The following is a 121,207-nucleotide window of genomic DNA, read 5'->3' on the forward strand; positions in this document are numbered from 1 at the left end:
TTCCAGGGGGAACCGCGTGGAGGTCAACCTGACATGGTACTTTGCTAGTAATAAGGTCATCGATCGATATTACTAAGCAATTCAAATTTGGATGAATAGAATAACCACCAGCATTTGCTATTGGAAAAGTAAAAAGTCTAATCAGTGTTCGTAACCTGAACAGACCAGTCCCCATAAGCAGCACCCGTTCACGAGTATGACGGATATCATCCTACAGTGATGCTTGCTAGCTGATACCGTTTGCATAGGTGGGTGTATCTACCATTCGATATTTGTCCATACAAAATAAACAGTAAAGATAACAAAAGGCAGTGAAAGAGTAAGTATTTTAAAACATGCTGTAACCGCCGACAGTAAAATATTAAGCTTCAAACATCTATGCTTCAAAGCTTAAATGTAAGGTTTTAAGCGATAAAGAGTAAAACAGAATGGAATATAAGCTCTGCGACTATGAGCGGATTACTAAACGATATAGTTACTATGTAGTTGCTACGACTATTATGGACTGTAGTACTATTGAGGTACGCACGACACTGTGTAAAAGATTTACTACAAAACAAAGTAACAGCCAGTACTTCTAAGAGCGATGTAGCTATTGCTAAAGTTTAAATGAATAGACCTATACTTATTTTAGATACTAGCTGTTCCCGCGACTTCGTCCGCGTGGAATATAACTTTATTTTTCTAAAATAAAAGTAAGTTACTCCTTATTACATCAGCTACCTGCCAAAAAAAGTCCCGTCAAAATCGGTCCAGCCATTACAGAGATTATCCGGAACAAACAGATATACAGACAAAAATTGAAATGAACTTGTACAGTGTTGGTCGTGAAGAGAAGCCAACAGATAGGTAGATTATTCATGAGACTAAATAACGTTCATTAAACAATGGCTATTAAACCATGTTAGAAAGTCAGGAAATCTGTAATTAAATTGTAGTATCAGTGGCGTTCAGGTTTGTATTTCTAAATTTTCTAAGATTGTCCAGGCGCCGTATAAAGAACATGGTAAGTGAAGACGCTGGGGTGGAATACCCTAGCAGAATGACCGGGCAAAGAGCTCAGCTCGAGGCCCGAATCGTGCACTCCGTAACTGCGGACCAGCGGACGACCAGAATCGAATCGAATTGAAAGAGAACAGGTGGGGTGTGTAAGTTTTTATCCTCTAAAACCATACGGGGTACCTCTGAGTCGCCATTGCCTGAGACACGAGGTCGCCTTACCTTTCCACCGTAACTCCAGCGCCGTAGGGCCGCCCTTCAAGTGTTGTACTGCAAACTTCGTCTCGGTTATTAGGACTGTTTTGCCATGCTCATTTATGGAGGCGTGCGCGTGGGTACACCTCTAGGACCATTTTACTGCAGTCTTGCGAGATTATAGAACCAGAAAATATTTAAAAAAGACTCAAAGATCAAATAAAAGAAAACCTGTGTGTCTTGTTTTTTATTCGTTGTTTTTTTATTCAGGTAATCTTTTTATCCACATAAAAAACAAAATCGTGTCACTTAAAACCAGTTGTTCTCGATCGATCTGATATTTATCTAGTACATACTATATATATCGTTATCGTTAATATATATCGTTTTTAGTTATTACCTATAAACTGTCACCAGCTGCTTCACCTGTATAAACTTTGATCCCCTATTTCATCCTTTCCTAGATTAATTATCAGGATAAAAAATAGCCCATTCCTATCCTCATAATACAGTGACATTTTCATGGTAAATTTCATTACGCAAAGTTGTAAAAAGGTTACAAAGAGACATAAGTAAAAGACATTTACACATTTATAATATTGGTATAAATGTTTGGTACGAGTATTTATTAAAGCATAAATGCAACACAAATATATGTAGGTGCCGTATTGCCTCCCATATATGGCTTTTTGTACCAATCAATTAGGTATGTAGGTCCTTTTGTTTCTAATATTAGACACTATATGAACTAATATAATGGAAGATTTTCCCAAGAAATTAAAATAAATCTAAGTACTAAATTGTCGGCACATGAAACAGAAATTCACAATAACTGTTCTCTAAACCCAAGATTAGCGCTGACAAGAACCCGGCTCAAGATATTTGAAATAGCTTTGTATGTTACGTTTTGTATTAAATATGTATACCTATTGCAAATATACCACACAATACACTGACTTATAAATCCCAGAGGTAGAAGATTATTTATACTCATCATAGTGGATGAGTATCCATTGAATGAGGTCAAAAAAGACAATGTTCTAACTGTTCGGATTTGTTCAAGATTCACGATGTCACAAAGAACCAGCCAACTTCAACCTTCGATGTAAGTATTTAAGTAGTATTATTTTACGCATTATATAAAATTTTAATAGTTAAAGATAAAAAGAAAACTTATCTAAGGTAAATGTATGCCACAAAAATAAATAAATAAATAAGCTACACTACGCAGGTTACTTACTGTAAAATAAAGTCAATAGCAAATCTTGCAGAAGAATTACCGTAGATGGTGTCTGAGAAAACATCTTGGTCAACCCAAGAAGTGAAGAAATTTGAAAATAAACTCGTATTATTTTATTATAACCATTCATGTCACCGTTTTTGCGCCTGTCGCGGGTTTATTTCCTCTCGCAGAACAAACATTTGTATTCATCAGTATGATTGTTTGTATTGGTCTGGATGTTTCTTATTTATATTATGTATATATTTTAAAAAAATGTATTTATATCAATTGTCAAATACCCATAACACAAGCTCTGCTTAGCTCAGGCCTAGATTGCGCATTATTAATACCTAGCAGCGTTCAAAAGTGTTTTTTGTTTGTTTTATGAATAGCTTTCGGTTTAGCATAATAGTTTCTACGACTAACTATATATTATAAAATATTAATACATAAATCATAAACATAATAACCTCACTTTTTTAACAAGGTAAGATATTCGTTTCGTAAACTACGTCACTGCAATAAAGAAACGTATTATATATAAAAACAGAAGATAGATAACAAATCTGTAATTATTTATTTTCGTATTAATAGGTATGTCTTTTTCACAAATAAACGCTCAAACGGATCGCAATTATTTTTTTAGCGTAACTGACCTAACCTACCGTAACTTCATCGAACGAAAATGGGTGCTAGTGCAGACGATAGTTACCTCAAAGGAAGGAGTAACGAAGCGACGAAGGCCAACTCTTTAGAACGAGACTTTAAGACTTTATGCTACCTCGGCTCTCCTCGCCGTAATTTCGATGGCCGTTTCAATAGCACAGGGGGTCGAATGAAAATGGACAAATACCTATATTAATAGGTATACCTACTAGACTGTATCACTAGGTCGGAAACAACTATATTATAGACCATATATATATTTTAACTACACAAGCAGACGAAGTCAAACAGATAATAAAAATACATATAAATGTACCAAATACCATACGCAATAATAGTAATCTTTGTGCATGTAATAGAAGAGGGTAGTAACTGAAATAATTATGGCCCGACATTGTTCCACCCTTGACCTAAATACTGAGTTGTGTACCCGCACCCTACTCCCGGTTAACGTAACGATTGAGACAATTTCGCGAGATATTAAAGAAAAAATAAGAACATATTTTAAAAAAATGCACAATATTTTGTCTGTGTTTATATTATCTTCCTACGAGACCAAGAAGAAACCCCGCTCTTTCTTATCACAACCAGTAATAGACATAAATGAATTAGTATATACATTATAAGATATTATTATTTTCCGTCAACATTATGTTTCATTTTTTTCTCATATTTCCATTGTACCTACCTCCTCGATATTTAAATCCGTTTCCCCATGGTTGCCTCGAAAACATTGCTTTCAGCTATAAGGCCAGTTGTTGTAATTATATATGTATTCGATAATACATTATGACTTTTGCTTACTGTATGTTCCGAATAAAGTACATTGGGTTAGATAGTACCCATAGATAGATAGATAGTACCTTCCTAACAAATCACTATGTTGATACACGAAGACTACATGAAAATCCGTTTAGTAGATTTTGCGATTATTGCGAACATACAGACCGACTCGGCACGTTTCGCCACGTGTCGTCTTTTATGATATTTGTTTAGAAGGTATATTGGAAAATTAGTTACAGTTGCATGAGAAATCTATTTCCACGAGTAAGGGTATCCAGTACACGGTGGGTCACGGTCAATGACGTCACGGGCACGGGACGCCATCCCGTATCCTATCTGCTAGTGTGTACTGTGCCCAAGGGCTTTCATTTGTTTACCTTTACATCTACCTTTATATTTAATATTTATTTATTCATTTGTATTCCATAGTGTTACAATAAAGGTTAACATGATGGTGGCTTTAACAGGTTTTAATTATTTTGTGCATTATTTTTCTGATCTATGTGTATATAACTGTGTATATATATATACTGATTTTATCATTCATATGTTATCTGTCAAATATTCACTGACATTATAATAACATTTTTTTAAAGTAGTTATTTTAAAATAGATATAAATATTTTATATTTTTCAAATATTCCAGTGGTTTGTTATATATTTGTATCGACTAATTGTACTGTGCTAATATTGTATGTAGATATACAATATTAGCACAGTACCATTAGTCGATAAATAATATTGTATATCTACTATCTTTATGTATACTACATATGAAGCTTCTATGTGTTCCTTATTACCCAAAAAGTAAGGTTCAGATGAACATACACATAACAAACCTAAATGAATTCGATAGACAGTGGTAGACTCGTCTTCTGCCACTTACCAGATTGCTTTTCGGATTACTGTAATGCTGTTAGTCCCAGCTGGCCTTTTCAGCTTTACCGCACTATAGGGGGTGAGTTTGAATTTATGAGGGATCGATCGGTGTGCAGTCCAGCTGGCTAGCTTTAAAGTGACTATACTTCCATACAACCTATCATCTCCCCTTTCAACCCCTTACAAACGTTTGTTTTTAACCAAACATAAATCAATCACGCATTTGTTTCAAGCTACTGGCTTTAAAAATAACGATATTTCCATACAAATCTTTATCTCACTTTTCAATCCCTTACAACCATTTTCGCATTAAAAATAGCCTATGCCTATATATAATATTTCTCTGGATTTAGACTTTGGGGTCGGCAGTAATTGCTATACAAATAAAATAGTATATGAACAAGAAAGGTTACATAAATTGATAGAAAATCATCGAATATAACTGTGTGTGTGACGGCTGATGTGAGAATATTTTATAGATGAACTAGGGAACGTGTCTGTCTTGTCCGTAATGGGCAGTCGTCATGAAAACAGGTAATGATGTGAAATGATTATTAGACAAATATATACAATACACCAGACTGTGTATCAAAATTTCATTTAAATCGGTTCAGTAGCTTTGACGTGAAAGCGAGACAGGCAAACAGACAGGTAGACAGAGTTCGCATTGATAATATTAGTAAAGTATATATCCCAAAAAAAAAACAAAGAAAAAACTTTTTCTTTCTAGCTTCAAAAATGACTAATTTCCATACAACTTTTCATCCTCTATTTTATTTATTTTTTTATTTATTTACCACTTAAGGGTAACATTAAAGCCAAAAATTAAGTTTCAAGCTTCCAGCTATACAAATGATAATACTTCCATATAAACTCCTTTCAACCCTTTTTCCCTTTAAAAAGTAGCCTATGTCCCTTATCAGGGACTAGAGTCTGGATTATATGTACCAAATATCATTTAAATCACTTCAATAGTTTTGGCGTGAAAACAAGACAGAGAGACAGAGTTACTTTCACATTTATAATATTAGTAAAGATTATGTAATGACATTGTTTACAATTTTTTATCGTAACGAATTAAAATTGGCAAGTTAATATAAATATAGTGTCGAAAGTAGTATTAATTGTTGGTAAAGCAGCACGATAAACACGGTGCCGGACGAGACGACTGAAATCAGTGGAGCTGAAAGTTACTTCATGCATTGACAATGTTGGTCTTAAGCGTATATCTGACGTATTGTAAATACTTTGCTATGTTTTAATAGTTATTCAATGGGCTTTTAAATTGCCCATTGCCTTTTGTAGCTTTGCTAAATTTAACTCTGACTCTATTTTGAACTCTTTCTAGTGCAATGATGTTTGTTTTAGCAGCCCCGCCCCATTCTAGTAGTAGTACACTAATAATTGCGTTAGAGCCTTGTCATGTAACATATAATACCATAACTAATAGTTCTTTATCCACGCAATTCCTTAAGGACTTGACAATATAAATGGATTGTTGTATTTTGCTGGATAGGTAGACCAAATGTTTCTCAATGCCTTTCATAATCCTAATACCTTGGATAACGAAAAGAGGTTGTATTGGCTATCGTTTTACAGGAACACTGACTGCTGATTAAGATGTAGGAATAATTACATACCTTTTATAAGACGATTATATTAAATCATTGATACAATCGTCTTATAAAAGGCTAAATATATAGATTGACTCACATTAAGAGTAAGCTAATTTCTAAGCTAATTTAGAAGTTATTTAGTAGAAAAAATTTTGTTTACCTTTATTATGAATTCTATTAGTAAATAAATATAGTCTACTTTGTATTTTCTGATTTATTGTACTGCTGTACGAAAAATAAAAGAATTATTATGGTAAGTTTCTTTAAATTCATTAACAATATAATAACTATACAGGTGATCCTAAATTATATATATATATATATGTATATATCCTAAGTAGTAATGGACTACATTTAATCACACTAGACCTTCCCGTTTCTTCCATTCGATCTTAAGTTGCGCCATTTTTTTCTTTTTGTATTCGTTTCTCTTATATTTCTTTTCTTCAAGTCGTCTTCTCTGTGCAGCTACACTTTGTTCTCCATTTAAGGTCTCATCTAACTTTTCAATCAACATTTCACGAGCTAGCTTTCTGTTTTCATCTTGGCTTCGACTTATGTGGCATTTCACAACTGTACCTGTAAACCCAAATAAAGCTCATTTAAATTACATAAACGCAATATTTCTATTACTAGGCATTCCTTGGATGCTAACCAGAACATTTCTGAACCACAAAAAGATCAGCAAGCTTTTGCCTCTTTGCACTAATTAAATTTCTACATCCTAAACTTATAAGTAAGTAGTAAAGTATAAACCTAAATAGTTAAGTCTTTAATAAATATATGCCCTCAGATTTACAGATTTATGACATTAGTAAAATAAATATTTAAGTTACATATTGTTTAAGCTTAGGGATCTCTACGTTTGGTTGTGTTTAGCTGAAATTGACTTGAGTGTAATATGTAGACTCTACTATAACATCTAAGCAGTAATAATGTAATGTAAAGAATTCAAAGTAAAAGAATACTTTAAAAATAACAACTGTTATAGTCTAGCTAGAGAATCTATGCCTAAACCAAAAATGAAGTAAGCAGTTTTTTTTTGCAGCACTAATGGCAGGCCTGGGATCATGCTTCGTTTACTAGGCATAGATTTTAAAAATTATAAATAATAATTTGTATTGCGTAAGTAGCTATTATATTCATCTATGTCAATAAATGGCTTCAAAAGAAATTCATTTGACTTCTTGCCAGTTGTTCTCCACTGAATCTGTATACAAAAATGGATGGTATGAAAAAATATAGGTGCTTTAATATTTATTAAAGTGAAAAACCCGATGTTCATAAGCGGCTAAAATGTCCAACATGAATAAATTATTTTTTATTTTATTTGCTTTTAATATTGATTTATTATTACCTGTGGGTAAATGGGTCAGCACTACACAATTAGCATTTTTGTTTACAGCAGAACCGCCTGGGCCACCACCTCTAACAAACTGCTCTGACAGATCAAGCTCTTGTATTTTAGGCACTCGAGAATAGTCCAAGGTATGTTTGAATGCTGATGGGTATGATACACATAAACTTCTCCTTAGAATAAATATTGAAGTAGAAAACATCTTATACAACCGATCCACGATTCAGTAGTGCCAATCCTTTCTGTAAACAAATAAATAAATAGAGGTGGAGTAAACATATTCAATAAAAAATTATAACTAAGTACTAAGTGTAAATTATTTACCACATCAATTTATTAATAGAAAAAAATAAGTATTACTGCCGGAATTAGAGAAGTTAGTGGAAATACCTATTACAGGAATTACCATTAACCTCTCTAATTCGTAATTATAATTTATTTTGAAGAGAAGGAAAAATTTAGTAACCAAGATGATAGTCTAAAAGACTATGAATTGTTTATATATGATTTGCCTAATCGTTGACAAAAAGTCCTAAATACCAATGGAAATTATCTTAATTGAATTATTATATAATAATGTCACAAACTGCACATTTCATTTTTTATTTTTATTCAATATACATCCTGTTTCTGGACCTGACTTTTTTAGGGAGAAGCGATTATTAATATTAGCTTAGTAATGTGGCCAATAGTCCTTTCCTAAGTTCAATCTTCAAGTGATTCTCCCTGGAAAGTATTGTGTATATTTTGTGGAGAATTCTCCGCAATTGGATAACTAACCTGACTGCATGCTTCATCCTATCATTCTTCACTGATACTTTTACAACATACACAGTGCGGGTAAACCCACTGTAAAACTTGTGGAGCAGCTGAAGGCCTACTCCTACCTGATAGATACGCATTTAGTCAGAGAGCTAAGTGTTCAAATCTCGGTTGAAACATCATACTTTCAATTCTAAGCTCAATGGTGTGGAAATTCCCAGAACAACTTGAGAAATTAGACATACTAAGGGAAACTTTAATAAAAATTTTTAACTGTGAGTTAACTGATAATGCCTGGCATCAGGCTACATTGCGGGTACGCTATGGAGGAGTAGGCGTGAGAAAGGTTTCTTCTATTGCTGTTCCAGCATTTTTGGCTTCTGTCCATGCTTCTATTTCTCTTTGCGGTAAAATCATTAGCCCTTCGTCAGGTTCCGTGGAGATTTGGGGTATGGCTGAGGCTGTGAATGCCTGGCAAATAGAATGTCCGTCAACTGATACGCCGAATACGTGTCTCTCTCAGAGACAATGGGATGAACCACTGTGCATTAAAAGTCAGCAAAATATTTTGAGTCGCTGTGAAGCGGCTGTATCTCGTGCTCGTCTTCTGGCAGTAGCAGAAAGAGAGTCAGGGTATTGGCTACAAGCAAGTCAAGTCATACCGGTATGCTTCTGGATAATTGTACCCTCACACTGGCGGTAGGTTTGCGGCTGGGTGCTAAACTAAATCAGCCTCATCGCTGTAACTGTGGTGCTACTGTTGATGAATTGTCATTGTCATGTGTCTGGATCGTCCTCTCATCCTGGCACGGCAGCAACACAGGCGGCAATTTTAAAAAGACGAAAATATACGAATCTGGAGGGGTCCTATTGGTTTTTACCATTTGCCGTGGAGACGTTGGGCCTATGGAGCCCGGAAGCCAAATTGTTTTTGACATATATTTCAGCGCGGCTCATTGAGGTTACTTGTGACCCGAGAGCTGGTAGCTATTTTGCACAATGGCTAAGCATGGCCATTCAAAGAGGCAACGCTGCCAGTATCTTGGGTATGCTGCCTCGATGTGCCGCGTTGGATTACAATGATTGTTTTTTGTAATTGTTTATATAGAAAATTGATATTGAGGAATTCCAATTTAAATGGCATGAGGAATGGATTGAAGAGAAATAGAAGTAATATGTTTTTATAAACATGTTGATTTTAATTTGAAGTATATTGCCCAGTGAATTTTACTAATGGTAGTAAGGCAATTTATTTGACATATTTACAATACTTATGATATAACAGCTCACCTTATATGCAAATATGACTTCTTCTGAGCTAGTCAAGAATTTATTTTTCCTGAATTCATTGGATATTCTACTTCGAAAATATACAGGATTCGTAAACCTCAAGGATTTTGAATACAGAATCAAGTTTTTGTACAGCCTCAATATTTCTGATCTTGTAGGCATGATACCATCCACTGAAATTAACATAAATTAGATTAAATCACTTCAAGAAATTATGGAGAAATTAGTTTTCGTTGATATATTTCATAAACATAAATTACATACTAATGTAATTTTATCACTACTAAATGACAAAAAAGAATGCTGCAAGAATTGATCTGTATGATTACATAATACAGAAATGTTTTATTAAAGATGCTAGATAATTATATGCATCATAATTTCGGTAGATCTAGCAAGTTTATAAACTTAACGAGTCAACTATGAAAAATACATGTTTTTCATATTTTAACAACATAGGTAATGTTTGATACAGTACTTGTATATATATACATCTATATACATCAAAATACTTCAAACTGTAGCGGTATAAGTACATGTAATCTATAACACATCTACCACATTTATTTATCAAAACCCTTAGGCAGCATTTCATGTCATTTAATTATACATACTGCAAAATATGTTGATTATGTTGCTGTTCTAACCACCGTGATTTCAGCAGATATAATTACACGGATATTGAATATCGTTCAGTCTAACTAAAGGACGCGATATGGAGGTAAAATCACTTGGCACTTGGCTTTGAGTCTTCAGAAAATGCTACCAGGAACCTCACAAACACAACTTCACAAGGCGGTGTATTTGTATTCTATTACTATTACTACTATTCTATTTACTACTATTCTAATACTGTGATGATAGTTAAATTGTTAATACCTTCCAATAGCGAAAAATAATTCCGCCTACACTTCAACTAGACGAATCGTCTAAGCTATTAAATGAATCAACAGGTATAAAGTATGATTATTCATTCCAGTCAGTAAAATGACAAGTGCAACTATCACTGATACAAAAAAGGGTGACCCGCTACAATAGTGATGTCCGGCAATCAATAGACTTAGACATTTAGTCATGCTTTATTTTATTAGGTATCGAAGACTTTTGGGACTAAAAACCTGTAACACTGGAAATGTTATTTTACTGACTGGAATTAATAATCTTACCTTAGTTATTGTTTTAAGGTTATATTTTTTTTCAAATTTCAAGTAGTTTCATTTTTCACAACAAAAAGTGACACAAAGAGTAGTATATTCTTTAAGGTAAGATTATTAATTCCAGTCAGTAAAATGACATTTCCAGTGTTGCAGATTTTTAGTCCCAAATAAATAGTGATGTGGTAGAATCGAGTTTTTACAATTAAAAGTTAGTCGAGATTACATTTTTTTTTATTCAATATCAAATTACCTTTATACAAATAAAAATTCTAGTATTAATTCCTCTGAATCTCTTTTTACATTTTTTCCCAGCCTTTGTAATAATGTTATAGTGAGAAATTTTAATATGCTGTAAGGTCCATATTTCTAAAATCGTATTGTTTAATACGATATGTATTAAATATTTAAAATTAAAAAAAAAAATTTCGGTATCTAATAAAATAAAGCATGACTAAATGTCTAAGTCTATTGATTGCCGGACATCACTATTGTAGCGGGTCACCCTTTTTTGTATCAGTGATAGTTGCACTTGCCATTTTACTGACTGGGATTAATAATCGTACTTTAGACACAAACCAAGAAATTTAAGGATGTGAATGAATAATCGTTTACAGGAAAATCGATAACAAATTACAAAACATTAATTTGAATAATTAATAAGATAACATAATCGATTTCTAACATAAAATAAGTGTTATTTTTAATTGAACGATTACAATTTCTACTCTTTTGTAGAATAATCATAAAATAAATGAAAATTACTCAACATTTAATTTTCAAATTACATCAAAAAATTCATTCATAATTTTTATTAAAACTACGAATATTCATCCGAAGTAGAAATCCACCAAAAAACTATATCAAGTGATAAGTAAAAGTCGATAATGGTGTAAACTTTATATTTATGAGAAATATCGATACTTTTAAATGAACTTTTAAGCTAAGAATATTGTTTATATAAAAGTTGACAGAATAATCACTTCCTAAGTAAAATGAGATCAACGTCGTTCTTTTTTTCAAGCTCACGCTGAACTCCGTTTCCTTGAATGTGTTTACGCTACGATTGATGAAATGAGACCTAAGAGAGATTTTTTTCTTTTTTTTAAAGAGAATTGGCGAGAAACTATCTCTTATATATACATTGCAAAATAAAAGAAATAAAAATTATAAAAAAATTAAATGGAATTTAAAACACAATGATCCTAATGTTAGCAGCGCAGGACCGATCGTCGTGGAGATCTTTGGGGGAGGCCTATGTCCAGCAGTGGACGTCTTCCGGGCTGCGATGATGATGATGATGATCCTAATGTATATTATATTGTATGATAACTTATTATACTTTAGTGTAAGTTTGTACCAATATGTCCTTTACTATCTTTAGGGAAATCCCTGATCATAAAATAAAATTTATATCGATGACGCATTTAAAAAAAAAAAATATTGCCAGTTCTATATTTACCTTGATGACGGGTAAAACATATTTGCAGATTGATTGGTTGATTGTGAATAAATAATTACCGATACATATGAAACATAAAAATGTTAAAAAAAGATACAATTAAAGTAACTATTTTAGAAATTATACTTTTTTTATTTTATAGATAATAGAAACTCGGGTGAAGTAAAATGATAGCGTGACAGCATTGGGCGATTTGCCAATTCTGACATTTGTATAATTTTTCTGTTTTGTTCCATGAATTGGTTTTCATGCTAGTTTCAATGTTTTTTATTTATCTTTATTACTGTTGTGTATTGTAATTGACACTAAAATATTCATTATTAAAATTCGTAACTGTAATGTAAAATAATGCAACAAAGTTTGTCTTTATCTCGTCATTTCCAGTAATTCATCCTATCTTAGTACTCTATTTTTATTATTTAGTTTGTGTAATCTTTTCATAATTTACCACGTAGTTGCTAATAACTTTCTTCAGTGCTCATAAACTTAGAAAACGCAACTGTAAAAAAAGTTTCTACCTGTGACTCTGATAATTAAACTTACTCAGTTGAAAGTGAACAGAAAATATTTCAATAGACCTCTTAAAATGCTCAAGTCGGACGCAAGTTATGTGCCATTAGTCAATGACGTCGGTTTGAATTCAACAGGTAACACCCCTTCTATAAGTATAAAATCTATTGTTGAGATAGAAAAAGAATTAGACTCACAAGACTTGACATCCCTGGTATTCCTATTGTACGATGTTCCCGAAACAGCCCTGCAGCGCCTTATTATATACCAACGCGTATATAAGGATATAGGTGCAGGAAATTCTAATTTATTGCAAGAATGGGCACGTCATGCACAGAACAGGGTAACTTGGACACATGAGTTTCTTGAGGCATTGGTTACATGCCAAATCTACAATGTGGTCAGAAAACTTGGTTTCAATGTTTCTGCAGTGAAAAAGCGATACCAGGAAAATGGTGAACATTATATTAATCCTATGAAACGGGAACTGTATAATTTATGTGAATATATGGACTCTGCAAATCTAGATAGATTTAAACAAACTTTAAAAACTTATAGCATTGACACCAATAATTATGAAAGTTGTGAATTGGTTTTGCTTCATTTAATGTGTCAGAAGTTTATTATGATACAACAACATCATTATGGACAAAAAGTTGTTGGAAGTGAATATAATGTAGAAAATATTGCAAGGATAATAGACAACTTTCCCAGCCCTTTTAAGAATTTTGCCAATAAACTAAGATATATAGAGTCAATTAGTAAAAGAAATGTAAATGACTTACACGCACACCCTGCAACTTCTCCATCAGTAGCAAATAAAGATGAACTCACAGTAAAAGAGGATAATGTACAAGACAATTTCACACCTGAAAAGTTTAATGAAAGTTATGATCTTCTAGAGGGTCTTCAAAATATGACTTTAAGTTCTGATAAAATGAACAATGACCTATATTACCCTATTAAAGATCCAAACAGAGTTGGAGTATGTTATATATTAAATCAAGAAGAATTTCACCCTTCAAAACACAGCATTGAGAGAAAACTCAAATTTAAACCACTAGAGAAAAGAGTAGGTTCAACAAAGGATAAAGTGGCATTAGAAAAAACTATGACAAAATTAAACTTCGAAGTGATACCTCGTGATAATCTGGATAAAGAGACCATGCTGGAAGACATAAAAAATGTTATTAAATATAGAGTACATGAAAATCATAGTATGTTCATGTTGTGCATATTATCTCATGGTATTAAAGGGCATGTGTATGCAGCAGATTCTGTCGAAGTAAAAATTGAAGAGATTGTAAAGTTGTTGGATTGTGATGATGTTAAACATATACGTGGCATGCCTAAAGTGATTGTGATACAAGCATGTCAGGTTAACAATGAAGACAAATATCAAAATATTGATCTAGTTGCAGACGCACCAAAACACTACATAAAAAAATCAGATGTCCTGATATACTGGGCTACTGCACCAGATTATGAAGCTTATAGGATTGAGGGGTTTGGATCATTATTTATACAAATATTATGTTCAGTTATACAAAAATTTGCAAACAAAGAACATTTATGTGATTTATTTTTAAAAGTTAATAATGAGATGCGCAAAACTTGTGCAAAATTGTGTTGTGATCAGTTACCAAAAATTGAATTTACATTAACAAAGAAACTATATTTGATAAAACCTTAACAATAACTAAACATTCTTTTGAGTGACAACCAAGTCATCTTCTGCATAATCATAATAAATTAATTACAAATATGAATATTTTTATAATACAGAACTAATAATTTTGTAATAAATTTAATATATTATACAATTCTTGTTGTTATTCTATTGTATAATTTTACTAAGCTACAATTATAGTAAATAAGTTAATTACATATTATAACATATGTATGATACACACTTAGTAGATACTGTTTAGCAACTTAGAGAAATCTATTTCTGATCAATATTCCTATTTACTATACAGGTATCTAAATACCAAACAGAGTAATCCCTGTCAAAACATTGTTACTTTTCATATCGGGATTACCCAAAAGAACTATTACATGCTAAATTCTTATGTAGCACTGATTATGCAAATATCTATAAAAACATTTCATTTTTTTGTTTAATAGTAATCATAGTTACAATTAATAAGCAAAAGTTATATATTTCAATGTGCTATATAATATTTATGAAGCCCTAACCCATCCCTAAATACAATACAAAATAATTGAGAAGTGAACATAAAAGAACTATGACATAATCATATAAAAGTAACAAAACCGGTAAATAGGTACATATGTAATAATAATAATAATAAAACAAAATATTTTTGCTCCTAATAATATATAAAAATATTAATTTTTCCGAACTTTCTTTAGTCTTTGTGTTGAACCATATTAAGTAACATATTCTGTGAAAATTCATCCTATTGGCTTCAACCGTGTTTACTTAAAAGTGAATTTGTCACGATGGGCTAACTGACATTCCTAATCATCTCCCACTAGTGTCCCACCAGCGTAAAATGTAACAACAGGTTGTTAACTCTTCTATTATCATATACTAGCTGTACCCGCGACTTCCCTTTTTTCGCATTAAAAAGTAGCCTATGTCCTTCCTCGGCGTCTAGACTATATGGGTACCAAATTTCATTTAAATCAGTTCAGTAGTTTTGGCGTGAAAGCGAGACAGACAGACAGAGTTACTTTCGCATTTATAATATTAGTATTAAAACTCTTACCCTCCCGCTGTTTTAGTCATTGTGGTCGTTGGCATCATCGTCTTGTCCTCAAAGTCGATCTTCTTGACACCTTCCTCGTCCGCCTCATTGCCATTTCAGGTAATTTGCTATTCATTTAGTGTGCTTTACATATCGGCTAGGCTGTTTAATTTTTTTTACATTATAAGCTTCAATTCAACGCATATGCACGCAGTTCAGCTATAATTGGTATAATATTAAATTTCCGTTGCTAGATAAGTGTTCGGGGAATAAGTAAATTAAATGCCTATTAACTGTTTAGCGTGTAATTATTGTTACTTTATACAAAGTAATACATTTCTGTAGGTTTGCAACTGCGTAGTATTTTGTTTTCTAATTGGCTTGGTAAGTGGTAACTGTCGCATATATATAAACAGAAAAAGCTTTACGGACATCATGTAATCATGTGTTTACTCATGCGTTGCCATTCTGAAGGTCTAAGACCTATCCTGTGACTTTTCTACCTACTCTAATTCTACAACCGAAACGAAACAGCTTACAAAGCAAGTTGCTTATATAATATATATAGCTACATATGAAATAGGCTACGAAGGTTTTTGTGTTCTGTATATTATGATTTTGTGCCGTGGTGTAGTCATTTTATTGTTATACAAAAACTTTGCATGTTTGAACTGTCCTCAGGACAGTGTCCTGACTTCATGATCATTCGGAATGCAGTACAGAGCAGTCGGTTGCAACATTCTATTATCATCCATTAAAACATTCGCCTACACAGATAACTTTGTACATTGTACTTATTTATTTAAACTTTATTGATACGATAATATAATGTTGCAACCGACTGCTCTACACTACTCTCCGGATGATCATGAAGTCAGGACTGTTAGCCCATCTCAGAAATAACGACCTCTGACATAGTCGGTATATCTACTGCTAGTAAGAGAACCACTAAGCCCTATTACTAACAATACCTACTCTCTGCTTTGAGTATGCTTGCTAATACACAGCAGGCAGAACTCTTCAGCTAGAATACACTGCTTATATCTAATAATACATAAATATGTATATAATCTGCTTAATATAAGATATTGTCTTATCTGTGATATATCTTTCCTTTAATAATAATGTGCAAAACTCATGCCGTATCGTATCCCAATATTTCCTCGTCTGTTTGCAATGTCTACTGTTTATTTATTTTACCCATTATATAGATACTAGCTGTATCCGCGACTTCGTCCGCGTAAAATAGTGACCTTGACCAAATAAAGAAAAAAATATTTAAAGACCTAACCCAATAAAAGCCAAATGAAAAAGTTCCATCGTTTCATCTTCAAAAATGACGACACTTCTATACATAACTCTTTCAACCCCTTATAACCCTTCTATCGTATTCACAAGTAGCCTATGTCCTTTCTCAGGGTCTAGACTATCTGTGTACCAAATTTCATAAATGGGTTCAGTAGTTTTGGCGTGAAAGCGAGACAGATAGACAGACAGAGTTACTTTCGCATTTATAATATTAGTAAAGATAGTATTTGAGGCAATTGAGACTTGGTGTAGCAAAAAAACACATAGATATTTATATACTTTGCAAGACCCACATAAAATTTGTAGATTTGTTTAGCAAATAAAGAAATACATTAATGGTGTTGTGCACTATTTATTTCTTTGTTTAGTCCTTAAAATGAAACATTTGTATCTTAATCTCTATAGGTAGGTACCCACTGGTGTACAGTAGTAATCAGCTAAATTCGGGTATAATCTAAATAATATTTTACATATAGATATCTAATACGAATTAATCTGTTGCGTGAACTATTTTGCTGCGATTGCTGCTTTTAGACCAGCACGAACCCTTCTTCCTAATTCTGGGTCTGTAAGAGTAAGAAGCCTCAAAACCTTTTTTTGAACTTCTGTAATCACCGGGACAAGTGATAAAACAATGTTATCAATAAATCTTTGCTTTTGTCCTTCATCACTCAAAACGTATCTATAGAAATTAGAGGATGGTTCTAAGTCAACTGCGTTACTTTCAAATACAATCATTCGTTCTTTGGGACGAGTCTCGTCGACTACCGGTATAGGACCATTAAATGAATTTGGAAAATAATTCGGTGCATCTTTCATGTTATCTTCAACTGGCGGTCGTCCATCTCGGTTATAGGTCTTAGCATATTTCGGAGTATTTACTTCGATTCTATCGTGATTAATTCCTAAGCGATAGTTGTGTGTATCTCTATAAAATAGTCTTCTGCCTTTAAATAGCGTATCTGGCGGATTATTAATACCAGGAACTAAACTACCTGGATTATAGGCACTTAATTCCACAGCTCTAAAGAAATTATCGGGATTCCTGTCAAGTACTAATCGTCCTATTTGCACTGTATGATAGGTGCCGTTTTTCCATAATCTTGTTACATCGAATGGATTGTAATCGACATTCTTAATATCATCTAATGACAAAATATCCATTTCTAATCGCCATGAGGGATAATTTTTGAGTGCAATATTATTATATAGATCTCTTATAGAGTAGTCTAGATCTTGAGCTGTTATTGCTGCTGCTTCAGCTGTTGTCAAGTTTTCGAAACCTTGTTCAGTTCGGAAATTGAATTTGGCGTAATATGTATCTCCATGTTCGTTCTTTATTTCGTACGTGTGTATTGGGAATGAATCCATTCTTCTATATCCATTGGGTATACCATAATCAGACAATATCCAGAAAAATGCATGTAAAATAGTGGGTTTCAGTGTAACCAAATCCCATCTCGAAGTTTCATCAAATAGATTAGTGCTTGGATTTTTTTTGAAAGCACGAATGAATGAACCGAACAATATGGGATCTGGATAGAAATAAACGGGTATGTTTAGTCCTAACAAGTCAAGGTTTCCTTCATTTGTGTAAAATTTAATTGTGAAGCCTTTCAACTCCCTGGCAATATCGTTTCCACCTTTACTCGCTAATGCCGTAGAAAATCGAACGACAGTAGGAGTTTTTTTGCCAATACCATTAAAGACGTCTGCTTTTATATATTTTGAAACGTCGTGAGTTACTTCAAAATAACCAAATGCGCCTGCTCCTTTAGCATGTACTATTCTTTCGGGTACCCTCTCAGCGTCAAAATGCAACATGTGATCCAAAAGAAATTCATTCGAAGTGAGACCATCGTTGTTGATAGTGGTTGTTTCTCTCGGATCTACTGGTCTGCCAGCTGACGTAGTTAGTATTCCGATAGGTTTCTGAAATAAAAATATCTAGTCAGTTCTTCTTTGATTTAACACATCTTTAACTACTTTTGTATAAAACGTACCATGCACCTTGCTTTCCTTTTATATCTGACCTTTATCTATCTTATGTCTAATACATATTGTGTTCAATAAAGATAACTTCTTAAATTTATAACAGTGGTCGAATGAGCGAAACATACGGAACTGTAAAAATATTCTTAGAACATTTTTTTTCCAGGGTACGATTTCTTTCACTTTTATTAAGTCTAACAAAATATTAATAAAAATCTATTTCAATGGTCAATTAGATTACGTTAGTAAGTTCAGGAACTATAAAACTATGAATCGAATTATATAATAATAAATTATGGATAATTATTCATATCATACATTAAATGAATAGAAATGGCTCTATCGTTTTAATTAACACGTAGGTAACTGCAAACTTTCCCAGTTTATTTATACATAGCTTTATTATCAGAAGCCTTTACTAAATAAAACGTAATTTTACTTGAAAAAACTAAATGTTGTTCCATGTTGTATTAACTCTAGCTTGATTACTTATTCTTATGCCATACTTGGTATTAAAGCCCCATCGTCATACCAAAAGTTAACCAGTGAGAATGCTTCTAGGATAAAAGTCTTCTTTTATACCATGCTTTTTTGTGAATAAAGTTATCTGATATATAAAATTCTCGTGTCACAATGTTAGCTACCATACTCCTCTGAAACGGCTTGATCGATTTTTATGAAATTTTATATGCTTATTCAGTAGATCTCAGAATCAGCTACTATCTATTTTTTATACCCCTAAGTGATAAGGGTTGTCCACCCCTAACATTATTTTTTATTTTTTGGGGATTTTTTTTTATTATGGTTTATAAAAAAATACATACAACCCTAAATTTTCACCCTTCTAACACCAGCCCCTATTTTTTATAGTGTTATTAATTTATATGGCGAAACAACGTTTGCCAGGACGACTATTTTAAAATAAAAAAATACTTGACTAATATATTTATTAGTCAAGTATTTTTTATACATTATATATTTATAAAATTTACCGGATGACACAGTCTAAAATCTAGAAGTTGGCGCCCTGCAGGTGGTAATGTGTTATTCACGTAGTCACAGGCACGAACGGTTCCAATAAGCAACAAAAGTAGTAAGTTACAAACAGGCATTTTCTTGGGCACAATCTATACTTTGTTGCGAAATTGTATTTACCAGGTTTAAATAATCTTTTAATGTACCTAGTTAAGTACGAAATTAATTATTTAATACGCCTTATTAATTGAAAACAATGTATTTCCGATACTGTGCGTGTTATATCTATTAACCATGATTAATTGCATTGATTATAAGTGTTTGTATATATAAATAGATGGATATTACCTATCATATTTATTACAATGTTGTTGTATTACTTGAGCATTCTAGAATAAAAACTAAACTAGATGGTTATGAATTAAAATAACGGCAGGCCGTGTTGGTCGAGGCTGCATGCAACTACCGTGTATACTTTCAAATGGTATACCGAAAAACTGTTCATTTCAAATTGCAAACAATTAAAAATTTTTATTAAGTACATATGAAAGTATACACGATTTATCTGACTGCATGTCTGTTTGTTCTTACTAATCTTTGAAACCGCTGATCCGATTTTAATGGGATTTTCACTCGCAGATAGCTAATGTCATAACGAGTATCATCGACTACTTTTTGTTTTAAAATAAAATTGATTTTAAATAAAAAAAATAATTGCACGCGGAAGAAGTCGTGTAATATAGTCGCTAGTAGTTAAGTACCTAATATAGAAACCCTTACGTAATAACCAGATTAATTCATGTGTTCATATCCTTAAAAATAATACACTGAAGTAAGTTTTTTTTGGAACTCTACCGAGGTAATCCAAATCCAGACTTATGATGTAACTGAAAGTCACCACCTACCACAGCTATATGACTCGTTTGAGGTTATGATTACGTTAGTGATAATATTATATTACATAGTTAATACTTACTTAATCGACAATTTATGCCACAGTGTGTGTTGCAGGTGAGAACGATGTTAGTAAAAACTCGAAGTATACATATTTTGTAGATCGCAATGAGTGAAAAATAGGATTTATGATTGCGCTGTGAGTTCAGGACTAGACCAGTGTTATTGTACCTGCAAACTAATTATTAATATGTATAAAATAAGTACTTTGTATGTACCTTTCTTCATGTGAATTGTTTTTTGTATTCTGAACCAAAAGGATAAATCAAAAGCCATAGATACCCTCTACTGGAAACTGAGGGATACCCACCCAAGTGCCCTTAATTATATAATTAATAAATAATTTCAGTTATATAAATACCTACAATACCTACTAATCTAAACTAAACTTATAAATAGAAGTTACTTGAATTATTGTATGTACCTACTGGATAAACTCAAAAAGTACCTACCAGCGGAGCCGGGAAGCATTTATAGATATTATATTCGAAAGTAAAAATTGGTATGATAAAGATTACTAGCATTATGTAACAAACTATATTATGTATTATTTTACTGTTTCGCTCACTTCTCTTAAACAAAAGTGGCAAAATGCAGGAAATCATCTTAGGTCTCGATGTTGCAGAATAAGAAAAAAATAAAAAAATAAAAATATTGATTTTCATTCAATAAAAGAAATATTTTTGTTCGACACATTTATTCGTCAAAATTTTTACCCGAATAAAATAACAACACAAATGTTGACCTTAAGAAAAAATAAAAATAGGTACATTGGTAGACAGATACAAATGGTTCAGAAATTGGAAGAAGAAGAATAATAATAGAAAATTACAAAAATCGATTACGATTAATGATGATTATATAATGTATATTATTCCTGCAACAGCAATCAATTACCTCATACAAAAACATATGGGTATTTATACTCATGGTTATTAATTTACAACCACATTATTTAATAGACCCATATTAGATTTGTTTGCAAATTAATAAATACATTAATGTTGTGCACTATTTATTAGATACTTTTTTTAGTCATTAAAATTTGAATCGCCTTGTACTGGTGCACAGCGGTAATCAGCTAGATACGGGCACACCCTAAAGAGTGCGCTACACATATCTAATAGGAATTAATCTATTGCCATGAATTATGTTGTTGCGATTGTTACGTTTAAACCAGCACCAACTCTTCTTCCTAATTCAGGGTCAATAAGAGTAAGAAGCCTCAAAGCCTTCTTTCGAACTTCGGTAACCACCGCGACAAGTGATAAAACAATGTTATCAATAAATCTTTGCTTTTGTCCTTCATCACTCAAAACGTATCTATAGAAATTAGAGGATGGTTCTAAGTCAACTGCGTTACTTTCAAATACAATCATTCGTTCTTTGGGACGAGTCTCGTCGACTACCGGTATAGGACCATTAAATGAATTTGGAAAATAATTCGGTATATCTTTCATGTTATCTTTAACTGGAGCTTGTCCATCTCGGTTATAGGTCTTAGCATATTTCGGAGTATTTACTTCGATTTTGTTGTGATTAATTCCTAAGCGATAGTTGTGTGTATCTCTATAAACTAGTCTTCTACCTTTAAACAGCGTATCTGGCGGGCTGTTAATACCAGGAACTAAATTACCTGGATTATAGGCACTTAATTCCACAGTTCTAAAGAAATTATCGGGATTCCTGTCAATTACCAATCGTCCTATTTGCACTGTATGATAGGTGCCGTTTTTCCATAATCTTGTTACATCGAATGGATTGTAATCGACATTCTTAATATCATCGAATGACAAAATATCCATTTCTAATCGCCATGAGGGATAATTTTTGAGTGCAATGTTATTATAGAGATCTCTTGTAGAGTAGTCTAGATCTTGAGCTGTTATTGCTGCTGCTTCAGCTGTTGTCAAATTTTCTAAACCTTGTTCAGTTCTGAAATTGAATTTGGCGTAATATCTATCTCCATGTTCGTTATTTATTTCGTACGTGTGTATTGGAAATGCATCCATTTTTCTATACCCATTGGGTATACCGTAATCAGACAACACCCAGAATAATCCATGTAAAATAGTGGGTTTCAATGTAAATAAATCCCATCTCGAAGTTTCATCTATTAGATTAGTGCGTGGATTTTTTTTGAAAGAATGCACGATTGGACCGAATAATATAGGATCTGGGTAAAAATAAACGGGTATGTTTAGTCCTAAAAAGTCAAGATTTCCTTCATTTGTGTAAAATTTGATAGCGAGGCCTTTTGCCTCCCTGGCAATATCGTTTCCACCTGTACTCGCTGCTCCCGTAGAAAATCGAACGACAGTAGGAGTTTTTTTGCCAATACCATTGAAAACGTCTGCTTTTGTATATTTTGAAACGTCGTGAGTAACTTCAAAATAACCAAATGCACCTGTTCCTTTAGCATGTACTATTCTTTCGGGTACTTTCTCAGATTCAACGTGCAATACGTGATCCAAAAAAAATTCATTCGAAGTCAGACCATCGTTGTTGATAGTGGTTGTTTCTCTCAAATCAACTGGTCTGCCAGCTGTCGTTGTTAGTATTCCGATAGGTTTCTGAAATAAAAATATCTAATCAGTTCTTCTTTGATTTAAGAGTTTTGCACTACTCTTGTTCTCTACTCCACCCCATTACAGACAATATTCTTTAGTTCTTTACCTACTTCTGTATCAAGCATACCACATCTTGCTTTTCTTTTATCTCTGACTTTTTTCTATCTTTATGTCTAACATTTTGTGTTCAATAATGTGACTTGACGAGCTTTGTGAATTTATAATAGTTGCCAAAGGGGCGAAAAATAATTTCCTCATAATATGGTCGATATATTAAACTAATAGACTTATTATTATTAGAACAATTTTTTTCTTCATAAGGTACAAATTCTTTCAATGTTATTATGCCTAATAAAAAAATATATTTCAAAGTTATAATTGGATTATGTTAGTAAGTTCAGAAACTACGTAGCCTAGCAATTAATAATAAATATGTATTTAATAATAAATTATGAATAATTAATTATTCAGTATTGTTGGTATATACAAAGGTGTAAAACTGATTTAGTGTTCTGTCATTTTTTATTATATGAATTATAATAACATTTATTAAAAGCTTTTTAAATTATATGTCTCATATTTAAATATATAACTCACTAGCTGTACCCGCGACTTCGTCCGCGTAAAATAGTGACCTTGTGCAAATAATAAAAAATATATATTAATAATCTAACCCAATAAAAAAGTTTTTTTTTCAAAAATGAAATTTCCATACATAATTCCATACAATTCAATCAACAGCCAAAAACTAAGTTTCAAATCTTTAATCTTTAAAATGAAGATACTTCCATACATACCATACAAACATTACATCTCCCCTTTCAACCCCTTATAACCCTTTTTCTTGTTTTTTTAATGCTACTTATATTAGTGTCATCATGTATCAATGATAAGATGTCGCTATACTGTAACCATTTACCGTCGGCGGTAGGTTGATATTTTCTCTTGACCCTTGCCTCTCTTAACTCCCCTTTTGACCCTTACAACCCATTTTCGTTAATTATATTTAATCAATACGTTTCAAAAAATAAGACAGACTTAAACTTTTAAAAAAATTTTTCAGTCTCTTATAATATTTTAGCATTATTTTAGTCTTGGTTGATCTCGAAGAGAGATCTAGACAAATTATTTTTTCATTTAAATCAGTTCGAGTGGAAATGTTTTGGCTTTTAAGACAACAGACAGAGTCACGTTTTCACTTTCATAATATTATAAGGTATTTATTAAAAAAACTTAAAAAGCGTAACAAAAAATGAATCGTTCTAGCTTCAAATATGACATTTTCCATAAAAACTTTTATCTGCTATTTTATTTTAGTTATATCTTGAATGGTGACAATGTGATATTTACAAATTTAAATGTTATATTTAATAAACAGTTTAAACATTTCTTTAAAGTTTTGAAAATTGGTGGTCTACTTAGCAGTTATTATCTTTAATAAAATTTTGTTAAATCAAAATAATAGATGTGATATTCGATTATGGGATGCCCTCTTTGTCGTGAACCATATCTCTGAAGCGTATGGAGAAACGCGTATGAAAACCTGAATCTTACGCTCGGATGGAACGCGTAGATGTTGTTTCTTCCAAGAAATGTTGTTGATATGTATTGACAACATTTTTAATATTATATGTTGTTTTATTCTTCAAAAATATAATTAATATGTTCTTACGCTCTTGTCCAAGAGCATCGTCATCGATTGAGGCTATAAGATTATATTTATGTATTTATAAAATAAAATTTAAAAACGTTTTTCATTTAAACTTCATAAGGAGACAACTTTCCTCCATAATCAGTTGCGCGCGCGAATTACTTGAAATTTACAAATGACATATATATATATTTATGACATGGAATGAGCGTTAATAAGTCGAAAATTTTCAAAACTGGTGTAATTTTTTTTAAAAAACAAAAAAAAAACTTAATTAACACAATTATAAAGTAGACTATCAAAATATCTAATTTTTTTTATATTCATTTATTATAATAAGTGTGTATTCAACCGCATAAAGATAACCTTTTTTACAATTTTCAGATACAGCCTTTTTTCGCATTAAAAAGTAGCTCTATTTTTTCCTCGGCGTCTAGTTTGACTGAATATAGCTGAAATTTTATATTTATACTGTCCAAATATGTTCATTTAAAAATCAGTCTAAATATTTTTGGCGTGAAAAAAAAAGCGAGACAGACAGAAAAACAGACGTCACAGAGTTACTTTCGCATTTATAATATATAACTCATTAATTATTTAATCCGTATAATTGTTGTCCACTATCTGTGCTTTAAAACTTTTACATAATTAGTATTGATGGACTCACTTTTGCACCGTGTTTAAAAACATATTAGGGTTCGAGTATGATGAATGTGTTTAAACGTATCGGGAATAGTGTAGAGATCCAATTTCGCTTTGTTTGTTACTCAGTTTAAATTGATACATCACAGTGAACGCTTCTACTTCATACATTTATTTTCGATACAGTCATGAAACCGATTACAAAGAATATTGTAGAATATGTTAAAGAACTCTTTAACATACATAAGTAACTACTTAAAAATGTAAAATCGACAAGACATATCGCTCAAGAGTTAAATGTGAGTCAATCAACGATACAAAAATTCTCTAATTTTTGTATCGTTGATTTTACATTAATTGGTATAGAAAATTTACATTTGGCTCTCCAAATGTAAATTTTCTATACCAATTAATGTTGGTGTTCGTACTAAAAATTATCTGATAGACGTAAAAAAAGTTATTCACTATTTAAGATCTGGTGAGGCGGCTTCAGCTTCTGAGCTTACTATAAAATTGAAGAATCGTTAACGATAATAATGTTTTTATAGAAAAACTTTAAATCTATAGCACTGACAATATTATCTGATTACATTAATAATGAGTGCGTAGCGACTTCTATGTTGATTATCGCATGCCTCTTACTTGTTATACTGTAATTATTTATATAAAAAAAAAACATCTATTAAAAAGAGCAACACACAAGTTTCTTGCTCATTCTTCTTGTGATGAATCTGCATTCCGAATGAGTGGTAGAATCAAAATATGACTATTCAAAAGTGCTTGTAATGAGTTTATTTGAATAAAGATTATTTCTATTTCTATTTCTGAAGCGGCGGCGCTTTTAGGACAAGACACTGGCACGTCGGTGAGTAAGTGGACTGTTCGTCGAGCGCTACATAAAGCAAATATGCGAAGTGTCGAGAAGAAAAAATAAACCTCTTCTTACTAAAAAAATATTAAAGCTAGAGAAAATTTTGCGAAACAATATATTAACTGGACTGGGGTGAAGGTTATTTGGTCGAATGAGACGAAAATTAATAGATACAGCACAAACGGTAGGAAATGGAACTGGAAGAAAGAAGGTGAACCACTACAGGCCAAAAACTTTATACAAACGGTGAAACATGGTGGTGGCAATATTAAATTGTGGGGTTGTATGACAACTTATGGCGTCGGACCTATTTACAAATGGAATATGAATGCAAAAATGTACCACAATATTCTTAAGACACATCTGTTAGAAGCCATTGAAAATATGCCCTACCCACTAAGTGAAATAATATTCCAACATGATAATGACCCGAAACACACATCGAAAATATAAATAAACATCTCAGAGTCCTGATATTAATCCAATCGAAAATTTATGAGCATATTTGAAAAGCATGCTTTTAAATCAATATAAAGCACCACCATCGAACTTAAATATTTTATGGGAACGTGTACTAGAACAGTGGTACTGTGAAAGACTTGTGAAAAGTGTAGAAAACAGGTTGTATGCCGTTAAAAAAGCAAAAGGTCTTTGGACCAAATATTGAAATTCTGAATTCAATATTTTTGTTTCACTGGTGCAAAAGTGAACCAATTGTATTGCGATAATCATAAACCAAAAGTATCTTTAAGCTTATCAGACAATCATAATTAAAGTAATAAATAAATGTAGTTTTTAATACCGTAATTCGTTTATTATTTAACAATTAATCCTACATTTGACTACAACTGACTCAGTTTTGCACCTTACTGTAGGTGTATCTAGTTTTTATATATCTACTTATCTCCGAAATGGCTCCATCGTTAAAAAATAGTATCAATTACTTATTAACATTTTGCTATTATATTAACTGACACCTATATTGAATATAATATAATTTTGCCTGAAACAGTCAAATATTGTCCCATATTGTATTGACTCGAGCTTAGTTCCTGTAGTTCAATGAAGTTATATAAAATAAAAATGAAGTTCAAAATATTATTTGACTGATAAATTAGGTATTATATATTTATAAAATTTACCGGATGACACATTTTGAAGTCGAGAAGTTGGCGCCCTGCAGGTGGTAATGTGTTATTCACATAGTCACAGGCACGAACGGTTCCAATAAGCAACAAAAGTAGTAAGTTACAAACAGGCATTTTCTTGGGCACAATCTATACTTTGTTGCGAAATGGGATTTACCAGGGTTAAATAATATTTTAATGTACCTAGATTAATGCGAAATTAATTATTTAATACGTAAATTATTAGTTGAAAACAATCTGTTTCCGACACTGTTCTTGTTAGATCTATAACCTATGATTAACTAAAATGCATAGATTATAAGTGTTTGTATATATAAGTACCTATATATATTACCATATCAATTACAATGTTGTTGCACCACTTAAACATCTTAGGATAAACACGAAACTAGACTAGGCTAGACATTAAAATGACGGCATACCATGTTAGCCAAGTCTGCCTTCATTTCTTGACAACACTGGAATCAATATGATAGACAGCAATGTAGGTAATGATTGAGTAATCCAGAAATTATTAAGTAAGGCATACGTACGACGACGACGCTGATGGACTCTTGGAATAACTGTAAGTCAACTCCAACAAATAAATAATATCTATACCTAGAGACTAACAGTGACTATCTTAGTATTTACTAATAATACGTACCTGATAGACTGTACTGTGACTTCGAGGAGAATTACGTTTGTAAAAATGTACTTCTAAAATAGGGGATTTTATTTTACCGCTGAAATACTAAGTCATAATTTGTAAATCGCGGCAACTTTTAAGACTGAAACGAAATGTTACTGAAACTGTCACCCACACCATGCGCATGGTATAAAAAAAAGGTTTCTAGTTTTAAAGTTGACGATTCTTCCATACAACTTTGCATCTGTCAATCCCTTTTTTCGCATTAAAATGTAGCCTCCGTACTTTCCCAAGGTTTGAACTATCTGTATATAAAATTTCATTTAGATCAGTTCAGTAGTTTGGCGTGAAAACGCAACAGACAGACCGATAATCGTCTATTGGAATTTATAATTAATAAGGATTAATAAATAAAATAAAATATTTTTGTTCCACGCATTTATCCGTCCCAATTTTTACCCAAGTACCTAGACAAAAAATAGTTTTAAGGTTTTAATATCCACTAGGTGTAGGAACATTGGGCTACTATTATTGCCTAATATTCATTCTCGTGCCTCTTACAGAATGAGTATTTTGTTTTGGAATATGTTTAAATATATTTTGAGAAACACAAATAATTGGAGCGAATTGGCTACATTTAGGTAATATATATAACGTAATATTTACCTCTGATGACTAGTAAATTCACCATATATGTATCAGTATTTGAAAAATGTTAATCAGAATGTTCTGTATAAGTATAAGTATATATAAATAAGTACTGCATTACCTACCTAGTACTGTGTCATTACAGAGACCCATCGATATATTAACTACAACTGAATAATGATAAATGAATGATATAAGAGAAACAACTGCTCTGAATAATGATGGTGTTACTACGAATTAATATCATTTAGACTATACGCTGCACTTTGACGCAGAAAGAATACCGGAAAGAGCAGTACAGGGCCAAGGAACCGGTGCATTTGGCTATTTTGAGGTAACTCGCGATGTGCCCAAGTATACAAAAGCAGAAGTTCTTAATGATATTAGCAAAAGAACTCCTGTTGCTGTTCGATTTTCAGCGGCATTAGAGAGTAAATGTGGCAATGATGTAGTGAGAGGACTAAAAGGTTTCAGGTTGTTAAATTCTATACAAATAAGGAAACTTCGACTTGTCAGGGTCGAATATCCCTATATATACCCTCATATAATATATATGTTTATATGTACGCAGATTCTGTAATGTTCAGTTTATTTACACACTCATTTAAAAAGAACCCACGCAGTAATTTATTTCACCAAACGGCGCGGCGGTTGCGATTTTATTGTATTATGACCCACTGTATTGCATGTAGTATTTTGGACCTTTTCTGACTATGGTAGTCCAAATGGATACAGGAAAATGGATGGTTTCCCAATACACGCTTTTGAATTAAGTAAAGAACATGGAGACAGACAATATGCTATATTTAATTTTAGAACTGAACAAGATCTCGGAAGTTTAACAACAGCTCAAGTAGCAGCAATAACAGATCAAGATCTAGACTACTCTACAAGAGACATCCATACTCACAAAATTTCGCATTTATAATATTAATAAGATTATGTACGTATATGTGTTTATTATTATTATTATTATTTACCGGATGTCGCAGTTTGAAATCTAGAAGTTCGCTCCAACTTCTAGATTTCAAACTGCGACATCCGGTAATAACGTATTATTCACACTTTACCGCAAGCAATTCCAATAAACCATAGAAATAAAGTATAATACACGGTCATTTTGATTCGACAAATAATATTTTATAAGATTTTTTATAAAAATACATTTATGTAACGATAATTCCACCACACGCTCTGCGCCCTGTATTTCTACAGAAGGCAGATAATTTAGTAGTAGCTTATAGGTACACGCTAATGGTCTGGTTTGACATCAGTGACATTAAAAGACCTTGACGTAGGTAAGTTCATTCATACCGGGCCGGGGTGACGACCGCGGGGGCGGTCCCACCCCACCACACTAGGCCCGAAGAAGTCGCGCGCATGTCCCCGCGCGCCTTCCCCAGGGAAGACAGGGGAAGTGGTAGGTTCCAAAGGGAACCCGCAGAGATGGGGCCCGCTGTAGAGAGGCCACTGCCGTCGGAGTCGCGGTTGACTGTTATCGATCCCGCGACTCCGGCATATGGCGTTGGGTGAGGGACATCTTGGAGTTTTTAGTGAGTAGGAGTCTCACAGTACCCGCGGGCTTCCCCCGGGGCCGGCGGGTCTCCATGAGGGATTTTCTCCAAGTAAAAAAAAAAAAGGTAAGTTCATTCATAGATCCAATAGAATGTGGGCTATTGCTTTAATGCTCTCATGTTCAATGGTTCATGTTCATCAAGTTTATCATTTATATCATAATGAATGATGAAACCACCGTCCAGAGAAGGTAAATCATTTTATTAATATAAAAAACTTATAAAGGAAAAAGTCATAGGTTTTATTATTATTATTTATTTAATTTACGCCACTTAGTTTTTACGGGATTTTGTTAGGTATGTATTTCCCATTTTCGTTTTATATATTGGGACCTAAAATTCACTCAAGTAATTTAAGTACCTAATCATATACTGCATAAGTATGTATGTAAATTATAATTCAACTTTATTTTGACCAGTTGTGGTTTCAATTACGCGTTTTCCTAAATTAGTATCAACAAGCGCTAAAAGTCTATACACTCTTTCTTTTACTGGTGAAGTTACGGTTCTTAGTGACGTTGCAATATTTTCAATCAATCTTTGCCTTTGTGCGTCATCACTCAGTATATAATTATAGAAATGATTACAGTGCTCTAAATCTACGGCATTACTGTCCAAAATGACTATTCTATCTGTAGGGCGATTCTCGTCCACGATAGGTACTGGACCGTTAAAAGAATTCGTAAAGTAATTAGGCGCGTCTCCCATATTATCTCCTACAGGTGGAACAGCATCCCGGTTATATGTCATACCTTGTTTTGGTTTGTTTATTTCTATATTGTTATGATTTACTCCTAAGCGATAATTAATAGCGTCCCTATAAAAAAGCGTACGGCTTTTAAATATTGCATCTGCAGGTGCAGAAATTCCAGGAACTAAATTATCTGGTTTGAATGCACTAAGTTCCGATACTTTAAAGAAATTGTCAGCATTTCTATTAAGAACCAAGCGGCCGATCTGTACAGTCAAATAAGTTCCTTTCTTCCAAAGTCTCGTCACGTCAAATGGATTATAATCAATATTTCTTAGATCACTAATCGACATAATGTCCATCTCCAATTTCCATGATGGATAGTTTTTCTGTGCGATATTGTTATACAAATCTCTGTTGAAGTAATCACGATCTCTTCCTGCTATCATCATTGCTTCAGCTGATGTAAGATTTTCCAAACCTTGCTCTGTTCTCAAATTGAATTTCACAAAAAAACGATCTCCTTGTTCGTTATAAACTTCATAACAATGAATTGCAAAATTATCCATTGTCCGATATCCGTTTGGTATACCATAATCGGATAGGGAGTACAAAAAAGAGTGTAGGCCTGATGGTTTCATAGTAATGAAATCCCACTTCATAGTTTCATCTACTAAGTTAGTTTTTGGGTTTCTTCTGAATGCGTGAATAAATTCGCTGAACAAAATGGGATCTTTATATATGTAAACAGGACTAGATAGACACAAAAGATCTAGATTGCCTTCTTTAGTATAAAATTTGGCAGCAATTCCTTTTTGTTCCCTATTGAGATCACTTCCCGCTCTTTCTTCTTGTGTTGGCGAAAGTCTGGCAAACAATGGAGTTTTTTTTCCAATACCATTGAAAACATCAGCCTTTGTATAGCGGGATACATCGTGAGTTACTTGAAAATACCCGAAAGCTACAGCTCCTTTAGCATGGACAATACGTTCTGGTATTTTCTCTCTATTAAAATGCATCATAACATCCATTAAATACTTGTTGTTGATTAGATCTGAATTTATTGTTGTTAAGTCTCGAGCATCTACTGCTCTTCCAGCGCTTGTAGTTAATATTCCAATTGGTTTCTGAAATGTTTAACGGAATATTATTAATATACGTTTATTGCTGATGTACCTCATTATTAATATATATATTATCTATTAATATATATAATAATATGTATTTATCTGGTTGTTACCTATTCACTATACCGGTTTTCAAACGGCTGAAAATATCTTAGTGAAATTTATCATGAAAATAAATTAGTTAGATTGTATAACGAGAACTAAAATAGGCTTACCTTTTGTCTAAAAAATAAGCAGTCGAAATAGCATATAACGACTAGTTAAACAATAGTCGTACATATATGTTATTAAAAGATTATAGGTAGATTTAGGTAAGTACAAGATTGACAACATGACGATAATAAAAAGGTACGGGTTTTTAAATTAAATAATTATGATGCAAGACAGTGGTACGTAGAGACTACACGTTTACAACGAGTACAATGCATATTGCATTGTTTCCAAGTTTTGAATATACTTTGTTTTGGAACGGAACGAACAAACCGACTGACGGTCTACCTAATTGAAAGTAACAACCGTCCTCTAGACATGAACTGAACCACGGACAGAACTTCATGTGACATTAGACGCCTGTAATAGCCGTTATGCGTTGCCTTTCCTGGGGCTTAAAATGTCTTGCAATTTGCCCTTGCCCTGTAATTTTACTGTCATATTTCGTCCTTCAAAACGAGACATAGCTTCAGAGCAGTTTAGTGGCTGAAATATGTAAGACAAGGGTTCATAGATTTTTGTAGGAATGAGATCAAATATTTACCGGGTGGCATCGTTTAAAATCTAGCAGTTGTCTATTAGCTGGTTCTGTTGTAACGTTCTCATATTTATAATCACAAGCATATCCACGAGTTATTAAAATTAACAGTAAACACAACATGTCTCTACAATGTAAACGTTATCAACTATCGTTTAATATTCAAAACTTAACACTATGTTCGTTCGCCAACCTTTTTCAATTATTTACTACTTCCTGGATATACTACCACTCTGCCTATGAACAGTAATATTTATGGTAATAATTGTATACAGGTAACTGAGTCTGTCTGTATGTTGTCGCATATTATTGTAGATGCCTAAACTGTTGAATTTGTATGTCGTTTTAAAGGAATGTACTTAGATTGACAAATAAAATTAGAGTATATGTCATCAATGACGGCTACTGCGATTTCGTGATATCCGTAGTGCTGTTTAAGGAAACTGCAGGTTCCTGTCAAATGGGCCGTCATGTTGAAACCTGGCCTATTAACATGAACACCACATATGTGTCGTAAGTACGTTGCGGGGTGTGGTAACTGCATACACTTCTATTCTTAAACCACCAGGGCCCTTTGTTCCAATTTAAAAGTTTCAATAAATGCTAAGCGAATGAATACCGGCCAAGGGAATTTAATGTAAAGTAATATTGTTGGAAATTTAGAACACACGCGAACAAATTCACGCAAGCCAATCTGTATATCCATTACAAGACGTGTTACAGAATTTACACAATTCTTAGCCTAAGCGTATACTGAGACTCATATCAGACATGCCGTTAAATAACACACGCAAAAAGCAGACACATTATATCTATCATTTATCAACGATAGATTTTTGTGAACAGTCATAATAAAATTGTTTTCATCCTGATTTTAAATAGAAATAATAATTAATAGGAAATAGAAAGTGAATTAATCTTATATAAAATTGCTGCGTACTGGCCATATAGTTTTATACCTACTTCATATTTACATTGTATTTTCTATTACAAATTTTATTACAATTATTAGTATTATCTATTTGTTATCTGTTGTAGTAGTAAATCACGGGATCTTACCACGACAAATTTTTATGGAGTTCCCAATATTTCGGCAGTGTTTCAACCGCCATGATCACGAGTTAAGTCTAAATGAAATTTACAATGAACATAGGTATTGTCATTTTCAGGACGAAGTCACAAGTAGTAGCTAGTACTTGACAATTATTTTTTATAACAAAAGTCCATATCGTCAGTAGGATTCTGTAACTGACTCCAAAGTAACTAAATACTTGCAGCGATTGCTTTAATTAGGTTAGGTAATTTAATTCGATATAGCAAATACATAATATTACATAGTTGTACCACAAACCCATCGGAAGGAATTACCTATACTTTGTAACTACCAGTATCCGCCGCCTGTTACATAACAATTTTTACTCAGTATAGAATATGATAAGCGAGCGTATACAGTCCGTCAGTGCCGGATTTGTCTAGTAGCAAGAGTAGCAAATACTACGGGGGCCCGTTGTATTTGCGCACCTACTCCTCACAGAATATAATAATATAATAGGTAGGTACTGCATAAAATAATAACTAAATAATCGTGAAAAGGTAACAAACAGACACCATTTCGCATTTATAATATTAGTGTGGGTGTTATTATTATTGGATTTAATAATTTAACTTAAGTAGTAAAATTAAGAGGTATTCAGGAGTACTGAAAATTTGTTATCAATATTTATTTATTTCAGGCTACTAACATACATAAGTAATAATAATATGAATACTGAGTTTTACTTCTCACTTCGATTACCTACTAAATACGTAAAGGCAAAATATATTTATAGCGACTGCGCTTAAAATTGCTTTACGTAATGACTAAGCCAGGCATCTTGTTTGCTGATCATCTATCGTAAACGGGGATTCCCAAACCATAATTTGCATAAAACTCGAAAATATACTGATATATAATACGCACGTACGCAGGCAGTGATGCCAGATTGGTTTTCCCCTAAATTTGTGTATTCTTATTTTATTCTGATTGAATGAATTAGAGGGGACAAAAGTCGAGGATTTAGAGAGGTCTGAGGGATTAGAACTGGAAGTTTTAAGGGGTTTTTACATTTTTCATTACATATAAAAAACAAGAACATAACTTTAAAGCAGGGATGTTATGGATATGAAATTTTGGATACGGATAGGTTTCGGATACAGGAATGATTATTATACCGGATACGGATACGGATACGGATATGAAATTATTTCGGATTATCCGTTAGTTTCAGATAATTTCGGTTACGAATAATAATTCTTTAAGGAATTTCTATCGCGGGAAGGTATTGGATGCGAGCAGCGCAGGACCGATCGTCGTGGAGATCTTTGGGGGAGGCCTATGTCCAGCAGTGGACGTCTTTCGGGCTGCGATGATGATGATGATGATGATGAAGGAATTTCTAAAGTAAAATACAAATAGCTAATAAAATGGTTACATAACGTATCTCAATTAGGCTCCGACCCTATCCGATATTGTCCGAAACTTTTATTTCAGATTCGGTTACGGTTACGGATATTTTTTTATATCGGATATCCGATAGTCTCCGTTTTTTTTTTTTCATGGAAGAAAATGGAATGCTGCGCCCGCCTGCGCTAATGGTTTACCTTGGGGGCACCAGTGGAGGATCATAAGATGAACATGAGGTCAGGTCAGTTAGCCTATCGTGACAAGATAGTTTCGGTTATGGTTACGGATCTCCTTAACAACCCTTCTTTAAAGCAGGCTAAAAGGACGTATTGTGGATCAAGCGGTCTTAGAGAACGGGTCTGTTGACCGTTTCGTGAATCCAGTGAGGTTAAAATACTGACTAAAAAGAGATCATCAACATTGCTTTTTTCTTTTGGTGCACCCGTCTGTGCTAATGGTACACGCTGGCGACGCAGCAAACTATGACTATTTTTAGAAAGTACACATTAATGTCTTATTTAACATTTTACACTACTCAAACTTAATTTGACAGATCATAATAAGACATTTGTCAGAGTTTAAATAGTATGCCAATAAAATAATATTTTTTTCATACAACACCCATTGATGGCGATATACAAAAAGTTGTTATATTTGCTTGCTTGCTAGTTTGGTGAAACCAAAGAGTATTTTATTTTTGTGATTAAATTTTCTGGGGCTGGATTCAAAACAACCACTGAACCCTCATTTATATATACATATATATAAGGGTACAAAACAAACCCTTAGCACCTTGTGGATTTAACATAATATTTCTCAATTATAACATATCTAAGTCAATTGTTATTTAAAAAATATTTTTCATCTAATTATATTTGATTATTATTCTACTACTAAATATTCAAGGTTCTTAATATAATTTATTAAAAGAAAAAAAAATCCTTTATATAAAAATATGAATTTCAAATATATTTATTATATTTCAAATAAGTTCTACAGTTATTCAGGTATTTATTTAAAAGTTACAATTATTTTTTAATGCTTAACAGTGTACATTTAAATAAAATATAACTGTGTATCTGATTTTTCACAGCAGTCATAGTTTACAGATAATTAAACAATGTTCTCTAAATTTACTGATACATCAGTTTTTGTAAAGTCCATAACAGCAGCTTCCAATTTATGCCTTTCCTCATCTGTTTTCAGCTTTGACCATTCAGAATCTAAATATGCTCTTTGATGTTTTTGTATGAATTTGAAACTATGTTTTAATGTAGCACCCACATGCAAAGTTTTTAGTCTCATGTCTAATTTTCCAATTTTAGTTATAAATGGTAAGGTGGTTATAATATACTTATGGGGGCCATGTCTCACTCTTATTATTGCTATTCTCGTAACATCATTACAGTATTTAGTAAGGAAACCATTTCTCACAGCTGCAATACCAAAGTCACCATGGAGCTGTTGTAATTTACTCATTACACTTTCATGGAATATTCTTGACTTCAAATAGAGAGGCCTTGAGACAGGAACATCAGGGGCTTCTATTTCCACAGTAATATACCTACAAAATTATTCAATTGTTGTGTTATGAGTTTAATAATAAAAAGGAATAAAAATACAGTCTACCAGGAATGATCAATGTGAACAAGAATATTTTAAAATCCTTGTTATTTAATTGGACATAAATGTCCAATACACTATAGTGTATTTGAAATATGGTCAGTGGAGAAGATAGATAAAGGTAATTAATAGTAAAGTAAGTATTTATATCACTCAACTAAATGTAATACTATTACCTAACTGTGCTGTAAGTATAAAATTATATGTAAAACTATAGTATATTCCTTATACCAGGACTTCAGCTTGCTTGTCAGTAGTAGGCAAACATTTCATATTCACAAATATGTAAATATATGGGGCCATTCATTCCACTTCCAAGTATTAAGACATTCCTCTTGTAACCAGGGGTGCCAGGGAGTATAAATAATTTGATAGAGGTATGATTTCACACTCATACAAGTTTGTATGTGATTTAAAAATCCAGTATAGACATCCAAGTTTAGTCCATATGTTTTTTTACATATTCATGATATACCAAATATCGTTAAGGTTATAAGCAGGGTTGTTAGAGATGTAAAGAAAAAGCTATAAAACTATTTACATTATTAAACAGCATACCTGTTCTTGAACCGTACCATTGTGATGATACAATACTATCAAACTATGAAATAAGTGTTACTGCTTAGATTTTGAGAATTATTATTTGTTTATATTTACATAGATCTAAGCGAATTGGAGGTTAATGGAGAATTTATGCATGAATTTGTATATCTATATTGTTTCTGCTGTTTGCTTACTAATGCTTAAGAAAAAATGATTAAATGACTTAGTTGAGTATTTGAGAAACAGAATTTGAAAAAAACATTCGATATCAACATATAAAAGGGCAAACAAAACCCATGTTACTGTCAGTATCAAATGTCATATCATGACATCACATATCATCTACACAGAGTACCAACTATTAAATCAATAAAAAAGCATAAAAGCTTGCTTTTAACAATAACCTAAACAGTTCACGGATTCTTTTAATAAAGCACAGAGCGTTTGAAAACACAGTATGCCCGATAACATCATTCATTTCCGGTAAAACGATTATATATTGTACACATGTAGGTTATATAATATAAAATTCTATATGAAAATAAAGCGCTATTTGTAATATGGTATGAATAAATATAATGAATTTGTATAACATAATATTTTTTATTAAAACTGTGCTTAAGAATTATTTATTTTTTAAAGGAATTTTCTTTTATTTTTTGATTTACCCGTACATATGTAATCGATTTTTATCGATTCACAGAAATGGAACCATAAATTCGATCTAAAAGTCTGACAGTCGAGTACCTGACTAGTTACAAAAATATGTTAACGACAAACGTCAACAAGAAACTTTAAAACAAACAATAAATAATATTTTTGTTATAAATTGTTATAGCAAAAATAAATAATTATATATATATATATATATATTAAAAAAGAAAATTTAATTATTTATTTTTACCATTGTTTATAGTTTTAAACATAGTCTTTTTGTGTGACGTACAAATGCCAATTTTCTTGTTTACTTATTAGTCTAATTATCAAAGTTTATACAATGAAAAGTTAGTAATAAACGACCCGACATATCAAGGTTATCTCTCTATTTAATACAATACAACTTTTACGTAATTGAACCAATAATCATTTTGTCTCCTATCTTGTAATGAAGGTCATAAGTTTATTACTCTATTTTTTTACTTCTTCCTCATTACAAAAGTTCTGTTCCTAATTGTAAGTTTAAATATACCCATAATATTTATAAGAACACTACAGAATTAATTTTAATTTTATTTCCACACTATCAGCAATATTCATACTTTAAACAATTAAATAAAAGTAATTTTTAAAACAATTTTCATAACTAATAATTTATTATAGTTGTTGTAGTATTTAATTTAAGGTTAAACAAGTAAGTCCTTAATTGGAATTTAAACAAATGAATAACAAGGTATATTTTATTGGCGTTGATGTTGGCTCGGGCAGTGTTCGAGCAGCTCTAGTTGATGATAAAGGACATGTATTGAAGACGTCAGTTAAAGAACTCCAGACATGGAAACCAAAAGTTGATTACTATGAACAATCATCCAATGATGTATGGGATAGCTGTATATTTGTGATAAAGGTAATGTCTAAAATCTGTTTAAATGTGTAGTTATGCTAATACTATAAATTAAGTGAGTTTAATATTTGAATTTATATTTCATTTCAGAATGTCATTGAGGATGTGAGTGCAGCAAACATAAAAGGTATTGGTTTTGATGCTACCTGCTCTTTGGTAGTGTTAGACAAAAATGGTAACCCGGTTGCAGTCAGTAATTCTAATAATAATGAACAAAACATTATCATGTGGATGGACCACAGAGCTCAAGCTGAAGCTGATATTATTAACAAAAAGAATCATGAAATTCTCAAATATGTTGGAGGAAAAGTAAGTTTGGAAATGGAGATACCTAAACTGCTATGGTTAAAAAAGCATCTGCCAACTAAATGGGCCCAGTTTGGACACTTTTTCGACCTTCCAGACTTCTTAACATGGAAAGCAACAGGATCATTAAGTAGATCTTTGTGTTCTCTAGTTTGCAAATGGAACTATGATTGTTCAAGTGTTGGGAAACATGGTTGGAATGTGAGTTATCTATCTGACATTGGTTTAAATGACCTTGCAGAGAATAACTTTGAAAAAATTGGTAATAAAGTGTTGATGCCAGGGGAGAAATGTGGAGGCCTCACAGTGGAAGTAGCACATATTCTTGGTCTAGCAACGGGCACTCCAGTTGCATCTTCTATCATTGATGCTCATGCTGGTGGTCTTGGTATGATAGGTTCACATGGTGAAGGCATAGACAAAAATATGTCTAGTCGTCTGGGGTTGATATGTGGAACATCTACATGTCATATGGCTGTGAATGACAAACCTGTTATAGTTCAAGGCATATGGGGACCATATTTCAGTGCTATGGTTCCAAATATGTGGCTTAATGAAGCCGGTCAAAGTGCCTCTGGAATGTTATTAGACTATATAATATCCAGCCATCCAGCTGGTATCAGACTGCTCAAAATATATAATACAGGAGAGTAAGTATTTTTTTGAAACTTTATGATATATATTTATCTAAATAGATAAATGAATCTTAATAAAGAATATTATTAATTGAATATTTATAATAAAAATACTCTTGTGCCTGAATCTACTTTATATACTGCTGTCACCACTGCGCACAATAAAGCAAAAAAATAATTAATTTCATGGTGCATATCTTTGCTCAACTTTTACATATACTGAAGAATAAATTAATATTAATGTTAAAACATTGATGTTAATACAATTTTTATATATATTTTTCATTGATATAAGTCAATATTACAACTTTATAAGCTTTTGAATTTACTGTATAAGAATATAAAAATAATATTAACTTATTATTATTTTTAGTGTGCGAAATCATCTTAGAGAATTACTTGTAAAGATGGCAAATTTTCAAGGCTTAAATGATGTAAGCCTGCTGACCAAAGAGCTACATGTTTGGCCAGACTTCCATGGAAATAGATCTCCTTTAGCAGACCCTTATATGAGGGGAATGTTAGTTGGATTATCAATAAATGATAGTGAAGAAAATCTAGCTTTGTTATATCTTGCCACATTACAAGGTTTATCGGTAAGATTTTTAATTATTAAGTATATAGCCAGTCTGATAATAAGATGCTAGTGCAGGTTATGCATGATAACAATCTTAGGTCTAAAACTCACATGTGCATGCCAGATTTTACATGAAAATCTAGAAACTCAAATGCCTATATATAACATAATTAATCAACTGTTTTCTTCTTTACAGTATGGTACCAGACATATTATAGATGCCTTGACAAAGGCTGGTTATGAACCATTTAAGTCTTTGCTTATCTGTGGTGGCATCACTAAGGATCCACTTTTTGTCCAGATCCAAGCTGATGCTGTTGGGTTGCCCATATTAAAACCATATGAAAAAGATTCTGTATTAGTTGGTTCTGCCATACTGGGTGCTTGTGCATCTTCATATTTTAATAATATTGAAGATGCTATTCAAAACATGGGTGGTGAAGCAGAAGTTATTCATCCTAATCTAAATATAAAGTCATTCCATAATAAAAAATATTTAGTATTTTTACAAATGTTTCAGGATCAATTAAAATACAGGACTATTATGAATTAGTTACAAGGATCTATGTATCCTAGTTAGTTTGTTTAGCATGCTGAACCCCTAAAATCATGCTCTGAGTAAAAATCTATATGTACTTTTTTTTCATTATTTATAGTTATTAAACATAACAAATTACTATTGTCATTTGTTATGTTTTGTAGAGTTGATGTTGATATGTATTTGTATGTAGGTAACTAAATAGGTACAATTTATAACATTTATTAGTCACAGAAAAGGGACCCACTATTTTGTAAGCTATTTATAAATATATTTTCTGTATATTTTGTATATAGCATATTTAGTAAACACCCATTCATTTCTATGTTATTGAAATTATTAATTCTATACTAAAAGATCTAATTAATTATACAAAAATAATTATATATACAATACCTTAAATAAAAGTACTTATTATAAGACTAATTAATCCTTTGACTTCATACCTACATAACTTATTTGTTTGTAAACCAATTAGAATAAAATAATAAATTTGAAGTAAAGCTTAGTATTACACTTGAGTGCACTAAAACTGCACTCTAATCTATTAAGCCACTTCTGAGATTATTCACAGGCAAAAAGACGGAAATTCATTGTTTTGGATTCCAATCTTTTTGGTATATTTACTTTACTCTTTGGTTCCAATGTTTTTCTTGTATACTATACCTGCGGTCTCATGTATAGATTAGGGCTGTATCAACTCAAGTTGAATTCTCCCTAACTCGAGTTTGGGCTGGCGAATAAACGATTTAAGCGAAACCACGATTAGTTGTGTAGAATATTTAATATCAACCAATCAATAATAAATGTCAGTTTACAAGAAAATATTTTTAGTTTTTTCTACTAGTTCAGTATTTACATTTTACTGAATGTTTCACTTTTTTCTTGTTAATGATATAAACAATATTGTAAATGAACAAAAGTTCTTATTGCAACCATTGTTTGAGGCAACGAATAAACAAAGTTAGCAAAAGTATTAACGTATAATATAATATCATTGTGATGGATGATTAAACTACAAATAGTAACCGCAACTATACTCAAAGATAAACAAAGCGGTAGTTAATCCAACCACGGACGGCTAGTGATTCCAAAATCAGTAGGAATAAATAATCGATGAGTGTATTGTACTTAATTAAAAATACAATAATGTGGCAAACAATAATTTAAGTTTGACATATTATGTAAAAGAATACTGAAATGTATAACTTAATTTTAAATCGATTTCATATAGTTTATCATAAAACATTATTTGTAACAGAAAATATTTTATGGTTAATCCGAAATCACAGACCTATCGATTTTAATTTGTTACGACTAACTAATATAACAGTTATTTACATTACAAAAATATTTATATTCTATACTGCTGTAAACTCCCATAGACACTATTTGCAAATCATTATATACAAAACAAACAGCAAATTACATTTTTGTACAATTTTTGTACGTGCATTGGCGACTAAAAATGGTTACCACAGAATATATAATATTACCGGCTTTCACATTGAATGAAGCTACATTTTATATATTGTAACTGGTAACATTTTTCGTTGTATCTACTTGACGGGCTTGACGGGCGGAATCGGTCATTTAACTCGTGTTAAGATAACTTCAAAAATATATATTTCTATTACTTAACAAAATGATTACCTATATTCTCTATAGTTTACATTTAATTTTGTGTATTAATAAAGTTAGAAATTAACATTAAATTTCCAGATTGTCAATATTGACAAGCAGGTATATAATCCAATCAAGTTTACGTTACATGTTCTTCTATACACAACGTCATTGCGAGAATAGTCTACTGAAATTGTTTGGATTATTTTAATCAATAGCTTGTAACATTTTAACATAAAAGAAAAACCTTTTATAATTCATGCAGCATTTTGTATACTTTTAGGCTACAATGTCTAAACGTGGTGCAGAAGATAGCGGCAACGGCAGCAGCCAGCCTCCGATCAAAAAAGTCCATTTTGAACCACATCTTATTGGTCCCGTATCCACTCTTGAGGAAATGGATATAAAAGTCTTACAGTTCCAAAATAAAAAATTGGCACAGGTGATTTGTCTACAATTAGATACATTATATTGTTCATGTACTTATCGTTGATAATCAATAGTAGATACAATAACATGTATGTCATAATCAGCTGTTTGTCAACTCTTATGATCAAGGACATCAGATACACATTTAATTAGTTAAACATTGGAAATGTATGTGCATTTTTACAGTAATATTGTTGTAATCATGTATGTTATCTGTAATATTTGCAACAGTACAATCCATATCCATTAACATGTGGAATGGAGTGAAATGAGGTCAAAATAAAATTGATCTTAATATGTATTATACACAGAAACAGACAAATGTGAATATGGCATGCTTTTTAAGTTATGTTATTTACATTTTAAAGAAAGTTAGAACTAATTGTATGTATATTATGTATACATATACCATCTCTTGTATTATTACCTGAATTCATTTTGTTTAGGCTAGATTACAGTGAATAGCATCTTTGAACTATATTATTTGAACCAACTTTTTGCATAATTGTGTAACAAACATTACACTAACATATAATATTAGAGCAAAAGACTGAGACAGCTTGAGAAGAGAGATTTAATTTGAGATTAATGTTGTATATAATAATATTAAAGTCATGCAATGCATTCATAAAGAAATAGTATAATTAGCAATTTACCTTCATGAACTGTTAATCCGGATGGGATTGTCAGAAACATTATCATATGTATATGTCACAGTGAATCCAAGTCTTCATATTTTGCTGTGTATATTATTGAATCCAACATAGTAACGAGTGAACCTAATAGATATACTCATATAGATATTATGGATATATACATAGTAAAGAATGAACCTAAAAACTTATGGCAGAGTAGGTTTACTCTTTACTCTGTTGGATAAGCTTTGCTGTTGGTGTTATAATCACTGGAGAGTCAGTCAGGAGTATAAATTGTTACAAAGATTTTGATGAATTCAAGTTGTGATGGTCAGATATAGCTATAGTTACATATATTAAAGGTTAATTTCTTTTTTAGAGAATAGAGCAACGACACAGATGTGAAGCAGAGTTGAGGGCAAGAATAGAGCAACTAGAAAAAAGGCAAACTCAAGATGATGCTGTGCTGTGTGTTGTGAACCGTTATTGGAATCTTCTAAATGAGGACATCAGAGTGCTGTTACAGCGTTTTGATGCAGAAACTGCTGATGAATCAGAGAACAAAAGTAATTCTTTATTAATATTAACAAATACTTTCTGTAATGCATGATTATTAGGTTATCTAAACATGAGCATATATTTATTGGCCTTCATTATTCATTTTAAATTACAGCATAGAATGGGTATTCATTTTAAATACTGTAATTTAAGGACTTGAATGCCTAGGACTAGGATTAATTTGTTAAATTACTAACTTTGCTATTATTTATTCATTTGTCTAAAGTATCCCAGAATGTTCTTTGTATGTTTCTTATAATTCAAACTCCTACAATCTATACACATTATAAAAAGTATACTGTTTGACTTTGATTTTTAATTTCTTAGAATTTTATGTAAATTGATAAGTAATTAGTATGTATATAAATAAACAATGTATTAATAATTTGAAACTCAAATTACAATGTTTTGTTGGCCTAGATCAAACAAATAAAAATGTAACTTACTAAAATGTTTTGTTTACCTGTCTTTCAGATGAAAATGAGGCGACTACTTCATTCTTAATGCAGTTATCAACATGGGACAAAGAAGAGTTGGATGCTCAGCTTGCAAACCGAGTTCAAGTGAGCAAGCGGGCTGTAGCCAAAGTATTACAAGCTTTTGATAGACTCCAGCAAAGGAACGACAAGATATGGAAGGCAATAAAAGGAGAAGGGGAAGGTAAGTGTGTTTTTTTAATGTTATTTAGAATGATAATAAGCTTATAACCTATAAAATAGGTAATTGATAACTTGGTAAATATGAAGAATGACACAAACATTGACAATATATATGAATAAAATTGGCAATGGAGGGAGTGTAGAATAGTGGTGCCACAGAGTATCCTCTTTTTCAAAGCAGTCATTTCTTTTTGTACAGTTTAGTGCTTGTGAATGAATTTCACCAGATATGTTAGATACTGTCTGAGCTCATGAATAATCTGTATAACTCTTTTGTTTGTAAATAGATTACAATAAAGCACTATACTTGGTCCACACTGAAATCAATTATACTGTTTCTTAGATTAAGACTAAAAACTTTATTATAATACTTTCTGGGTTCTAAGAGGTAATAAAGCCTGCAAAAATAGTTTTCTCATTTATTTCGTATACAGACAACAATCAGTTACATTGTTATTTATATTTTAAAATGCTATGTCCAGTGTTAGTGTTCCATGCTTCGTCTGTAAAAAAAAAGCAATAATTTTTATAAATAATTTTTGTTTGTAATACATTATAATGGAATGAATTTTAAAAGAACCTACCTTCGCTAACTGCCGGGGCACTAGTGTAAGATGGTAAACTGCATGCAGGCCAAACTGACATTGTACTTGGTTAATTGATCCATATTACTAACAATCCCATTCCTCTTACACACAGACGGTTTGCCGCCTCCAGCGTTGGAGGCTGTGGTGTTGGCTGCCAATGAAGAGGTGACATCGGAAAATCGGAAGCTGCAAGCGCAGAGCACTACGTTGCACGAGACGCACCATGCTATGACCCTGCGCGTCGCCCAGCTCCAGGACGCTGTCAACAGCCGCGACACAGAGAACGCTGAGCTAAAGAATCAGATTGATGATCTGCAGTATGAACTTATGAAAGTAATTATTTGTTCATTTACATGTTTCACCTTTGTTATATAGTAGTACCATTATTGAACTAATGGTAAAGAAACTGCCCACATAATGGTAACCATCCATCATCCTTCACTATCACAATATCATGTGACACTTGGGATACCATTCATGAATTACCTTTCCGAAGAATTGTGATGTCATTCCTCTTATCCACTAATTTTACTGTCTATTTGCACCCTATAATTGACACAGGACCTGTAAAGACAGTAACAATCTACCTCAATTTTGGGTTATCTATGTGTGCATATGTTCATTGTCTGGTTTCTGTATATTAAACATCATATACTTATTCATTACTCATTTCATATTTGCTTTTGATCACAATTTTTAATAAAACACTACCTAGTTATTTATTCTTGTTAAAAGCAGAAAATGATTTTATACCCAAATACAAACTTCAGTCAACTCACCTATTCAATGATCAAACTATAAAGTTGGGAATGATATTGTGCATATTACTAGGTGCGGTCTCGGAATGATAAACTGGAGAACCACCTGGCCGAAGCCATCGAGAAGCTGAAGAGCTACCACCAGTCGGGCGCGAGCTCGTCGAGTGGTGCGGGGGCTGCGGGCGGTGCGGGGGCCGCGGGGGCGGGGACGCCGCTGACGGCCGTGGCGGCCGCCAAGCTCGAGGACGTGGCGGCCGAGCTCGAGGAGCAGCGGGAGCTCGCCAACAACCGCCTGGCCGAGCTCGACAGGCTGCACCGCCAGCACAGGGACACGCTCAAGGAGGTCGAGAAACTCAAGATGGACGTGAGTACTGTTCGCGATTTACACTACCAACTGTTCGAAAGAGAAAAAATGTTGGTTTGTAGCTTAATACTTTAAAAATTTGTATTTTTACGGAGACGACAAAAATGTATAATACGACGACAGTAATCGAAACACTAGTATATGTACGTAAATTTTAAAATTCGTAGTGGAAATCTTATTTAAAGCTTTAAAACTAATACGGTAAAATAAAACTTTCTGATCAAACAAATCGGTATCGCAGGTACACCATTAGAAAATTGACATTTACATCTGTCAATTTAGTCTCCGGGATTAAAAAACAGACTATAGATATAACAAAAGAGTTTTGGTAAAACACCTGGAAGCAAGTTATGTACTTCGCAAGCTTAATGAATTTGGTATCATTGGTAATGGGGACAAGAGGCCTCACACACACAGCAATGCTACAGCGCATCTATTTCTCTTCATTTAGTATTATAATTTAATTTTAGTAGCAAGTTCTTATTTTTCACATGATTATTGAATGAATTAATATAATTATTTAAATAATATTAAATTAATTTTTTGTATTTATTTTACATATTATTGAATCATTATGAGAACTTAACCCATCCATATATAAAAAAATACTTCTTCACAGATCCGGCAGCTACCGGAATCAATAATAGTGGAGACAACAGAGTACAAATGTCTACAAAGCCAGTTCTCAGTGCTATACAATGAGTCCATGCAGATGAAAACAGCGCTCGACGAGACTCGACTACAGTTGCAAAATGCCAAAAACCTGCATTTAAGACAGATTGAAATGATGGAGGTTTGTTTTTTGTGCCTTAATTTTTTTATATGTTTGGCATTACAGTGGAATAAACTCAAAAAACACATTTCATGAGTGTCATTGTGTAGCGATTTACTTACGGACTTAGACTGAACCGTAATTTTGAATTTGTCCGAGACGAAAAATATTATCTCTGCAGTGATGGGTGCACGGATAATAAACCAAATTAATCCATGACAGCTGTAGGCTCCCCTTCTACATTTGATTCAAATGTATAATCGACTTTTGTGGATCTCAATTGTTGACTGACAATGTTGAAGTATTTTATTTTATATATACTTAGCTACAATATCAGGTAGTAGTATATGCTATATTTTACACAGGTGGCAATGGTACTACCATTGCCAGCTTAACAGCTATTTGGAAAATGTGAAGTAATCTTATACTTTTGCTTGTGCTTTAGAGTGAAGAGCTATCGAGACAAAAGGCGTTACGCGCCGAGATGATACAATTGGAAGATGTGTTAGGTCAATTGAGGAAGGAGTATGAAATGTTACGTATAGAGTTTGAGCAGAACTTAGCTGCGAATGAGCAGACGGGCCCCATCAACAGGGAGATGAGGCACCTAATCACTTCACTGCAGAACCATAACCAACAGCTGAAGGGAGAAGTGCACAGGTACAAGAGGAAATATAAAGATTCAAGTCAAGAATTAAATAAGGTAATATTTTCTTCATAAATTTTCTTCATTTAATCGTCTTTGTTTTTTACTATTATTATAGAATAGAATAGAAAAACTTTTACTCAAATTAATTTAATTTAAACACTTTTAAATTGTCATAGTTATTTATTTTTATCTACCGCTCATTCGGAAATCTGTTTCATCATAAGAAGAACGAGAAAGAAATTTGCATGTTGCTCTTTTTAAAATTTGTATTCCTATTGTAACTTAATGTACTAGATAAATAATATTTATTTATAATGGAACAGTCACAACTGTAATATTTTTTTTTAATAATATAGGATAATAATGAAAAGATAAAATTTTCTACTTTCTAAAGATGTAAGGTATATATAAAATAAATGATAATAATAATTGGATATATAAATTAAATAGACAGGAATATGGATTAATAAAAGAAAAATATCTTTATTACACTCTTATGATATGTCAAATGTACCTTTTAAATTTATTATTTATTATCCATATTAATTTGGATTAATATTAAAATAACAACTACGAGATATTCTTCTCAGGTATATTATTTCTGTCTTGTTTCTGGAGCAGGCACGTAAGGAACTGGAGGAAGCGACCACCGTGGCCTCGCGCGGCGGCGACGCTCCCGATGACAAGCCTCTCGCCGTCAAGAAGGAGGAACCCGACCCCGAGGTACCCAAACAAGCCCATCTCATATGTACACTCTTGATATTACAGTTTTAGGTGAATAATGTTATTAATATTAAAAACGCAAAAGTTTATGAGTATGGATGAATGTTTGTTACTCTTTCACGCAAAAACTACTGAACGGATTTTGACGAAACTTTACAGTAATATAGCTTATACATCAGAATAACGTTATAGGCTATAAATTTCGCTCGATTGAAACCGCGGGCAGAGCTAGTTATATAATAATAATAATATATATATTCAACATCTTTTATAGCCTCGTTGGTCTAGCGGTTTTCTTTCCATGGTGGCGGGTTCGATTTCGCGCGCGATGTTCAGATTTGTATTCATTTGTCTGGGTGTTTTCTATGTATATATTTAGAAAAAAATGTATTTAAGTATTTCTATCAGTTCTCAAAGCTAAACATAGCTTGGTTATGAGTATTATTGTTACTTGAGTATTATTATTATTAACTTGTAATTATATATAACTTAACTTGTAACTATGTAATTATTTATATTGTGCAGCATGGTGATGAAGGCGCCAGCAGCACGGGCCCTGACGTAAAGCCACCAATCACTAAGGAGCACAACCGCGTCAAGTTGCAGGAACAGGAGCTCATCATCAAGGACCTCAAGCAACAGCTCAAGTAACCACCTACTTGCCACTTATTTCACTGCCTGTCTGCCAGTTGGCTCATCGTTTGAGTGATGGAATATTTATTGATAATAAGGGCCATCAAATTGTTACGTTACATGTTGAGGGGGAGACAGGGGCTTACCCATGTCCCAAAGTCCTACATGTTCTAATGTCACATTATCAAATGTAATCTTCTATCTGTATAAAAATGAATTGCTCTTCGTTAGTCCCGCTAAAACTCGAGAACGGTTGAACCAATTTGGCTAATTTGTTGTCTTGAAATATTCGTGGAAGTCTAGGGAAGGTTTAAACGGTGATAAAATATGAAGAAATTGTATAAAAAATAATAAAAATAATTATTTTATTTTCCCATACAACAAGGTCAGATTCCCATCAGGGTTTAGAAATTAATTGCGAAACTAAACTTGAAAAAACCTTTGGCATATTTAATTTTGAGGAGGTTTTCAGACGGAGTTCGCGGGTTCAGCTAATATCTAAATATTAAAACACAAGATTTGAACTATTAATGACAAAGTAAACCAGTAGAATGTTTTTAACATTTCCAATTTCTTCTACTGGTTTACAAGTGTATTGCAAAATATGTGAAGTCAAGATATTTATTTAATATTAAATGTATTATCAGGAAGGCAGTTAACGAGCAGAAAGAACTAAAACTACTGCTCGACATGTACAAGGGAGTCAGTAAAGAGCAGCGTGATAAAGTTCAACTGATGGCTGCTGAGAGGAAGGCCCGCCAAGAACTCGAAGACCATCGCCAGAAGGCCAAAATGGCGCAGGTAGAAATATTATGCATTTCACAATATGGTAATCAGTAATACAGATATTCTTATACGTTTCTGCTTCGCCATTTTTCTTAGCAGTACAAGAAGTAAGTTCAATTGTTAAAAAATAGAATTCATTATTCTTTTATACCAGTTTTAGTGAAGTGAATTTAGAAATTATATTAACAGAACAATAAACCTTCATAAAATGTGCCTGTTTTAATGTAGCTTAAGTTAGTTATGATTTATGAACGAATTCAGTGTATATATATAATATCGCTATGTATATTATATATACACTATGACGCGTATAATACTCCTCCTTCGTTACTATTATTGAGTTCTCAATAGTTACACTTCAGTATTAACAAAATTATTGTACATACTTCAAACCGAAACATATTTTCTAATAAGTAGAAATAGTGTTCTTAAATATTAATGAGTTGTTATATTAATAATGGTGTTGCAGGAGAGTAAGCGTGAACGCCGCGTGGCGGATGAGGATGCCCTGCGGAAGATCAAGCAGTTAGAAGAACAGAAGTACGAATTGCAAAAACAGCTGTCCTGTGCCAGACCCAACGCGGACCCGCTGCACGCGTTCTCCAGGCCATTCGCAGGCTCGCAAGTAATACACACTATATGTATTCTGATATATTATTTATAAAAAATAGGTTAAATAGATAACGTAACGGTTAGCAACGCTTACTTTTAACATCAGGTGTTTGAGGCGTACATAGGTTACGGTAAGCGTTTACCATCGGTTGTGCCGTATGCATCGTTACCATCATCATAGTAAAAAAAAATAAAAAAGAAGATTAATAAAACTAGTAAGATGGCTTTATTGTATTTATTGTTATTGGAAAAATATGCTAGACATATATTTATATATATACTTATATAAATGAACTGGTAATTCCTCTCTAAAATTATGTACCTCTTTTCTATTAAGGAAGAAGAAGCGTTGCTAAATGAAATGGAAGTGACCGGTCAGGCTTTTGAAGACATGCAGGAGCAAAACTCGCGGCTGATTCAGCAGCTTCGAGAAAAGGACGACGCCAATTTCAAACTTATGTCTGAGAGAATAAAAGCCAACTCATTACACAAACTGCTGCGTGAGGAGAAACAACTCTTGCAAGAACAGGTAGAAATTTTGTGTTTTCTTAACATCATTAAAGAATTTAATACTAGAAATAATTTAATTGAGAAAAATCGCCTACCGAAAACAAATTTAAATTTATACAAAGTTCATTATTTTAAACTGTATGAATTATTATAATAGAAAAAGATTACACTAAAAATTATATTACTTTTCATATAATTTTTATACATACAGTTATGATATGTATGGACTGTGTTTACGTTATGAATTCTATATAGTATAATAATAATAATAACCTAGGACAATTCATACAGCACCACAGTAGCACAGTAACTTTGAACTAGATGTCAAAATTAAGCAGAGCTTTTATTCTGAGTACTGATACAAATACTTAGCTACTACATTTTTTTTAAATACATACATAATGTACAAAGAAAACACTCAAACTGATACAATCAGTCATTCTCATGGATACAAATGTTTGTACCGTGCGAGGAATCGAACCCACGTCTATCAGAAATAAAGCGGTGTGCGTATTAGCATGGAGACCGTCAGTGAGAGATGTCGAAAATGGAGAGTGATTGTAGGTAGTGACACGAGACCAGCAAATCGAGTCCATGGGGGCTGTCGCTCGGCGGCTGGAGGAAAAGGAACGACTGCTGCAGACGACGCTGTCGGCTGTCGAGAAAGAGCTGGTGCTGCGGCAGCAGGCCATGGAGATGCACAAAAGGAAGGCCATCGAGTCTGCGCAGTCTGCTGCGGATCTTAAACTGCATCTTGGTATGTATTTTTATAGAGTAACAAACGACTTCTGCCGGCTCTCCAACGGTGCACTACGCAATATCGCATTCGCATAATACAATGACGCGTGTATTATACATATAAATCTTCCTCTTGAATGACTATTTATTTCTAAAAACTGAATTATTATAAAATCCGTAATTATAAGCGAATAGAGAACGGCGGCAATTTGTTTTATATTATGTAAAAAGATGTAATAAAGATCTATTATCCACATCTTCATCTGCTTTTTTCGATATAAATGACACATGAAATTAATTAAAGGCAGTCTGTTGTTTAGTCGAGGCAGGTACCAGATAGGGAACACACTTTAGCATTTATAATATTAGTATGGATGCGCATATAATAATAATAATAATCTCAGGACAATTCACACGGCAATTCCATCTAGACCCAAGTTAAGCTAGCTAAAGCTTGTGTTATGGGTACTAGATAACTGATACAAATACGTAGATAATTTTTTTTTTTCGTAAATACACACATACATATAATATATAGAAAATACCCAGACCGACACACACAATCGTAATCATGAATCCAAATGTTTTGCCGTGCGAGGAATCGAACCCGCGACCATCGTTAGTAAGGCGGTGTGTTAAACCGCTAGACCACCGAGGCCGTCAATATCTGTTTACAAGGTGTAAAGTTGCATTTTAAGTTTTAAAAAGACATTCAATTAGATTGTTTTTTGAGTCCATACCTTACAAGGTAGTATTTAGTAGTAGTATTTGGTGTAGTAAGATATTTTGTGTTAAAACGAAATCTCTAAAAATGAAATGTGAAACGAAACGTCTTCGTTTTATTACATGAATTGAAAGAAATTAATTTAATTTAGTTTGATAATAATGTTTTTCATCATCAGAGAAAGAATAAAATGGGCACATATGCTAGATGACACACTTATATTAAGTTACATATTTTTTATTACTTATATTTGTCAACTTATTCTATCCACAGAAAAATATCATGCACAGATGAAAGAAGCGCAACAGGTTGTTGCAGAAAAGACGAGCGCCCTGGAAGCGGAGGCGTACAAGACGAAGAGACTACACGTGAGTTTTAACGCCTGCTTATATTATTGATTTCAAACAAACATAATATTTTAATTTATTAATCTATCAACCTAACTATTCAAACTCATGTTGTCACATAAATACATCACAACTAAAACAAATTAATATGTTAAAGAATGTTTTTTTTGTACTATGGTGATGGATACTGCTTTTCTGATGGTAAACGGTTACCAAAGCCTACTTTCAACAAATTACCAGAGATATACTTCGTATAAAGTTGGTGACAGAGGAACCAATTTCAGCCAGCCACAAAGCAGGTTCTTTTGAAACACTGCTTGTATTGTTTGTAGTGTAAAATACGATAGTGAAATTAGGTTACCGTGTCCTAACACACGTTCCTCCGGAATAGTAACGTGAGAGGGGTCTGTGGCTTTTTTTTATGTAGGCTACAGTTACCAGATGGACCGTCAGCATGTTTACTAAAAAAGTAATGATTACCTTTTTACTACGATTGAGCAATCGTAGTAATATATATTAAACAACACCATTTAAATATCCACTAAAATTTGTTTTGCCTATATTCTACAGGAGGAACTTGCCATGTTGAGGCGTAAAGCAGAGAGGATGAAGAAAATGGAGCAAGCCGGTAGCAGCATGGATGAGGTGCTCCTTGAGGAGATCAAAGAGTACAAGGAGACTCTCACCTGTCCATCGTGCAAAGTGAGTTTTTGGAATATCGATTGGAGGGTCATGGATTTTTCTGTATGTCATACATGAGAGGTTATGTTATAAATTTTTATACAAAATGTTTTATCGAAATTTTTATTTTTCAACGAATGGTAAAAAATTTAAGGCAATATTATTACTTACATCAAAATACATATGTTTGCAGGTGAAACGAAAGGATGCAGTGCTAACGAAATGCTTCCACGTGTTCTGTTGGGATTGTCTCCGCACTCGGTACGAGACGCGCCAGCGGAAGTGTCCCAAGTGCAACGCTGCCTTCGGGGCTAATGACTACCATCGCCTCTACCTCTCCACCTAGACTGTGATCACACGCGCCTGTCTATCTACACGCGGACACCCTCGTTTCGGTGTCGGTACTGTTAATAATTTCACTAGATACGTGTATTTAATTGGTTGCAGCCAGTACACCAAATGTATCAAATTATTACTAAGATCTAGAAGAGTTCAGAAATGGTCTCATTACTACTCGGCACCTACACGAATTTATTATTATTCCACAGCTATTGTTATAAATAAATGTGAAATCGAAATAATATCATTGTCACGTCAAACATAGTTTGACAAAGATATCGATGGTATAATAATTAGATAAAATTAATAAATGTAATGTATGTCATAACCATTAATACCAGACACGTTGTGATGTCTTTATGTGGAAGGTGAAAGGACTATTATTGTTTTAGCATCCACAGATCTCCCACTAAGTTCTAATTCACTTTCTGTGATGGTAGATGTATATTTTGACATAATTTATTATTGAAATAATAATAATATTATATATAATATTCTATAATTAAATGCATAAATATGCAAAGAAAATATCGGATATCACACGGGAGGAATGCAGAGGCTGAACAAAAAGTATGAATAGGTTGTGAATTGGATTATATTGTAGTATTCTATCAGGGACATATAACTCTAGTATAAAATATCCTCGGAATTCATACTGAGTTATAAATATTCCATTGTTAAAATTAATCGAATTGCAAATTAATTTCTCAGAAATTGTATTATTAAAAGTAAATTTTGTTACGGTTTATTTATTGAAATTGACTGTCGATAAAGTCTGCAAATAGGCTCTAATAATAATTTACGCTATCTCGAATTACTACCTTTGGTTCAATTTTTTTTATATCACTATTGTCGTGCTTACACGGGTATTTCAAACATCCGTAGACTGCGGTGGCACTGCCACTCTCGTTGCATTAAAAAAATAGACTATACTAATTATGTCGACTTGAAAACAAAAATAAGCATCGTGATGACAATTTAATGTTGTCTTTGTTGTACAACTGCTGATGTGAAAAAGCTTTTGACGTAGTCCTAATAGTATAAATGGGCAATTATATTTTTTGTTCAATCGACGTAAGTTACGTATTACTACACGTGACCATTATGTAAATAAAATATTACTGTTGAAGATAGGTATTGACAAACAAGATCAAGAAATAAATAAAATATGACATGATACATTTTGAATCTGAAGTATGTTATTGTTGTAGTATTTTATGTAAATAAACACAAAACTAATTAATCGATATTACAGCACTAGTAATGTAATACTCGATAATGATCGTTTGGTGAGAAGCTTCATTCCTTGACTGTCTGTATGTATTGTATTTATAATACACGTCGCAAGTATTGCAAGAATAAGTTAAGCATTTCGCGAGTATGTACATGTGTTTATAAATGTTGTATATTTAAGGATATCATGAAATCGAACAAGTGAATATAGTGTAATATGTGTATTTAAGTTAATATATTTAAGAATATGCGTTAGTATGTAATTAGACGAGCTCGTAAATATGAATTTTTCTATGAGCTGCTACGTCGTTGATCACTGACTGATATATTTATATGTTTAGTTTTAAATTTTTCGTTGAGCTTGGCTCCATAATATTTACATGAAATAAATTTGGCGGACAAAATATTAGTTATCCAATTATAATGTAAATTATGAAAAATCATCTTAGCAGAGATTCAGAATTTAGTATTGGATAATAAATGTAACAGGATTTCCTGTAGTTATTTTAGCTGTATTGTAATAAGTCCTAATAAGTGGGCGTCAAATTAATTCACAGTATTTAGTTAATAAAACTTTTATAATACGTGGTAAATGGTAAGGCTTTTTATGCAATATTTTCTTTGAATTTTGGAGTTATAATTCCATGTTTCACTGTATAAATAATTCTCAGTATAATACTGAAACTAGGTATATAGATCTAAAACCACCTGCTGAATAATATAGTGATTTAATGTTTAGGTTAATTGTCTTCATTCGTCACCATTTGACGAAATTCAGTAGACTTTTTGTACAACTTAAAAACCACTTAGGTTAATAAATTTTTGCAATATCAACAGTAATGCAATATAAAGTCATGGTATAGAATACCCATAAAAATATTTTAGGGCCATGGCACAGTTTTATAATTATTCTTAAGACATTAAAAAGTTGACTGGAATAAGGCCGTCACTGAACTAATAACTTTAGTTCCTACAGTATGAAATATTCATATTATTGAATATATAGGATCATGTCTGCATTTTGGAGTAGTAATATAGGATTGATACTGAAAAAAAAAATGATCTCTTTACAATATTCCTAAGCATATACTTAATATTTTTAAATATTGTATTGATATTAAAATATAGCTGTATAAATTCCTAATCTACCGTATGTACAGATGTAGTAATGGTCTCATATATTTTATAATATATTTGTGAACACTGCTTTACTGCACAAGAAAGTGATGGATAGTATCCTCAAATTATCTGCTTTTGGGAAGCACTGCGTAAGTCGCTATGACTGGGAATATTTTCAGACGCTTGTGCTATGGTCCTGAGGTAAACTACATTTTGAAATATATAAAAAAACAAATGCAGTTACCATGACAGTAACAATGGGGTTCGTCTTGTGACTCGATAATTTATGTAAATTATGTATTTGCTGTTCAAGCACCAAGATAATGATTTTTTTAAAATTCATTAATAGCTAAATTTCTATATTCTTGAAATAATTCCGTTCAATTAGAAAATCACAAAAAATAGACTAGTGTTTAGATAGATTAAATTGACAGATTTTTTTGTCAATATTAGAAAATTTTAGTAAAACTTGAATAAAGATATCCATAAAACACTGAAAGTATGCATGACTATTCGAATTGTATTATTTTAATGGAGTATGTCTAATAAATGTCTCAAACCAAAGTGTTTTTGTCTAATTTTATATGGCCCTTAAGAGTCCTCATGTTTTTAATATTTGAAAATTTTGTAATAAAACTTTCTTTGATCTTGACAATCAACAATCAACTTTCGAATTAAAACACTAGGGTATTATTTATATTTTATGAAAATATCGTTAAACAAAAAAAAATGTTAGTAATTCTGTAATGCTGTTTCATATGTTATCTTTGGAGGGGAAATAAACGCATTGTTTTTTTAAAGAAAAATGTTATTATTACTTCATCGAGACTGTGATTAGAGCGATTTGTATACGGGTATGTATATAATAAACAGAGACGATGATGCCTCCTGGCATCATCGTCGCTGTTTATTATATACACTGTTATATGCACTGTAAGTCACAAAACTGCTCGAATCGAATACGCGACCATAGGAAGTATAGCGGTGTGCTAACCTGCTAGTCCACAGAAGTATTTTTATGTGCATGATTATAGTTATATTTCGTCGTTAGATTAAACTCTCATTTAAACGTAGCTCTTTTAGCAATTTTTTTTAATGTAAATAAAACCACAAAATAATTTCCAATTTAGTATTTATTTACATACATACTATTTACATCACATGATTAATTGTATAATAAACTAATGTGAGTACCAATACGATTCCACTGTTTACAATAATAACTGATTTTGTTTATAATCCATGTCAATTTTAGCACCGCAAGCAAGCGACTATATGTGCTTTGGACGAAGCATTGAAACTGTTTGTACTAAGTTTACAATAAATCAATAATATTTTGCGCAGATGGTCAAGAAAAGGCAAAATAATAATATATAAATTACCTGCGCGATTCTAAACGACGACGTAACACATTCCCCAATATTCAACACGACCATCAACAACAATTCCACATAAATACAAAATCAGTCTCATTTTGTTACAACATACCTTGTTCAATTGGCATACATTCTTCATTTTCAGACCAACAAATAAGTATAGACGAATACAGCATTGTTTTAAATGTGTGTGCTAGCAGATGTTGCAACTTGTCAAATACGCATTGTAATTGGGTTATAATAAAGACGTCGTAACAAGATACTTTAACGTACAGTGAACCAAGACGTTACATCTATTATCATATACATCTTTAGCATTCTACCAGTAGACTTATATTCTGGACATCGAAGTGTTTCTAATTAGATGAATTATAATGTATTAAATTAAATAATGTTTCGTAATAATTTAAGGTAATTTCAAATATAAACATAACATGGTTTCGCAGATTCGATTGTATTGTGGGCTATGCATCTATGCTGTTTTGTTGGTCTTTGCTACAATCGTAATACAATTTCACAATAAACAAATTCCGTATTACAACTAAAATTAACACTGGATGTTTAGTCATTCAACAAATGATAAACAAATCAACAAATGATATTTTATTCTCATAATAATAATTACAATATTTTATACTCAGTATACTATACTGGTTACATTTGGATTTCGGGACGAATGAAATAATCGTGCTACATTGACTAGATCTTAAATATTTTGATTAGAATAATTTATCAGCCATATTTATTTATTATATACATTTTATTTTCATAAACACAGTGTGATGTAACATTCATATGACATAGTAAATAGTTGTACCTAGACCCAGCATTAGTATACTTATCAGATGAGACCTAAGCACTAATGGCACCTAAAATACTTTAATTACATTACCTACCGATTTAGAAATAAGAAAATCAATAAAAAACAGGGATACAAATTAATTTAAAATATTTAGATTTCTAAATGCATTCTAGGAATGAAACAATTATTACTTAATTGCAATAAGAATAGCAAATTAGCAAAGCAAATTTTCAATAATCGTTATTAATTTAATTATAATTGTATTTTTATAAGAAAATCATTTAAAAACATATCAACTCCATTAATCAGTACAGTTTCGATGAGATCAATCAAAAAACATTCCTTTTTAGAAATCATTAATAGTTTCATTCTATTCAATCAATCCAATTTTTTTTCATTCAATCTATTCTCTAGCGACTACAAAATATTTGTGTTTACACTCACTCCCTAGTAACATTGCGACAATATCATAAAGTCATTTCACAATTTGTTAGAGTCACAAAATACACCACTCTGAATACTTAATATTTATACTTTGTATAGTTTAGTTAATTCTGTTGTAAAGATAATTAATTTATTTTATAATATACATTGGAATAAATTGTCATGGATGGCTAAAACACGTCATGAAATAAGCATAGGACGGACGTCACACATAAAAGCATGGTCATGATTCTGTCATTTGGCGGATTATTAATTACTTCATAAGAATGATTGTAAATGTAAATTTTATTCATTAAACTATATTTTATTATAAGATATAATGTGAATATCGATGTACAAGTGAATTAGTTACAGAATAAGGGTGGTCTTATTATATTGCGTAGTCGGAACTTATTATAAATTGGCCACTGGTATTTTTTTAATCCACTTAAAAACAATTTGATTATATTAGTTTGTTTCATAGGCTGGTGAATGTTATGTTATAATACTACATACAATGTTTATAACAGAGAGAGACATACAGTTTTGTAAAATGTGATCTTATAAGACTTAAATATTTAAAATATGTATTAGATAAAATCGACATCGGACTCTTCGAGACCGCTAGAAAGAGCAGTTCCTTCAAGTTCTACAATATTTACAAAATATGGCATTTAACGGAACGGTTATAGCAAAGACAGTATACATTAAAATGAGCATCTTCCCTTACGAAGATAGACTAACATACTTTCAAATTTACATATAATTGTTTTGGTCATAAGATCCAATTAGTATATTAGGCCCCGGCTAACATATTTACGTAAAAATGGAAAAGATGAAGACAAACAGTTTAGGGATTTGCTGTACATCGTGAAAGCAGATTAGGCGGTGGTATGTAGCGGTTGCGGGCCGAGTGCGGGCGGCGCGGGCGGCGGAGGCGGCGAGGCAAGCAGGAACGCGAGCCGCTCAAGACGGCGCTGCAGCGCTGCCACGCGCGGCCAGTCGGGCAGCGCGGCCAGCGCGGTCAGCGCTGCATCCAGCGCTTCGTAGCGCTGCCGGCGCGAGCTCTCACTGCACGACCGCAGTTCCTATATGATATCGTTGAATAAATAACACTTTGCCATAGGGCGTCATCTAGTTCCTAACTAAGGCTTTGTGCTAGAGGCACCTAGAAAATTACTATTTCTTAAATATGAAATTATTTATTCTAACAAATTTTCTACTGTTCGTACACACTATTATAGACAATAATAAATACACACAAATAAATAAAATTAAAATGCCAGTTTGTAACTTGAAGTTAACAGCTTTTCGCTAAATGCATACTAAAATATACATAAACATATTTATATATTAATTTTTATACGGCACATATAAAAATTAATTTATATTTTTTTGTCTGTTCTTGCAAATCTCTAAAAAAGCTAAACCGATATTATCCACTATAGATAATATCGGTCTAACTTATTCTTTCTCTCTCCCTGTCTCCACGATAACGAACGTTTAACCGCGACGGTTAACCATTTAAATAAATATTACTCACCTCTTCAACAAATTCTAAATCATCCTCTTCACCGGATTGTGCCAGCTGATTTTTGAGCGTCTATAAAATATAAAGAATTTCTTATTTATTACTCCTTATTTTATTCATCGATAATTATAATATATAAATAAAGTTCATGTAAAGTTCGTTTAAGCCATATTTAGCAAATTTTAAATTATACAAGTGGGCTAAATTTTTATTACTATAATTTCAAATAAAATTAAACTTTAAAGCGTTGCCATTACACTTTCAATATACAAGTAAATATAATATAATAATTTTATAATTATCTAACAAACAACCGTGTTGTTGGAACTAGACATATCAATATTATTCAAAAGCAAAGTAGCTAAAAAAATTTAATTATTTAATCAACGGTAGGCCTATACTTTGTATAATCAGTATAAATTACAATGTAAAATTGGTAAATGTAATAAAAATACTGACCAGTCTGATTTATAGGATACACAAATTATATTACTATAATATATAAATCAATATACAAATCATATTAGACAGCATAAGCTATATCGTACTATTTGCTTATTTTCTGCACTAAAAGGATATACCAAGATCATGTAATAAATAATGCGCCCATTAATAAAATCCATATAATATAAATATATACAAATAACAAAGTAGACTTGTCAGTGATTAGTTATTTACATGGTGCTGCAACGTCACGAGTCAATGCAAGCCTTAGAAGCGACTCTATATGTCGGGATGTTCTCTCCTTTAGTAGATAATATATTACATACCAATACAAATAAAATAAACTACTTTCGTTTAAAACTTATGGATGCTATGCATTCGAGTCCGTGTTGTGAGACAACAAAAACACTTGACAAAAGAAAGTTTAGTGAATCTTTAGAAATGCCAATTTGTTTTTTCTTATTTTATAAAAGAAGCTGACAAACTCCATAATAAATAGAGATATGATAATTGATAAGGATTCGTAGAATATAAATTGCATATTAAATTTAACTAACGTGAAATTCATTGTTTCCTTTCATCACAAGTAATTGATTCCACAATATATGTTTACTTAGGTGCCAAAATGCCAGTAAAGTGCAACCGTTATATCCAGTGTTGCCAGATGACCTTTCCTTCTTTGATGATGTCCTAGTTTCCCTTCCATTTATATCTAAAATTTAGGTTTGAAGAAATATCACTCAATGAAGAATATTCGCATTAGTGGTGATTATTTGTCCATTATAAAATGTTCCTATTTTTTTGTATTGCATCTTGTGTGTTCATGTATTTGGTAACAATGTACCACGATTCCGCGTTTCTAATGTTATTATTTATTTAGGCCTGCATTACAGTCAACAACTTACACTTCATATCTTGAATTTATATAGCCACAAAGTGCCCCATAATTTAGGGAGAAAACCCCCAATCTGGCATCAAAGGATATATTTATGAACTAAAGGGTGACATTATTGGCAACGTGAGTTGCCATTTCATGTATTAAAACGGAATGTGAGAAAAATAGAATTTTAAAATGTGCTTACATTGCTATTAATGCTATCATGTAAAGTGAAAATGTGTGAAGTATTGTGAATACAGTGGAATTTAAGAGCTTTGAACTTAATTGTATATTTTTTATGTTTCTATAAAAATTAAGAATGTTTCTTCAAACTTCTATATACACAATTATAATTTAGTTGGGGGTTTTTCATGAAAACTATCCTTCATTTTAGATATTTCTATTTTATATTGAATTCTATGAATATTATTTTATTACCGTTGCAAGTGAATAATCTATGGGACACAGTCTAATGCCTAGTAAGACAAATCCAATATTGTCTACTAAGCATTATTAAATGCAATTATTATTTTGATGTATCTAGGTAACTGTGGCCCATAATTACTATTTACGTTTGCCTTAAAACACATTAGTTAATAAGAGTAAACTGCTTGATACTATTTACTATTCGGACAATAACCAAATATTTGGAAAGGAAGTTGTTATAAATTTCGAATTTTTGATGGACACATAATTATTATAATTTATGAATTAATTATTAAGGAGAGAACATACGAGGTGGGTGCACTAAAAGCAGTGGTAATGCAACATCTTGACTATTAACCTTGGTATTTTATTCTTGACTCGAGATCGCCAGCCAGGGCCTGAATGGTGTAAATACCTGTTTCATATTAAAACAGTTAACGGCACTAACAGAACTTCTAAATATTATGTAGTGTAGTTCCCTATGTATTTATAATAAATAGGTATAAGATATACCTTACTATGGAACTTATAACTTACAGCACAACTAAAGCTTGTGTCACATAGATCAAAATAGTGTACGTATAAAATTGAAATATTTTTAGAACAGCATATTTGCAAGCAATTTAATTTTTAACCTACATTAAATTGGTCTGTGGATTAAATTTTTCTAGGCGCTATATGATCTATCATCTGTTTATTATTTATCGGGACAAGAGTTAAAAGCATCTATTTATTATATTTTAAATTAAATATAATACAGTTAGTTATAAATATTGTTTTAAATTTAAATATAGTTTTTTTTAATTTATGTCTTTCTTGTCTTGTATCTCTCAAATTTAGTGGATGCAAATTTTTAACAAGGAGGAAGGTACATATACGTAATTAATTTAAAATATGTTAATACCTAGTTTGTTAACACCGAGACTAACAATTTGTTGTTAGGAATGGAGAAAGGAAGTCTGTTTGTCTGATGAATATAAAATAAGTTATTGAAGAATTTAAAGACTTATCTTTAAATTCTTATATAATTAAGTAGAGGAGTAAAGTTCTTTTGGATCATATGATTCGAAAGAGTAGTGTGACTAGTATGATTCAAGTGAAATACATTAAATATAAAACGTAAGTATATATTATAATATGAATAAAGCCAATGCTATCACTAGTGTTATGATGAATAAATACAAATAAAAATATAGTTGGTGTTCCCTGTTTATCATAATTATTCTTAACATTATAATTATATTCACAATAAACATAATAATTTGACTGCCTTGACGGTTTAGCGATTTAGTTTAGTACACCTTATCCTGACAACCTTATTTCCGATGGTAGCGGATTTGATTCCTCGGACATTGTAAACATTTGTATGCATGAGTATGATTCTTCGTATTAATCTGGACGTTTTCCATTGATTATATTACATAACATACATGTATAAGCTAATTTATTGTAGTTTCAAAAAAAATCATTCAGTAGTTTTTGCGTGAAAGAGTAATAAACATCCATCCATTCATTCACACTCACAAAATTGCACGTTTATAATATTAGTAATATACAAAAAAAAATTAAATGTAATGAAGTAGTACTTCTAATTGTTTAATATCTATTATATAGGCCCTGTTCAGATTTATTGATTTGTTGTTATATTTATATTATAAAATGCAACATGGTTAGGACTCACTTCGATGGATTGCCTGTACTGCTCCATCATATTCTTACTGGCCTCGAGCTCTGCTAGTTTCTTCACTACCACGTCCGCGACGTTCTTTTCTGTTACATCTATCTTGTCTCTGGAAATATAAACAAAATATTTATGTTTTTCATATAATTATTTCGAAAAAAAGAAAATGTGTTTGTTATGTTTACCTTTACTACCCCCATTCGTTTTGGTGTTACGTAGCGAAGTTTAAGACTACCCCTCCGCCCCCCGCCCCCCACCAAAAATCAACTGTATTTTTTAGTATCTACCAAAAGTGTTGAAATTTGTAGAATATTATCTTTAAATACCTTATATTCTAATTTTATTCTACAAAATTCAAGGTATACACTACACGCCGTTCTTCGGTTTATAAATCTTAAAAATACCCATGATAACTTACCATAACCCACTTGTGATATTTCGTGATTATTCCCCCCTATCGAAGCTCAGGTGATTAATGAACTCCCCCATAAGGCTAGTTAACATATGCGGCTACTCACTTGAGTGCGGCGGCGAGTCCGGCGGCGGGTGCAGCGCTGCACGCGCTGGATGCAGCGGCGGCTCGTAGCGCGCGCAGCAGGTCAGCGAAGCGGTCGTCGAGCGCCATCACGCGCGACAGTAGTGCACCACGCTCCGCATCTTCTGCTTCGGACCGCTGCCGCTGCACGATGGCGGCCGACAGCTGACGCAGCGACTCGCGCTCCACGCACCACTCGCCATCCTCTGTACACGTCATCCCCCATACCCGTTATATCGTGTCTTGCAGAACACACATACTCGTTATTACTTTATTGGCTAACGTGTGCTAGTGCCATTAAGAATAATGAATTAAGAAATACACCGCCTATGAGTACCTATTAATATATATTTTGATAACTAAAATGGCAATGTGTGCAAATTGTGTATACATTATTATTGTAAATTGTGTTTATTCATTGTCGGTGTATTATTTTATTTTATATAAGTATACAGAGCATACTATAATATTACAAAATAAAAACAATTCAAGAAATCATAATAATAAAATAATTACAATCACAAGGAATATGTAAAATATTTTTATATATTCCTTGTGTCTTTAAATTCATAGAAATTATATGTAATGCTTCTTTATGTGCACTACTACTTATAAAACCTGTATGAGAGTTAATAAAAGTGTCAGTTTCTATGGTTATAAATCAATTTTCATATAGGGTAGCCTTATTAGAAAAATGTTCATAATATTAATAAGTAATCAGCAAATCGACAATTACCTCTATCGTCGTCACATGACTCCCGCTCGGGCGACAGTTCCTCGCCACTCCACGCGCCCGCTCCTTCCGCTCCCGACCACCATTCCTCTGCGTATTCTGTAAATATATAATGCACAGTGGTCTAACTAGTAGCCTCACCTCCTAATGGACAAGGGTTCGCACTCTGATGAAAGATGATAATCATCTCTGCGTAATACAAACATTTAATTAATGAGTGAGACTGTTAGAATGGCTTGAGTGGTTTTTATGTGTAGATTGTATATTAATTTCCAAAATCAAATTTATTTAACTTGTACATTAGTTATCTTAAGGTTTAAATAATTTAGGACTGACATCTCGGTCCAAAAATTATTGTCCAAGATTTGACTGTTTCTCCGCTTACTACATTTAAAGTACTCAATTGATTTTCATATAGGTTTTATTGTCACAGATACAATTTTTACAGAAGGCATCATTCTATACGTACCAGGATCGGTGACCAGGCAAGGCTCCGTCTCAGAGTCGAGCAGGTCGGCGGAGTTGTCATTGTCATCGGAGAACCTAGAGCGGTCGTCATCAGTCGGAGGAGCGCGCGGGCCGGGGGCATCGAGAGGGTCCGTGGAGGCGACGTGAGGTTCCGCGGCGGCGACGTTGGGGTCCGCGGGGGCGACATGGGGGTCCGCGGGGAGAGGCGCAAAGGGCGGAGCGGCCCGTAGTGCGCGGGACACCGCCGCCACCAGCCCCCCACGGGACTCCTCCTCGGGGGACAGCGCTTCGCCACTATCGCTGCGGCTGTACCACACCATAACATCGTTAGCATTTATTCTAAATTCAAGTTGTCTTATTATATTGGTTTATTGCATTATTTTGTTTGTCCTTTTCTTTTATACGTTTCACAATATTAATTACTGCAAAATTTATTATTAATTGTAGTCAAGTAGTTGACTAGGAAACTAAAATAATATGCAATCAATAAAGAAGAGTATGTACTGGATTTAAAAAAATAATGTTTCAAATGTAACGGGCTCGCAAATAAGGATTATTACTTTTGAAGGCTATCCTTATAAAATCAAAATAATATTTGTGGGAAATTTTACAGATTGCTACATAGACTCAATGTTAGTCCAAGTTTCATAAGGGCGCATCTCTTACATTATTGTATTCGAAATACAAATTATAAAATTACTTATATTATAAATTTGTAAATCAAGTTATAAAATGACTCGTAGTTCAAATTCGAAAATCTCATCATTTGAATTTAGAATATGAGTATATTCTAAATTCAAACGATGAGTATATCTCGGCGGCTACCTGTAGACGTCGTTGTGGTAGACCGTGGGCTCGAGCGCGTCCTTGGGCAGCAGGTAGGCGGCGCGCACGGCGGCGGTGAGCGCGCGCAGGCGGCGGCCGAGCGCGTCGAGGGCGGGGCCCGCGCCCGCGCCCGCGCCCGCCGCGCCGCCCGCCGCCCGCGCCGCCGCCTGCGCCGCGCGCGCCTCCTGCCGCAGCCGCTCGCACACGCGCACCAGCTGACGGCACTCGCTGCGGCTGCACCGACAACACCTCACGTTCAGTACACGCCACCATTTATTTGGAGAGATTAATGACGGTGTCAAAAGGTACAAAAAGTGTAATGCGTTAACAAAATTGATATTCTAAGGTAATTAAAATTGTATAACGACATACATATATATATATATATATACAAACGCTAGCCGTCATGTTCTCCAAAACATACATACAAAAAAAAGTAATGTGATAAGAAAATTTATATCATACTAGTAATATATATAGACCACAGGTCTGTTAATGCTTTACCATCTAAAAGGTACAACATTGACATTCTAAGTTAATTAAAATTGTGCAACGACAAACTATAACAAACGCCAGGTGTGATGTTTTTTGATGATTGCAAAATTGTTAAGTTATAATACAATACATTCGAAAAACTAGAACCACGCGGCTTAGACTATCCTAATTTTGTATCCCGTCGGTGTTTCGGTTGGGTTCGGTGTAGCCATTGGAGGTGCCGGTGTGAGGGCCTCAAGAAGCGTCTAATTGAGTTTATTGAACGGTAGACGGTAGTCGTCGACGGTGACGGGCGTATGATAGGATGGACCGGGAGGGATCGTAGAGAGGTTACTATCGTTATGAGATCAGTAAGAACGTTTCTCCTGTACCTGCGGTCCCTTTCCTGCGTAAGGCGCGCAAGTTCCGCGTCAGCATCACGGAGTGAGTGCGCGAGTGCGGCTGCCTCGGCTGCTAGGAACTCGTGCATCTCTGCCGCCTCGCGCTCCGCCTCCGAGCGCGCACTCTCCGCCGCTCGAGCCGCCTCCCGCGCCGCTCGGGCCTCCTATGTTTAAGCATACTTTAAAACAAACGTCTAAAAAAGAGGACTAATTCAATAGTATTGTTATTATGTTTGTAATCTCAGTGCACACAAATGAAATGTCTTTTTAGTCTATCATAATCTTATAACTGTTCAAGAGTATATCTTTACATAATATAAAACAAATTCACCGCCGCAGTACTGTTATTAGTAGATAGTTACTCTATTGCTAAACTAAAACAAGAGAAAGGTAATCAATATATATGTATAATATATGCGCGTTATAGTATAGAACAAGCCGAGAAATTAACAAATGTATAATAAATCCGTGCAAAGTCGGGACGAGTCGATAGTTTTTAGACTTTAACTGTATCTCATATAAGTACATTTGACATTAAACAAGATTCAGAGAAAACTTCTATGTACATATTGCTTTAAGGATCAATATATTTACAACAAGCGGTTAAAATTAATAACAATAGCAAACAGATTGCATGTATATCGGAATTTTAGTAATTGTTTGCGTGCCTATATGATTTATAATTTGTATTATTCAAGTTTGTTTTAATTATAAATCGTGATAAATGTATTCGTTAATTATTGAATATTAGAATAATAGGCTAGTAAGTTTATAATTACGTCATTTTAATCATAACAAACATATCGATACATACAATAAATTGGATGACGTAATATATACTTTTAGCAATGGAACAAATAGTTTAAACGCATCAATCAAACAAACTGAACATGAATAATATTTGATACTCTTTGTGTAGTACAAAACTAGTTAGTATGATACATAATGTAATGAAACGAAACATATATACCTAGTTTTTTTTATGAAATTTGAAATATGTACTAGTTAAGAAGAAGGTGACACTTACCGTGTGCAGTGAGTCGCAGCGAGCTCGCAGTGCGTCGCAGTCGGCCCGCTGCCGCGCGGCCAGCTCGCGCGCCGCCCGCAGCTGCTCCTCCAGCGCACGCAGACAACCCTCAGCGCCCGCTTCCGCCCCTAGTATATAAATAATAATATTGTTTAAAGTATTCTATATGCCGTACACAAGTGGACCTTATAGAGCACGATAAAAGGATCTACAAAACTAGTCAAGACTGCAGAAAGAGAAGCAAGTTTATGGCTGTCTGAAGGCGAATTCTCGTCTGACGAATATGACTTTAGACTGAGGGTATCCGTTCTACTGGAGTGTGCAACCTTTTACGTGACAAGATATTGATTGGAAGGTGAGATTGGTCATCTCTATCCTATGTCTTAGTGATATCTACGACATCACATGTAACATGATGCTACAATAAGCTACAGTTACCACATACCATCAAGTGCGCCGTCAACTTGTTTTTATTCCAAATACATAAAAAAATGCACAGAGTACTAATGTAAGCGTAAACAACCACTATCTCAATTTGAGGTGATGTATAATACTACACATACCAGCTCCGGCGAGCTCGAGCAGCCGCTGCGAATTCCGCTCGAGGTCTGCGAGTGCGGCGAGGCGTGCAGCACGCTCTTGTGCGAGCTGCGCGTCGGCGTGCTGTCGCCGCTCGCGCTCAGCCGCCGCAGCCGCGTCCGCTGCAGCCGCTGCCGCTGTTAGCCGCGCCATCTCCGCATCACGGGCACTAGCTTGCACGCCGCGGTGGCACCGGGTCACCTCCGCGCGCCTGCAGGCAACCATCGTTATATAATCTCTAAATATATTCTCGCCGTTATATTCGTGAACTTACATTCTGTAATTAAATAGGTTTTATAAATACATGTAGAGCTCCTACATCAAGTTTCATATATGAATATATATATAAGGAAAATATAACAGGGCGAACGTTATAAAAAACTTGTATTATTTGCTAGACCACACACTGACAAAATATGACAAATTAAGCACTCTTAAAAAAGATCTAAAACGTCATCAATTAAAATACATGTTCTAGAAAATATATTTACGATAAACTTAATATAACATATTACTTTTTTAACTTAACTTTATTAATTTTCATATTATGTAGTACATTTAACTTTAAATTCATATAGATATTCACATTATTTTAGGGCATTATGACATCATTTTAAGCCACATTTGACTAATAAACAATAACTTACGTCTCAATATTAGGCATGACGCCCGCCAGCGCTGATTCCACATCACTGCCTATAAGTACTGTCTGGCATGTCTTTTCAGCATATATTCGCACTCTTGTTTTTATAGTAGACCGGGATGAAGACGATCGCACTATTGTAGGTCTTCTAGATGAAGGTGGTGTGCTTTCGTGTTTGGGTGAGTTATCAGTTTCTGCATCTCGTCTCCTACGTGGTAAAGTTCCATATTTATCGGCAGCAATACGAGTCGCACTCGCATCTGCAGAAGTTGCTACTAATCGTGGTCCATTTGCTGGCCAGCGTTTTTCTTCACTCGGAGAATTAGGAGTTCGGCATCGAGCAGTCGACGTTTTGGTGGGCTTTGCTCGCAAAGCGGGACTTTCGCGGACGAGATTTGGCAAATCACCGGTAGGACGGATTCGTGGTTTCGGTGTCAAGGGACGAGGCTTTTCGGGTGGAGTTGGTTTCTCTCGACTTCTTGCACGTTCACGAGTCGCTAAATTGGGACCACGCGGTGCAGTAACCGGGCGAGGTGTAGACGTTCCAATTGGAGAACTACGTTTCGGCTCCGTTACGGTTACATTAACACGACGACGGGGACGAGGTGGAGCTCCGGCTAATGACGAGCTTTCAGAACCACAGCCCGAACCGCAGGAGACCACACTTGAAGCACATGATCGTGATCCGCCACCGCTGCTAAGTGCTCGCCCACAGCCTTCCACTCCGCTATCACTGCCAGCAGCGTTCAGAGCGAGCTCGTCGCCGGCCGGCAAACTATCTAAGTCACCTATAGACCGGGCATCATCATTTACTTCACAAGTTTCATGCTCGCCAAAAGTCTCCTTTAAGTCCGTCACTGTGTTTTTACTATCTTCCAAACCATCAAGGATCACGCCACTCTCTTCTTTAATTAAACTGTGCTCGTTGTCGAGATCATTAGACGTGACTGTAGATATTGATATCTCATCTTGTTCCACCGCTACGATTGGTACATCTTCATTAGTAAGCTGTTTATTGGATGGCGAGTCGTGGACCTCACCGACACATGTTGTATTTTCCTGTGCCATTGCGTTGTTTGTCACATGTTCTGAAAATAGAGAAACAATAGCTGAGTGAAAATGTTTAGTTATAAACAACAATTGTTTGGTAGTGAACAATTGGCTCTATATAGTATTGTATCAGAATAATATTTAACATTTATTGTGCTATCGTATCTTGCCGCGGCACTTGGTTGTCTCAAGAGAGCTTACAGCTATTGTCACAGGCTATTGTTCAGGATAAATTATAATTCTATACGATACAATTCTAAATCGTTCTTAATAAAATTATTTTTACAATCCACTCTGCAAGTTGCAAATGTAAAATTGTTGTAATAATTTAAAACAACATTACCATTGGAAAATAGAAATCTCTCAGGTTTTATTTACAGAAGTACTGCATTTTATACGGCAAAAACTAATACGTACATTGTTGAATAGTGAAACTAGTAACAATGAGCAAAACCTACAGACATATTGCAATGGAACGTTGCCCCATGAAGCGGAGATCAGTACAAAGCCTCGTTCCCAGGCTACGAGACCTTCTGCAATCGGCCTCGCTTTAGCTATTCTTGTCGTAAATAAACGTTTATCTTTATAATATAAATAAAATTATATTCACCTTTTAAAAACTATGTTGATAACACGAAGAAATTAAATTATGATTACATTGTTTCATTTGACCAAAAGACCAAATACAGGTTTGTGTTTATAATATCCTCATTATCACGCCATTCGATAACAACTGATAGACAAATTGAAATAGAGGTAGCATTCGATAAGCTATCTCTACGAGTACATGTCGCATTTATACGAGTATATGAGAAAGTACAGTTGATCAAATGACTACCTACATGAAATTACAAACACATTGATTGATAGAATACAGAACGCTCGGCAGGGATCCGCGGGGTCATCGTTCGGCAATTTGCTGGGGGCATATTAACCGATTTATTCGTATGTGGGTTTGGTACTATGAGTAGCGTTTATGAAGGCACACTACTTAATTTTGTCGAGGTACTGAGCTGCGACGCCTGCGACGCGCCGTCTGCGCACCCACTTCGTTGCGTATTAATCAAGTCTGTTTATTTTTACCGGCATTACATTATAACGATGCGGTATTAGCCGGCCATAAATTAAACAAGTTAGAAGGACCACGGCGAAATCTTATGTGACCTCAAGATACTTGTCAATTTCAGTATGGTAACATATACTATTAAGGTAGAAAAAAATAATCAGACAATATTACTTAAATTTTATTACATTTATTAGGCACACGCACAGAAGATATAGTTCGCTAAAGTTTTGATGACATTTAAAAGAAAAAAGAACATTTCTTTATGTTAGTATTCAGAGCGAACATGAACCGGTAGAAAATCCTAGGCATGCTTTGGCATAAACATGAGTTTTTATTGTAAAGAAAACAGATGCCAGTTCTACATACTAATTTACGAGACATTTCACCACTCTTATTGTTAAAAGTTTCGAATGGGCATATTGTAACTGTAAAAGTTGATCAAGGTTATCGTGTACGCGTTATTAATATTTGCGCGTTTATTTTAGCATCATGAACGATGACACACATGAAACAACGAAGTTGTTATACCTCCGATTACGTCTTTCTCTATTACGTTTCAATCGTTTCATCCAGTTTATTATAATAACATTACTAAACTAATTGTGTTACTGATTGATTGCTACTTAAAGCGCGTTCAACATTTCACAAAGTAGACAGACAACTAGTAAGGATTAGGACTGGCAGAACATAGTTACAATTGGCGTGCGTCCAATAGTATGAACTGCACCGTACATTCAAGCACTATAGTGCAATTTGTATGACAACTAATATCTATAGATCCCACGATAGCCATAGATTGAAAGTTTTAATTATAGCTTTGGTTTACCATAAATTCTGAACTTATTTCTAAAGTTAGTGCATTTAGACTTAGTTGCCAATTATCCAAAAAGAGATCATGTATATGTATCATAGACCGACCTAATTTAATCATAGTTCTTAACGAATGGCGAATATACAGATGTATGTACGTACATAGTTAATACGATCAAAAACATATTATTACCAAGATAAAGATTTTTCACATGACGTAGAATTAGATATAATACCTAAAATAGCTTACGATGTACAGTATCTCTAATAGTACTTAGTGTAATTAATGTATTATCAATAGAAAGCAAAAGGCAATGTAAATGGAAAAATATATTTTAATATCTGTATAAAGATAAGTTAAGGCTATTATTTTGATGAATCTATTTGGTGATTATTGTATTGGACTACTCAAATAGTGCATTTTCTTTCATAAATTTTAAATTAATATGTATTAAATTTTGTATGTAAATTTTAACCTACTTTCTATTAAGATCGACAATTTTTGTTAATACCTGAGTAGTTTCAATGATAATACCATCGTAACAACTACAAAGAATAGACAAGTATAATGTATAAATTAATGTACTTTTATCTAGAGTGAATAAACGAAATATATTTCGTGATATATTAAATGGTCACAAGGTATGCAAATAATCTGCAAGTAAATAATACATTCTTTACTTTATTTTTTGTGATACTGCAATAAATAAATAAACTATGTGCTTATCAAAATTACCATACTAATTTTTGTTCTCACTCTATGCGCCTAAGTATGTTTATTAATATATTTTAACTTGCCTACCACAACAGTCTCTAGGTTGTAGAGCCTGATGTTCTGACGGTAACGGGTTCAATTCCTTCATAATACAGACTGAAATATCTGTATGTCTGAAACTATTCATTATCAGTAGTGCTTTACAAAAAAAAACGTATTTCCATTATTTAGTGCCTAATTTACGGACTACACCTAGATGTATTATTGAAGTTCATTTACAAATTTGTTATTATGTTATATATTCTAAAAACCGGCACAAATAAATATAAGTATAAAAATAATTTACTATTCCTGCCCCTTTTTACAGCGAAAACGGTAGATTATTTACTGGTGGTAGTATAAATATTTACGTGTTCCATTTTTAGATGTTAAACATACATGGGGATATTGAGGGAAACTGGTTAACTACCTGAAATGGTCGAAAGGAATGATAAAAAATAATCTTCAGTAGTGCTGTTGTGGATTCTTTGTTGCATATTTGAAACCAATAGATTTTATACCCGTGTTGATCCTATACAAGTTTCTTTACAATTATAATACTTTTTTAAACAACTAACAAACGCCCTGATGACCTGGCTCTCTCATATACATAGGATATTAGAGAATCAGTACTAGGTTCAGTCCACATATCTATAACTATATCTCCGATCTATATTTTGAATCACTAAATAATTGTTTGCGTCTATCGGTTTATTTGCTTGTAACAATGCATCGAATTTTGATTCACGATTTACATTTTTATGCATAGATATATATAGATATATAGAGTACTTCTTCATATTACATAGGTATATTCAATAAGTATGTATTTTAATGCGAAAAGTAAATGTTGAAATGTATAATAATATTTTATTCTAATAATTCAGCGGTTTCATAGAAAAGAATAATCACTAAAACGATGAAACATTTGACTAAACAAGAGGATGTTAAACGCATCACATAAGTACTTTTAAGCAAGTACCGTGGTAAGGTCGTTTCTCCATTGCTGACAAGTTCGTGACGGGTTTCAGAGAATTGTTATCACACAAATTATTAGTATCTAACGTATACACAACCGAATATTGGGAAGATAGAATTTTATTATGATGACCTAGTGTTATTTGGCACACCGCATATTATAGGTAGCAAATTCAATCTCCACACAAATAAAATAATCATATTCCTGATTATATCTAGTTGTAGTTTTATATTTATTTACAAAAAAGTATTTAGTAAGTTGCATAGTATCTACCAATACTTCATAGAGGCTTCGCTTAATTTGTATGTAGAAAGTGGTAGGTGTCCAGATTTATTCTATTACCATATAATATTTTATTACCTGTTAGGCCGAATATAATGCGTGTCAAATTGTTATTTCGGAACAAATTCATTAGCAAGTCGTTTTAACTTACCCAATAACTAAGCAACATTTTGCGTGTGTACTTGTTTATATATGGACCCAAATATAATTCTTACTGCGTAGTAAATATTTAATTGACTCACCTACAAGTTTGCGTGATACAAAAATGAATAAAAACTCCAGACTTCACTGTAAAAAAAAGCTGTTCTCGGCGAAGATTTATCGTTACAGTACGTCATTTCTCAATTTAGATCAGAAGATAGCTTAAACGAGACTAGTCCGGACCTTTTGTGGCAAAAAATTTAATGTTCACGTTGTTTTTTCTTATTGAACATGTTACATTTAGTGTTGTGTGTGGCACTGTTGTAAGTACCTGCTTTAAGACAAAGAAGCAAAAAAAAAATGAAAATTGCCTACTTTACATTTGGCAATACTATTTATTTTTGTATTAGATATTAGCTAATCTAATAGAAAAGCAAACACTTGAAAATGTAAAGTGAAACTAAAAGTGTGGTTAGCGTTCTCTTTGGATGTTACAGTGACTTGCTTCATATCGTTTAAATAAAAGGCAGAATATATATATAGCTTATATATAAAACTAGCTACTCGCCGCGGCTTTGCACGGGTGTACATGAATTATATATATAAATCTTCCTCTTAAATCACTTTATCTATAAAAAACTTCTAAATACGTTGTGTAGATTTAAAAATTTAAGCATTCATAGGGACAGATAGCGACAGCGACTTTGTTTTATTGTATACTATGTAATAAAGATTACATAGAAAAATTACAGTCACTGTCTTTTATATTAATATGAAAAAATAAAAATAAACCCATCCATAATTTGAAGTTTTCGTTTTTCAGATGTTTAAATAATGAGGCAGTATTTATAATTAGTGCATGTTGTTGCACTGCGTTTGAATAAAACAAATTTCGGTAGTTCGACGGCCGCCGGATGTGTTATTTGCCAAGACTATGTTTATTAAGACTAATTTTGTAAATAGGTAGGTATTAATTGAACAATTTGTTAGTTATTATTATTACCTACAAGTAAATAAAATTTAACTTTATTTTGCAATTACGAGTCTGACAATATCTCAGAAGCATTAATCTTTTTATTTTAGCTTCTAATATTATTAGTATTTTTGTCTGGCTAATATATAAAAGAATCTCTTAATGACTTCTAATTCGAATTTTATCGATAATCCGCGTTGCTAATTTCTAGTCTAAGATACAAATTTTTACCCAAAGTAGGTCAACTTTGGGTAAAAAAGTAAATACAGATCAATCAGCATCGTCATTTTAAAGGGGGTGAATAGATAGAGTGATTCAAGAGGAAGGTTTAAATATATAATACATGTACACCCGTGCGAAATCGGGCGAGTAGCTAGTAATAAATTAATTAAAGTATAAAGGTGAACCTAAATTAAAATGTCAAGATCTGTGTGTAGGATAGACTGTTCATTGGTTGGTAACTGATATATGTCATAGTAATCGTTAGGTATAACAGTACTGGTTGGCGCACGTGGTCGTCCCAATGGGCCCGGCACAAATTACAAACAGCAAATTACAAACAGCCAGTCCCGTCCTGTCGCTCCGTCACGAACACATCCAATAAAAAGGTCACAACTTCGTGTAGGTTGATAACAACTTTTTCTTGTATTCTCCCTCGTAACAAGATTAAAACATATATTTATATTTATAGTAGAAATTAAATACTTTTTTGTACGTAACAAAGGAATAGATAACAGTTTATTTCCGACAAAGTCAATAAATTAATATATGTAAACTACTATATTAATTTCTTGACTTTAACTTGACTTGAGTACTACCACAGATAACATAATATTACATAGTACTACTAACGTTCACGCATTCATCCGTGAATTTTGAAGTAAACAGGTGGACTTCGCTATAAATGAAGTTACCATTTCAAAATATCTTTTAAGTTATTATATTATTATATATTTAAGTAATTAACAACAACAAGTTTTAAGATTATTTATATAGAAAAAAGAATACGGAAGGAAGTGTTTTGAGCAGTTGTATTCAAGTTTAATATTGAAATTTGGCGCAAGGTTAAGTTAAAACATGTATCAACACTATCAAAAGTCTTGCTTGTTATTTTTCCTTTGCAGTTATAACGAAAACAGAGATTTACCTTGTGGAGGAAACAACGATTATAAAGTATTTAACGTAATAATTGCTGTAAATCTTATTTACCTTCATATCGAAGGCAAACGAGTCGAATTAAACAGTCAAAGTGAACCTGTCTGGAAGACAAGTGGACAGTAATATGTATTATATATATTATACCGTTTCCCTAAGGTTGCCTTGAAAAGATTGCTTTTAGCAATAAGGCCGCCTTATTGTAACGATACATGTGTCTTTTATTATATTGTTTGTGCTTCTTCTTTACTGTACGTTGCAAATAAAGTATATTCTATCTATCTATCTATCTATATTCTATTATTATTGGCAACAATGAGTCCTTTGTACTAACCCTTTTGCTTTGCCATTTACGAAACAGGGGCGAGACCGGATATGGAGGGCGAGGCGACTGCGAACTATAAGTACGAGTACATACTCGGTCACTATAGGGCTACCATCCATCCACCCCGATAAGCAGGGTTTAATAGATTGCAAACTTTTGGCAAAATTTGTAATGTAACATTTACTAATAGGTGCACAGGCCGCCATAAAACCTAATTCCAATTAAGGATAACTCCTTTTTGAGTATCCTTAATTGGAATTAGTCAGATCAGATTTGATAAAATATAGGTATATGGAAACAAAGAAAGTATTTAACTTGCAAATTAACAAATTCTGAAACCCACACATAAAAAATACAGACGAATTTTATAGGTAGCCCTGATAGTAATGTATTTATACAGTTTGAATGTTTGTCATGAGAATGAGAACGACATATAAAAACAGTAGAGACAGTGCAAGAAGGTCAGGTGGAATCATTGTGGTTATCGATTTCTACGCTCGTACATATCACTTGAGATATGGTATGTCAAGTAGTTCAGTTTTTTAACATTTAAACCAAAATATAAAGGAAACTGTTTTTACCATATTAATTTGTAAATTACCATATAATAAAAAAGTACGAATTATTATATATTTATAATTGTACTAAGTATATTATCAATTTATGTTTATGGTTTATTTTAAGGTAAATATAATTCAATTTCAGAATTACAAATTATTTTGAACGGATACGGGGATATAGAGTTAATTACAGAACCCTAAAAAGAGATTGTAAGTTATTTAGTGTTTTGCAATTCATTTATTCGCGATAAATGTTAATTTATATTATGCAATAAGAGAATGTTCTACTTCATTCATTTGTATATAAATTATAACAGTTTAAATATTTATTTACGGAACACGATTGTAAAACTTCAATACATTTTTGGAAAGTACTTTCCACTATCGACTTACTTCACACTGATATCATAGTTATTAATACTACTTAAGTTTCGACACAAGTACATAGCCACTAACTAACTAACTCATCATTAACATAAATAACTAGAATACATACATTAATACTACAATAAATACATGAATAATAATTTGTTCTGTATGATATCTGAATGAATTCCTACGCTGCGGTCGAATATTTGTGATTTTATATAATTAAAAAGCTGATTTAATTAACGTATTGTTAAATTGCCATTTATTAAGTCATTGATATCTACATTAATATTAGAAAAATTAAAGTGTAAGTTTGTCTATGTGTGATCAATGTATGTACGTTGATCCAACTGAGGTACCAAATCAGACTTTTCTCTATGTTAGAGATACTAGATACTATTTAGGTATTATCTTCATTGTTCAATATATGCGATGCCTTGTACAAGCTAAGCAAATCATTCAAGATTTAAAGAATATTTCTGAGAATATTCTGTTATAATAGTGGGGTAGGTTATTATTATCCAACAAATACTGAATAATGGTAATCACGTGGCTTACATATTCCACCCCAATCGCACTACACGCACCCCTGTCCCAGTCTCGCTATTTTTACGAGCCGAATGACATTATTGCTGGAATAAACATACCTAGTAAAGAATAAAATGATACCATGGATACTACAAAATACTAACGATTCCTTGGAGTATTGTAAAACCATAGATCACAAGTAGGAACATGTATTAGGCACATTGATGAAGAAAAAGTATAATCCATCACATTTAAAATAAGTATTGTTGCTAAGTAAGTTTGTATGTAACGTGCAACTGTGATCGGAACGAAAGTAAATTATATTTACTGCTATATATGTAATCCACTGAATATCTCCATCAACATGTACTTACCGTATATGTAATAATTTCCCTCGTCAAATAGATTAGACGAGTAACATAAACCCTAAATTTGTTGTCACTTTTAATATCAAATATCACAATCAATACAAACGCGTTATATAAAGGTAACTACTTGTATTTATTAAAAAAAAAATAGTTAACACGTATTATTAACACGTAATTTGTTAGAGCTATCATTACTTGCAAGTCAAAATTAGGAAAATATTGATGTTACGAAAATACTATACTATTTTAACGTAAAGTTAGAAACTAATTAGAATACACATCAAACTGAAACACTTTCACCAAATAGTAAAGTAAAAATTTGCAAAACATAACACACAACAACAATTTAGTATGAAAAGTTCAAGAGTTGGTAGGAAAGTTATAAAAAATATTTTCATTTTTCCAACTTGCTTCTTTAAGAATTTATTTTTAAATATCAAATTTGGCTCTCAACTTTATACCTTTTATGATTACGCCATATCTATACATATATATAAAATTGAAGAGTCTGTTTATAATATTGTTATATATTATTATAACCGTTTTTTACAACATGCATATGAATATAAATACGGTACATACACCAAATTATCATTTTTTACAATTTTCGTCTGTCTGTCTGTCGGTCTATTTGTTCCGGCTAATCTCTTAAATGGCTGAACCGATTTTAAAGGGACTTTTTTTTGGCAGGTAGCTGATGTAATAGGCTAGGCTACTTTGGCTACTTTTATTTTAGAAAAATAAAGTTAAAATCCACACGGACGAGGTCGCGAGGACAGCTAGTATAAAATAAATGTACGTATAATTTTCAAGAAACGTAATTCTTATTATCAAATAAATTTAACGTTTTCTCATGCGCCTACCACCTACGATCTTTATGGGTTTATTACGAGGATATGTTATTCTTTGTGAGGGAATAATAAAATTGAGGACATTTCTATAACATAGGCAATGTAATCAATAAATCGATTAAACAATTCGAACAGAATGTGTCCATAAATCTCTACGGACTGTGTTAAATATGTGTACCGAGCAAGCTAGTGTTGTGGGAGCCAACAGTTTTATTATTCTAGCATACACGCATCTCCCCCACATCATTGGCACCCTCGATTTGTGCCCACGAAATGGAAATGTTCAATTACATGACGCCATTAATTTTATTCATTCATTTTACTTTTATTTTCATGTTTTCCATTTACTTTGATGCAGTTTTTATATTTAATGTATTTTTTAAAATGTTAATAACCGAATGGTACCACCGCTTGCGCTAACGGTATACGCTGGCAGGGCACCAGTGGAGGATGATAAGACGAGCATAAGATCAAGTTTGTTAGCCTAGCGTGGCAAATTACCAGGAATTTATTACAATGATTTACGAATATATGGATGATTTACCAGAGGGAAGCGAGTGGAGGTCAACTTAACACAGTACATTGTTAGCACTGGTGTAACTAATGCTCATTATTAGCAATTCAATTCCCGCTCAATTTAATGTAGATTGAATACCGAATAAAAATTAAATAAAAGGATGTTAAATATATAGTATAAATATTTATCCCTTGTGGCTAGCACGTACTTATACGGTACGGTACTACGGTAGGTAATTACTTTAAAACTTTTCGAAGTCGTTGACAAAACAGGTGCTTTGCATTTTTTATATCTTATACAACCTTTTATATACATATAAGACCTGTTACAAATTCGAGATTCCACAAACGACAACAATAAATGCATGAGCCTGTTTATCATTTTTATTATTGCGAAAGCTGATAAAAACTGACACTAATCAACATTAATAAAGAATGGCACTATCTGAATAAAAGGATAAAACTTCAACATTCTACTTATCTAATTCGTACGGCATAATTTTCAATATCTATATTTATATAAAGTTTATATTGTAGGTGTATAAATAATGTAATGATATTTTTTTAACAAGGCTATAATTGTACACCGTATATATATATTTAATAAATATTAAATAACGTCTATGGCAAGTAGATAAATATTTTATAGTAAAAATATAAAGGTAACGATTTACTAAACAAAAAGATTCTTTTTTGCACCAAAAAAGAAGGAATACTCAGCATCCACTTAACTTGGAAGCTAACAACTTTAACAATTTATTACCAAAAAAAGTTTATTTTAATTTATTAATGTATTACAAAAAGTAGAATAATGCTGTATATCAGTTTCATAGAACTACAATTAAATATATTATATAAATGTGCAAAATTGGGTATATTCAAATATTATTAATTTTATTTATTACTCCACGTGGACATTACGGCTATAACTATTATAGTTTTAGAGTATAAATAAGAATACACATAAGATAAAATTTGTAAAGCAGTTTGCAATATACGTTTGTCTTTACCTGATCCTCACATAAAGAAACTTTTTATCACTTATCAATCACTGTACACTTCACTATTGACTTCGAACAGTTGCACAACGTAACGATATGTGTAGAAACGTCTGTCCCATAGACACGCTAGAACGAAACTAACTACCAAAAAAAAAAGTTATGATGGCGACGAGCCGAGGGGCGCGGCGACAGCGAGCTACCACATGTGTGGCTGTGCAAACAATCCAACAATTCACATACTCTTTTCTCCGTTACTAATTTCATATACGTAACACGTCAACTTAACATGGCAAGGTTATATTGTACGCTGGTCAGTTGATTATCATCGATGCAGCTGTGACTGTGGAAGGCGTGTAAAAAGCGATCAAGATCAAGAAATGCTCCAAGCTTGCGAATTAGACTTGGCATTCAATTATATACCATACAGCAGACATCGTGACCATAACCATTAGCATTTACATTTAAATTTATATGGAAACATTAAATTTATACAAAAGAGGGCGTAGCAATCAACAGCAATATCAAAGTGAGACAAAGAAAATTATTGTGCCAACGATAATAATGATTTTAATAAAATGTAGAATTTCAGCGCACAGTGTTGAAATTAGAAGAGTAGTACCTAACAACAATAGAAAAATTAGCATAATAGGGGTAGAAAAGTTTTAGAAATAGATATTTTGCAATAGAAAATTATACTGAAATGGTAATGATTTATTTAATGGCACAATATTGGAGAGATACAGAGTGGCAAATTCAATAAAAATATACTTAAAAATGATATTCCAAAATTTACTCCACAATTTGTCTCGAATTTGCTAACTTTGCTGCTAAGAATTAATAACATGTCTAAAGCAAACTCTATGAAGCCGACTATGTATATATATATTTTTTTAATGGATGATAATGGAATGGTGTACCCGCCTGCACTAACGGTTTACGCTGGCGGGGCACCAGTGGAGGATGATAAGATGAACATGAAGTCAGATCAGTTAGCCCAATGTGACAAATTCACCGGGAATTTATCACGATGGTTTCCAGGGAAAACCGCGTGGAGGTCGACCTGACATGGTACATTGCTAGCAATGGGATAGTCCACATTACTAACAATCCCCTCCCGCCAGCCGACTATATTAACAAGGGCAAAATTTTAAATTTTCTGACAAAGTCTTTTACTAAGTATGATGACCTGACCCGTTCTGACCTCCTGAGTTACTCAGAAGGTCAGAACGACCTTCTGAGTGACTCAGGGTCAGGTGAAAATTTATTTTTACATGTATGTAGATAGGAAAATGCAGCTAAAACAGCGACTTTCTAGGAAAGATACATTTTTAAAATATCTACCTAATTAAATTGCCTGAATGCTGGTAATGAATACTAGTTTGTTTTTTAAGTTTGTCAATTTTAGTCCAAAAATAATGATTATGCAACAATTTCGTCTCAGATTAGCCAGCAATCTTATCCCCAAAATAATAGCTCATACCTGCAATTTATATATATAGATTCAAGGTAATTCAAGTGGTTATAGATTATAATATCAATCTATAACCCACTTGAATTGTCAGTTCTTCACGCTTGGTGGATCCAATACTCCATTTAATAATAGATTGATCGGATATGCAGCAGCTAGATGCATTTTCAATCATTCAATAAGTTGCAATACCAGATTTTCTGCTAGATGCACAGATCTCCATATAACTAGATGTCTTATTTGCATATTACATAGGCGATATTACGGCACTCTTTGGTTCGTTGAATATGACATAAATTATTACATATAAAATGCAAAACGGAGGAGTTATATGTTGTATTTCTATTAGTGTAAGAATTTTATTATTATTATTAGAAAAATGTTGTTAAATAATAATAACTTACAAATATAAATTACAAGTGCTAATACTTACAATCATCACATTGTATAATAATTCTTATAAAATCAATTTGGAATGAAACATTGTGCAAACATTTCAAAATAAAAGAAATTAAAACAATCCATAAAATATTATGAATAATCCTTCACAAATTCTTTTTTTCTCTTGATAAATCCATCTAAAAGCATTTACCAATGAGATGTCAAGTAAAATTATTATTATTATTGAATTGCAGATAGGTCCAATCCATTATCAAGGCTGCAGACAGCAATTTCCTGTCCAGTTAAACTGTATATGAACATAAAACACGAACAGCAATTTTATTTTACGTGCCCATTACAGGCCGGCAAGCCTCTCCTAACTGGAATATGATTGGATTTAAATCAGTGTCGCCAACGTTCAGAGATTATTAATCTGGTTAATGACGGGAAAAGTGATCGTCTGGTGTGCATAGAGACAGCTGTCAGTTGAAATTATTCCCTTTCCAACCATCATTGCATTCTTTTGTATTTGAAAGCACAATGGCGCAATCACTAGCAAAAACAAATAATATTATTGTAAACATAATGGTTTTAGATATTGTTCTTCTGTGTCGGCTCCCTTATACATATATATATATATATATACATGTAGTTGCTATTTATATACAAAAGAACATTAGGTGAGTTGACGCCTCACCTTATAGACTTATACAGCACCATAGCTATACAGAGTACACTGTACTAACGATCACGATTTCATGGTAACAATAACAAACTGTTGCTCTTAAGGACTAAGATATGATTTATGTATGTTGTCTAGGTTTCATTAAAGATTCTTTGCTCAGGGAACTGAACATTTATAAAATATATTTGCAACATATTCTTTTATTAAAAAACTTTATAACACCCTATAATAATTTTAAATTGAGTTTCTTTGCATTTTTTTAAATAATTATTCTATTTATATGTTTTCATACCGTTCATAAGAAAATACTAACAACATACCGACCACTTGAGTGTCGACCCAGAATGATCGGCTCTTAGCCTTGACCGGCGCTGTAGCAGCCATATGGTGCTGCGTGAGCTTGAATCACAACTAGAGAAACAGTTACCGTACATGGCACAACATTCGTGACCATCCACCACTACCTTGCACGTAAAGTGTGAAACCGAAGTGAAAACAAGGTCATTAAATGATTGCAAATATTTGGAAAAATGTTTGATCACACAAGAAAATATATACCAGATTGACAGCTAAGTTAGTATTTCAAACTATTCCTATGCGAATATTTCTTCTGATATGATGCAACTGAAAAATGATAATTGTTGCTTTTGCAACACTATACCTAATTAACAGCTACTATTTACATAATGCTGAACATCTGTGTCAATGGAATATTTAGTACCAAACACGAAGAACAATTTCATTATCTTGCGCCTAAATAATTAACAAAACTGAAAAATTATCATACTCAGTACATATTAGAATTTCATAGCTGACATTAATGTATTCTTCTTTCCTGCTAGAAGAGGCTAGAAGAGTGCCATTGGAAGCTCAAGTGACTATATAAGTACATAACAAGATATATCTTATTATTTGATAACACCGGCTAAACAAAGTAAGCCGATTAACAGTAATATAGTAATAATCGATGAATCAGTGACCACGTAACCGTAACTTCTGTGTCACTTGCTCTGCATGCAGTATGAATTAACTCTGGCTGCTGAATATGACAATACACACAATTATATGTTTGAGTATAAAATATTGATGGATTCTTGTGTAAAACTATATATAAAGACTAAATATCTAATTAACACTATTACAAAATGAAGACTTTCTCGTTGCGCACAGACATCTTCTCTATAAGTTAACAAAGAGAACTTCAAAAATACAATAGCCACGCAATCTAGATCTCAATCTAGTGAGATTGGATCTGTGTCACTGGCGTCAGTGCATTAGCGGCCAGGCCACGCCATTGGCACTACAAAACACTTCGTGCGTGTCGGCGAAACCATCGGATATACTACACGGGTATCGGTTTCTTGGCAGATACGACTACTGATGTCTATTCATTCGTAATGATGATGAACATATCAAATTACCAGTTTATTTTTAATTAAATTAATTCAACGTAAGAATTTTTATGTACAAACATGAGATAAACATACAGACAGACAAAAATTCAAAAATCTATTGTAATGAATTCGGTTGCCCCTAAAAAAGTATTACATTTTCTTTCAATCTTTATAACGTAAATATTGAAAAAAAATCTAATAACGAAATTTTCAAATATCCGCCTAGTATAATTTTATTCTATATATATAAATGTAGTATTTTATTCTAGATATAGATAAAGCCCTTAAAATGTATTTGCCATTACATAAAATACATTTAACACCGAACAACGTCAGCAATCCAATAACCCTAACCTTTTTCTTAAGCCCTACCTCAAAGTCTTTTCTTCTTTAGTAGACAAAGGCAACTAGTTTTCGTAAAGAAACCACTGTATGTTTGCTATACGAGTGTATATTTCTGGCATAACTCTAGATTAATATTCTTTATAAAACTGATACTTATGTATGTACATGTACTATATGCGCTGTTTATTTCAGGCCATAATAAGTTCAATATTTTTCTCAGCTGCGTAATATAATGCATGCAACGCGATTGCATAATATGAATTTATGAGATACAGAGAGAGATTTATGAGATACATGAGAAACATACAGTATAAGAAGGTGAGAGAAATATAGACAATTTAGGGAAGAGAAATTTAAGCTTTGCACATATAAAAATAAAGAGGAAAATTAGGTGATTGCTAACATTTAAAGAAACATTTAAGAAATAAAAAAATAAATATTTTAAAAACAGATTTTTTAACTTGGGTCAACTTAGTACTTAAGCACTATGACAATATAATGATAGTTAATACAATCGTAGTTGTATACTTTTTATTAGCGTCCCTCTCTTATAAACTTTTTGTCAATTTGTAATGGGCAGTGATAACAATCCTGAAAAAATCTGAAATTACCCTAAAACAGATAAAAATAGTTCAAGGTTTATCGAAAGTTCTGTGATATCAGTATAGTTTTAATTTTATATTATTATATACCAGCTTCTCCCCGTTAGTATACGCATATAATAAATAAGAAAAGACGAGACAAAATGCCGGAGATTCTCAGACATCTGACATTCCTTTTTGTGCAAAATCTTAAAAGGTATTTTGTCTAGCCGTAACAGCTAAATAAAGGAGACAGATACAAATTGCTGGATTATACGTGGACACGACACGGGGCAGGATTTTAGTATATGGAACGAAGAAACACGGGAACTAATAAAATACTAATATTATGTGTAGCTTGTCGGATATGCGAGTTCAGTTTGGGCGATATTTCATATCGGTCTGTTTGGACTGGACTTTCGTTGCTCTTTAAATAGTGAGCAGTGCATATGTCATCGAAATAAGGTAAAATTCCATCTTTGATGCGGTGGGATTAAAATAAATTAATTCTGGATTGGATGTAGCAGTGAGACTATACCAACTTTTTTCTTTTATTTTACTTTCAATCTCTAGTGCGGCACGATTATTATGGTGAAATTAAATTACCCGTGGTCTCATTAGTGGGTTATAGTTGCAGAATTATGTTTTCTATACTTAATTAGTTTAAATAAAATCTTTTAATAGTGTCATGAATGTACTGAATTACTGTAATGTACTTTACCAAGTTTCGTGTCCAGCAAACCACTTGTAAAAACACGGTTACAGCACATTTGTTATCGTGATGGATATGTATGTGACCTTCTTTGATACCAGAATCTAAAGATATATATATATATATATATATATATAAAAGGTTTTGACATTTATAATACACACTTGTATGATGATGACATATATTCGTTTCTAGATGATTCAGATCTTAATAAATAGTCAAAATGTTTATATGTACGAATATAAAGTATGTCATGAACTGTTTTGCTTATAATAAAATTCTTGATACATTATAGAAAACTTTAAATATCATTCTCCATTTTAGTTACAATTATTTCTTAAGAATGGCGTAACAAGCGACTATGGTAATAGAACACAATACACCATTCCAAAAGACTTTTATAAAGGCGATTTCAAAAGAGATGTAAGTATAAAACGTTAGCAAATATAGAGAGATTACTGGATATATATAGATCAAATAGACGCATGGAGATCGTTTCTAATAGGATAATGGACATTGTCATTGCGACGGTCGGGTGAAGGTCAACCTCCTGTATAGATATGACACTTGAACGATGTATAACTAAATAACTGACTTCCGCGGCTAGCATCCACGCCATGCGCCGCTATTATTACGCGATGTTATTTTTTATTTACACACAAATGTAATACATAAAATACCATAAAACAGGTAGCAAAATTACTTGATAAAAGCGCCTAACTGTTTACTTATATATAGTATACATTCACATAAACACATTGAAGCAGAACCACCCGGCCCTGATGATACTCTTAAAGACCAATATACCCTAATATTAATTTAAATGTAGTTTCCTTTTTCTTTAAATGATATATAGATATTATACATACTAGATAGTACTCGTCTTCCTACGTGCACAACAGTTTACCTCAATGCTCGTATTCCATAAAGAACATCAAAAGTATTATAATAATAAAAAGGGAAAATGATAACATTTCTCATAAATTCTGTACTTGAAAAGGAATACTCGAAATAAAACCTAATAGATGGAAAAATAAAATAATATTCTTATTACAATTGTAGTACAAAAGTCGAACCCTCCAAGCAGAAAAGTAACTATTAGTTCTACAGTACAACAAACTAAACAGATTTCTTGCCTACCTATTTAATTTAATGCGTATATTCTTATTTAATGTAAAATTAATCTTATTTTTCCTTTTTTATAACAAAAATCAACAAAAAATATTTCCATCGCATTGTATTTGAACATATCATAATATTTAATATATTAAAGCTATGAAACAGGTAATGAAGTTAGTAATGTTATATCCGATCGAAGGACTAGTTTTTCCAAAACAACGGCCTATGTGCAATCCTGAAGACAGTTGTTTAGCATGTGTCAAAAACCGTTGAAGCGAAAACTTTAATTAATTGGTGAAACTTGATGTAGGACGCCGACTTTTGGTACTTTTTTACAACGCATTTAATTAGCAGCGATAGCAATGGCGGACGAGATTCGTTAAAAATAGTAATTACAATATGACTTGTAATCGAAGTACATTTACGATTACAAAGTAACATTTATACAGATATTCTGTAATAACATAAAAGTGGAGTAGCTGAGATGGTTTCTTGAGTTGTGTGTAACAAAAAATACGTTTTATCTACAAAACAAATGTCCAGAATGTCAGCTGAGTCAAGAGCACGTGTACACAGAAAATGGGACGAGCACACGTGTTGAACTACAGATAGAGCATGCAATGGGGTTCCAACACGAACACACTTAAGCCGGCTGCATATTATATAACATTGTTTCACGTTTTACAAGAAAACTCCTTATTATACACTACTCATCATCATCATAAATAATCATAAAATTCAATATATTCGCCTACAATGTTATGTCATCAAACTACTTTCTCTATATTTGTCACTTGTCCATATAAAATCTACGAAATGTTAAAGTATTGACCATATAATAACGCTATTTTAGAGTATATATTAACAGATTTATTACATTACCTAGTAGTATATTATATATAAACCCGTTACTGCGATGAAGGTATAAGTCACTCCTTTTCGTTCTCCTGATTCTATAAGAGCCGATAAGAAGATAAAAGCAGAATGGATATAGGAGAAAAACACGAAATAAAATACTATGCGTATTCGCCTGCTCATCGTGGTTATAACTAAACCCTTCCCTGTGTCCCTGAAAGTCCCAGTGTCCATGACAAGACCACGGGTTTTTATGTACATTAACTACATTGTTTGTACACGGTTGGTCTAAATATAACACAATAACACACCATCCTAAACATGCCTTTCCGGGGAAGTTTTGGTGCAACATAAACAAATAACACTCAATGATGTTCAATCCCTTTAAAAATCCTATTCATCAATAGTAAGTGATTTAACGTCTACGATACCTTAAAATAGAATATCTGTAAGGTGATTCATTTTCCGACCACCCAAATAAGGTACTAGAGAATCAATTACAGCATGCTCCTCAAAGTTCGTTGCACTGTTGTTTTGCATTGTACGACGACATTGTCTGCATATTGATCCAATATGGCACTTTCAAGCCATTCTCTATTTTTTTAGTGGTCTTATATAAAACTACATAACGTATAGTATAATATAATACAGTTTTTAGCTTAAAGTTTACTAACTAGAAGCAATGACAACAAACTCTTCAATCACCGTTGCTTTCGAGGTAGCAGATTTGGCCGGCCATTAGAGACCTGTCACCGGCTCTTATGAGACTGAAGTATACAAGGCACCAATTTATTTACTCTAAATTGCCGCCAGTCACCGCTTGCTAAGGATTACGTCAACAGCATGATCGGTGGTTACGAATGCGGCACACAATGGACGCACTACGAGGTGCAAATCGCCGCTAACATCCGGGAAAGCAGTCGATCACACCGCTGAATCTATAGAGCGCATTATCAAAGGTGGACTTAGCATTACAGAATCGTGCAACATTATTTTAAGCATTTTTAGTTTGTTTCTTTGTGTATTCATGTTCACGATATTTTTTTTTTAAATCGAGAATATGTCAACTTTATATAAATACACCTAAATGCCAAAAGAGATTTAACCACACAGCATGGTCAATGATGCATCAATTTATTTAATTTTGGTTGATTTTTAAGATGGTTAGTCCCGTTGCTACTCACTTATATTTATTAAAACAAAAATAATCAAAATATAAATTTGAAAGTGTCTGAAAAGAATTACGTATTTCATTGCTATTATGAAATATGAAATCTATAAGAATGTCATAATTGTATAGCCCTAATAGAAAAGTTATCAACAACTATAGTAACTTATTTTCGTCGTTAATTAACTGAAGGAGATTTATTGGATGCAAATAGAAAAATGATCATAGATAGACGATAGACAAAACTAATAGGCCAATAAATCTATTTCCGATCGCACTTTTGTTAACGGACAGGGTCTAACCGAAATAAATTCTCCCTAGAGCTTGAACGTAAAAGGTCACGAAACAATAACCTATATCGAGGCGGCTGGTGGAGGCAACTTTTCGCAACACTACGACAATCTGGCGCCACGGTAAGCTATGTGACATTATGACAACAATTAGGTATTTTATTTGTAGTTTAAATGTGTCGAGTCATTTATTTATTATCTAATGTTTGACGACATTTCTATAATCAATACTAATAGGATTGCCGCACCAGTCACTGGAATTTACAACCTATTTCCACCCTTAAGGATTATTTTAAATATTGGCGAAAGGTATGGAGTAAATTAATGTAAAATACAACTATTCGATTTACATGTCCATAAACATTATCAGTAAACCGCTACTGTAACGCGCGGCATCTGCGACAATGAGATTTTATATACGAAATACGATACCCTAAAAGTACCTACACATTTTTAATTAATATACCAATCCAGTAATCCGGCGTCGTTTTATGACCGATCCCCTATCGTTACACGATAAACACGTCCGTCCATATGACTGTAAAACAAGACGCCAGACCGAAATATCCTACGGATAGCAAACAGAACCGCCCATAAACAGAAATTTAACTGGTTCGTATTTAAATATAAAAAAAATGTAAGCGAACTTTCAACTCGATGTTATAAATTGGCAAAAAGCCAGCAATGCAAGCCGTGGATAGAAAACCTCTTTAATCAAATTAAAAAAGATTGCAATGTCAACGTGCAGGAAATCTCAATTCCATTTTAAATCACGTGATCAATTCAGCATTCTGAAATTCAATTAGTAAGATAAATATGATTGAAATGTCAATTTGTACTTGATATCCTTAAAACAGACTATTTCTGCCAGCCATCAAATATTATAGAGTGCTCCAGATTACTAAATTGACAGATATTGACAGAAATGAAGTCACACAATATCGAGTACTTCAAATTTCCGACGTAAGTTACCAGTTGCTGATATTATCGAGTAATTGAAATCACTAACGTATGTTACAAGAATATACGGTACAAGAAATGACGGGAGGTAATGAAGGTAAGGTTTCTTTTTAAATTCAAAATGTACTTGGAAATGCAAGGTAAAGTAAGTCACGTGTAATAGTCTCGTTCAGTACAAAGTTCATTACGTACTAAAGGCGTAGTGAATTGTTTTATGCGTTGTATCTCAATAAATTATCATAAAAATAACGGTGCAGCGAAGAGAGATCTATGAATATGGATAAGGGCAATAGGTCACAAAGCTCAATTCTCACAGATTGTACCATGATCTCTGGAAGCAATGGGTTATTTATTCAAAAATTATTCTATTTAATAATTTTACACATGAATACAATCTAGACAAAAAATGCTATTAGTATAAAAATAGAAATGTAAATAAGTCGAGAGTGCGAGATGTCTCGAAAAGAAACAAAAGCAGACTCTTTCTATGCTTCTGGATGACAACACTTCAATGGGAAATAGGCCACAAGAAATGAAGAGGAATATACTTTGCTGCAGGAAATTGTGTGGAAATGTGGAAGGAAACGTAAAATAGTCATAGATATTAATGAATAACGGTTTATTATACAAAAATATATTAGACTCAATCTTAGACTACTTACACTAAATGAACTAAAAATGTTTGTAATTAATAAAAAAATAATGCATTTCAGCCAATGACGTCACTGAATATGCCAAACACTTTATTCGTATGTAATAATTACTTCCTATTAATATACAACTGGTTTGTATCTTTTTTGTTTCTAATATTCAGTATAGAACTGCTTATTTTATTAACATTATTTTAGTTTAATTCAAATGTGCCGTTATAAATAATATAATGACAAAAAATAAATGATGCTCTCTTGCGGAACCGAGATGGCGTCATCGTTTAAAGCAGCAAGTTTTTTGGCATGTCTCTTTAGAAGTAGAGGCAACTCTGATGAGTTAGAAGCGTCAGCTTATAATGTACAATATAAAATTATAGTCACTAAGTGGCTCGAAATATGCATTGCTTGTGGTTAGGTCATAACTAAAACGTGACATAGAAATCAACATTGCTTAATTCAGAATAACATTTAGCTATTTCATTTTTTTTTATTTATAATCGTATTACCTGTATTTTTATCTGCTTAATGTATTTGTTATATCTGTACCAGAGACACACAACGGGAAATGAGGTCAAATCCAACTTGCTTATATACCAATTACAATAAACCGATAAAATAGATGAACAGATAACAAGAGCGGTTTGTTGCAAATGTAACATATCCGATATTATTCTGTTTCTACTTTGCATTTTAGGACATTTCCTCTAAGTAATTCGTTAATTAAAATAATGTTATTTCAAACAAAACTGTGGGGCACTTGTTACACATATGTTATAAAAAACTAAATGAAGGTATACACAGTGTCGTAGCATGAATACTTGTAATGACTTATTATGTTAATTTGACGTTACCTCTATGTATATAAGAATAGGTGTATAAAAAATTTAAACAATGCAGCCAATCTTGTTAATTACCCATAAATCATTACAGATTAAAATCAGTAACATTCCCGGGAATTGCAATGAATGAGGTATACTTCATGGGTGTCACAATGTATTCGTATTGTGATTTCCATGGTATTCTACATACAGGAAACTTTTACCACTTTCCATTAATAGTAATACTCCGCTTTTTTAGTAACGACATTAATAACTGATACATCGAATAATTGGTTAAAGTTCAAGTCCATAAACTATTCGAATAATCGATAATTTCTAGATGATAGATCGTTATTTTCCATAAATTGAACCAGACAATACTATTACTGTTTATAGTTTTATGTACCAAAGAAGTTAGTAAGACTACATTGTCTGTACACACATGCGAGTACAATAACCGCATAGCTTATAATTTGTTAGCAAAGCTAAATCTTCGAGACTGCAAGGTCGTCGCTCTAAAAGTGAGCTTTAACGGGTTCGATGTCCGACTTACAGTTCTGTGTATTTTCACTCGCAAGTTTTTACCATTAATCGAATATATACATATAAGATTTGCTTCTTATGAACTTGTCTTTTCCCCGTTTCTTAGTCTGAGGCCTCTGAGGTTAGAATATAAATTTATACAACAAATTTTAGGGCATACATGAAGCAAATCCGGATATAGCATCACAAACAGTAGTTAGTAATAAAGATAAGAGATCCAGTTACTAGTGATGTACCCTGTCAAGTCAACCACCACGCGGACCTAGACCCTGGAAACCAGTGCGTTTAATTCTTGGTAATTTGGCTAACTGACTTGACATCATCTTTATCCAATCATAACCGCGCGGGGAGCACCCCGCCTGCGCTAACTATTACATTCCATTCCATCCACAAAAAACACCGCAATACAGATATATTCTTTAGTCGAATATGAATAAATTTTGTATAAAATATGTTAGTTCTGTTCGTGGACTATTTCCAGTCGCGATTAATCACACCTAATTAAAATATAAAATGATATCATAACTGTAATAACATCTACTGTAATATGTACTGCATTTTAATACAATGTACGCTAATTAGTGAGAAAATATAAAATCTCGTTGAATTTTAACTTGATTGCTAAAATATTGTTAGGATTACAGTTGAAAGTTTTTATTATTATTATCATAAGAGTTATAGACGTATATGCAGTATAGTATACAAACTTTGTGAATAACTTCGTTATATATCATTATGTATCAGATTGAAGGAATATGATGCTTTTTATGCTTTCATATAGACAATATCCGAGGTAGCCTCAGTCCATCAATAGGCTCATTAGATACTCTGTCAATAGACACTACGCAACCAAAGACTATCTCTGTATATAGAAGGAGATTAGTTTCAACATCTATTAAATTAAAATAAATATTCTAGGAACTAGGTATTTATTATACATCTATATTAATATTAATTTTCACTAACAAAGTATTCGTGCTGTTGTTTGATCTACAGTGGTGCATTATGCATGTTATATGTATTTCAAGCTTGATATACATATAAAGTGTATAAGGTGTACATATTCAGGTGTCTATAAACATATGTATACGTACATATATCTAATTAAGGTATAATTCAATCTGCAATCAAAGCTTTATTTTAAAACCATGATAGTATGGTTTTAAAATAAAGCTACATCATAACAAAAATTTTAAAGCGTAAATTATCATACGAATAATAATTAGACATATTCAATGATGTCGTAATTAATAGATGTATTGACCTTTTTTAAATTTTGACTTTATATGTCTATGAAACTAAAAATGACTCAAAGCCGGTATTTTAATTAAAAAGAATCACGCAAATCAATCACTTTAAAGTAGGTGTATAATTTGTAGTTTGGAAAAAAATAGTTACCAATTACCGTATGTGTCGTGTGAACAATTCGTAATTTACAACATAATTATGAAAGAAAAAATATGTGGTTCATCACGCCTTTTCCTTACATGTAGAGACCACCACGTAATGGCATATGATCTGTATATATTCTGCTTAAGTATGATGTTATAATGTAGAACAAATTGATATATCAAATAAAAAAAGTCTTAACAACTGATTTACAAAGAGCAACATAGCCTAGTTGTTGTTCCGGATCTTGTCGACAATTGTAGTCTATTGAATTCGGTCGTATTGTAATAAAAATAAATATTATTTACATACATATGGTTTTGAAGCCTTGTAAGCTTTATCCAGAATATATAGTATATAATATGTTCTTCAAACATCTAACTTTGCATACACACTCTACATTTATATGTAACATATAGTAACTACATTATAAAAGGAAAATCATGCGAATAAAAAGAAATCACCAACAGTTTACCGATAAATTTTTTAGGTACTGTCCTCTTCTATGTTTTCCATTTATGCCTATTTATTAAAAGCCTATGACACAGAGTATATGATTATGTATCAGGTCCACATGTCACTATTATTTACTGATCCGGTTTCAACAACAAAGCACTCACTTTCGAACCGGTCTGTGATCAGGCGCCGTAAGCTGAATACACCAAGTTGCAGTTAACTATTGCAAACCATATAATATATTTCTGAATATATATTTAATTGTACTTCGTGGTATCAAACACGAACGTTCCATCTAATTTGTACCATGACTTATACTACTGTTATTGCACGATACCTAAAACTGAATTACAAAACCTGTAATAAGAAATATAAAATATTTTAACATCACGGTAACCATCATATTTGTTTTCTATCCAGAGTAATTTTCAACGTAGCCGCTATTGAAATGTCTAAAAGTTTCAAAGTTTCGAGAGCTATTTACCTAAATATTTAAAAATCAACAAACATTTGATTAAATAAATTCTGATCTGAATCTGAGTGGATACGATCAACGTACAATTCAAATATCTAAAAGTTCCAAGCTATTTCGAGTATCTACCTAAATATTAGAAATTGAAGAAAGCTTTATTACTAAATAAATTTACAGTTCTAGAAAGCAAAAGTAATGTCAGAAATCTATCAGTAGTAACGCATATTATTGTAATTTAATTAAATATTTACAGTTAGCCATCACTCTTGGACCTGAATTAACAAAGGCATACAAAATTTCTGGTGAAAAATATCGTACATACTTACAAATTATGACAACAAGACACAAATGTATTGTGTAGGTTTAAGTCCACATTAATCCATAAACACTATATTATTACATGCACAATTCTCAAGGGGAAATTAATAAACAAAATATTTATTAACCCTTTCAAGTCCAATTTAGGTTAAAACGAAACGCGTCTCGTACAAAATACACGCGTCCGTTGGTCGCGCACGACTCAATAAGACTATATTCGCAAGAGCAAGAGGTTCCTTCCTAGTGGACTGAAATGAAATTGAATTAATATTATGAGAACTTCACGATATGAATATTAGCTGTTAGGATTTTAATAAATAAGATCCATTTCTCACATTCCATTCTTTTGGTAACTGCTTATTTTATAGTTATATTTTTTGTTACGCGGCGTTTTAAACAGAACTGAATTTCCGTGTTGATTTCAATATAATTTTATCGTACATGCAGTTGGGGGTATGTAAATTTGCAAACAAAAAAATATAAATAATTTACTACAGAATATAGGCAAGGCGTTGATATTTACACAGTAAACTCTATCAGTAAAAATAGTGAATTTCAAATATCAAGCATCGTTTGTATTTCGACATTTTCATGAGTAGATAAATATTTACGTACGATTTTATTCTAAAGATACTTATTTGAAAAGGTGTAGCATTTGTATGTAAATACTATCTATTCGAATATATCAGGTATGAGGTAACGTATACGACTGTATATATGTTACCTGATATAACTGTATATACAAAGATATTGTCGAATTCAGAAATACTATCTTTTGAAAGCCATATAGGGTTTTCCTAGACTTACGGACGGATAAGAAATTTGATCTTCTCAAGTTTATTTACGTCCTTATAATGAGCTATATGAAGGGTTTACTTTTTACCCTGCCAGCTAGAGATCCTTAAAAAATACCTAAGTCCAATATACAGTGAATTCGTAGAACAAACAAATTCTATTTTACTTTCTTAATTATAATACATTTAATATATGTAGTTGAAAAAGTATCTGTTAGTTACTTTTTTGCGACTAAACGATTGATCTTAATGGCACTTGACGCCTATGAAAATCTCATGAAGATGGACATAGGTTCTATCTCTAAAAATAATCTAGTTGGTGATGAAATAGGTGAAAGCTTGTGTAGATGGAGACGTGGTTCACAAATAGCTAGTACCCGCTACAAGACATCTACGCTATAAGTACTATTATAATATAAACATACCTATAAGTAAAATATAATGGAGATATCTGTAGAAATCAATATTAAAGGCAACGATCTCTATGCACTTTACATTGTAAAGGAGATAGTTTCCAGTTAATATTGTCTCGACGTATGACGAGTAGGTATAAAGCGATTATAAGTCTGACGGGCGTTCTTGTAGAATTAGTTAGTTTTTCCCAATAAAACAAAAGACATTAGGTACTTTTAAAAAAAAAAAAGCAATTTTAAAACCTTTGTCGTGTACCTTTGACGTTAAATATATATATATTTTAGGCATTTATCAGAGTATTTTATTGGAACTTGTACCAAAATAATCTGTTCCAATTTATAAATTTGTGGATAAAAGTTTAAATTCGTAATATTTGTCTATAGAGTAAATTACATATTTACACTACATCTTAAATTAAATGTAGTGTAAATATGTAATTAATGAAATAAAGCCAGGATGCTCACTATTATGATCCTAAACTTCTAAATAAATAAAGAGAAAAAAAACATAAAATATATGATAACTTGGGTATTTAATGTCATAATGGCTGCAGTAGTCAGCCCAAAATATCCGTGCGTGACATCGCGCCCTACGGTGACAAATGAAGTTAAAAGAAACACTGGAACTGTATGAAAGTAACAAATGAATAGTTTGATGAGTAATCAGCAACATTGGCGAATGATACGCTGTGCATGACAGGAAATTGCTAATGCTTTAGTAGAATTAATGAAGAATAGTTACTGAGTAAAACTAAATTGTTACTGAGTAAAACTAAATTTAGTAAAAATTATATCATCAGTAAGGTCCAGTCTTCAATTTTAAATGTTACATAAGAGAATGTCTATAAATGGGCTTTAGGGAATTTACGAATATCAATATACATAGAAGTAATGTAGCACGAAACACAGCACCACAAAACACATTTCCAAAGTAATAGCATGAGATTGGTAGTGGTACTATATTTTTATTGTATACATATTTTGGTCAGTTAAATAAAAGTTCATAGAGTCTGCCACTGTATTGATTTAACATACAAACGTCAAAACAAACCTAATAACTTTTTAGCAACTACGTGATAACTGTAAATCTACCACCGCAGCTATCCATTTATGTGTGTATGATACCGATTACAATTATAAAACAAAGTCTCCCGCGGAATCAGTATGTTTGCAATATTTTCAAAAAGTACTGAAGGGTTTTTAATGCGCTTTACATGCATCTAGAGTTATATCTGTGTTTAGGTGTAATAGTGAAGTTAAGATTTTATGTAAAATAATTGAGATACCCGAGCGCAGCTGGTGCTAGTTATGTAATAAAGATATAATCAAAATTACATTTTTCTCAAGCTGAGGGATATTATTATTTTGTTTTTTATTTAACAGATAAATTAAAAAACAAAATAATAATATCCATCAGCTTGAGATGAATTACTCCATTTCAAACACCTTATACGCAAATCATTTGAATTGCTACAAAACTGCAAATTCGGGTGGCGTCCGTACAACCGTGTGACCCAGATATGAGGTCCGCAGAATCTGCATACATGTCCGTACTAACCATGCGCTGAGAGGTCAGCATGTTTCACACGCAGCAAGCTGCATAAGACCATGACACGAAAACAACTGAACTATACTCAAAAATACCAAAACACTTAATGACCTCTCTGTTCATACTCACTAATCAACTGACTAAAAGGATGTGTATAAATGACGATGTCTTTTCTACAAAACTACCGACTTCAATGGATATAATTAGCATGTATACTTTAAAAGTCCTATATTGGAAAAACAATCATTAAAATCAAACCCATGAGTTCCTTTTAAGTGGCTGAAAACATTATGGAGTAGGTAAATTCAGTGTAGTGAATCTTCGATAAAGTGTTTGCAAACATACTTCAACAAACAAAACAACATCAAACTTCAATACTGCCAGTGTCTGTCCTAAGTCAAGGAGGAAACCATTATATGCATAAGACATAACTATATAATAATATATTCATGACACTAAACAAGGAACACAAATCGAAATACAAAAATTTTAAATATCGAATTTTAATATTACACCGATAAACTACACTTTACATTTACATATTTCGAAGATCGGGTATTTATTTATATTTCTTAAGGAAGCCTAATTAAGTGGAATTCGAAAGTATTCTACAAATATATGGTGAGAACAGACTTAATAATATAAAGACTCAAATCACCGAGCGAATTGTATGAGCAATTGTAATGTTACTTTATATTTAGATTAGTAAAAATGGCATTCTGATTAGCAAAAATGATTGTATTTATTTTAGTGATACAACAAACCATATAATAAATATGACAGTCAATCGAAAGTGCGTTCATTACTTGTTAAGGTAGTGAGATTATACGGCATTAGTTATACATAAAAGAGATCTCTCAGTGTGTGATATAAAAAATCTGAACAATATAACAAATTATAATGTAAGCGATTTATTTCATTTCTATAACAAATTGCTCTATACGATTCCCATAGAACAATTTATTATCACCCAAGTTGCGTGAGTGTATAATTATTGGATGACATAATTGATCGCGTTGTGAGATAATACGAAAAATAATGCATGCACATTGTTATCCTAAGTACCAACGATTTCCATTGTATAAGTGAAAGTGTTGTAGATATTTCTTGTTCCTTGTAGTTAGATCGATCATATAAATCGATAACAATATACGGATGAAATTAAACGGTTACACAGTTTCTGTGAGAACGTATAGTTTTTTTATAAAATACTGTTCGTTGTTTTCTGTATATGTAACGAAATAACACAAAATAAACGAGTTTTATAGTTACAGAAAGAGGAAATATTACATATGTCTTATATTTCATCACCGTGATCTCTGCCATATGTCGAATTGTAATTCGCATTGGACATTAAAAAAGCGTAACATAATTCTTTTCAAGTGTAATAAAATGTATTTAAATTAGGGTAAGAAAGTGTTTCTTACTGAATAAATATTTTAAATTTTAGACTTTCGAAATAATTTTACCATATAAAATGAAAGATATTTAAAGGACGAAGTATGTTCTATAACTATCTCAAGTCCCAAGTCAAACGTCGTGTTAAATGAAATAAAAAAGGCTCAAAGTGGATTAAGGCCGGATGCATGTTTCTTGGCAACATAAATTTTACGAGACTAAAGTCGGAACATGTTTTATGAAAATAAAATATTAAGTGCGCTCAGGAATTATTCACGGCCGTGACCTATTCGGGTCTATAGCATAATTGATTGATGGTAAACCATTCATCGAGGTTTACCTTGCAATTTTTCTATTGCTTATCTGACTCGTCAAATACATCGAAATATGCACCACGAGTAGAATAAAAAAATGTAATAACAATAGGTCATTGGTAATAGTAATACTTAATACGATGGTTTGTTATAATAAATATCGAAAAAGACTCAAGCCGACTAAAACACAAGAGAAAAAATTAATTAACACTCTACGTATGACAGGATTTGAATTCCAGCTCTCCCGGATCGTTTCAACAGCTTGTATATGTGGAGAGTCGACCCGATAAATCGGTGTGCTTTTGGTTATCAACTGTCGTCGTCAACGATACTATAACATAGGAGCCAATCTTTGATACGTATAATAAAATCGTCCTGGATTTCGTTGACAATGCGCGTGAGTCTGTTCCAGGAACATTTATAGAAAGCTTTTCGTACCACAAAGGGCGACTTTGCTAATTATAAACACGGACGACTCCGCGTTCCGCGCATACCTGCACTCTCCGGGGACAGGCCAGTTGCGAGACGAGGGCACATAGGACAAATGAAGCAGTTCTATTTACATCAAATAAACGCACACGCGCTATAAACACTTATTTACTGGGTTTTAATGATAGCAGCACGACAGCGTCCATTAGGGAAACGATACATCGTTTAAAAGATTTCTATCCGACTGTTTAGTACATTCGTTACTTGTTAATTGATATAATTATGTATTGAGTAGACAGGTACTGTAATATAATTTTCTGCAAGGTATACTTTGTACACAGTCGTTTGTATACTATCTGACCTATTTCTGCTTCCAAACTGCTTGGTTTGTTTGGATTTAAAAGGTGAAATAAGAAGTCTTCAGCAATAGCTACCCCTTCTTTGCGTCACATAACGACATCTAGTTCACGACTAAAAATCTTATATACATATACGACAGTTGCCATTTTTCGTCATATGGATTGTAAGCTTTATTGCCATATATATAAAATGTAAGATATTCCTCTGTACGGAGGTAGCTAGCCGTATGAGGAAGTTCCAAGTTATCTATAGAGTGGTATCGTAATAGAATCCAAAATGAGGATATCCGCAGTGAATGTGAATTGAGGGCAGAAGAAAAATAAACAGACATTAGTAAATGCATCAAGTTATTTGTGTAAGTGCGATTTATATGACTTTAAGCCGCGAAATTTCTAACTTTAGTTTCTAAGTAAAACGCCAATAGTCTATTTTGAATGCTTTTCTCAATTCATCAAAACTAACATAAAAATAATGTGTACTAATAATCCCATTGCTAGTAAATGTAAGGTAATGTACCTTACATTACTAACAATGGTATTTTCAAGTTTATTATCAAGTTGACTTCCACGCCATCCCCTGAAAACCACAGTGCTAAATTCTCATTTACCAAGACGAGTAAACTGACCTGATCCTCATCCTCATTTAATAATACTCAATAGTGCCTCGTCAGTGCAAACCATTAGCGCAGGCGTGTGCATAATTCTATTATCATCCATAAAAAATAGGAAGTAATAGTACAGTAATTCCCCCGTGACATATATATAACCCAGGGATTCACGACATTATATTTCTATACCTACTGTTAAATTTATAATGATTTGTACATATAGATTATGTTGATTTGTTTTGAACAGCTATAATTAGTTTTTTTAGTTCGATTTAAATCCCCAGTAGCTAGAAAATATAAACGCGAATAATTTATACGTAACGCGTTGTACGGGGTTATAAAAACATGTCATACGGGAATACTCCTACAACACGTTTTCCTATAACGCGGAACCAATCTACAGTGTAGCAGGGATTACTGTGCATGGAAATACGGCTTTTTTTCCAACAAGTAATACAGGCGTTGTTGAGATCGTCGACCTTATAAATTTTATGTCCTCTAACAATACGTCATAAATCCAGGTCGACACCAACACGCGCTGACCGCTCTACAAACAGGAAAGGTTTCGCCGATAAAGGTCAATTCCTGTTTTCCTTGACACGTTGTTAAAATGCTTAAATGTAGAACTTGTCAATTATGAGCGAAACAGAAATACCACACGATATAATTATCTAGTACCAAACTTGTACGCGTTTAATTAACCATCTATGATTACTTGTTTATGTGAAAAGTAAATATTATGACCATGTTGAATACTACTTCAACATGGTCATAATATTTAATATGTACTATTGACAGGAACCTTTTACATCTTTATTATCTTTATCTTTTATCTACATAAATATAAATAATATTGTAATTAAATATTTTGTAATAAATAGTTTGTAATTCCGAATTAACAACTTTTCATTAAATGCATACAGTATGAACGTGTATTCGGTACTTACAAAAAAAAAGCAAAAAATTAACCTATTCTTATTTCGTAGTCGGGGGTTAACATCTAGTCTTTAGATATAATAAAACCGTAAAATAGTAACGAGTAGAAAACTATGTGTTTATCTGTTAGTATGTTAATGTTTGACGTAAAAAAAAGTTATAAGTAATAAAATTTTCAAAGAATATGGTATATCGGCCTACTTATAAGTAGGTTTAAGAAAGTTGTGAAAAATACCCTCCAAAAGGACTAAATCATTAATTTGATTAATATCTTTAACAATCTTATTAATTGATTCATTAATCGAATAATATCTGGCGATGTACACTCTTAAGAAGGCATTACTAGTTTTTAAAAAATCAGTGGTGGACTTCATCAGATTTTTTAAGATAGAAGATATCCTATCCTTTCTTAGGATACAATCTATCTTCATGTCAAAATTCATTAATATCTATTCAGCTCTTAAGTTTGTGAAATAATCAGAAATATACAAACATACACACTTTCACATTTATATTAGTTTCTATGTTAATGTAATAAGGATAAATGTATTTATATACATTTTGGAACTTATTTGTCATTACTTTCCAACTTTCACAAGTCCATTTCTGTAGGTATACGAGTAGGTGCATTTAGTGACTGATGACTCAGTCATATTAATTAAACCAGCTTGGATATGCCCATGCGACAGCGCTGCGAAGTAAGATAAACATTACTAACTTACATACGACCTACGTTAAAATAATATTCATCAAAAAAAATTGAAAAAAAAAAACTACGGTATACTTTGGAGGAACTACTAATGAAAGATGATACGATTATCATGAAGTAAGAACCTAACATGGTACATTGCTAGCAAGGGTGGTACAATTTAGAAACTATTCCCTCTTCCCCTGCACAGGCTGGTTATTGATGCTAACTCGGTAATTTCAGAGTATGTATTGTGAAATATTTTAATAAAACAGGACGTCTAGCTTTTGTTATGCGCTTTAGCGTGGGTGTTGCAAAGCAGAAACGCATGCCATGGGCCACAATACGAAAATACTTTCACGGAAATAAATAGACTATAAATTTAAAATTGTAGTTGAAATAAACTTATATTTATATTGTGTGTTACACATAGAGTTACACTAATAACACCTTAACTTTTGGTAACTGGTAGAGAAGCTTGATGGATAAAGCCATCTATAACATCCCGTCCTTGCTATTTAATACGGGTGATGGGGCAAGTATTGATTAAGTACCTCGTATATATGTATTTAGATTCTTTTTCTGTTTTATAGGTACTTAGATAAAGTCGAATAAAGAACCCGAAAAAACCGACAGCAAAAAAAGTTGGCAAAAATTTAAATATATTTTATTTATTTATCGGTATTTTTTTTTATTGTAAACCCTATTTCCTATTTGGATCAATGACTAAAATCATAAAAAAAATTTCGTGAGTCATAAAAGTAATGGAGCACGTAGAGATACTTGCATGTCATAAGCTTTATGAATTGGTGTTAATTACCTGAAATGGGTTTAACACTATCTGAATTTAATTAACATTGCTGAAATATATTCCACGTAATTAAAGGGAATTTCGTTAATTATCGAGTAAATAGATATTGAATAACAATCTGTTATGTGTATATTTTTATAATCATCTATTGTGTGAAATTAATCGGATTAGTCTCGTAATTACGATGCCCTAGGGAAGTTTCTGATTTCACTTATTTCTTGTGTGGAATTTACTCGACATTTTCACAAAAACTGAAAGTAATCTTTTTATTTTAAATCGTAGATTGGCTTTTCCACTAATATTTCCATTTCCAAACTTTAGCCAAATCAGTAGACAATTTTTTTTAGCACAATGTATTTGCTTGCTGGTGCGGACTGTCTGTGTAGTGAACGTGATTGTAATTGTCATAGCTAACGCTCCGGCGGATTAGAATTATGAAAGCATCAATCTTGCTAAATCTGACCTCGTTATTTGCTATATTATTCATTAATTACAAGAATTGCTATGCTCTAAGAATATATGAAAATTATTATTTTTTAATTATTCATATAAAAAGATAAATAAATAATATAAAAATCAACAGTTATAGTGATTGTAGGTGCTATAGTGATTGTGATAATTTTTTTATTGGATGAATATATAATAGTACACCCGTTTGCGCTATATAATCAATACAGTGATGAATGATGAACACCAGGACTAATTATTATGGAATTTCAGAAAGGACCACGTGGAGAACCTGATAAGGATTTAGGTACATAGCTTGTAGCGCCCGGTTACCACTTCTCATTAGCAGGTTTTTCATCAGTCAGTCAGGTATTTCATCCACGCTCTTATCGGTGAAGCTCATACCAATTTCCACGTTCTTCCATCGTACTCTTTAAATGTCTGCAGTTACTTCCAGTTGTATAAAAAATAATTCTAACATTGAACGAATTTATTAAATTCCATATATAAATATCCCATTATGGGCACTAATATACAATTTTACTACAACAATAAATACCGTCCAAACTCAACAATAAGGAAAAGCGTGTTACAACCATATGCGCGTTAATAGTTCAATAATAAATTATGGTATAAACTTAACGTAAATCATATTTTAACCGTCCTGCTGAACATATAAAGAAAGTCGTTGAATGTTTCAGCGCGACCGTTACGGACGAAATACGCCCGTGTTCCGCCCAAAATACGCGGGTTGCGTCACCGCACTGAACTATTGCCCTTAATCGTGCACGCCATACGGAAATTACATGTAAAATAATATTTGTTTTAAACTTCATATTTTACCTTAGTATCTGGATCAACACACATAACATGCGGGTTGGTATTGTTTTCAACTCATACTAACATTATAAATGCGAAAGTCTGTCTGTCTTTACTATTTCGCGGCTAAGCTGCTAAACAGATCTTAATGAAATTTAACATCATAAGTTACATTGTAAAATACTTGTACCTTCATAAAATAATTTGGAAGGGGTGAATTCGTGGATGATTAATCTATTTTATGGATGATAATGAAATATGCACCCGCAATGCTAACAATTTACGCTGGCGGGGTACTAGAGGAAGATGATAAAATGAGCATAAAATCATCAGTCAGTTAGCCCATCTTGGAAATGTAACGTAATGTAATGGAATCATTTCCAAGATTAACCAGGTTAATTCCAGGTTAACCAACCCAGTAATGTGCATTAATAATAATGTACCATACATTGTTATTAATGCACATTACTGGGGGGAAGGGGTTGTTAGTAATCTGGACTAATGATCCCATTGCTAGCAATGTACCATGTCAGGACGACCTCCATGCGGTTCCCCCTGGAAACCATCTTGATAAATTCCCAGAAAATTTGTCAAGTTTTGTCACGAAAAAAATGCACATTACTAATAATCCCCCTTCCCCCTTTGGATGACAGATGGTGTAGAGGAAATTGTGGTTAACAACTAGTTTTATACAAAAATTTCTATAATTTTTTGCATATACTCTGTTAACTTTTGTCATTCTAAACAGAGTATAATTATTAGTATTTTAAATTACAGATTGTTGTTATTATTTGGGTGTATACAAATATTTATATTGCTAGGTTGCTAACCAGTATCAATAACAGGATTTGTTCTATTGAATTTTACCTCTTACTATTTTGCTTCACTAGACAGGCACTGAAAAAGATGTTTGTCAATGTAGCTAATTGTGGCAATTGGACAGAAGAAAACAGAACAACAGTAATTATGTAGTTAACACAAGTCACTATAAATATAGACAATCAAATTGTTAAAATTATTTAAGTGTTGGTTGTGACCAATGTAATACTCTTTAGTACACAATTTGTTTTCTGTCATTGGCATTTTCTCTACCGAATCAATTAATTGGTATATATATTTCTTGGAATTTGTATTTATTATTTTTATTAAAAAATACCAATACTCACATCTTTAATATAAAATCTACATTAACCTTTTCATAGAATTTATTATTATTCTAAATATTTTGCAATAGACATAGAAAAAGGGTTTGTGGTTTTTTTGCAACATTTGATTCACTCATTATTGTAATTAAACTTAATGTGTAATTTGAACAATAAATTTAGTACAAATATATATTATTATAATAGAAATAAGTATGAATATATGTATGAATATTTTTAATTTTACTTTCAAAATATATAAAATTGTTTAGATTAAGTACTTCTTTTTGATCATTACTTTAATTTTTAATACACAGAGTTAATGTATTTGGTAAAGTAAATTAATTTATAGTATGGTAATATATAGACAAGTTAAGTATGCACACAAGAATTTTATAAGGTTACGGTAAACTAGAGAATTCTATAAATAATAAACAGACATAATAATTGTAAACAACTGTTACAAACTCTGGCAATACTTTTAAAAAGTAGGATACTAATTTTGGAATAGCAAAATTGACAATCACAAAGAAATTAATAAAAGATTTACTCTATTTAGTTGAAATTTTGTCTATTGTACTTGAAATAATAATAACAATAACTCAGAACAATTCACACAGAGCCACCTAGTCCCAAACCAAGCAGACTTTACCTTTAAGTACTAAACAATTAAAACATTATTCTTTATTCATTGCTCAGTCCTCATAGTTTGTAGTTTATATACTGCGAGAATCAGAATTGCGACAATTAGAAGACAACGTAATAAAAAGCTAGATAACCGAGATTATTATCTTTAATAGTTTATTCAAAAATGTTATGTTATTTACTTAGATTTTTATGGGTAATTTTTGACCGATGCTGCTGTGAAAGAAAATTTATACTAAATCACTATGTTACTAGTTTCAAACATTCAGTAATGAATTAAATAATAACTACTAACGTATTATACTTAACACTTCAATGATTCTATACTTATATATAAAATTAAATTATATTTCGATAAAAAGAAAACTTCGGTACTAACCTGCTATTGCTGTTTAATAAGGTGGATCCACTGTCTATAAATTTTATAATAAATATTCTAACTACTTCACGATTAAAATTGATTGTTATATTAGATAATACACACACAATTTAATTCAATAAAAAGAACTATTTTAAAACTAATCTAAAAAATTAACGAAATATCTAAAGAACACAAATGGTAAAACAGGGAGAGACAAGGAAGGAACTAGTTATTTAATTTGCTAATTTTGTTTCGGTAACCGGTCCTGAAAACCAAAGACAATATTGAGTTCGTCATTTTAAAAAAGAAAGAAATATATATTTATTTGGCGCATTCAGTTTACAAATTAATTAAACAAATTTTTAGGTAAAAAATGACTAAAAATGAAAAGGCAGCGTCTACAGTTTGGTTATAATTATATGCAAAAAGTGTAAAATATCTATTACTGGCCATACTGAACCTCCTTTTCAATTGAAATAGTTTAAATTCATTGTTGTTTTGTATTGTATTATATTTTGAAAAATATGAGCAATATTTGTTTTTTTTAAAACCGGTGCTGTTTTTTATCGTTGTTACATATAAATATGAATGGTTTTAAATGCAGAGGAAGTCCGAAATAGAGATGAATGGAGTGCGAACAGGGAAGTATATTACGCCGACTCCAAATAAATGGGATAAGAAAGAAGCTGATGAGGTCCAGCACTACAAAAGAACGGACAAAATAAAAAATATTGTCTATATTTTTAAGTTCTCAAACTGTCAATGTCAAATATGACATCCGTTCTGTCAATTAAGATGTCAGTAACAATCAGTGTCACACAATACATTTTACATGTTTAGAATTCACAGCGTTTGTTATTTATTTTGTAAGACTATATACTTATAAATTGTTTTTTAATTTGTAAAATCTGAATGTAGTAATACACAACTTTTATATTGTTATCAGCTATTAAGATTTCAGAGAATGGAGGCAGATTCTACCACGTTTGAAAATACTACAAAAAATAATCAAGATGAAGATTTTCTACCTTTTACAGTATGCCCAGGGTATGTAGACTAGTAGTTATGTAGTAAAAATTGTGAATGGATGAGTTATCCTTATCTTATACGTAACTAACTAACACTAACTTATATGCTGACGGGACGCTAGTTGAGAATTGCAGAGTTACTTAACCAGGAAATAAATCTACCTCTGGAACCCGTCATGGGTTCCAGGGGAGGTAGGACAGACCGCTTGGCTCAACCTTGTAGGGTACTTTGCTGACAACAAGGTACTTTAATAGACCCTATTACTTACAATCTCCCCCTGTACTGATAGTTTCTTTATTTAACTAAAATATTTTAATTTCCAGCAATTTCAAAGTCTACAAAGAGTTCACAGGCAACAGTGGTGAAAAAAATTTAGAAACTCAAATAGTACAAAAACTGCAGAATATAGGTCTTCTTCCAAGAACCATTCAATGTCCTACAGCTTTACCTGACTGCAAAGTTGTATCTAAAGCTGCAAGAGTGATAGACAGGTAAAGAAAACAATTCAGTATCATCCAGCTATCATCACTGCTGCAAAATTTCACACTATGACAAAATTTGATTAATAACATTACTAATGAAATGGTGTCTCCATATATATTATTTTTATCTAAATATGAATGTCCTCTGAGCAAAATACCTAATACCACTTGTTTGTTCAAAGCTTCCAATATCCAGAGTAATAAGTATTACATTGGTTTGCTAATATGTATGTTGTTTTGTTTATTGAATTAAAATACCATAACTAATATATGTATCTATCATTTTAATATAATAAAGTTGACATTATTAATATTATATACATTTATATAATTAACATATTTGTGTAATCAAAGATTCTGATCTCATAGATATAACATATAAATGCTTAATTTAATATATTAAATTGACTTCAGGGTGCAGTGGGTGTGTCAAGGTTGTGGAAAGAGGCAGCCGATACGATCTGGTTCGTTCTTCATGAAACTTCAATGCTCCATCCTGCAGTCATTGCAAATGATTTTGGCGTGGTGTGAGGATGCTGATTGTGATATTGCAGCTGAATACTTCAGTAATTATGCATAATTATTATTTTTTTGATGATGATGATTATATTTTATTTAAACAAGAAAATAGGTATCTGATGGTAAATGGTAGTTTGTTTGTTGTTGGTAATTTCCAAAATATCACAAATTATTTCCTGAATACTATGGATATATAGGACATAAATAATAGTGTTTCAGTAGCAGCATAAAGCATAAAGCATTTTTATACTTACATTGTTGTTTTTTTAAATTTGACTTGAACATGTTTTAAGAGTAGAAATAAATGAAGTGAATGTAAATCTCTTTAATATAAAACTTTACATACATAAAAAGAAATGGTTAATTCCATGATGTAAAATGATTATAAAAATCTACCTGTAAATAACATTCTTCTTTAATGTCTACAACGTATTCTCTCAATGCTCTTTATTAAAAGATTTGTTTTGAATAATTTCCATGCTTGCACATCAAGTACAATAAGGTAAGTTTTAAACATAGGACAATAAACGAAATATAAATTTCTTGAGGATTTAGAACTATCTATACAATATTATATAAATATATACAAACCTTTTCTATTAGAATTTATTATATAATTATTGGAAAGTGTTAGAATTACGTAATATTCTCATTACGAATCCATATAAATTAATTAGGCTCTTAGTCAAGAAATAAGAAATAAGTTTTCCAGTTTGTTGAAAATTCTACCCAAAATTAACTAAAATATATTTGACACAAATAACTTTAAAAGTATATTGAACATAATTCTGCTTGTATAATATGTATGTGAAAAATGATATGCAAGTAATAATAATAATAATATTCTTTATTTGTCTCAAATACAAAAACAAAAACTTTTCACACAATACAACTGTTTCCCAAACAATAATATAATTTAAAACTAACGAATGAGACAAAATGGTCTATAACTCAGTGAGGGCAGTGAGTCCACCCTCTCTGCTATTCTGTTATAGCCTTTATCAGTAAAATAATACATACATACCTATATAGAAAATAATAAAAAAAATATTAATAAGAAAATAGTAGTAGTAGTATAATCAATAATTATAGTGTATAATATGAAATTCTCTCGATTGCAGAGGTAAAGCCAAAAGTAGCAAGTCAAATATACGACAGATTAGATGAGTTAGCTGTGCTAGAACAGAGCAAGTACGTCCTGGGTGGAGAGAACTCTGTTGTCTTGGCCGAAATGTATCCAGATTGTTTAAACCGACTGTCACCAGATACAACTGATCAGCCTCACGTCCATCGCATATTAATGCTTGCTGATACAAATGTAAGTTTATAAATACTCTAGTTTGTACCCTAGCTATCGAGAGAGTATTTTAACAGTAATATGTATAAATTTTATTCTTCTATTCTATATTCAAAATAATATTATAATACAAAGTGCTTTAAAATGTATTTCCCAATAAATTGTTTTCAAGATATTTTTATGACATATGTTTTACCACTAGCTTCTATTATTTTTAGTAGATAACCTATATATATATATATAAGGATGTCTCCTTAATATGAATATATACATATATAGGACATATATATATTTATATGGATAGGTTAATAAATTATAATTAAGAATAGTTTGTTTGAAAGGTACATTATTCCTGACATAATTTCCAAAGTTAGATGATGTTTGTTGCTTTAGTCTGATTCCATCCCTATGAATCCGAGGCTGGTTTAATTCATAAACCAATTAAAGACTTGTTAAAATATTTCTTAAACTAAATTGTTTAAAGCTATTATCAACATATTCATTTATTTAGCTCCATTATTAATAGTACTTTATGGATATTATCGTTTTCAGCATATTCCTACTCATTACCAACTATACGTTTTAAAAGATGATTTGAAGAAGAACTCAGTAAGCTGTACAGACAACCAGGTGAGTGGTAAAGTTAATTTATCTTTAACCAACTCCAAAAGAGAGATTCTGGAATAATGTGTATTTTTTTTTCAAATAATTCAAAATCGGTTTCTGTGTTCTATGATATATTAATCAATTGTAAACGGATTTATTGTTTGTGCTGGATATATGCTATTATTTGTGTCTCATGACACTTTCGTCACAATTGAGGTCAATTTTTAATAGACTAAAACTTTATTGCATTCATTATTATTGTAGCTTTGATCATATGTTAACAAATCGCCATGGTACCCCAAGCATACTGTACCATTAATAAGTAATCCAATGAATTATAATATTTTTACCCCTGGTTGAATTATTTATTATCTCTCAGTCACTTCCATGGAAGAATAGAATAGATAATTCTTTATTAAAATAAACTTCAAGACTTTTGAATAGCAATTAGATTACATGTATTATTTGCCTTAAAGATATGTAAATGGATGGTTATCTCTTCTTTCAATCTATCTATATTCACCCTCGTTGGGGTATATATATGTATACATATATATATTGCTACGAGGGTGAAGACATATAGGTAAGGCCTAGTGAGATCCTCTTTGCCCTGACGATTATCTCCAGAGCGACTATCTTCGGGTTTCTGAGTGGATAGCTGTAATAGCGTTTCTTTATAGTTGGCCTTTTCTTTTATTTAATTTCTACTTGTTTCAATTTACAGTCCTTGACAGCTGAGATAGAAGCGGCTGTGTCACGCGTGACGTCACCACAGTCGATCGTGGTGAGTGGTAGCAGTGTACCGCAACTGGCAGGCGCATCTTCCGTGCAACAGTTACTACAGCATTGCGACCCAGATATGCAGTATTTCTGTAAGTATTACTTTAATTCTTAAGGAAATTTGTAACTTGACATATTGACTAGACGTACTGCGACCTTCTAGTCCTAAACTAACATCAGTATATATATTATGATTACAAGACTAATCATAGAAATTATTGGATACATTTCTTTGCATGAACGTTTAATAGTTATAAGTTAAAATGTTTGTTTACATTTTTTGTAAGTAATATTAAAATGGGTATAGCCCGCCACAATGGTGTACTGACATTTAAGTATAAAGAGAGGATGTTTATTTATTTTTTTATTTAACATTCCAAATTCAGCTAGTACTCGAGTTTGTACTCCACAGAATATAAACGTAATCTTGTATCCATTATTAAGATATGTATATCCTCTTATTACTTTATATAATAATAAAATAATATATCCGCGGCACAAATCTCCATAAGCAATTATTTGAATTTTAGGAGTTCTTTGTATTAATTTATAATACTTTATTTTCATTGCCAGTAAGCTCACGCATTTGGCGACAAGCGATATCCTTGTGCGCAGCGTCACGTGATTTTTGCACGAGCCCTGACGTGACGAGTGGAGTCGCGTGCGGAGTTATAGCTCAACGTTACTTGTACGCCGCCCTCTACCGGCTGAAGCACGATGACGGCTTCTATCATCACTTGCTAACAGTCATCGCAGAATACTTTACGGACAAGTAAATAGATGTATGGTAACAGTTATTGTTACGTTCTAATACCTAGGTATGAAAATCGATTATGAAAATATCGATAATATTTTCCAATAAAAATCGGTTACATTAACCGATTTCAATTGTTACACTTACTATGTGAAAGAAAGTAAGACCACACTAGTTCAGATGTTCGTGATTAATATATCAAGCAAAAACGATTATTCTATCAAATCGATATTTTTTGTAGAATATCACCTATAAAAACCTAGAGATATTCCTATATTAGCGTATGTTTAACTAAAAGAGTTAATTAATTATTAAGATATTAATTAATAAGTAGAAATATATTGTGCCTTATTTAAATAAACTGTCTTCCGATGTGCCTTGAAAATCGAAATTTTGTTTTTGTTTAGGAATATATCATTTTTATTTTATTAAAGGTTGATACAGTTGAAAGAAGTTGAAATTTATGACAAATGACAAAATAATACAACATTATTTTCTCATATATTACGTAAGTTATTATTATTTGTTTTGTTAATACAGCACAACTTTGTCTTCCTACGAAACATGTTGGTATTATACTAATAAATCTCTTGTAAGTATGTAACTTGTCTTTAACATGTTATGTATTTATGTGTACTCAAAATCGTGTAAAACTTACAAACTATTGTTAATTAAGAACATACTTGTATTATGGATATACGACCTTCTTAGGGTTATGTTATATCAATGTAAGTTATATATGCAGATATTATTTTGTTTAGAATAATTAATTATACCTAAGTATTACTAGACCCCTTCAAATAGTCAGAAACTCAATGAATTATCTTTTATTTCTTAATTGTTAATTACCGCCTATAAACGGTGGATTTGATTTTTTATTAAATTTGATAACTTTACATACAATTTTACCTTTACAATACATCTGTACAATACAGACGAACCCATACTAATGAAAACGTAGAGTTATTTCTAATTACTCGGTGTTAAAAAAATAACTGAAACTAAAAAACAAATCATAGTAAAAATTCCTAAAATGCTTGGCAGGTGTCTTAAACAATATTTAAAATATGATTATTATATTAATGTTCAATTAAGTGTCATATTACGTTAACAGTTTTAGTGTGTTTCCTGCATTATGAAATTAGTTAATATTACTAATAACAGACAAAAATATTTGAATTGCTTTCTTTTTAGGTATTTCAATACAACACCATGTTTCTTTACTAAATATGCCACAGAAAAACTATGGTCGTCACACTGAGATGTACTAAATACATTTTGTTAAGACGAACTTACGTTTTTGTTTGTTAATTAAATATGTAATTAGGTGTAGAATACTGTAGAAGAAGGTATATCCTTGTTAGATTTTAATTTGCTTTCTAACACAAGAGCTAGCACTATTGCTTTAGTTTTTATGAACTCGTACTATTGTAGAAAACATGTACCAAGTCCATACGGTGTTGATTAATGTACACAAATGAATGGAAATTATTATTAATTATCAGTATTGGAGCGAGCGAGCGACACTTACTCGTAAGTCGTACAGAATTTAGGATTAGGCCTAATCCTAAATTTTGAAGCTTAACAACTTTTCGAAAAAAAAAGTTTGAATCATTTAAAATGCCTAATATATAACCTTCATATAAACTCGTCACGTGATCAATTAATATGAAATGTTCAAAGTTTATATTTACCCACCCACTTTGTTTCTTATTCAAAGTGGTTCAGTTACATGAAGAGTCTACTGGGTTCTTCGCTTAGTTATCTTACTTCTATCTCTTCACCTATATTAAGTGATGTGGCTGAGGTGCCAACTAGAAACGAGATACAAAAACTGGATAGTGCGATTTTTTTTCTACATTCAATTACCTGTATAGCAACTTTAATGGAGATCGATTGAACGGTATGATGTACTAGCAGACCCGCGCAAATTCGTCGCCTTTCCCCCGTTTTTGCAACACCTTTCATTGCAGCTTTGCTCCTATTGGTGATAAATAGGCTATTCCACAAAAATAGAATTTACAAAATCGGATTAGTACTACCGAAGATTAATACTATCACAATCTTTACTCTTTATAATATTAGTATAAATATTTTACCGCTATGCAAAGATGGCGCCATTTTAATAGCCCTGGGTCGTAAAACTTGAGAATGCAATGGTCTCTGTCTTATTATATTAATTGATAATCAATGCAAAAGATTTATTATAAGTAGTGTTTTCTACATATGACTGATATTACTGATACATATGTTTTTTACGTTATAAGTATGTTTTTTTAGTATAACCTAAGCCAATTAACGCTTGTCATACACAATCTTGAATTTAATGAAACTATTGTAGAAAAGTAATCATTTACCAAAGCTTTCTTTTTTGTGAATAAACTCCAATTCATTTTTATCTTTAGCCATATAATAAATCAATGATATTACAAAATTGATAGAATAACAATTGATGAAACACTTACCTATTATTTGTAACTGTAAGGTTGTAAAATACATATTATTATGTATCCTATATATATCATACGTATTATCACAGATAAGATAATATGTAATATGTATTTTAAACAAATAAAAACATATTATTATTATTATAACTATTGTTTTTTTTTAAATTCTGAATTATTCTCAATTGTCTTAATATATTTTTAGTCGATTGTCCAATGGTGGTCTTGGTGGTTCAAATTCAAATTCACAAATCATTTATTCATGTAGGACATTTTAGCCGCTTATGAACGTCAAGTTTTTACATTATAATTTTTTTCCCTACCGTCCAGTTCGGTATATAGATCCAATTGAGAAGAACTGGCAAGAAAGTCAACTGAATTACTTTAAAGTAGTAGTTCTTACAATAAATTTTTGTTATAGTTTATTTTATGGAACTAAATTTATTTACTTTTGCTACGTGCAACGAGAAGACCGTGGTGTTATTCATCCAATTCAAACTTGTGGCGGCGTGGTGGACCGGGTCAATTTGCTCCCTTAATATGGTTGAGTGCAATAAGGTTGGCTCATCCGTCATACTCGTGAACGGGTGCTGCTTGTGAGGACTGGTCTGTTCGGGTTACAAACACTGATTAGACTATTTGCTTTTGCAATAGCATATGCTGGAGTTACTCTATTCTCTCAAATTTGAATTTAAAATGAATCATTCCGAACTGACGGTAGATTTGACATATTTTAAGAATCTGTACTAGACATATAGGAATAAAGATATTTTGAATTTGAATAAAAATATACTGATTAGTAAATAGATGATTAATACACTGGGCCGTCGACTTAAAGCAAACAACTACTGAACCTGTATCGAATTAGGCCAGCGCATCGGATTGGCAGGTCTCACGATGTTGCCTTTAGAAAGGCGAATGGATAGCAGCTGTATGGCTGCACAGTCCCGTTGCTGTGGACTTCCCGTTTTACTTGTCTTGAAGTATTTCTTTTAAAGATACAGCAATAGATTTATATCTTTATTATGCTACATATGTGGACTAGACCAAATTAATTGCGAATCGTTTCCATAAGTGCAAACCATTAATATCTATTTATAATATTCGAATTAAATACTGGACTAATGATCTCATTTCTAACAATGTACATCTTAGGTTGACCTCCACGTTCACCTAGGAAACCATCGTGATAAATTCCTGGTGAATTTGTCACGTTGGGCAGACATTAAGCTCATGGGCACACACTCTCATCCTATCACCCTTCACTGGTGCCCCGCTAGCGTAAACTGTTACGCGTAGCAATATTCCATTATTATCCTTTAAAAAAAATTTTAATGTGATATTCAGACAGTTCAATTGGAATTACAAGGTTTTTACACATACGGAACCCTAAAGTATAGGACGGACTGTCTATGCGTTTGACATACGAGTAAAAACAGGTACAACAAGCTCTAGTGCAGTTAGATATAATTTCATTTGTGGTTTAACGAAGCTTACAACACGGCGGAAAGGTAAGGGCAAATAAAATGTGATCGTTTTACAGTTTATTGGCCCAAGTGGGTGATACAGTTAGTCGAAAGCCGAGTGCACCAACGCGGACAGGTTGCTTTGACCGTGATTTTCGACGCGGCACGAACTTTGTCGCGTCAATAATTAATTATTTCCCACATTAAACACTAATACATTACTAATGTGAGCGGTTCCATTTGCAATTTTGGAACACACTTTCTATTTGCACGGACATGATTTATTATTTTGTTATTGTCTATACCTATCAGGTTTATTTACGAACATATCTAGTTAAAAATAACCAGTCCTCTCACTTAAAGAATGTCCCTTCTTATAGGTAAATATATACATATTAATCTACCTCTTGAATCACTCTATCTACTGCTAAAAACTGCTTTAAAATCCGTTGCATAGTTTAAAATCTAAGCGAACAGACAAAGGAAGCGACTTCAATTTATACTATGTAAAACATTACTCATTGGTTGTCGACTCTGCGGAATCGATGTAAAAATAATGACAGTATTTTTTTATCTGGGCATAATCTGATAATTCAATAAATTAATTAAGAGATTTTTTTTACAATTCTTTTAATTTGCGGCACGTTACCACATTTACCTTATTTATTGGACAATCATGGAGCCCGACGCTATTATTCATCCATGTCCACAATAATAGGAAATCTAGTTTAGCTATAAAAACATAACCATAAGGTAGGTGTTAAATACTTTGCTACTTAGTAGGCAGTTAAATACTTTCACGTTTATCACGCCTAAGTATTGATAAGTAGGTACCTACTAAAGACAAACAATTATTATGTTATTAAACATTTAGTTCTAATGTAAGATATCGCTTTATAAAACTGTGAGAGTTGACTTGAAATGATCTTTTATTCTCGGCACCTTGAATAGGGTACATTGCAAACTAAAATTAGATAAGAATTTGTAACTTATTTATAAAAATATTTTAAGGAAGATTCAACAAATCACTTAATAAATTCTAATAAATTAATCGTTTACAAATTGTTCAAGAGAACTGAAGCCAGCAGGAGACAATGATTCTTAAAATCACTAAAATATGTAAAGTACGAATATGTATGTGAGATGAAGTCTCCAATGCCACTCACCTTTGCTAGAAATCTTTTCCCCTTTCAAAGGTAGACAATATTATATTTTTCAACCCGATCTAAGACAGAATAGGCTACAGTAAATGATATACCTAAATTTAAAAATAAACAAAACCCAATAATATCAATAAAATAATTTATAAACTACCATTTGATGAGATTGGTTTTCAAACAACAAAGATAGCTGTATTTACTGCACGTTGAGTTTGTTAATTCCAGTTTAGCAGGGCCGACTGGTGTGGTAAGGCAGTGCTGCGGTGGCTGTACCGCTATCTCCGCGAATAAATAAAAGATGCAACGGAGACCATGTACATAGCGGTGTTCACCTGCGGGATCGTGGCTCAGTGCGCCTCTAGACACATTCCGCGATGGTCAACTACAAGCGCGTGGTGTGCGAAGTGGCTGTGGTCGCGGTGTTGCTGACGGTCGCTGCTGGAGCCCCTACACCTGACTGCGACAAACACTACGACCAGCGGCAAAATGGCACCGAGAACTACCGACTTAATATCGACGGCGTCGTAATAGCTGTTGCTCCGGCGCAATCGCTCCTCGAAGTGGCTTCAGATATTGACATCAGCGACCTTTTGGAGTTATACGAGATGAATGAAATGGAGAAACCGAAGCCACCATCCAACCCCATCAGTATACCAGATGTTAAACCAGAAGATACGAAACCCCAACAATCGAAGCCTGAAAGTCCTGAGAAACCAGCAGAGGCGCCGCTCAGTGACGTCAGCTTGAACACAGATTTGAAACCAGCAAAAAAAGACGCTTTATCCAAGAAACATGAAAAAACTCAAAGGTAAAGTAAATCGGTTCTAAAACCAATGTATTTACTACACACACACACTTACAAGACATTTGTCTAATTACATTAAATGTAAATCTATACACATGTTGAAAGCTTTCAATATTTATGTAGATTTACAATACTACTGCTCTATGACCAGATAGAACAGGTCGACCAATTTTAATGTAGTTTTTAAATTAATATCTAAGGTTACGAGATTATTCGTATCTACATTCGATAATCTAAAATATTTATAAATGAATAAGAAAGGACACAGTTACAAATCTAAATTATTATAAAATTAAATTATTGAGAATTAATAAAATTGTAAATTTCTTTACTTCAAAATAATTAGATATGGCAAAAGCTTATTATTTTTGTAGTCTAGGTAACAAAGACCCTACGTCTGTAGGTATATGGCATTTTTTGCGTAAGAAAATATATTTAATACTATCTTTGTATACACATATAAAATATGCTGTGTTTTGTTTGCAGGTTGAAGGCGAGACTCGCTCACATTCTGCTGCCGCTACTTAGAAAAAATCGCCATCACTAAATAAAATTTCAATAAATATAATAAATATTACTATAACCCATTATAGATAATATGAGACATATTATTTGTAATGTAATATTTATTTATTAGTGTTAGGTATTTGGTAGTGTTATGACGTGATCATGAGTGATATTGAATGCATTTATTTAAGATAAGTTAATTATATAAGTTTGTAATAGTGTTTGTTTTGTTGAAAATAAAATATATGATTCTTATTGAAAAATCCCAAAATGTTGTTTTAACTAATTTAGTTGCCCATTCTTTTTTAGGATGATATTATCATTATAGTTATTGTAAGAACACCGGGTACAGTTTTATGCTCACAAAAGGCTTTAGCCTAATTATTAACACGGCAGTCATCCAACCAATTTAGTGCAGGATTTTATGATGAAAGGAAATTATGATAATTCTTTGTACTATTCTACTCCGTCACTGCATGGGTTATTACTTATAATAAATTTATTCTAAAATTATCAATTGGATATTACGTAAATAAAAATTAAAAACTTTTCCTTAATTGATTCTTTAAATAAAATTTAATTTTGAGTACCTCGTATTTGATAATAAGTACCTAATTAAAACGATGTGAGAAATACGACTGCCTTATTGGTACTAAATTATGCATCGATTTGTAACTACAATATTGAGACGTATTGTTTTTGCTGACAATGAAAATGCTTGAACATCGAGACTGTCTAAAATGTAGGTATGGAGATGCTCGTGCAGTTACAGACACATAAATAAGTAAAAAATGATAACAAACCATATGCTTTAAAAAGACTTTCTTCTTAGTTGAATAATATTCTGGTCTCTGGTTGAATGCATTAAACTGGACGGTAGCGAAAATAATATTAATATAAAAAACTTGATGTTCATAAACGACTAAAATAATGAATAAATTATATTTGTTTTGACTTGAATAATTGTGAACGGATGAGGAAGAGTTCTCGAGTGTGAACCTTGTATTGACAAACGTAATGTAAGAGGATCCATATATCTACCTGGAACGAAAAACTGAAGTGTTGCATTCAGATATTTATATTATATATATTTAGATATGGATTTGTAGTCCATATTGTTCCTTTTTGTCAATTTCTGAGTACGAGTATTTTATAATAAACTTGTTTCCCGCGTATTGCTTGCGGGATGCTGATCTATTTAGTACATTAACAATGTAAACTCAA

The 121,207-nt window shown here is 32.4% G+C and overlaps 11 protein-coding genes across 16 annotated transcripts; 5 read left to right on the top strand and 6 right to left on the bottom strand.

Moving 5' to 3' along the window:
- Positions 1–6,601: 6,601 nt before the first annotated feature.
- On the bottom strand, positions 6,602–12,338 carry LOC131850754 (mitochondrial translation release factor in rescue-like). 2 transcript variants are annotated; one of them, XM_059201107.1, is made up of 3 exons: positions 9,770–9,861; positions 7,718–7,959; positions 6,602–6,939 (listed from the first exon to the last, which is right to left on the bottom strand). In XM_059201107.1, exons 2-3 carry the CDS (start codon positions 7,917–7,919, stop codon positions 6,719–6,721), a joined length of 423 nt encoding a protein of 140 aa, XP_059057090.1. In that variant the 5' UTR covers positions 7,920–7,959; positions 9,770–9,861; the 3' UTR covers positions 6,602–6,718. The 2 variants fall into 2 exon arrangements, with proteins under 2 accessions (XP_059057090.1, XP_059057091.1); XM_059201108.1 differs by lacking the exon at positions 6,602–6,939 and adding an exon at positions 12,284–12,338 and having other exon boundaries at positions 7,838–7,959; positions 9,770–9,942.
- A 277-nt stretch (positions 12,339–12,615) lies between these two features.
- Positions 12,616–14,677, top strand: LOC131850684 (caspase-8-like). Its single transcript, XM_059200994.1, has one exon. The coding sequence runs from the start codon at positions 12,972–12,974 to the stop codon at positions 14,586–14,588; it is 1,617 nt and encodes a 538-aa protein (XP_059056977.1). The 5' UTR covers positions 12,616–12,971; the 3' UTR covers positions 14,589–14,677.
- Positions 14,678–17,424: 2,747 nt separating this feature from the next.
- On the bottom strand, positions 17,425–20,021 carry LOC131850820 (catalase-like). The gene is made up of 2 exons (XM_059201185.1): positions 19,902–20,021; positions 17,425–18,849 (listed from the first exon to the last, which is right to left on the bottom strand). The coding sequence occupies exons 1-2, from the start codon at positions 20,019–20,021 to the stop codon at positions 17,425–17,427; spliced, it is 1,545 nt and encodes a 514-aa protein (XP_059057168.1).
- Positions 20,022–21,986: 1,965 nt separating this feature from the next.
- Positions 21,987–23,533, bottom strand: LOC131850821 (catalase-like). Its single transcript, XM_059201186.1, has 2 exons — positions 23,519–23,533; positions 21,987–23,411 (listed from the first exon to the last, which is right to left on the bottom strand). Exons 1-2 carry the CDS (start codon positions 23,531–23,533, stop codon positions 21,987–21,989), a joined length of 1,440 nt encoding a protein of 479 aa, XP_059057169.1.
- A 7,358-nt stretch (positions 23,534–30,891) lies between these two features.
- Positions 30,892–33,266, bottom strand: LOC131850788 (vegetative catalase-like). Its single transcript, XM_059201149.1, has 2 exons — positions 33,143–33,266; positions 30,892–32,388 (listed from the first exon to the last, which is right to left on the bottom strand). The coding sequence occupies exons 1-2, from the start codon at positions 33,257–33,259 to the stop codon at positions 30,964–30,966; spliced, it is 1,542 nt and encodes a 513-aa protein (XP_059057132.1). The 5' UTR covers positions 33,260–33,266; the 3' UTR covers positions 30,892–30,963.
- Positions 33,267–36,577: 3,311 nt separating this feature from the next.
- On the bottom strand, positions 36,578–37,948 carry LOC131850683 (ribonuclease P/MRP protein subunit POP5). The gene is made up of 2 exons (XM_059200993.1): positions 37,761–37,948; positions 36,578–37,143 (listed from the first exon to the last, which is right to left on the bottom strand). The coding sequence occupies exons 1-2, from the start codon at positions 37,778–37,780 to the stop codon at positions 36,693–36,695; spliced, it is 471 nt and encodes a 156-aa protein (XP_059056976.1). The 5' UTR covers positions 37,781–37,948; the 3' UTR covers positions 36,578–36,692.
- An 861-nt stretch (positions 37,949–38,809) lies between these two features.
- LOC131850682 (FGGY carbohydrate kinase domain-containing protein) lies at positions 38,810–41,750 on the top strand. 2 transcript variants are annotated; one of them, XM_059200992.1, is made up of 5 exons: positions 38,810–38,918; positions 39,075–39,309; positions 39,397–40,262; positions 40,621–40,843; positions 41,021–41,750. In XM_059200992.1, the coding sequence occupies exons 2-5, from the start codon at positions 39,124–39,126 to the stop codon at positions 41,375–41,377; spliced, it is 1,632 nt and encodes a 543-aa protein (XP_059056975.1). In that variant the 5' UTR covers positions 38,810–38,918; positions 39,075–39,123; the 3' UTR covers positions 41,378–41,750. The 2 variants fall into 2 exon arrangements, with proteins under 2 accessions (XP_059056975.1, XP_059056974.1); XM_059200991.1 differs by having other exon boundaries at positions 39,088–39,309.
- A 1,179-nt stretch (positions 41,751–42,929) lies between these two features.
- Positions 42,930–55,637, top strand: LOC131850663 (E3 ubiquitin-protein ligase Bre1). The gene is made up of 17 exons (XM_059200964.1): positions 42,930–43,105; positions 43,269–43,427; positions 44,429–44,615; positions 45,082–45,267; positions 45,966–46,186; positions 46,685–46,975; positions 47,595–47,768; positions 48,193–48,450; positions 49,018–49,119; positions 49,645–49,766; positions 50,400–50,553; positions 51,008–51,163; positions 51,488–51,679; positions 52,225–52,417; positions 53,396–53,490; positions 54,040–54,171; positions 54,344–55,637. The coding sequence occupies exons 2-17, from the start codon at positions 43,275–43,277 to the stop codon at positions 54,494–54,496; spliced, it is 2,769 nt and encodes a 922-aa protein (XP_059056947.1). The 5' UTR covers positions 42,930–43,105; positions 43,269–43,274; the 3' UTR covers positions 54,497–55,637.
- Positions 55,638–57,956: 2,319 nt separating this feature from the next.
- On the bottom strand, positions 57,957–108,344 carry LOC131850724 (uncharacterized). Of its 4 annotated transcripts, none has more exons than XM_059201061.1 (12): positions 108,150–108,344; positions 70,091–71,174; positions 69,428–69,654; positions 68,865–68,992; positions 67,829–68,001; positions 66,963–67,196; positions 66,139–66,443; positions 65,673–65,768; positions 64,920–65,142; positions 64,402–64,510; positions 60,986–61,045; positions 57,957–60,530 (listed from the first exon to the last, which is right to left on the bottom strand). In XM_059201061.1, exons 2-12 carry the CDS (start codon positions 71,152–71,154, stop codon positions 60,324–60,326), a joined length of 2,826 nt encoding a protein of 941 aa, XP_059057044.1. In that variant the 5' UTR covers positions 71,155–71,174; positions 108,150–108,344; the 3' UTR covers positions 57,957–60,323. The 4 variants fall into 4 exon arrangements, with proteins under 4 accessions (XP_059057044.1, XP_059057046.1, XP_059057045.1 ...); XM_059201063.1 differs by lacking the exon at positions 108,150–108,344 and adding an exon at positions 96,427–96,610; XM_059201062.1 differs by lacking the exon at positions 108,150–108,344 and adding an exon at positions 81,824–81,958.
- Positions 108,345–109,026: 682 nt separating this feature from the next.
- LOC131850717 (uncharacterized) lies at positions 109,027–114,670 on the top strand. Its single transcript, XM_059201054.1, has 7 exons — positions 109,027–109,178; positions 109,484–109,651; positions 110,057–110,208; positions 111,283–111,479; positions 112,011–112,088; positions 112,789–112,936; positions 113,418–114,670. Exons 1-7 carry the CDS (start codon positions 109,096–109,098, stop codon positions 113,618–113,620), a joined length of 1,029 nt encoding a protein of 342 aa, XP_059057037.1. The 5' UTR covers positions 109,027–109,095; the 3' UTR covers positions 113,621–114,670.
- A 4,262-nt stretch (positions 114,671–118,932) lies between these two features.
- Positions 118,933–120,116, top strand: LOC131850800 (uncharacterized). Its single transcript, XM_059201163.1, has 2 exons — positions 118,933–119,479; positions 119,963–120,116. The coding sequence occupies exons 1-2, from the start codon at positions 119,046–119,048 to the stop codon at positions 120,021–120,023; spliced, it is 495 nt and encodes a 164-aa protein (XP_059057146.1). The 5' UTR covers positions 118,933–119,045; the 3' UTR covers positions 120,024–120,116.
- The last annotated feature ends 1,091 nt before the right edge of the window (positions 120,117–121,207 follow it).

This window comes from Achroia grisella, unplaced genomic scaffold, assembly GCF_030625045.1.
Source record: "Achroia grisella isolate CSIRO2021 unplaced genomic scaffold, CSIRO_AGI_Agris_v1 utg779, whole genome shotgun sequence".
In the NCBI taxonomy this organism is placed as follows: domain Eukaryota; kingdom Metazoa; phylum Arthropoda; class Insecta; order Lepidoptera; family Pyralidae; genus Achroia; species Achroia grisella.

Coding starts and splice junctions, on each gene's coding strand:
- LOC131850788 (XM_059201149.1), bottom strand. CDS start 33,259: ATGTTGTGTTTACTGTTAATTTTAATAACTCGTGGATATGCTTGTGAT. Junction 32,389..33,142: donor ATTTTAAACGATGCCACCCG/GTAAATATTTGA, acceptor TAAACATTTCAG/AAACCAATTGGAATATTAAC.
- LOC131850683 (XM_059200993.1), bottom strand. CDS start 37,780: ATGGTACGGTTCAAGAACAG. Junction 37,144..37,760: donor ATGGTACGGTTCAAGAACAG/GTATGCTGTTTA, acceptor ATAATTTTGTAG/GTATATTACTGTGGAAATAG.
- LOC131850663 (XM_059200964.1), top strand. CDS start 43,275: ATGTCTAAACGTGGTGCAGAAGATAGCGGCAACGGCAGCAGCCAGCCT. Junction 48,451..49,017: donor CAAGTCAAGAATTAAATAAG/GTAATATTTTCT, acceptor TTTCTGGAGCAG/GCACGTAAGGAACTGGAGGA. Junction 49,120..49,644: donor AGGAGGAACCCGACCCCGAG/GTACCCAAACAA, acceptor TATATTGTGCAG/CATGGTGATGAAGGCGCCAG.
- LOC131850800 (XM_059201163.1), top strand. CDS start 119,046: ATGGTCAACTACAAGCGCGTGGTGTGCGAAGTGGCTGTGGTCGCGGTG. Junction 119,480..119,962: donor AAACATGAAAAAACTCAAAG/GTAAAGTAAATC, acceptor TTTTGTTTGCAG/GTTGAAGGCGAGACTCGCTC.
- LOC131850754 (XM_059201107.1), bottom strand. CDS start 7,919: ATGTTTTCTACTTCAATATTTATTCTAAGGAGAAGTTTATGTGTATCA. Junction 6,940..7,717: donor GCTGACCCATTTACCCACAG/GTAATAATAAAT, acceptor TTGGGTTTACAG/GTACAGTTGTGAAATGCCAC.
- LOC131850684 (XM_059200994.1), top strand. CDS start 12,972: ATGCTCAAGTCGGACGCAAGTTATGTGCCATTAGTCAATGACGTCGGT.
- LOC131850724 (XM_059201061.1), bottom strand. CDS start 71,154: ATGGCACAGGAAAATACAACATGTGTCGGTGAGGTCCACGACTCGCCA. Junction 67,197..67,828: donor ACGCAGGAAAGGGACCGCAG/GTACAGGAGAAA, acceptor TTGTCGGTGCAG/CCGCAGCGAGTGCCGTCAGC. Junction 64,511..64,919: donor GGACTCGCCGCCGCACTCAA/GTGAGTAGCCGC, acceptor TTATATTTCCAG/AGACAAGATAGATGTAACAG.
- LOC131850682 (XM_059200992.1), top strand. CDS start 39,124: ATGAATAACAAGGTATATTTTATTGGCGTTGATGTTGGCTCGGGCAGT. Junction 39,310..39,396: donor GCTGTATATTTGTGATAAAG/GTAATGTCTAAA, acceptor ATTTCATTTCAG/AATGTCATTGAGGATGTGAG. Junction 40,263..40,620: donor AAAATATATAATACAGGAGA/GTAAGTATTTTT, acceptor TATTATTTTTAG/TGTGCGAAATCATCTTAGAG.
- LOC131850820 (XM_059201185.1), bottom strand. CDS start 20,021: ATGCCTGTTTGTAACTTACTACTTTTGTTGCTTATTGGAACCGTTCGT. Junction 18,850..19,901: donor ATTTTAGACTGTGTCATCCG/GTAAATTTTATA, acceptor TTTTTATTTCAG/AAACCTATCGGAATACTAAC.
- LOC131850717 (XM_059201054.1), top strand. CDS start 109,096: ATGGAGGCAGATTCTACCACGTTTGAAAATACTACAAAAAATAATCAA. Junction 109,652..110,056: donor GCTGCAAGAGTGATAGACAG/GTAAAGAAAACA, acceptor AATTGACTTCAG/GGTGCAGTGGGTGTGTCAAG. Junction 110,209..111,282: donor TATTGCAGCTGAATACTTCA/GTAATTATGCAT, acceptor TCTCGATTGCAG/AGGTAAAGCCAAAAGTAGCA.